The sequence below is a fragment of the Oreochromis aureus genome, linkage group 16 (genome assembly GCF_013358895.1).
Source record: "Oreochromis aureus strain Israel breed Guangdong linkage group 16, ZZ_aureus, whole genome shotgun sequence".
NCBI lineage: Eukaryota > Metazoa > Chordata > Actinopteri > Cichliformes > Cichlidae > Oreochromis > Oreochromis aureus.
This window is the reverse complement of record NC_052957.1, coordinates 17,805,397-17,921,856: the sequence shown is the minus strand read 5'-3', so window position 1 is coordinate 17,921,856 and position 116,460 is coordinate 17,805,397. Positions and strand designations below refer to the sequence as shown.

Here is a 116,460-nt window from a genome sequence, read left to right as displayed (position 1 = left end):
ACAAAACTGCTTCAACTTTAGAGTTTGGTAACTTTTTTTTATGTTGGAATGATTCAGGATGGAACTGAAAATGAATAAAAACATCCAATGTTCAAAGAAAATCTTTAGCATATCTTCAGAAAACATGGCATTTAATTCATTGGAAGCAAAATATTAAGAAAAAGGGGGTAACTCTTTTTCGTATTTGTTGTGTGAGAAACTGAGCTATCAAACTAGGTTATACTGTAAAACATGTTTTATTTTTAAAAACTATCAGGTTTTTTTTCTTTTCTTTTTCCCTTTCTGTTTATTTAGGTATGACCTACGTGAATTATTCTTGTCCTGTTTAGATGTTCCATATTTTATTCAAGTGTGTTCATTCTAGCATTTTTACACATAATAATTTATTAATTCCAAAATGTACTGCCCAAGTCTAAAACAAGTTGTATATCAGAAGATATGTAAGGGCCCAGACACTTGCTGCCATTTTAAGTCTTGTTAAGTCTTTAAGTTTTTTCACTCTGTAGATCCTGTCTTGCTCCTCCTTACTGTTGTTTCAAATTTTTATTCTTTTATTAATAAATTTGTTAATTTCTTTTAAAAAAGCAAAGCAAAATGTTTGCTTTTTACAGATAATGAAAATGACCAATCTAATCAATTTGATTTAAAAAAAAAAAACCCATAAAAGTTGGTTGACTAAAATATCTGGATTTGATGTTTTTCTTTCTCTTAAATGCAACACAACTTGTTTTTGTGAAAGATTCATTCCTAACACTAAAACTGTCTAAGATTCAGTTTAATTATAAAATTGTGGTGAGTAAATTCTAAGTGTTTTAGTTTTATCACACTTAGGCAAGCTCGCTGTCACATTTTTACCACATGAGATTCTACATATTCTCTTCAAACACCTCGATTTTAAACAACAATTGTTGCTGTTGTTAGTTTTTGAAGATTTCCACTGTATGTTGTATACATTCTCTGCCTACAAAAAAACACTGTTAGCAAAATAAAAGATTGATTTGTAATGTTGCCATCCCCATGTTTTTGTTTGCTTGTTTGTTTTTTGAATCCTCAAAGTGAATTTTAGGAAATGTTAAATATGTCACAGAAATAACAGTTGAAGTGAGACTTACACCTCTTTGAAATAGTTATTGTATCTATTTTATTTGTTGTTTTATTTTTCATTAAAGTTCAACATCATAATCGTTCATATGTTTTCAATGCAATGCTTTCTGTCACTGAAATTTACATTTGCATTTCTCTTCTGTTTGAGCAGAAAAGGCAACTTCAAAATCTGTGCCTCCATTGTGTGACTTCACACATGAATGAATCCAGGGGTTAGAGGTGAGCTACACTGACCTATGGCTATATGCACGACAGTTCTCTCATTTCTGCTGGGAACACTTCTTATGTCCTTTGAGAAGGTATAGGCCCAGCAAAAGACACTGAGCCATGTAGGTGGCCTTTGGATTCCCTTTGTAAAACTCTTTGCTGACATTAATGAATATTTTTATGTTACTAAATGTTACAGTTCAATTGTATACAGAAGCATGGTGGTATAGTCTCTCATTAAAACTAAAGATAAAAATCTATTATAATATTTTTTTTATTTATCTAATATTGTAAAGAATGTCAAATAAAAACAAAACGAAAAAAACTAAAACATAGAAAGTCGAAAAATATTATCATGATTATTATTCGTTTCATTTGTAAGGTTCTGTTTTGGTTACACTGCTTCAAATTCTGGTCAGCTACAAATCTGAAAAGCCATCCCAGAAAATTCCCCAAATAATTCTTTTTTATGTAGTAAACAGATTTAGCACACAGATGTATACTATCATCCAGTTTAAACAAATAGAATACATTTATTTTTCGTTAGATCGAATTATTTTAAGAATGTATTAAATCTCATAAAACATTTTTTATTCCACGTGTAAACATCACCAAAATCAGATTAGAGAGCCTTACGGCGTCCCGTCCAGTGATTATAATGGGAGGCAATTTGATATATTTTTTTCCTCCTATTAAAACGGCTTATCTATGTGACCACCTTTGTATGTATAGCTACAATATATGAATTAAGTGGGGAAACTTCAGAGTCCCACTTGGAGAGGAAGTAGAGGATTTATGCTAATGAAGGAGTTGAGGCTCCGCTACGCTGGCTGGGAACCGCCCTTCATTCACCACATGGTTAAAAGGAGAGTCTACTCGCGCCACTTTCGCAATCTTACTACGATTCCCAAAATCCTAGCAAATCATAATAGTAGCACATGGTTGTGCACTTTTTTGGAGGGGTTACACGTCTTAGCCGATGTTTAATCTGTGAAGTCTGTGTTCTTTTTTTAAATTTTGCAGATGTCCAAGAAACTGGGTAAACGGTAAGTCTGAACAAGTGAGTGAAGATGGTGGATTTTTTAGTGTCTTATAAGGCGCGTGTTGTTGGCAAGAAACCTGTTGTTAGCCTTTTTGGGGAGATGCGGTAAACGTCGGGAAAGTGAAATGCGCTGGGTTGACTTCGGCACGGGTGTGCGCTTTAACGTATATGCGAGGAGGGGAGAAGAAAGCGTTTTAATAGTCAAGTTTCCGCATTTTCAAAAACAAATGTAGTAGAAGCGCATGGCAACCTCTTCTCCATGGCAGGAGAATGAGGGAGATTTGAAAAGCATGTGTTGCCGCTGCTGTTGCACCTCTTGTCGGTACCTCGGGGAAGTGGTCCACACTCGTAAAAAGAAATAAAATAAAATAACCGCTACAAATTTTGGCAAAAGCCCCAAGTTGTAGACTCACGTGCCCTCGCTGTCAGCCGTCTGTTTGTATAATTTTTAAGTTTTCAGTCATTTCGGGTTGCGGTGGTGTACATTTAAAAGTGCCTCCAGAACAAAGCAGCAGCAGCACATGGGGTTGTAGCAGGCCGCGCGCCTTTGCTATCCCGCGAGCTGCCGAGTTAGCGGCTAACGCTATGCCAACAAAAAAGATGTGTATTTAAAATAATAACATAAGTGTCACTAGTTTTGTGGGCTCTCTTATGTTTATTCAAACGCTGCTGTCGGCGTTTACAAGCACCTGGGAGCACGTGTACTGATCTCTAATTAGCATGTGTGAGTTAGCCATACTGAAACAACTAAGTTGGCTAAGACAAGGGGCAATACAATGCTTAGAAGTGGACGGGGAGTGGAAGCGAATATCTAAACGTTACCAGCATACTTCGTGAGATTACTAGGGTATTGGATTAAGTGTTGTCTTTAAGGAATACTGATAGGTGAACAAACTTTAATTGGATAATAATCTAAACAACTAAACGCACTGTAGCAAGCTGCACGCGTTAGCCTGTTTGGCTAGCGCATGCTTAGAGCGGACTGTTTTGATGGAGCCCTCGCGTAACTACTAGCTTGTGTGCTGGATTCTGCGTTAAGTTTGGAGCAGTTGCGGTTTCACGCGTGGTCCACAGACTAGTCATTATATGCGAACGCCTCACGTGCGGCCAGCTTTAGCTGCGTGTGTGCACGGACACTGTAACATCGTCGATGTAGTCCCATGTGCTGTGTTCTTGCAGTGGCTATTACATTTTTTTTTTTTTTTTTTTTTTTTTTTTAAACTGTGGACTCCTGGGCGCCATGTTAGCGGGTGGGGGAGGGGTACAGAAATGTGGCTGGAGTACAAGTGTTGGTATCCATGAACAGTCCCGTTTCAGACTCCTGATTTATCATTTAGCTTTAAGGTGTTCGAGCTTATTGGCGTCTCTATCATCTTGATTGCCATGTGAGAAGCCTGGCTGCTTGAGATTAATTGGAACAGAGTTTGGGGTTGGGAAGGGGGGGGGGCTAAACGAACGCATGGTGTACAGCCACTCTTGAATAACAGTTTTTGCAGAATGTCCTGAAAGTTATGTTAATGCAACGACCGAAATTGAGTGGGTTCTGCATACAGAGGGGAAACAAATCTTTCCAGGGAACCTCAAAATATGTGCAGAGATGGCAAATAATTGTCCAGGATTTACAAGGACAATTTAAGTGCTCAAATGTGCATATATTTGTGTAAATAAATTAATGATTTCTCCAGCACCTTAAAAGACTTAATGCGTAAAAGGGTTTATAATATCTTGAGCACTAAAAATCGTCATGAAGTTTAGCCTTACAAGGATCATTCTAGTTGGGAGGGAAATGGTCTTTGATGAGTGAGGTCATACACCACACTAATCACAGTCCTCTTTGCCCGGTCAACTTTGTCAAGACTCTGCAGATGTATGAGATCGTTACTGTATACAGAGTTTGATCTTTTGAATTTTTATTGAGGAAAAATTACCTACTTCAAAACTTGTCAAACTGCAGCTAACCTCTAACATTTGGTAAACCACAAACTGATAAATGTTAGGCTTGAGTTGGGTATAAACCTTCTTGTGCATTGTCTGTGTATATATTTTATTGTTATTCCTACTGTTAATGCTACATCTTATTTATCCCTACAGAACCCCATTCACATCTGTCTCCTGGGCAGTCGTCACTGGATTTAAAGGCACAGTAATGCGGTCTGTGAGGAGAACGTCATACGAGCAGTTTACAGTCACTATAGTGCCAAAGTGCTTACAGTGCAGGTAGTTTTGTTCAATTCTACTGCAGTGAAGGCACTTTCAGCACTCTTCTGATAATATTAACTGAAGGAAGCTGACTTGTTCACAAACACAGCCTGTATGTTGCAAGTCCTAAGTAGACTGAATCCACATACACTTGTTAATAGACATCTGGCAAGACCTTGCCGTCTTGCTGTGAGGCTCAGCCCCCTGATGTTCTGGAGCAAAGCAGCTGTGTAAGAAGCAAACATGCTAAATGGTTGTTAGATGTTGTACATCCTGTCACTGTGAAAAATGACATTTCAGCAGTGCACAGAATTGGAGCAGCTGCTGATTTTTGTTTTATTTTGCTTTATGTATGAGTAGTCTGAAAAAATTGTGACCTGGCAAAATGTGACTACTACTAGTACTTATGCTAAGGTGCATCTAGTGCAGATAGTGAAGTAGACTAGCACCTACTGCCCTAAGTGCTCCTTCTGGCATAAGGGGCTGGGACTCTCATCTGCCATGTATCTCTGTATGCATACATGTGAGAGTGAGAGTTTGGGGGGTTTTAAGTATATTTGCATGGACGCTCTTAATCTTAATTGTGGCTGTCCTCCGTTAGTTTTGCATAGTTGCGCTGCAAGAAGAAATAAGTTGTGCAAATCTATGCAAAACTGATGGTGGCCTGCATTTCCATCCAAATCCTCTTTGCGCATCGTCTATGAAAGAACAGTCACAGTCTGGTTTCCAGTGCACCTCTGTCAATAATGTAAAGACAGGTTTCAGTAGTATTAAAGTGCTTATAGTGCAGGTAGTCTTATTACTGTTTAAATTCTACTGCAATGTGAGCACTTCAAGTACTCCTAGACTACGTCGTCTTGGGAAAACTGCAGGGGTAGCTTATGCACGTGGGTCTCTGGTTAGTTTTGCTGGTTTGCTTTCAGCTTTTAAATGTACTGCTGTGCAAATCCATGCAAAACTGATCATAGAACTGAAAATAATCTATCAGAAGTGATCCCTTTCTGTGCAGGTTGGGAGAGGTGGCAATGCTCTGTCCTTGTGTGGTATTGCACTTGTCCCGGCCTGTTGAGGACACTGGGAATTGTTCTGCAAGTTCTCCCAGGATACTTTTTTTTTTTTTTTTTTTTTTTTTTTTTTTAAATCTGAATTTGATTATCATCTGTCTTTTTGATGTCCACCTATTCCTAACAAGCTTTTAAACGTAGGTCACTTCAGAGTTGAGGAAATTTCTTGCTTAGAGCTACTTGTCATATATCTAAGGAAATATTTACTCTATGCAGTGTAAATACAATACTTTGTGAATAAATACTTAAATGACTCCTTTGTTCAAGTTTTTCTTCAAATATGTAATTCATTTGTTAGTTGGTTTGAAAATTTACTTCAAAAAATGAGTACAAAATGAGTTTTTGCTTCATGGCACATCTTAACTACAGGGTGTACCAATTTCAAAGTGATTTAATACCACGGGGGTTCTCCGGTAATGATCGCAACACATACTGTCAGAAAAGGGGGTTTCATGTAGTTGCCAGTCGGTTGTATAACAAAGGCGCAGCTGCATTAACACAAGACAAACTTGCAAAAGCACGGAACAAGTTTGACTTAATGTACACTTGCCATGCATACGGAGGGGTACACACTGAGTAGGTTTAGATGTCTGTTTTTTTTAAGTTTACTGCAAGCTTTATGCCCATAACTTAAAGGCCTATATATGGTTATGAATTTGGATGTAAAATTGCATTGCCTTATAAATTTCCCGAAACTTGAGCTTAATTTTTGTCCTTTGCCCACTGATTTGTGGTCTTTATGCAGTCTGTTTTACATCAAGTAAAACGATCAAGTTAGCCCTTTAATGACATGTTTATCATGCTTGAGTTTTTGAGATTTAAGTTAACAAAGAAAAAAAAAAAAAATTTCTAACAGTCTTGAGTAATTGTGCAAACATGCCATGCAGCAAAAGCATATTTATAATTGCCAGAAGCTTCAACAATCACTCCAGTTTAATAAAAAGAAATACAATTTGGGCAATTATTTCAGGGTTTTAAGGGTTGATACAAATCCAGAGTAGTTATATCTACCTTATTAGATAGAATAGCTTTTTATTGTCACTGTTACAAGAACAGTGAAAGGCAGTTTGGCATCTCTCCATGTGTGTGGAGTACACAATAGCGTAAGTATTTACACAATAACAGACAAATTTACATTTACACAAGAAAGATATGTACAAGTTATACATACATGCACATACATACATACATGTATATATACATATTTGTACATGCTTACACACATATTTCCACATACACGCTTACATCTATATACATACACATACATGCCATCTAACTAGCAGGTGCATTGAGAGGTGCAGTGTGATCAGTGATATTGCACATTGAGTGTGGGGGATGATATTGCACATTGAGTGGGGGTGGTGTTGTTGGAACTATACTAAATAATGTTATAATAAATACAGTTTAAAGAGGTAAGGGTGTTGGTTGCATTGAAGTATAAACAGAAATACGATTTATAAATAAGGTGTAATGTCCATGAGTGTTGGCAGTGCAGTTATCCTCCAATCAGGGTGGAGGTAGGGCATGTTTGACAGCCTGTGGGTAAAAACTTCTGTTGAGTCTGTTTGTCTTTGACCTGATGGACCTGTAGCGTTTACCAGAGGGAAGGGGGGAAAAAAGTGAATGTCCAGGGTGCGAGGGGTCTTTGATGATGATGCTGGCTTTCTGCTGAAGTCTGCCAGTATAGATGTCTCTGAGGGGGGTTAGTGAAGTGCCGATTGCCCGCTCTGCTGCCCTCACCACCCGCTGCAGTTTTCTCTTGTCCTCTGCAGTGCAGCAGTTGAACCAGAGTGTAAGTCAGAAGGCTCTCAATGGTGGAGCGGTAGAAGTTTACTAGCAGTCTTTGGGGTAATTGGGCCTGACGTAGTTTCCTGAGGAAGTACAGCCTTTGTTGTGCTTTCCCTACCTGGTGGGAGATGTTTGTGTACCAGGTAAGGTTGGCCGAGATGTGGACTCCGAGGAACTTAAAGCTTTCTACCCTTTCTACCTCCTCCCCATCAATGTAGAGGGTAGAGTGCTCAGATCGCTTTGTTCTTCTGAAGTCGATTACCATCTCCTTGGTCTTGGCTGTGTTCAGATGCAGGTTGTTGTCGTCACACCATTTCTTCAGATGCTGAACCTCCTCTCTGTAGGCTGAATCATCGTTGTTGTTGATCAGTCCTATGACAGTGGTGTCATCAGCAAATTTTATAATGGTGTTACTGGTGTGGATTGGTGAACAGTCATGGGTGAAAAGTGAGTATAAGAGGGGACTGAGGACACACCCCTGTGGGACACCCACATTCAGAATGAGGGTGGCGGAGGTGTGCTCTCCCATTCTTACGTTCTGGGGTCTGTTGCTCAGGAAGTCCAGTATCCAGCTGCACAGTGAGCTGCTGAGTCCTAAGTTGCTTAGTTTATTAACCAGTTTGTGGGGTTGAACTGTATTGAAGGCAGAGCTGAAGTCCACAAATAGCATTCTCACATAGGTGTTACTACAGTCCAGGTGTGTGAGGGCTGTGTGAAGAGCTGTTATTATGGCATCCTCTGTCGATCTGTTTGCCCCGTATGCAAACTGGTATGGATCGAGGTTTGCAGGGATGGCAGCTTTAATGTGTGACATGATGAGCTGTTCGAAACATTTGGCAATTATGGGTGTTAAAGCAACTGGACGATAGTCATTCAAGCAGCTCACTGTGTTCTTCTTGGGCACTGGAACGATGGTGGCTGACTTAAGGCAGGATGGTTCTACAGACTGTAGCAGTGAGAGGTTGAAGATGGTGGTGAAAACCTCTGCTAGTTGGTCTGCACATGCTTTAAGCACTCTACCGGCTACACCGTCAGGACCAGCTGCTTTCCTCGCATTGACTCTGCGCAGTGTGGCTCTGACCTGGTGCTGCTCCAGCTGGATGGGAGCGTCGTCCCTCTCTGTAATGGCAGGATGGGTGATGGTGTCCCTGTTTTCTTGGTCAAAGCGGGCGAAGAAATGGTTTAGGGTGTCAGGTAAGGTGATGTCTGGGGAGTTGGTTTGTGTGCAACTGTCTTTGTAGCCAGTGAGTGTCTTGATCCCCTGCCACATGTTTCTGGAGTTCTTTGTGTTCAAGTGTTCCTCGATGTGCTGTTTGTATTTGCACTTGGCTTCTTTTATGCCTTTAACCAGAGATTGGCGTGCCTCTTTGTAGACTTGTTGGTCTCCTGATTTGAAGGCGCTGTCACGTGCTCTTAGTAGGGCTCTCACCTCACTGTTGAGCCATGGCTTCTGGTTCGGGAACACTTTAACAGTCTTTGTTGTTGTTACGCTCTCAGTACAGAAGCTGATGTATGAGAGTACGGCAGATGTGTGGCCCTCAAGTCTGATCCTTCTGCAAATACACTCCAATTCATGTTATCAAAACAGTCTTGTAGGGCCGTGGTGGCTTCATGGTGCACACTCTTACTGATTTTTCAGATGGTTTTGTCTTTGAATTAGAGGTTTATAAGCAGGGATCAGGGACAGAGAGAGATGATCAGAGAGTCCGAGATGAGGCAGGGGGGTGGCCTTGTAAGCATCTGGGATGTTGGTGTAGACCTGGTCTAGTGTGTTGTTTTCCCTCGTCGGAAAGCTCACGTTTTTAAAGAATCCAGGCAGGACAGATTTCAGGTTTGCGTGGTTAAAATCTCCTGCCATGGATGGATAGATGGAAACTAGATGAAACCAGTAACCTCTTTAATAAAAATTTGACACTAAGAGACAAATATTACAACTTTTAAATAATGTTCCTCGTTTTACTGCGAGTCTTAACATGGAAGTTGTCTGCCTTCATAGTGTTTTGAATTTTGATATTTGGTGTATTTTTCTTATTTGGGGGAGTTCAAGTAGAGTTTGCAATTTTACCATCCTCCAGCAGAGGGAGGTAGCTGTGCATTTAAGTGTTTGCTGGTCAGTGTAAGTGGCCCTGTACTGTACAAATGGAACACAGTAGTATACAAATTACCACATTTAAACTGGAGACATGCAACTTAATGACTCCAAATCTGCAGAAGCATGTGTCCCTTAATGTTCTTAGTTCTCACAAAATTAAGACAATATTGGGTTTTATTTATTTTTTGGTATCTTGTTCTGCACTGTTTTTTTTTTTTTTTTTTTTTTACCTAAACCCCATTGCTATAAATAAGTACTGTGTTAACTGATATCAACTGAGTGAGCGCTGCACCTGTCCTACGGTTCCAAGATCTAGCAGACTTCTGGTCATTGAGCAGAGTTTCCATTATTTGGCATTGTATGGTAGGCTGGCAGAGGGAGCCATTCACTGGAGTGTTCATCTTTCATTATCATGTCCTCTCTACTTGACAGACAAGATAAATGGGAAGCATCCAGAGAGGACATGAACTCAAAGATGCATTTCTGCTTGTCAGTCTGTGCAGATTGCTCTAGCAACCTCTATTTAAGTTGATGTCGAGAAAATCCTATGCCTTTATTAGACAGAGAATGCTGCGTGACTGTGGACTGTCGGGTAAAAAGCAACCAGTGCATTTAAGTTTTTGTCCAGAGTTTGAGATCCAACTATAGCTATGGAAATTAAAATAAATAACCAGAAAGAGTACTCGCATTAAAGTCGTATAACTGTTTTTTTTTTTCTTTTTGCCATACAAGCATGTTGTCTTGTTCCTTGTACAGACTGAAATATCTAGCCTAAAAATTACTAGATGTTAATAAATTTTGACAGTAGCCGTTTCCAGAGGATGAATCCCGTGACCTTGGTGGGTTTTGACTCTTCTTTTGAATGCCATCACAGGTTTTATTACTTTAACATTTGCACAACTTGTCAGAAACTATATTGGATGAAAAATGGCACTTGTGGTTTTCTTTGGTAACCATTAATAACCATTTTTTAACTTAATTGTAAAACTGTGATTCCAAAGGACTTCTGCTAATTTGCATTGTGCCTGGAAAGGAAGTTTCCTTATTATTTCTACAAATGCAAATGTGATTTTAATATAGTATGACATAGTTATAGTATGGCTATAGCATGATTTGATTATTCAAGGATGGCATTCAAGTTATCAAATGTTGTTACTATTAGAATGGGAAATGAGTGAATACCTGCTGTTTGTGAAATATAGCAATGGGAAATTAACACGTCGCTTTGCAGTTTGCACCTAATCCCCACAGTACAAAAGCTCTCTCTCCTGGATATACCAGGCTTTTTGTCTTCTTGCTTGATTGCGTTGTTCATCTTGTAGACCTTCTTAATCTGTATTCAGAGTTCAGCCCCTCTTTCTTTCCCTATCGCCTCATTTATGGAAAGAAATGATAGAATTTTTTACTAGCCCCTTAACCCATTAAAGAGGTATTTTTCAGTCCAGGTTTGTTGCATTTTATTGTGAACAGTCTTGCCCTCACTGTCCGCTGCATGAGTGGAGATGATACAGAACACAATACTCAGGAAGACATTCATTCACTCTTCCATTGTGCCCTCCTTGTGCTTGAATGACAAATTAAATTGAAGACAAGACAAAAAATAATAATAATAATAATGATTAAAAATTCAATATGCCATGCTTCCTTGAGGGTCAAAATGGGATGGGAGCCTTTTTGTACCCACTTAAATTATTTTAGTTCACTGGTGAAATTATTGTAGTAAATTTGTCAAGGATAACAGACAAAGAGGATGTGAGCACTTGAGAATGAGTCATTTTTCATGGAGGTTGTTTTTTTTTCCCCTCTTTTTTTTATTTATTTATTTATTTATTTTTTTATCAATGTTTAATACCCCCCAGCTCACTATCCTGAGCACAAACTCTTGTCCTGATAGCAGTTCCTAACCCGGAGCCATGTGTGGCTCTCATGAAGGCCACAATTTAGCAGATACCAAAGTGATTTATGTCTAAATCCTAACCTAAACAGGTCTGTAGAGGTACTGCTTTCATGGTTATCAGTCTGAATTATTTTAGAGAAACCTAGCTGGCTCCTCTTAGTACCTATAGGGCTAATTGAATATTCAGAAGGGACCCTGTGTGTGTGTGTGTTGATGTTATGTCTCCGGGGATTGTTTAATTCTGCTAACAGACACAAAAAAGCCAGTGTGAGCCATGCTGCTGAGGCTGCAGTTCACTGCTGACATTCACTCCAGTCGGGGTCTGTTCCTTCAGCTGACCTCTGCGTGTTAACTATGGCTCTATCTCAGGGATCATGCCCGACCGGAGTGTGAACTCCAATTTTACGCATGCATATTGCACACCACAGCTGTCAATTTATGCTAATGCGCTTTTGAATCAGCCATGAAAAACAATTAATTTTCTGAGCAGGTTGAGGAGGAGTGTTCACAAGGAGCTTGATCACAATCTTTAGTGCTGGAACACTTGCTGACTATGTGGCTTGTGAAGTGAGACATCGACTGAATTCAGCGTCTTTTTAAGATTGCAAAACAATATCTAGCATGCTTGATATACTGTACTGTTTATTTTTAGACCTAACACGATCTTAGCTTATTTATGGCCATATTATAGATGTTATTTGAGTGCTGAAAACAAGCAGATGTAGTTCCAACAGTATTGTGTTTTACAGACACTGTTTTGTCTATTGCTTTGTGTTTAAAAGTAAAGACATATCATAAAAACTTTTAATATAAAGTTAATATTATGTTTTACTTTAATTGTCCTTTTATGACCAATCATGAATATTTGGAGCAATGAAAATGATTTGAAACATGGATTTTATTTAATTCAAGAACACATACAGGCCGGTTTAAGGATGAATATGGGAAGCTGTGTGTAAAGTAGAGGGCACAGAAGGCAGTGTGTGCAGGAGAGAGCATAACTGTGGTTATTCGGTGAATTGCTAAAGCACACAAAATGTCTTTAACCAAACTGCTTTCCTGCTACCAATCTCTGACCTATTTTCACTCACTCTTGCTGTCACCTGTCTCTCATTTCCTGTCCTTAGGGAGTCAAAGTTCCCTTTGGCTTGAAAGCCTCTCCAATCTTTTTTCATCTGCCCAACTAATTTCCAGTAGGTCAGCCAGTAAGATGAACTGGCAGAGGTTTGAGTGCTGCAGATGTTAAAACACCAACTGCTCCACAGTTTTCTGGCCCCGAAGTGTGAGAGGCAATTTCAGGGTTATTAGTGAAGTGACAGCGGTAGTCTGTTTTACTGTATTTCATATGTACATCTCCGTGGACACACAAAATCTGAAACTACATCAAATGATGTAATGTTTTTATGTGTTTATGAATACAAATGAAAATCCAAAAAATGGTGTCCATGCAGTGTGGGAGCTTTATCTTGTCAGGATTATTTTATTATTATGTATTTAAAGAGGCTAAACTAAACTAAAGAGCAAATAAAGTGAAGCTTGGATTTTGGTCGTAAAGGGAGAAATGGTGTGGTCGGTCCCAAATAGTCCATCTGTACCATCTGTCTGATGTTCAGTGTTATTTATTAGTAGAAAACTTTCATTTTTGTGTTCACAAAGCCTATTAGCAGTTTTGTTTTTCGCAGGCTGGAGCTTTTTTCATTCTAAACAACTGCTTACTGCGTTTGGAAAAAGACTGATGAGAGCTGTGAGACTTAACAGTAACACTGTGGGTTGTAAAGCTAAGATACTGGACTAAGCAACACTAAAAGATAGTACTGAATTAAGGAGAACCACAGAGTTTGGTAGGAAATATCCACATACAAATACTGTTTGACTTCACTAAGAACTTTATGTATTCCTATAGCAGATAGGTGTTTGGTATTTTCTAATTTTTTATGTATTTATTTAGCTAAAGCTTACACATTAGTGGAGTCCACCTGTGGTAACTTCATTTGATTGGACATGATTTTTACAGGCACACACCTGTCTATATAAGGTCCCATAGTTGACAGTACATGTCAGCAAAGTCCAGGAAATAGTCTGTAGATATCTGAGACTGTATTGTATCGAGGCACAGATCTGGGGATGTATATAAAAATGTCCGCAGTAATGAAGATCCCAATGAGCACAGTGGCCTCCGCCATCCGTAAACGTATCATCCATAAATTTATACATATATAAATTTGCGAGCAAACTTTTTTCACTTTGTCATTATGGAGTATATGGTGTGTAGAATTTTGAGTTGAAAAATGAATTTAGTCCATTTTGGAATAAGGCTATAACATGAGAAAATATGGAACAAGTGAAGTGCTGTGAATACTTTCCTACACTGTAGGTAGTTATTATAAGTAGTCCTGAAATTTCATTTTCCACAAGAGAGCAAGAAAAGGAAGACTGGTGGTGGTTTAGCAGTTACAGATCGGAGCCCTTACAGTGACATTTAGACAGCCTGGTTCAAGATTTTTATAGTATTTTGTCAACACACTGGGTTTTGTGTGGTGAATGATTGTATGACACGAAACAGGAAGCAGACTGTTTTCCCGAACAAATACAGCAATTGTTTTTGGAAGGTTTCTCAATGGCATATGGTGCATCAAGTGAAAGCTAACAGAGAAATCCATTCAGTGTTTTTCTTCTATGAACTCTGAAGTAAAAACTAATTATAACTAAAACAAAATTATTTAATGGCAAATGCAGTTTTACATTTATTACTCTATTCCACTGATGAGATTGAAGCAACCTAAAACATTGTCACATGTTTATTTGTGTTTGAAACATTAGATTTATTAGCACAGGATTACCACAGTAAATCACATTTTCTGTTCTGTTTTCTGTTTACTGCATGAGCCAAAAGCATATTCCACTTTTAGAGACAACTAACACTAGGCTTGCACATCCTTGTGCAGGGTGTCTCATGGATTTATAATATTTTAGCATACTATTTGTTCTAATCTACACCACTACTTTTGGCCAACAGCACTGATATAAAAGGCAGAACACCTGGTGGCTCAGACAACTGTGCCTAGAAACATACATTTTTATTTATTTATCAAAATCTATTTTCAGTCAAAGAATATTAAAAGGATGCAGTTAAGTCATTTCAGCCCGTTGCTATCTTGTATAACAAAAACATGAAACGCAGCCTCTCGATTAAGGTACACAACCATTTGTTCTTTAAAGCTCTTTGACACATATGCCCCAATCTTGTGTGTTCTGCATGTTGATTTGCCATGATGTCTTATCTACTGACATTTTTCTTTGTGTTTATGCATGCTATATAAAATCTTTGATACAGAGATATCTAGGAAATACAACCTTTTGGTCTAAGAAGTGTCTTGTTTTTTGGTTGTTGTTAGGGTTTTTTTTTTTTTTGGGTGGCTCAGAAGACATATTGCTTTTTTTTTCTTCCTCTGTCTTCTTAGCAGTGTCTGATTAATTAACAAGTGATGTCAAGGAGGATGAGAAGTGGTCGATAGCAGAAGGAGAAATGGTAACATTTCATCTTGTACTCTTGCCAGGACCATAGATAAAGAACAAAGTGTTTGCTATTAGTTCTATTAGTATTCGTTTTACTATAATGATAATGGATTTTTAGTTTATTTCCAGTCTTTTATAGAAGTGATCAAAAAAGTGAATTTCTATATTTGGTATTACGCGGTATACTTCTAACTGTACACTGGTTCATCTCATCGTGTAAACAACAGTAACTTACAGTCATTTAAATGTAACCTAAAACTGTCACTGATGTGATTTCTACATGTATATGCATATTGCTGAAGACAGGTTTGATCATTTCCAGTAATCCTCTCACTTCACTTGGACTGAAAAGATACATTTACAGTTCCGCTGTGGCCAATGAATCATATAATTTGTCATCACTGAGTGATTCCCCTCTGAGCTAGTATTAGATTACTACGTCTCCTAATTACTCAGTCTGAATTTGCATAATATTTCACTTCTATCGTCTGAAAGTTTACAAAGTAAAGCTGCAAGCAATTATCTGTCACCATCTTCAGTCAGGAGAATTGACTGTTTGACCCTGCTTGTACAAAAATCACACTTGACACTCGTACTCCTGCAGGCAATGTCAAATGAGACAGCTGGGGCTAACTCAGGATGACACACATCACTGACTACTGCTAAAGATGTTCCATTTGTCAGAAATAAACTAATATTTCCTTTCAGCAAAAGCTCCCTGCTCCACTACGTTTCATATTTGCTGCAAGGCAGTGCTGAATCTATGCTAGGTGAAAGACCTGCTGTGGTGCGCAGGAGGACAACCAGGGTACTGGCATGCCCTTTGTCCTAGATGTAAGAACCAGTCTTCTCGCTAATGTTCTACAAAGAGTGTGCAAGAGATTTAGAGCTTCTTGACAGTTTTAATAAGAAACTGGCAATGTTGCCAGACTGAATTCTGAGAGGATTTATCACTACTGAGATAACCATCAAAATTCATTTACACAGAAATTGCGATTTTAGGAAAGTTGATCGCGTCTTGCCTTAGTGGCACAATGCTCTTTGCACAACATATGAAAATGCAGTACATTGTTATACAAAGACCTCTACCCTGTAATGATGCATCACTGTAAATAATTGAATTTGTCTCATGCATTTCATTGTAATGAAAGAACAGAGGAAATCAAAAAGGAGTGTGTGGGATTACACAAAAACAGAGGTATGGAGGTACTATTGGTGAATTAGTGGGTGGATTGCAGGCATATCTAAACCAGCAGTGCATCAACAATTATCTGTTTTGGGTGGCTGCGTTCAAATTAAGAACAAAACATGTTATTACTATTAAGGAGGATTTTTGTCCCTAATAATAGCTGCCCATTCAACAGATGAGCATCACATTAGTGTACAATCACAAATACCAATATCAATATTTTTTTTCACATTTGAAAAAGAAAATATCTTTTTTTTTCTGAAGTTCTGCAAATAAAGAGTCCCTATCTTAGCCTCCAGCATCCCAGTATAGGTTAAACTGGCTTTGAATTAATGAGCTGGAACAACTACAGCAGTGTCATCTTGGTAATGGAGTGTGGACAGAGAGCTTTCACATTATCTCAGTGTAACAAAGCAAAAAACCAAAGAAACCAGATCAGTTTGTAATACATTGGCACATAAAGCTACAAGAAGCCTCTGCGTTACATGCATTCCATCGTTTCACTGTATTGATTGAATACTTCTGCTTTATTTTAAAGGTTTGTTTTTTACAGTGGTAACAAAATCAATTATTAATGTAATAAAAAATAGTAATACTATCAGCAAGCCCTAAATTTACAAATAATGATAACTTAGTTCATATTACAGTGCTGCTTTAAAATTCACAGTCATTTGTTTGTTTGTCTAAGTGAGGATTTAAGTTACCATATATTTTTATTTCTATGCCATGCTTTTGAGAACCCTCTATTTTATACAACAGCTCCATTTACAATCTCAAAGTAATAGATTAAAGTTAAGATTATCTCTGCCTCGTAACCCAAAATGATCTTAATAAGCAATAATATCTATCATATTGCTTTAAACCTCACTTTAAAACACTACCAAGCATAATATGGTAAGAAATCTTCATTAGGATGTACATGACTTCCTCAGTAGATGTCTGCTCAGATGCATTGATTTGCTTCCTTAATTATCCAGTTTACTAACTGGCTTATTCATTTCAATTACTGTCAACAACAAACTTCCAGAAATATTGATAATACCCAATCTTAGCTACAAATGGAAGTCAATTAATGGATGTTTTACGTCTTAATTCTATTATTTTCCTCTCACTGAGTTACATTCTTTTCTTTGAACACACAAACATAGATTTCATTTTTTCATGATCTAGCCTTTGGTTTACATTTACTCCACAATCCACAAAGTGCAAGATACAGGAAGTAAAACTTAAAAGAAAATGTGGGCCATTTAATTTTGGCTGATTCAAAATCCACAAACTAAAATAAAATCCCAAACAAAGTCCGAAAGGCAATCAAACATAAAATCCAACAGAGCATCAAAAATATCAAAAAGGAATAGTGGTTTAAAAACGGACACTGGGTGGCTATAGGACGAAGCTAAACACAATCAAGACAATCAACAGATACTAAGTAAAACTCAAAACATGACACAAGGAGCACCAACTAACAGAGAAAAACAGGAAATACCAAGAAAAACAACTAAATGCAGACGCACGGAAACACACCTTAACTTGATGCAAAGGAAACCAGGGCACACTAGAATGGTTAATTCAAAACAAAAAACAAAACTCAAGGTAGTAAATAACTGAAAGTCTTCAATAGTCTGGAATCAAGTGGAAACCAAAGCTTCAAAAAAATGCAGAGGGTCAAATTCACTATGGAATATCAGGAAATGGATTGGTACTCATGTAGCACCTTTCTACTCAGTTTGAGCACTCAAAGCACTTTCTGCTAAGTCTTATTCACCCATATAGCACTTTTTCTGACATTCACTCACACACATTGATGGCTGCATCAGAGCTAACTACTGGTTCAGTATCTTGCCCAAGGACACTTTGACACGTGGACTGGAAGAGCCAGGATCAATCTATCGACCTTCTTATTGGTAGACAATCCACCCTACCACCTGAGTCAGAGTTGCCCCCAGAACTGGATAAATACCTAACAGTAACTACAAATACAAAAACTAATACTCAAGACTACTATCACTATAGATACAAGAATCACCAGAAAATACCAGGAACTTGAATATAGCGACCACAGATTCAGAGTTCCACTCAGCATGGGAGGATTGAACCCTCTTTGTCTGTTTATTTTTTAAGCATTTTTTTCCCTAAATGAATGAATAAACTTAAGCGAATGTTACTATGATTACTGGCACTACAGTATCGCTCTCTGAAAAAAGTAAAACTAAAACAAAACAGCTAGAGGAAAATTACAGTTTAGTTTATTTATAAAAGCAAATGTCACACACAGCAACATACTCATTTACCCGGTTGCAAGTTTAAAGCTGTTTATTTAAGGGTATACCCATGTTTCCTGTAAGTGCAGTGATTATGACGGCATAAAGAAGATCATTATCCAAAGTTATTTGTCTTGTATTTAAATTAAGAATACGTTTGTGTCTCTAGCATAAGCTATAATTTGGTTAAATTTTGGACCACACTAAAACTCATAACACTGAGACTGATAGTGCTTCAAACTTGTCAAGTGTATCAAGGATCACCCCCCCACCCCCCACCCCCACCCCCACCCAAACCCTCACCCATTCAACTTTCATTCATTGAAAGGGTTTTTCATTTTTGTTGCAAGCAGTTTGATGTTTGAAATTGAATGTATTCTTGATGAGGGAAGCTGGGAATTGGCTGGCTGTCAGATCAGCACTATTATCTGCCTTTTAGGTTTGAAGCAAATTAGACTTGGAGTCCCTAAGGTGCCTGGACCCTTGCATGCTGGCAGTGTTGAATTCTCTGAGCGTGTCACTTCCTTGATGGAAATTCACTTTAATCAGAAGAAGATTCACAGCCCCACTGGACTTGTTCACAGCTTTTAGATTTGTTTTCAGGGCATGCCAGAAAGCATTTTTTTTTTTACTTGAAACTAAGAAATGTATAAATGAGAAACATATCTGACCAGTCAGTAATCTCAGGCAGGCCAAAGAAACGTTTATTAATGAAAAATCAAACAAACCAAAAGATGGAGCTGATAGGCCCAAAAGTGACGTAGACATATTTTGATGCAACATGCACCAACTTTATAACAGAAATGCCTAACTATGATTTTAAAAAGGGAGAATTAAAAAAAGGAAATATGATTTAAAGGCAGATGTGCACAATCCGTGTCTGACATAATAATCAAGGTCTGATAACACAGTTAATGCAGAACCATTTTTATGGACATATTTGGCAACACCAAATACTAGCACACAGGTGACTGGAAATGTTTAGCTTAAATTTTGTTTGTAATTAAAAAAAGTTTCAGAAAAATTCAGGCCATTGCCTGGATTGGAAGCTAAAATGTCTTTTTAGTGCATTTGCAGCATGTGTCACCAAGTCTTCTGAGCTGGTCTTTGATGAAACAGAAAAGCCAGACAATTATATGTTGCTGTTTTTCCTTTTCTGACCTCATTCAATGAAAAGGGACATGGTCCTACAGTGCAAATACTGCTAGGGAGAAAGATTCAAAAGAGTAAACACATTTTAGCAAGTGAATTTTCCTCTGATATTAAATCACATGATTCAACATCAAAGTTAAAAAGCAAAAACCCAAAAAACCCAAACATGATGATAACATGATCACAATGACAGTTTGCACTTTGGCACTAAAAGTAAAGTACAGAGCAGGCTGATTGGAATAAATTATTGAATTTGACCAGAAGCAAATACTAGGCACAAGCTTTACAGTTTATTCTGTAATACCCTTGCTGTGCTGCTCCATCCTTGTACTTCAAGGAGGGTGGTGCAGCGTTTAGAACTGTCACATCACCACAAAAAGTTTCAAGGTTTGAACCTGCTGGCCAGTTTGGGGCCCTCCTCTGTCGAGGTTGTTCTCCCTGTAGGTTTTCTGGATTCTGCCTACAGTCCAAAGACATTCAAGTTAGGCTATTAGGTGATTCCAGCTGTAGTTGTTAATATATGTGCATGGATGACTGCTCGTCTCTCTTTGTTCACCATGTGACAGACTGGCAACATCTTCAGGGTCTTCTAGGGTCTGCCTATCAACTGCATCAACTCTAAAGTGGATAAACCCGGAGATAAAGTGATAATAATTAATGTCAAGGTTTATTTTTGGTTGATTTTGTAGTTGTTGTTTTGTTTTGTTTTGCTTTTGCCAGAGACCACGTTGGTTACTGTCAGGTCTGGATTACAGAAACCCAATGACACTAACCATGCAGTAGCGTTCTTAAATCAGTTAATGTGATATTTGTACATCAGCTTGTACAATTGCAGTGTTTTTACACATTTTACTGATTTTTTTTCTGTGGAGCACTATGCCTAATAATTGTCTATTGTTTTTTATGTGGATAAATTCTTGAGAACCTGTCTGTTAATCAAGTTTCCCAGGAGGGACAATAAATAAATTAATGAAAAAAAAACACAGTCTCACAGCAATTTTTCATATAGTTCAGTTATATATTTATGCTCATTGGCACAAATTCTCCAAATGTGTTTCTTGTTCATGCAAGAAACCTATCCATTCAACGTGCACTGCTCATTCACGTCAGAGACAAACGTTTGACACACTTTTCTTTGGTGTTATTTTTGCTCATTTGCTGTTTCCTTACTTTTTTCACACACTTCTTGGTTAGGGGCAGGCACCACTTGGTTAGGTTAGGAAAAGGATCATGATTTGGGTAAAAATACTGCTATTACTTTAAAGCTCATCTTTTTAGGTTGCCTGGGTGATGGAAAAAAAACACCCCCAAAAAACATGGTGCCGGCATGAAACGTACTTCCAATTAAAATACATTAGTTTCAAAGTCCTGCCGACTGTCACCAAAAAAAAAACCAAAAAGAAAAAAAAAGACATTTTAAGTCCATGCACAGTAAAAATAGATCACATATCCTCCTGGTTTCATGACTTTGTGTGAGACCAGGCTGCAATAACAGCAGCAGAAAAAAAAGCTGTGTCAGGCTGACATTGATTGCTGGGCAGCTTTAGTGTAAAATACATGATTTTTAAGTGCAGCGATTCTTTTTCTTCTTTTTTGGATTTTGCTTCTTGAAACCTTGGAGGCAAAAACAATCCCACCCACTTTTTTATTTTTCATTTACAAGCCCACATGCTGTTTTCTACTTGTTCCTGTCTTTGTCACAATTCAAATAAAGCACACGCAATCAGTGTGCTAAGTTGGACATTTTATGATCACGGTTTGGATCTTGGTCTTTCTTTGGTTTCAATCATCTTGTCTTATCTGAAAGTCTAAGCCATCAGGTGTGTTGTGCCCTACAAATTCCCACAAGTAATTGGACTCTCAGTATATTTTCAGAACATTTTCCAGGCACCCAGAATAGGCCAAATCATTATGGTTTCTGGCAGATACAGAGCTAACAAAGGATTAAACCAGAGAGGAGCCAAGGAGTGTCGGGATTTGGTTTGTTTGTCCCAGCTGCGTTGTTTACAACCTCCTGTGCTATAGTCTACTTAAAGACAGCCCAACAGACATCAGAGAGGTGTTGGTGTCCAGGAGTTTTGTCAAGCCTGTCTCCCTCATACTCATCTGCAGGCTCAACGTGTCCGCCTTTGGAGAATGATTGACCACTAGCCTTAGATTGAAATTGATTGCATAAGGGCTATAACAATGAAAAGCCTTTGGTATTCTGGCAGTAGCAGTGGAAGAGTGTCAGAGGATTGGGCTACTGCTGTCACTAGAACAACAGGGTTCTTTATTAACGTATTGTCTAGTAGTCAGATTCCTAAGATCAGAGTGAGCCTTTGATCTTAGAGATACTGTGCTGCTAATTGGGTTGTATTGATCCATCCAGCGCCTGCCCATGATGGCACAGTCATGATGAATGTCAGTCTGCTGTGCTGAATGAAAAACTGGACTAACCAGCTTTGAGTTCAGCTGGGTTGTCTGGGTGATGTGCGGTGCCAGGTTCTAGACAGAGAAGAATCAAACATAAGTGGCAGAAAAGACATCATTATCAGTCTGCTTTAAAGTTTTCTGTAAAACTTGTTGCAAGGTTTCAAACTTCTCTGGGGTCCATATCAGTCTTGTTGTTGTAAAATAAATCTTAAGCTATTCTTCTATGAATGTTCTTGAGAAATGTGCCTTGCATCAGAAGAAAAGGGTTAATTATTAAAATTATGTTACCACATTTTCAAGAAACATTTTCTAATAGCTATAACAGTAATTTAAATAAAAATGTGGGGGGAGGATGTAAATATTTGTTATATTGCCAAGTCTGACAAATATTTATTCCTAGCAGATTTTTTTTTCTACTTGCCTCTGAAATACAAATCTATTTGCAAAAGATTGAAATGATTGATGAGAAGATTAAAGAGTTCTATCTAAGGGAACATTAACATAACCAAGCGTATTAATTTTAACAGACAGCACTTTATATTCTGATCTTTTGCAAAAGTTGGTTGATTTGCTGCTGTATTATTCTGACATTGGTGCACAGCTACAGAGTTGTACAACCCCAATTTTTATTGGACATTTCTTTTAGTTGCTCTGAGATTTTTTCATTAGATAAGTCAGCACGGTGCATGTCTTCAAAATTTCTAAGACATTCACTCCAGGAAAACTTAAATTACATAAATGTGCTACACACTTTGGATTATTTGTTAAAATGGTAGAGCCATACCATTGAGGCTGACACAGCCTTCATCGAAGAGTATCTGCTACTGTTTCATTATGCTGCATTAAATACCCATGGAGCAGGAAGGGGCAAAGCTTGAAGGATTGTACAGCATATTAAATTTATCTTGGTGAACCTCAATAGAATGAAGATATCACATGAAGTTCAAAATGCAGATATAAAACAATGGTGTTTAAGTTCCATGTAAACCTGGGAAATAAATGGTAGAATACATTCCTGGCAGTGACACAGAAGATAAAAAACAAGTTAATGCACTGTAACTTACTATGTGCAGTTTTATGACACACCTGTCCTTGTCTCTCTGCAGTCCCTAATTCAGTTTGAGCATAACAAAATTTGTTACACATCATTAAATTTAAATATTAGCACATGTGTTAGTAATGAATCTTTTGATATTTCTCATATGTGCAACAACACAGCAGTGTTGTTAAGCGTGGCCACATGTGTTTTTACTTGAATCCAACCACAGTCCTTCTAACTCCACTCCCATTAAAGAGGTCAGCTATGCAATGGCTAGAGCATCCAAGGTGATCATGTAAAGACAACTCATTAAAATAGTCAGCCCTAGACTGTGCACCTATATATGTGCAAGCTACGCAGCTTGATTGCTTTACTCATGCTGTCTGCTAGTGTTTTCAGGTTCTGTAAGGTGGCAGTCCAGATAAAGATTAGACTGCAATCCAGTGATACAAGAATGTCAATTAATTTTCTGCAGCCCCAAGGACAAAGTCATTTGCTCTTTTTACAGAACTGGACAGGATTTTGTAATTGATGATAATTTAAAAATGTTAGCATTTTTGCTTAAGAGGCTTTCATAGTATACCACATTGGGTACATAGCTATACTGTTGTCAGTTGTAGCAGACAAAAGATTTGTTTTCTGCTGGGGTTTTTTGTACTTTAACTGTTGATAATTCTTCGTTATATAATGGATTCATTTCTCATAGTCAACAAAGCACATGGCCCAGAGACATCTTTGTTTCTATTGCAATGAACAATGGCAAGGTGAACAAGAATGAATGATGAAAATTTGCTTGTGGTTTGAGTCTTTCTGTGCCCCAGGCTTGTTAAAAAATACACAGGGCATCTGTGGACATAAACTTTACATTGGAATCCTTAGTTGTAGATGCAAATATGCAAATACAATGTACAAGTATGTAGAATCAGTTGCAAGCCACCACAGTCAAGGATGTCTTCATATAATGAATAATGTAAAATATATACATAATAATAATAAAAATATATAATAATATTAATACTTACATGTACTTTTAGAAATATTAAATAGGTAGAAAAGGAGCAGGATCTTATGAAATGTCATTCCAGCCATGCTACAGCATTTAGTAGTTAGTTTCTAGGTTGTGTTTTCTGGTTCTACAAATCCACAACAGGTGAAAATATACAGCAATTTTCTCAATTTCACAGTATTTGTGAGATTTGTAGGTATTTCTAACTTTGTTATCAGTTGTGACAGCGTGCTTACTGTTATTAGTGTGACTGTCATTATTTCCCCAGGCGATTCTGTCTGTCTGCATGAGTGTCATCATAGCAAAATGTGGTCCTGGAGATAACCTTCTTCAGCAAGTACTACAAGAGAGGTTACTGTAAAAACACGATACCTTTCATAAACATCAGTCTCAGTTGCAGTTGGATCAAAATGCAGATGGTGTTTGATGAGTGTGGCCTGAATGAGGACTAAATAGTTTCTATCTACCATTGTCTCCCATTAGGACACATTGTTCTGCCCTTTGGTTTAATGCATTTCCAGCTGAATATTTCCTGCTTAGTAACATTTAACTGTTTATATAACTTTCATTTTAAATAAAAATCAGGAGCTTAGATTTATTCTTTGATTTATTTGTCTGACACTTACGCCACATTTACATCTTAAATGTCAGTTGCACTTGAACTGCTTTTCATTCTTCTGCAGAGACTTAATGTTCTTTACGTATCACTTACATGTATTTTTAAAGTGCTGCTGCTTTCATCTCTTACTTTTCAATTGACAAGATAAATGCTTCACTTACACACTTCACCTTGATTCAGTGCTTACAGTGAAACTCCTTTCATCACATCATTTCAGCTGCTTGCTGAGCTTTATTTAGGATCTGTATTTTGACTGTACCTTAAGCTGTCATATGATTTCATATGTTTTATGTGTCCACTGTAAAATGTCAGGAGCTGTGAGTTGCACAGATGACTCTGCATTTTTCTGATTAAACTCACAAGTGGGTTAGAATTTTTTGACACACACACTTTCCCTTCATTGTACATTATACCTGGAATTGTAGCTTTATTATGGTGGATGGTTAAGTTGACTTCAATAGCTTCCACTGTTGGAGAGTAAATGTATAACTATAGCTACTTATCTTCGCATCTAACTACCTAGTTGTATGTAAAGGAGTTACATAATCCAAGCAGAAGAAAAGTCAGTGTGATCTGCTAGAGTTAGTAAGAAAGACATCTAAGATCATGTATTTTAATTTTCTTCAAACATTTTCCACAAATTGGAAAATGAACAAAATCATAAACTACATGTGACCTCTGTTTGTCAGTTAAACATAAATGCAACAAGAATTTGTTTTAAAAATGGGAAATTAATTAAATATTAGCTTGAATCTAATGAAAATATTAGTTATACGAACTGTTTTTTTGGATGCGCAGTGTTATCATAGAACACAACTTTTATTTTGCTGCATTGCATTTTTTCAGGCTAATCTCCAGTGACACACCTGAGGAAATATATGGAAACCTGTAGGAGATTTAATTGTTCAATCAAATAGTAATAAAAACAAAGAATTCAAATACATATACTAGCTTAGTAGCTTAATTAGGCAATTCAGATATTTATCTTAGTTATTAAATTTTTAACAATTTGTAAGTTATTCCTAAATCTCAGTAACCCCGAGCTTTATGTCCCAATAAGACTGCCCAGAGTGTTCTTCAGTGAATTTACAAAGAGCTCTGTGAGTGATAAAACTGAATCATTCTCACCTGGAATTGTGCCCGATTCCAGCGGAGAATCGAGAGTCATGTGCTGAATAGGTAGACCTAGATGAACTGTCTAATTATTTCAAATGCTAATTTAGCTGTGAAGCAGCCAGCATTTGTTTATCTTTCTCTCAGCGGGTGTCCTAGCAACCCCACTTACCCAAACACGGCAGCTTGTTTCACTGGGAGTGGATTAAAAGTTTCTGTCTTCTGAGCATCTGTTCAGTGCAGCAGGAGATGCCATGTCTCCCCATAGCTCCAGACAATTCATGCAAGAGACCATATTCACATCTCTGACAAATATGAATAGGGACACAATGGTTGAAGGCACGGAGAGATTTCCAAACTGCTTATCCTATAAAACATTCCACATTTTCAGTGTTTAAAAAAACATGCAGCTGGGAGATAGACACAAGGGGAAATGCCCAAAACACTTTGCTTTCTCATATGCACTTATTTCCCTGTAGGTTGTCCCAGTAAGGAGTATGGAGTGGTTTGGAAGGTTGAGAAGTTCACTGCAGGAAATACTTGAAAGAAGGTGGTTTATAACTGACTCTTCAGAGGCACTTAGTTTGAAGTGAATTGGGTTTAGCTTGTGATTTTTTTCTGTCACTGTGTAGAATAAAGTAGATTTTGAAATTTACTGTTTACTGTCCTCCAAAAGAGCATATAAAGTTTATTGTAAGATAAAGAATGACAGTTTTTAACACGTCATTCCGACAGTTGCGTTGCTTTGTTGTCACTCAAGAATCATCTCTCAGTGATGAAAATGTCTCATTAGCTACATTATGTCTTCATCTCAAGAAACCACATATTTGTAATAATTGCGTTTATCATATGAGTCTGAAAAGGTAGGCTGTTTGAATTCTTGATATGATGAGAGCATTAAGAAAAGAGATTTATCTTATCTATGTTAGACCACGAATGGATCCATTGTGTGAAAGTCCATTTTACAGTTCAGAATTTAGTCTGGTATGAAAAATGCCAGGAAATGTGCAAGACAGTTTTTTTTAAAGAAAAGAATTCATAAGCCGTCCTTTTCACACCATTGTGTGAGAGGTCAATTCACTTAATGAGTTAAAATGACATCAATGAGTATACGACCTTCAATATACAAAAAAAGGAGAGAGAATTAATGAATAGCAGGAACGTCAGTGTGATAAATCAATATTAAACAAACTTTTAAAGTAATAGCAATTTCACAATGCTATTGTGATTCACTAATAAAATGTCAAAAGGTTGAAATTCAGCAATGAAAAACAGCCCTTTATTTCAGTATTACTGCAGGACATATTGTGCTACTAGTGTCTGCTAATCAGAAATGTACCAAAAAAATTATACTGGTATTTTTTTTTCCTTAGTTGGGTTTTTTTGTTTGTTTGTTTGCTTGTTTTTAGTTATTATAGGCTACAATTAAGCTTCGTGTCTTGGCTACGCAACCAAGCTGTAAATACTTCTCTGGAAACCATCTCTGTTTATGCTCTATTGTCTGTTGTGTATGATAAGAGCAATTTATCTCCATATTTGCACGGTATTAGCTACAAGATGATTATATGCTATAGCAGCCACATGGCAGTATGATTATATTAAACTGAATGCTGAACAGAAACTCTGAGTTTGAAATGTGAATGAGAGTTGTCAGCCATTAACCATGCTATGCATTATAGCATGAACAGTCGTTTATGTAACCTGTACAAACATCGCAAGTTTGCTTTGACTACTGTTTCTGATGATGTTTTTTCTCTGGCTAAATGACATGTAGAAAAGAGTATAATTAGTTGCCTATTTGGTATTAACCCATGACAGCGTTATTATTTAATTAGCAATTTCTGGTCTTTCTTTTAAATTTTCATAGAAAATGGCTTGTGGCAAATTGTCACCAGTGTAATGCTTACTATTTTAATTCAGTTCGTGTTCAAATCAACAGTGGTCCTGAAAGAAAGAGAGAAAATATTCATTTTAGCCACTGTGCATTTTTTTGAAGTTTGAAATACACTTCTTGTACACAAAATTGTGGAAAATGTGACCTAACTATAAAGGCATGTGAAAAAGTAGCAGCCACATGCTGCTAATCAAATGCACATCGTTAACTGATCATCAGGTGGTGGAGGTTTTGCAGTTTTGTCATCTGGAGTATTCAGGTATATGTTAACACAGTGCCACAATATTCCAATCAGAGGACATCCCAGCAATTTCACTTCAAGGTGAGAACATGCAGTCCTCAAAGAGACTGCAAGAAACCTAAGAGCTACATCGTGACAATGATCCCAAGCACCCCTGCAATTCAACAAGAGAATGATTAAAAAAGCAAAGAATTAAGGTGTCGAAGTAGCCCAGTCCAAAAGCCCAACTCAAACAAGGCACTCTGCATTATTGCCAAAGATCTTTCCAGTGAACATTGTTTCAGAATGTCATGAACTTAAACATTTAACATGCTAACTGAGGCCTGTATAGTCTGAGATGTAGCTCTTGGCGGTTTTTGCAGTTTCTCTCAGCACCGCATGTTCTGACCTTGAGGTGAATTTGCTGGGATGCCCTCTGATCGGAAGATTATGGCACTGTGTTAACTCACACCTGAATGGTCCAGATGACCAAGTCCAGACCTCAATCCAATTGAAATGCTGTGGCAAGACCTAAGGAGTGCTGTGCATAAATGAATGTGCACAAACTGAAGCAACATTGTAAAGCTGAGAGACTAATACAGTCATACAGAAAATGAGTGCTTCTTGTTAGTGAAGCTAAAAGTGTTTCTACAACTTCAGACAACTGAATCATGGCCCTGTACCTTAATATGTCTTAACTATTTTTAGGCTTTCTACCACTGATGGAAATTTAAATTACATAATTTAAACAAATGTTTGAGTATACTCTTTTCAGAATAAGGACAGATGAGACAGCGCTTGAGAATCTGATGATTATACACACGGTTGTATTTTTAAAAGCTTTGTCTGGTAGTTATCTACTTTGTGTTTGATTCAAATGTGAGGCCATATTTTTAGGTCTTCTACAGAAACTGATTGTAAGCTTGTTCACATTGAACAGAAGGATGGTAAATAGTTCTGAAATCCTTGAACATACATTTCATATTTCCTGATTGCATTATGTTGTGAAGTGACTTCTTGCTGTTATGTAATTTGTGGATATTTGTCCCAGAATTTTAAAACATAATCACATTTATTTATGACACAAAATCCTGAACCAGAGATTTTAGGGATGTTGCAATTAACATATTTCTTTGCCATGTTTTGAGATGATTTTGGAACAAAGTCTTTACATTGCCAGAATAAAAAAAAGGTTTCTGAATTGCACTACACAGCCTATCAGGAAAGCCTACACTAAACGTGCATGAAAGAAGATTTATATTGGTTGAACCTTGGAAGCGACAGCAAATTTCAGCACAATGCAGTGTTTTTATCCAACTAGAATAATTGAGGGATCATAGAGATATTGTTGCTTTTCCTCATGTATTGAGGATTTGGAGAAGATGTACATCTAGCTTGTATATTGTGGTCGTGCCAATGAGTCATTTAGTCCGACACATTGACAGAAATCTGCATTCATCTTCCTGAGATTAAGTGAAGCATTTGCTGTGCTTGCCACATATTTGATATCAAATCCATATAAGCTGTTCGTTACCCTCTTTCACGTTTGTGAAAATTTGTGGACACAGCCAAGAACAACAGTCAGGCTGTTTTGATTCAAGGCGTCAGCTCTGAGATCCCCGCACTTCTTATTGTGCCGCCTTGGTTTTTTTTGTTGTTGTTTTTTTAACACAGAATAAACGTGGATTTTCTCATCTGTATGAGGAATGTGAACAGAGCCTGAGTCGATATTGGAGAGAAATCAGAGTGCGTTAGGATGTAGGGCAGGTAGAACAATTTGACTCATATTAAAATACATATTTATTTGTTGTCATGACTTGCAGGTAGGTCAAATATTATGTGCATTTGATAGTTTATCCACATTCTCCATATCAATTTCCATTCAAAAACATAAACCCCTCCGTGCTTCTCTAGGGGGAAAAAATCACTTGTCAGTTTCTAGACTTTTATTACAGTCAGCCCCTTTTTGTTCCAATCTTACCTTAGCTTATCTTCTTCACCCAATGGTGTTGATTTATTTCAGTTTTCTTATCTTAGAAACTGTGCAGTATTGACAGAGCTAATTAAAGATTGTAGCAAATGAAAATAAAAAGTAAATTCACAGGTCTTAACAATACTATCCCAGCTACCATAAAGTGAGCAGAAAAATGCACAAAACATAATTAAACAATACACAAACTCACATAAACCATCACCACTGGTTACAAGAGCATCTTTATTACTTACCATTTTTAACTGAAAGATTGATCATCAGTTGATTCACACTGTGCAGGTTAGAATTAATGTGTACTGGTGGAACAGATGGAGACAGGTGCACAGTCTCTTCATTTGTTAGTTAATTGTTTATGAACGCTGCCTTAAAATAAATAAATAAAAGTTAATGCTTTTAAATAAAAGCTTTAATTTGGAGGTGGGATGTAGGACACGATGAAAAGTCCTGTAATAATGTTGTGTAATCGCCACATTAAAAGGAAAACAGATGCGATGGCCAAGGTAAGAGGTGAATATGTGGTGCTCTCCAAGGTGCTGTACATGCAGCTGTCAGTGGCAGAGAAAATGTCTAAGCCTCTCACTTTAGCTTGCACCAGGTGTTAGTGTTACTTATTAGCAGCAGCTTATGAGACAATATCTTAGCTGCAGTTCAAACACTGAACTCATCTGTGTATGTGCGATGTGTGTTTTTCTCTCTTGGTTGCGAGACTTAAGAGGTTGTTACTGTGCCTTTCTTCACCTTCTAATGTTCTCATAATAAGCACTGTCGGTGTCACAGCACTCAGTGTTTCTCACAGCACTCAGTGTTTCTCTTCTATTAAGTTCTGTTTGTTTTGTTCTGAACCGTTAGTGCGACAGTATGCCAAAGTTATACTTTTGTCACCTTGACGGCTGAGGTGTTTATTGTTTCGACAAGTAGGTTCTGTGATTTTGACAAGATAATAAAGTTAAATGTTACTGCACTTCGTGTTCTTGGGTCTCTGACCTAGTGTTTGGAGTTTTTTTTAAAGTTTATATATCTTTGAATTTTGTATTTTAGGTTATCTTTTGGGACATGAGTCCATATCCATGAGTTTTCAGTTTATTTGACCTCTCCCGTGTCCCTGTTTCCTGTTATCAAGTCTTAGTCTCTGTGGTAGGCGTTTTTCTGTGTTGTTACTTCCTGTTTGTTTTGGTAGCTCTTGTCCCATGTGCATTGTATTTACTTTTGCTTCCCTTGTCTTGATAATGTCTGATTAGTTTCAGCTCTGTACCTGGGTGTTTCCCATATCCTGGATTACCTCATGTTTCTATTTAAAGCAGAACTTTGGCTAACTTCATGTCGTGTTGTAGTGCTTTTCTGTTTGCTTTCGTTAATGGATTTCCCCGGACACTGTTTCAGTTTTGCTTTTACTTATGAACTCTGATTAGCCAGAATAAATGGCTCACTTGTCACTTACGGTCTGCTTTGTCCCATGTCCAAGCTTTTGGGGCCACATTTTACTCCTTCTCTGACATCATGTTTACTATTCTACATCACTGGCTGGTTTGGGAATGCCTTGAAATCCCAGAATAACTGTGGTAAGTTAGAGCAGCATATTACTATGTAGTTAGGAAACTTGAAAGCCATCTTGGCTGTGATTAATTCTTTATTGTATTAAAATTATTCATCTGGATGAAATCATTCCCTGGATTTCAAAGCTGGATACATTAAAGTGTGACATGTCCAGGTCAAAATGTCTCACTATAAAAGTAGAGCAGAGAATTCATGAAAGGAACCACTAAAGGATGAAGAGACTAACGACTAATTCTATCATCCCTTTACTGAATGTCAAAACAGGGGGACTACATTTGTTTTTGGGGAATAGTGTTTGACCAGTTGTAAACATAAAAGGGAGTATAAGTGTATTTTGGTGCTGTGATTAGCAGTGTTTTCATTATGCGACTTCTCCGAACCTCTCAAAGGACATGATCGACATGAACATACATTAAGAATTCTAAAAATAATGACCGTCTTTCATGTAGGGAACTGAATGTGGCCTCATAAAGCCAGAGTACAGGCACTTTAATCAGTAAAGCAGAACATACCTCAGTGTTGCCCTTAAACCTGAACCCCTTGGATTTGGATATTTAATTGAAAATCTTCCAGTGCTACCATCTGAAACAAGCCGGTGTCACTTTTAAAGAACTTTCAAAATGTGGTAACCCATCCCACTGGAATCCTTTGCATAGTGATGGGAGCCATGTTAATCCACCGTTGATCTACCCAGGGATCAAGCTGTTCCAAAATCAATAAAGCTGTGAAAGCTTGTCTTCTGGTCTTAATCAAATCCTTTACATCCGTGACTTATACAGTTTGATACTACAGAACCTGATAATTTGCTTCTGTATCAGATGAATGTAGTGAAAAAATATCAACATTTGCATTTTCTAAGCTCAGCAGAATCGCCACCCTCCCAGAGGAGCATAAACGTGCAGGCCAAGTAAAGGTTAGTTAAGTTACAGATATTAGAAAAAAAATCCAAGTGTAACAGACTGCATTTTATAATTCACACCCACGAAAAACAATGGGATATACCCACAGGCATTTATGGCAGCGATTCAATTTTAAAGTCGGCTCCATAGCTTCCCAAGTATTCCTGTAAGGGTTTCAGGATTTACTGCAATAGTAGTATGACCATGTGTGATGTATAACGACCGATTTTTAATCCAATAGCACCTACAGGATGTTTTATGTATTTGTTACTTTCTACCAGGTTGTATCTCAAATGCACTTGCCGACCTGCTACACTGGATGAGGCTCGATTCCACTCCACGTTTTGTGTCCCGCTTTTGCCCTGCCGGTGCATCTGAACACACAGCGCTCTCCTCCACAGAGCATTTCCACTTCAACGCAGCTACAATGGGCTTTCTTTGCTGAGCGAAGTTGAGTCAACAAGCCGGGAAACGCGCTCCTTGGATTCATGTGGCACCTTTACGCTCACAGCTTTCTTTTCTACTGCGCCGAGGGACTTTCAACTGAACTCGGTGGCGATACAAACCCGTTGTGCTTTGGGGGATGTGTTACTAGACTATAGTTGAGTTCCAACCACTAAAAACGACCAGTCATTAAGTAGTCTACCTGCGAATCTGCTGCAGGAGGGGGGAGTTTTGCCAGCAAGCGGGACACTGCAGAGTACCTAAACAGTGAGGGATCTGTACAGAAGTGAACGATGCTCAGACTGGAGACCATCATTTGCACTTTTTCTGTGCTGTCTGTTGCGGCAAGAGCCGAATTTAAAGCGAGGAATTGCAGCGAGGTGAGGGAGGCTTGCATCGCGAAAGGCTTCGGCTTCTCACATGTTCCCCATCAGGAGATCCCAGGTAAGGGTGGACTGAGTTACTGGCTCACGACCTGCCGGTTACAGCATCCGAAATGATCGGGAATATGCAGCGACTTTTACAAAATAAAATAATAATAATAGTAAACGCGTCTGTGTTAAGTGTTTATATCTGAGAGGAAAAGTTAAAAATACTCAGCAGTCCTATTGCAACTAATTTAAGATGCTAAATCGTTTTAATGCTGCAGGGGTACGCTACTGCGACTGCACCACATCCAACTAATCGGTTCCAGCTTTTCAACCACCTGTCACTCACAAAGTACCTGCTCTGATTTTCACTCACTGAAGTTAACTTTATATAAATGATTTCCAAAACGCTCCTGACTGACTACCTGGGGGTAGTGAGCTTCCCACAGCTGTTTAGAGAGATCTGCTCTAATCGGGAACCCACGCATGTAAACTGCCTGAACGCACAACTACAGGCTTATTTAGTTATATATATGTCATACCGGCTATCCTGCCCTATCAGTGCCGAGTGTGAAATGTGTCTGCATGTCTCCAGTAGAGGTCTCTGACGGTGAAAACCAAGTAGAGGGGGCCCAGTGAGTGGACAGCTGCGCAGATTAACTCCTGTCCTGTGAAAATTGGGTGATTAGATAAAATGAAGCTCATGCAATGCTCAAGCAGTAGACCACAACTGTTACTCACTTCATTTGGTATTGCATGGTTTCTGCCACAACCCTAATGAGTAATTATCTTAAATATACCTTGTGCGAAATAAGGCAGGCCTGATGCACCCCTATTGGCATGTAAAACTGCAGATTTTATGATGTTTTGTTTTAATCTCTGTTGGTTTTCCTGGCCTTGATTACACATTATGTGAGTCTTGCACATGCTTTAAAAAAATGACTTAAGGTTACAGTGTCAGTGTTTCACTGCAGCGATACTTAAATTAAATCAATCTGTTTTTCAAGAATAGTTTGGGTATAAATATCATTATGTCATCAGAACAGGGGTATGGATGAGAGGCAGTCTCCCCTTTCCGCCTCTTTCATTGAATTATCTCTCCAGGTCGTCATTGTTATGCTTCAAGGCCAATTATTCTTTCTATAAATCAAGGAATCTGGCACAAGTAAAAGGCTGCATATTTGATAACAGGCACACCTGTTCAGAGACGGGTTGAATAACTAACTGATTAAATCCTTTGGATCCGTGTCTCTGACATCACAACTAATCTCTGGAATGAGTGGAAAAAATCCAATCTGTCTCTTTCCTGAATGATGTCACCCTGAATAAAAGTCTTTTGATCTTCTCTTTGAATGAGTCACAACCTTACATGTCTTCGGGAGAGACGCTTTATCAACAACTCAGCAAATTCGCACCGTGATAGACATGTCCTCTGGGCTTACGGCTCATTGCCTCTTACTCATGCAAACAACTTTCAAGCTAAGCCAGATCTAAAATAAATTTGCAAATTCCTTTTGATTAAAAGTTGATTAAAATCGTAACATTGTCCTATCAATAAATAAATAAATGAAAAAACATTCAAGTTGCTTCTTAGCAGAAATGTAGTAAATGCAGAGAGTTTTCTTTTTCGCTATGTAGGTTTATATTAGTCTGAACTGATTTAAAATTTAATCTCGTGGCTGGCACACGACTTGTTTGCACTATTTTACTTAATCTCCTGAAAATAGAGCCTTTGGTATAATAGCTGATTTGGGGGGTAAATTAGATCATTTGGACTATAATTGAGTAATATAGTTTATTAAAATATGTGTATTTTTTTAACATTATAGACAGTTCTCTGGTGCTGTGCACTGTTGCCTCACAGCGAGGGTGTACTGGGTTTGAATCCACAAGCTGCCCGAGACTTTTCTTTGGGAAGGTTGCATGTTCTCCCTGCCTATGTATGGGCTGTCTCCGGGAACTCCGGCTTCCTCCCGCACTCCATGAATATGAGCGTTAATGGTTTTCTGTCTCCCTGCATGTCAGCCTCACGACAGACCAGCGATCTGTCCAGGGTGTACCCCTCCTTTTGCTCTAATGACAGCTGGGATAGATCCCAGCTTCCCTGGGGTTAAGAAAATGGATGGATGGATATATTTTTATGAAATTCACTTGGCAGATGTTGTTAATAATGCAGCATTATCTGCTTTTAGCTTCGGCCCTTTTTAGTTATTTAGTTTTTTCACTGAAATATCATTCATTTATATTACACACATGATGTAGAAGTAGTGGTGTAGTCAATGAGTGTGTCAAGGGCACGTTACTGTTCACTTTTTATGATTTGTGGAGTTTACAGACAGATTGCAAATGACATTAACACCAATTCACAGATTAATGCAAACTTAAACACTTTTTTCATGCAGTTTGTGATGACTTGAAGAGCTTTTTAGGACGGACGGCTTGATCATTAAAGTCACAAAAAAGTTTAAGTTACTTTAGAGCTTCAAAAGCTTCCTGTTTTGCTGTTTGTGCCACTCTCACAACTGCCTTCACACTCTATTAAAACCACTGATGATTTAGGGGAAATCTCAAACTTCATATTACTGGTCCACCTCCACAAATGATGCTTTCACTGCTGCTGCCTGCTGTGCATTTTTTGTTAAATGGTCTCACTTTGCGGTTTGATTTCTTGAAGTCTGTGACAGATGGATGTGTGTGTGGTTTTACTGCTTTGATGTGATGCCGTTAGAGACTGGAAAACATATCTGAAAAACACTGTATTTGTAAAGTTATGTTTTTATTAAATTCGATTTTACTTACATTTAAATTAATCAAATTAGAATACTATAGAAATATATATCTATTACTTTTTTATATTACCCAAACTTTTTCTATAAGATTGGCCAATATGAGTAATTCACTGCAACCATTGCAAATATAATAGAGCGGTAATAATAACCGTGAAACATCAGGGTGCTATTGTGAGAGTATTTCTGCACTACTTAAAATGTTGAAATAACTACCACATCTTCTCCTGGAGTTAGAAATGAAAAGCTTAGTACCCCAGATTTTCTGTGTGTGTGTTTTTGTGTGTGTGTGTGTGTGTGTGTGTGTGTGTGTGTGTGTGTGTGTGTGTGTGTGTGTGTGTGTGTGTGTGTGTGTGTGTGTGTGTGTGTGTGTGTGTTTGTGTTTGGGCTCAATAGAGGAACCAGGTCAGGGGGAATGACAGCACTGGAGATGGTGTTATTGACAAAAATGTTGTTATGATCCAAAGCCTGAAGGCTCAGCGAGTACAGTAATTCCACAAGACTTAACCGATGATTCTTTCTGCTGACCAGACCGGGCCGGAAGCTGGTTTACTGTGAAAACATTTAAAATAGGGATGAACTTATGGATTGCTCTAAAAGTCTTTGGAGTGTTTGCACATCTTAAAATATGAATCACCCTCTCAGAAGACTTTAATTATATCTATTTAATTTAATTGTAAGCAAATTAATTATATTTTGCCTCTGAAATCCACTTCTTTATTGCTTGTTAAAGTTAAGACCTGCACTCAGTCTTATCTGCTGTCTCAGTTTCCACTCAGTCGATTACCCAGTGTCTGAGACGTGGAGAGTGAGTCATATGGCAGACTGCGGGATTCAATGGAACTTCTTAGGTTGTCATATTCTATGCTATCATTTGACGTCCAGCTCTGTTTACTGCCAGTCAGGAGATGGAGGTGGGACAGAAATAACGAGTGGTAATATTTTATGTGATCTTTGGCTGCCTGCGCGAGGCAAATGATCTCTACTGAAGCATGTAATGTGCACAGGTCTTCTACTGTCATGTAATGGGATGGAGGGGATTAAAAAGGGCTAAATGGGAGTGCCTGTAAAGGGAATGGCCAGGTGACTTTGTTAGCCCCTGCAGCACACTTCACTGTTGCTGTGATGTATTGTGAAATTATTGTGACCTTCCTGCCAGTCACACATGTTGAAATAGATCTCGGGGTGAGGTCCTGAAAGGGATAATGGCTTCCGATGGCATGTTTTACCTTTTTTACATTTTACTCTACAAACATCAAAGTATTTGTGATAAAAATTGTGGATAAATGGACTTTTGAGATCCACGGGAGTTGTTTTGTTTGTATATGGTAGCCCCAGTCTTTGAGTGTATATGTTGCTAATGTAATGTAAATGTGTCCCACTGAGAAGCAGAGGGGGGCACTAACAGGCAAAAAAAAATGAAAAAAAATCCAAACAATCATCATTTTTCTCGTGGCAGAGGGGAATTCTTGCTGTCTGCATCCCTATGTCATCAATCATACTTATGGATGCCAAAATGGCCTCATGATGGGCTCTCTCTGCGGGTGTTTCCTGTGAGAGCTGCAGGAAACACTGTGTCCTGCAAGTCTTTTAGGGTTGCAGCACTAAAAGGATAACACCACCAGAATCAAAGTACATCAAAATAAATTTAAGAAAGGGAAATTTCAAAAAGTTTTTTATGCAGAATGCACAAAAGTACGAACTCAGACACAATGTGCTGCTAACAGTATGTCTTGCTTTCAAGGCCCTGAAGTGGATTAACGCACAGTTTTTTTTATTTGTTTTTTGAGTGTTAGCCTTATAAATAACTTAAGCTTAACACTTAAAATAGACAAAACATGCTCCAAGTGCAACTTAATTGGTTACACAAATGTACTGAAAGATACAGAGATGGCAATGAATCGCTCATCAGGGGAGACAAAAAAGTGATGAGCAATGTTGCAGTAGACTAAAAATGTTTCTGCTCATTTTCCACAGCAACTTCAAAATGCATAAAGCAAAAAATTACTTCAACATTTTCTGCCGGAAAAGATTTCTAGGAGAAATACTCAGAAATGTCAGATGACCATTCCAGTTATGAGGCTGAGGTTGCTGTGGATGCACGGGTCAAAAAAGGACTTTTATTTAAAAGGGTTTGTGTCTCCATCCATCCATCCATCCATCCATCCATCCATCCATCCATCCATCCATCCATCCATCCATCCATCCATCCATTTCTGTTGCTTATTTGGGTCCAGACTGTGAGAGCAGTACCCTAAACAGAGTCACTTTCAGCCACTTTCTTCAGCTCTTCCAGAGACACACCAAGTTGTTTCCAAGCTGACTGACAGGTGGAGTCTCTCCATGATGAGGCCCCAACCTAACCTGGAATGATCACTCATAAATCAGCGCTGACCTGTCGATTTTAAACTTGGTTGTTTTAGTTTACTGTCACGGACTAGACTTGTGTGCTGTCCAGGTTGCATACTGTCTCTTGTCCCATGACAGCTGGGATAAGTTTCAGCCCCTCCACAACATTAATTTGGATAAGCCATTAAGAAGCTACTTTCAGCTGCTCCCTTATTCACAAGGGGTTGCCACACTGGGCAGCTCTGCATATTTGATTTGGCAGATTTTTACACTGGATGTCCTTCCTGATGCATCCCCCCCATGCATTTGTACTAAGGAACTCCATGGACTGATTTTTGTTCTCAATTTTATTCTCCAAGAGCTAACTTAGTTGAATTTAGGGCAATACTATTTTATTAGTTAAACAGATACTTTCACAGGTTTGCCTACATTACATAAATCATTTCAGTCAGATATGAGAGACGGAACTTCTGGCAGAAAGGCTTGTTTCTTCCATGTGCACAAGCAAGTCCCAACCAGGTGTCCCATTGAAAAAAAACCCTTTGGTGTCTGTGCTTCTTGTCATATGTTTCTCTGTTTGCTTGCCTTGTGAGTATTTATAGCACATTTCTGTATATGCTTTTGTTGAGTGTTCTTGTAGCTTATGTCTTGTAAAATTGATAAGGATTGTTTGTGTGTGCTTGTGTGGTTTATCTATTTGTGTATTGCTTATTTAAATGGAATTATTTGGATTTAAATTGTTACTACATGTTTTATTGAACAGTTTTGTTTTCATGCATACAGTCTTTGTTTTTGCATCATCATCATTTGATATACACAATATTTGTTTAGTTGTGTGCAAGCCATTTTTTTTCTTCATATGCACTATTCAAGAGGGCTGCTTGCACAATCACCCTCATAAAGCCATGCACTGAGTTTATTGTATCTGACCAGCAGCCCAAGACCAAGTTATTTTATTCTGCCAGTCTGGAACCTACAGTTTATGCAACAATGCACTCCTCTCAGATTTTGATGAATTTTGATGTGTTTGTGTTTCTTCAGGAAGGAGGGGAACTCATGTCTTCAGGGTTACTGATATTTTTTTTAACACCAGAAGTACTCTTTGGATAATATTTCTAAACCCTAATCCTGTTTGTGACCCAAACTTTCTGTTTATTTTGTTTGTGGCCTCCAGCAGGGTTTATGTCCAACTTTCTGCTGCTCATAACTCCAGTTGTTGAAATTTTAATACACTCTACACATTTAAAAACCAAACGGGGTTCCAGTTGGCAGTTATTAACAATGCTGTTTGTTTGACTAATTCACAGTGCATATTATGTGAATAAGTAAATGACTGAAATATTTCCAGGTAAATGTCAGTTTTTATTACTATGTAGCAGAAACCTTTTCATTTTTTTTCCATTTGTGTTTTTTTTTTTTTTTCAAAAATGTAGTTTTAGTAAAATGTACTGGGTTATTGAAGCTTGTCCAAATGCTGTACGGCTGGCATGCCTGGTTTAAATTGCTGACACACAGCTGTTGTCGTATACATTACTAAAGGAATATGCTGCTGCCTCGGGGAATTAACATTTTCTAAATTTATTTGAAATAAATATGTGAAAAACAATACACAGATTCTCGTGAAATGGCATTGCAATCATCGTTTAATGGTTTCAGAATCATTTGAAATGTGGACGAATGAGTGCTCCTGCAAGAAAATGAATGGATGTTATTTTGATCTATTAGTTCCTGTCAACAACTGTCCAATTAAATTCTAACCTGGAGCCACAATGAAAGAGCCTTTTCATTTCTGTTTAAAGAAACTGGCATAAACACATTTTTGCGCGTCACTCATGCCGTTTTTTTTTTTTTCTCTGTTTGACCAGTATAGACTACTATTTTGGAGATCTGTTTACACTGTTTCCTGTAGTTGACAATATTTCATTGTCTCTTTTTTTAAGACATTCACAGATCACTTTCTGAAAACAATCCTCTGGATCAGTGTGGTTTTCACTGACATTAGTATCAAAATTCTGGCTTTGGACTGTGGCGTATAGCCAGTACTTTTTCCCAACATCACATCTGTCAAAACTTAGCCATCATGAAACAACGCTAACTCGAATGCCTTGTTGCTGCTGTTGGATCTATCTTTAGCATCTTCTGTCGCTTCTGTCTTGTTGACAGCGTCTGACTAGACATGATGCGTAACTGGAGTCTATGCTTGCCTTTACGCTGCTCTTGAGGATAGTTCAGTGTGGTGTGTAGCAAGCCACCAATGGAAGCTATGTGTTTGTGCAGCAGAGCTGTATCCTTTCCCTTTCAGGTAACCGGGGCCACTGGCTAGAGGACACTTACACTGTAACAAGGTATAATGACCGGTGCCTGTATTCTAAACTGTAAACTGAGTGAAAGGTAACGATCAGTGCAGGTCTCAGGGCCTTGAGGGTCTCTAAACAGCCACCAGCTGCTACCTGTGGTGTGTTTGTGTGCCATGCTCCACTTAGCAAACTGATGCAGACAAGAGAGGCTTGCCTCCTCACTTCTCATTCTCAGGGGCTTCTAGGCATGCTTCACACATAGATCGAATATCCACACTGGATTCCTCAGGCCTTCACTAGGCTTTTTATTATGCACTCCTCAATAAATGTCAAAGCTAGACATAGTGCTACATATGCTGATTATGCTGCACTTGTCATTCCTAAATGTGCCGTACACCGTATTAGGGAAATCCATACATTAATCTTTCCTGTAATGATATTGGTGTACTTTGCTGAAGGGTATATGGTACATAAATATCCCCAAGCTATTACCCTCAAGGTCAAACATATTTTCTTTTTTATTGCAGATGTATAGTAATATATGTATTCTTGTCAAAGATTTTTGTAAGGATGAGTCCAGTCCTTGTCATGATTCACTAGTATTGAATTTCCTTAATAATGCGTGTGTGTTTTTTGTTTTTTAAAATCATTATTATTTTGTCATAAAGTCATAAAGTGGTTAAAAAATGCACACTACATTCCCCCACTGAAAAGTGGGTACAGTTTTGAATTATATTTGAGAAATTCTCAGGTCTAAAAAGCTGGAGGCATTTTTGCTTCATTCACTAAAATTTACTGAAAAAAAATCTAGTCGGCAACAGTTCAATTGTTAATCTGAAACTGTAGTCATCTCCAATCTTCCCAGAAACCAGATGAGCAGGAGTTTTATGTTAAAATGTTAGGTTAAAGCCCAGTTTCACAAACAATCCGTTAGAAAAAATTATTTATATAAATGTGGAAAACCCATCTCTTCACAAGTTTTTCAAAGCCTTTAAAAAAACAGGTTGTTTTTTTCTCCACTCCTCTTATGTATTTATATTTCTTTCCTGAAAAACATTTTTTATACTACATTTAAAAACATTTCAATATGAAAAGCTATACCTTTGAGTCAACGTTTGGCTGTTTTATCATGCACGCAGCCTTGCACATGGCATGTTGCAGAGGAATAGTTTGACATATTCAAAAAAATTATATATATATATGTACTGACACATTTGCTAGGAGTATGAAACTGCTCCAACATCTTTATTCCTGTCCTTTTTCCCTTCACGCTGACTCTCCTGAGGATGAAGAATACCATCATACCATTGTACTGTGCTGCTTTTATTGTAGACTGTTTTATGTCAGTGAGAATTCATTTCCTCTTGAACCTGTCCTCATTCACCCAAGGACATATACCCCTCTGTATCAGCATCCCCCAGTTATTTAAAACATGAACATGCCTTTCATAATAACTTCTGACATGACCCAAAATGTGATAGGAATAATTTCATTCAATTTTTGATTGATGCAAGTTCCAACTTGAGCAAGAAACTTGGCTATTCTGTACACAAAACCCTCTAGAGACGTTATTAAAAGTGTGAAGGTGTGTGGAATACAGAGATTTAAAGATCCATGATGATGTTCATATTCAATGAATATCTCTTGTTATATAGTTCCTGACGATATGATCTTGTCTTGTCAAAGTCTGATTACCCATTGGTTAAGGGGGCCTGTTTCGGTGTGCTGTAGAGAAAGCGGGATGAAGCAGAATGCATATTACATTGAAATTACCAGTATGCATGCCTTGGGTGTCTAGAAGCATAGGCCATCAGCTAACATTTGCTGACATTTAGCTAATGTCCTATTCTTTCAGACATCCAAGGCACTTAACATACATAGTTTGAGTGTAACAGGCATTTGGTTTCTGCTTCATTGTTAGAATGGTGATTTACAGCAACCTTTAAGTCTAACCTATTGATTTACTTTGAATAAGAAGGTGAAACAAGTGAGCTAACTAGATTTGGTTGGGATCACATCTAATGAGCCCCTTATAACATATCTCTTCCATATATGATGCTCATGAGACAAGAAGATAATATATCACATTCATTTATTCATATGTTAGCCACCCACTCACTTACTTGCAGTTAAAATAAATTATATATTTTTCTTTTTATGCTTTTTTTTTTTTTTACTCACTGTTGATGCATACCTCCCGAGACATCACACTAATCAGGGTTATTAATTTGCAGAGTTTGTACTTTGCACTTAACATGATTGTAATAAAAAATGACCACATAGGCAGTCAAAATCTTGGGTCTAAATTTGCAAAAAGATATGTCAGATAAAACAGAATTGCTTAGGCGCGAAGGTGTGAAGAAGCAGTTTATTTTGATTATTTTAGTGCATGGCTGACAGCTCTTCTAGCTTTCACCTGGACAGTCTTGGATGGATTTTTGCTTGGATTAAACCACCTAAGGAAATGTTAAGTGTTAATAAATTGTGCACAAAATGATGAAAAACTTGAAATGTGGACTTTGTTTCACTATTATGCTATCATCTGGTCAATGGTGTGACATACAGAATTTCATTTGTCTAATGGCTGTGGCTGCTACTGATCATATACTCGTGACCTCAAGCAGTTTCATTTGGTGAACAAGATTAATTTGCTGTGGATATATAAGCCTCCTTAACTTCTCAGTGGATTTTAATTCACACTTTGCAAAACATCCAACAAATGACAAGAATATGTATTGCTTCTCTCTGTATTTCAGCCAATAAACTAACCTGTGAATTAAGATGGACTGTGAGCCAGATGAGCTACTGTGTCCTGTATCTGCAATAACCAAGTATATTAACTCTTTTTTAAAAAATAATAACTTGCTTAACATGGGGGAATAGCAAATATCAGATAGGATTTTATATTAGCAACAATTGTTTTTAACTGAAAACAAAATAAGGATTATTAAAGTGAAAATGTCTGGGGTTTTGTTGATTTAAAAAAACTACCAAAAAACATGATAGACATGGGGAAAAGGAACTCTCTCTAACACAAATTACCCTTGTAATTCCAAATAACTTGCACAACATGATTTAAAATAACTAAACATTTAAAGATAACTTGCCAGAAATTCAAACTTGTTTTAACTCTTAGTTCCTGTTGGATGTTTTGATTTGACAAAGAAGAAGTAGTTGCAGTGGCACAAGCATTCGTGATCTCATTAGGGCTGAGCGTGTCTTTGAGTGTGAATCCATTAAAAGTTTGTCAGGGGGAACCATGGGACACAGCAGATGGCAGAGCACATATGCTCTGGGTCTCTTTGGCCAGGTACACTGAGGAATACTTCAGAGAGTTGGCCTACCTTTGCTTGTATAACGGGAACTTAGACACTTTAAAACAACATGAGTCATACGTTGAATTGTGGCATTTCAGCTTGTGATGTCTAACATTTCTAAAATCATGCTCTTGTTTTGCTTAAAGCCACGTCAAAGTGTAATTGTGTGATAATTGCATCTTCTTTATAGCTTCTCTTGACTGGGCCCTTTTTAGATAAGTCATATAGGAAGTAAACAATATCATTGTATATGTTTTTACAAGGAAAAAAACTAAATATTTGCAGGCAAAGTTTAATTGTGTGAGATGCTAGTGAGCTATATTTGGTACAAGGTTGAAGTGAGTTGAAACAGACCTTAAGTATGAAGAGTAATGTATTAAAATGATAATTTGCTGCATCACTAGTCATTGCATGGGGAATCATTTTGGACTTTTGATCTGAACACTACATAAAATTGGTCTTTATCAGTGACATAGAGCTTACGTAGGTGTGACTTGAGCAGCAATGATGGGTTTTGACAGGCACCTGTGGAGGTGTTCTGAACAGTAAACAAGGACAACAGGTGCCTTAAGGTATCGCTTTGCTTACCAGTAGAAAGTAAGTAAGCATACAACGTGCAAATATGTAAAACAGATTTAGATAAATAACTGCACTTCTGTCATGTAGGCTTATCACACATTAAACCTGCTAAAGACTGCAAAATGTATCATAAACATGTTGTACGTGCCTGGCGGAGAAGTTTTGTAAAATGGGAACCCATCTCAGCAGGACGAATGCAGAATTTGAATATCTTCATAGAGCTTCATTAGCACTGATAATAAGGTAGCTAAATTGACTGACACCCCATTTGATTACAGACACTGAGTGACATGATATAATTATGACTTATGATGACAGCTTGAGTAGGTGTTAATAAATCTGTGTGCATGAATAAACCTATCTCATTATAACTCAACTGTATATTTTTACCAGGGTTGATGCGTGGCGCAGGACAACTGACAGCCATGTACAGTGCTGTGAAAAGGATTTGCCCCCTTTCTGATAACTTACTTTTTCAGTATTTGTTCATCTTAAATGTTTCAGATCATCGAGCAGATTTTAATATTAGACAAAGATAACCTGAATAAATACAAAATGCCATTTTTGATGATTACATTTATTAAGGATAAAAAAACAATTCAAACTTAAGTGTGTGAATTCAGTACTCTTCCTCTAAACCTAATACCTGCTTGGGCCACCCTTGGCAGTAAGAACTGCAATCAAGCATTTGCAATAGCTGACAATGAGTCTTTCACATCAGTGTGGAGGAATTTTGCTGCACTATCTTTGTCATATTGAAGGGTTTTTGAGTATAAACAGCCTTTTTAAGGTTATACCAAAGCAACACAATCTTGTTTGAGTCTGGACTTTGACTAGTCCACTCCAAAAACTTAAATTATTATTTTATTTTATTTATTTATTTAGCCATTCAGAGGTGGACTTACTGCCATGTTCAATCATTGTCCTGCCACATAGCTAGAGTGTGTTTGAGCTTCAGGGTAGAAATTGATGGTGGGACATTCTCCTACAGGATTTTCTGTTGGAAAGCCGAATTCATGGTTTTATCAATTAGGGCCGGTCGTCCAGGTCTCGAAACACCAAAGCAGCCCCAGACCATCACACTACCACCAACATGTTCGACTGCTGGTGTGATGTTCTTTTAATGAAATACTGTGTTAGTTTTTATGCCTTTTTTATGGTGTAACGAGACTCAAACCTTCTAAAAAGTTCAACCTTTGTCATTTGTCTCATTAGTCTCGGAATATTTCTCCAAAAGTCTTGGAGATGTTTTTTGGGAAATGTGAGATGAGCTGTTTGGGAGAGGGGTTGGGGTGCTGACCTTAAGTAAGATAAGTGAGGCCTCATTTCCTTGGGTGGTCTTTGAGTTTTTTTGTTGTCTCCTGGATGACTTGCCATTGCACTCTTGTATTAATTGGAGTGATTTCTGTAGGCGAGCCACAACTGTTCCAAATTTTCTTCATTTGTGTATAATGGCTCTCACCATGGTTCACTGGAGTCTTAAACTGAAATAAATATGCATAGAAGTGAGAAATCAGGAATGGGGAAATACTTTTTCATGGCACTGTATGTATGTCTTGTATTTTCTGCTGTTCTTATGTCCGTGTGATTAGGATCTGCTTCTTGTTAATTAGCAACAATTGTTCTTCTTGTCTGCATGTTAAATACAGTCTGGTCCCATGGCTATATGCAAAGTGAAGTGCTGCATCCTCCCGTTAGCCCTAGAAAAACAGAGGATAGGTGTTGAGCTTGTACAGCGAGGTTAGTCAGGGACAAGTCTCTTTGGTTCACCCACCCTGTCCACTTAATACTAAATGACTTGCCAAAGACCAGCTTTGGCTATTAGAGGGAAATAATTCTCCCTCAGCTGCTGAAGTATGGCTTCTTCAAGATTGTAGACAGCTTTATTTGGAATTCATACTTGTTACCTTACCAGCCAAAAGTAAACAAACCCCCCCCATCTGCATAAGATTTGGCTCAGTGTAAGGCTGTCCCGAAGCTTTGCTAACATAGTTACTGGAAGAACATTTTCATTTTCACAAATGTTTCCAAAAACGGCCCTCATGGGTCACAATAATACTCTATTTTTCTATGTGAAATAAGGGACAGGGATTGATAGAAAAGCGGACAAAAAATGTGAAACTCCATTATAGCACACATCTAAATCTGAAGGACAGCCACGCCACAAAAATGAATTTAATGGCAAGTTTCTGCATGTTTCTGTATATGTGTGTGAGGGACTCGGAGAACCATACATTTTACACAAAATATAACAATACAAAGTCAGTGAGTGGCTTCCACCTCACCACCTCATACTAGTAACACCATATATTATTAGTAAACATTTGCATTAGTAAAGTGTTAATTCATCACTTATAAAGGATAAATCCTATATTAATAGACATTAGCATCTAATTCATAAACATAGATAAGAATGTTTCAGTCTTGATTTATAAGTTTACATAGAACATGTTTAATGACACTATTTTACATTTATAAATATGTATTCGTTAAATTATGCTTAATTGTGTAAACGTGTTAATAGAGGTTTTTATAAATAATTAATTTAATATAATTCATGGTTAATACAGGCAGTTTTAGGTAGGTTATTTTGTGTCACCTAAAGTGAAATAAGGAAAGTATGCCTCACAATGCATTTATAAATGAAACTGAAATGACAGCAAGTAGTACCATAAAACTCAAGAGTCTGTTATGTTTGAAGCAGAAAGTAAATGACGCAGTTGTACACAGTGTAACAGAAACACGGGACAAAGGTTGGCACAGAAAGCTCAAAAGAGAATAAAATATAAAGGTTTTATTTCAAATTTCAATTCCTGTAATGTAGTAAATATAACATCAAGTTCTATTATCATAATGGGAATAGAAAGGCTAATATAAAATGCAATGCAATGTAATTTCCCATTTACATTTCAACTGGATAAAATTTGCTTCATTTAGTCAATTAATGTCTCGCAGCAGACTGCAGACCAGCACACGCCTCATCTATAACACACGGCATAAGAGTCATTGGGAGAGAAGTGGATTGCGTTGCATGATATAAGTTTCTGACTGATCTGATTTTGATGGCTGACAAAGAAAAAAATAATAACTTCCCAATAACAGTTACTTTGTAACATTTATTCATTTGTAGTGTGTTTTGTGGAAATGTCTGTGACTGCAAGAGGAGCTCAGCTATTTGAAAAAAGCTGAGTGATTTTTCACAGATTAATGCAAATTACCATTCAAAGTAATATTGCAGCAAGTTTACTGTACATGCCATTGTCTGAAAGACAGAACTGTCAACTCACATCTACTGTAATGATGTCAGCTGAGGACAGGATTGGATTTTTCTAACCAGAGACCAACACATCTGCTGGAATCTAACAAGATATTAAGTTAACCCCTTTTTTTCTTTAAACACAGATTGTAAAAGTGCAGCAGAGCATAGTGAAATCCAATTACAATGTCAACCATGTGAAGGGGACATCTTTCCTTTGTAAAGATCTTGTGCTCTCTTTTGATGCTGAAGTTTTCTTTTTATCCTGTTTTGTTCACTGCAGATTGAATGAAGTTAATTAAAAAAAAGAAACAGTATTTTGTATGTTATTTTGGAAAGCACCCTCATTTTAGCTGCAGTACCTAAAACTTTTTGAGTTTGCAGATATAAAATCGATAATGGGCTCAAATGAAAATCTAACCACTAGGCACTGGAACTGAATTCTTACAATAATCTCTGATGTTTGTGTTCACAGTGATAGCTGTGTTCTGCTAACAGGCCCTTTTATTTGATTTGGGGAAGGAATGGGAAGGGAAAAAACTGCTGTATTGGTAAATTTAATGTGGAAATCGAGCTGATGGTTTAAGTATTTTGATGCTGTTGACAACGTATCATAAAAAATAATAACGCATCTTTATATCACACAAGAGTGGGGTTTTTTCTGTTGTAAAAGAACTGTCTCCATCCTTTGTGTGGCTAATGTGTGTGTGGTCTGTGCTCCTGTAGATAGATTATCTGTGAAGCTACAGGGCTGTTTTAACCTTGACTAGGAAGGTCATGGCACTTTGCTGAGTGGTGAAGTCCCTTGAAAGCTCCTTCCCATATGTTGATGTACGACAGGTTTATTTTTAAGTGATGTTTCACTCTGTTGAGACTGCTGGAGCACACAGTAGGGTTGTTGTGTCAAGATGTATTTTTTCCCTCTTCTTGACATATCTTGATAAGAAGGCTGCACTGAAAACACAGGACTCGGTTGTATGATGCTATTAACATCTATCTTGCAGGGTCTTTTTAACAATGGTGTGTAGTAATGAAGACTTTTGATCCATGTTTTTGTTTGTTTGTCGATATCACCTGCTATTTAGTCAATACAGGCCTGACAACTGAATGAAACGAGTAAACTGAGTGAGGCATGCAATGCTGAGAATGAATTTCACAAGTAAAGATTGCATAAGTCTCTTTCCTTGCAGCTCTTAGACTGTTGTTTGATTATACTGTGTTCAAATATTTACATCCTGGCACTTATCTGTTCTGTTCTGTTGTTTTCACAACATGTTCACATCGTGTTCTTTTTTTATCAGTACCATAAAATAAAATTATCTTGAAATGGAGCAATTCAGTTGCTGATATAATAAATACATAGAAGTTAAATATTCAGCGTGGTGGTTATATTTTATGTGGGAGCTGAGTTCTGGGAGGTTAAAAAGCTACTCCTTGCTTTAGCAAATACGTGCCCACAAATAAACACACACCCATGGTGAAACTGATGAAACACTTACAAGTGAATTCTTATACCCTGTAGATAGTTTCTCTTTACACTATTCCATTTTGTTCCTTGTGTGCCTATTTCATATAAACTAAGTAATGTTGGTTTCTTCAGCATGGATGTTTATTCTTAACCTTGAGATCATTTGTGTAGCAATATTTAGAGCTTGTAACTACATCTCCATTTGTATGCTTTAAAAAGAAACTGCCTCTGTTGTGATAGCAGCTACAGTGAATTACATTGTAATAATACTGTATCTACGTTCAAAAATAGCGGCTGTGAAACGCTGTGAAAGCACCAGAAAAATGAAGCTTTTGTTGACTCTTACTTTGTCACACTCTGTACTCACTAGGTGTGGGAGCGGGCCTTAAAATTATATCACAATCTTTCACGGAAATTTGTGATAACCTGTGGTCGTGATGTTTCATTATCGAATCATGACATGAATCATTTACATTGTTATATTCTTTAATGTGAATGATTACAACATTGTTGGACAAACACCAGAAGCCACCAATTCTTTTTTTTTCTTTTTTCTCTTCTTGATGAAAGGAGTTTCTGTCGTAATTTTACTGATGTGATTGAGCCACGCAAGTAAAAATTCTGAATTAGGAGGTAGCTCTGTCAAGCTAAGTGTCTCTAATGTTGTCCTCTTGTTTGTAGTGTTCTCCAAGTATTTCAGTTTATTTGATAAAATAGATACAATACTTGCTGTCCCCTGTATCGATACAAGTGCAAACAAAATGAATAGCCTTTTCAATCCTTCTTTTCCAATGAGCTAATGCCATTGATGAAGCGCTTCCTAATCTGAAGTGGGAATTTATTAAAACCCCAACCCTATACCAGCAGCGGCATAGCAGCATTGTAGCATAATAGTAGTGAGACGGTATATTTACAGAAGATTATTTTATCCCTGGAATGGTTTGGCCAGGTTTAATGATGGTGAAGCTAAATGTTGTTTTCACCTTTAATGGGAATAATTTTCCTGCATAGTTTGTAAAGTATTGCACTTTGTTGGAAGTTGCTGAAATGGCCTTTTTACTTAATTGTCGTTGGAGGCTGAGACGAAGCTCTTGCTGTCAGACATATCTGGTCTTTGCTTATTGTTGTGAACACTAGGACACATATACGCATGGTATTGCTATATCTTTGACATCATGATATGACAATTATATTATATGAATATGTGCCATATCATCTTATCACAAACAATATAATGTGGCACAGCCCCAGTCATCACCTTTCGACAGGTGTTACTTGATCTGATTCGAGCTGTAAAGACTGCACAGCACATGCTTGTTGGTATTCTAATGGCATGAAAAGTATTAAAAATCCTAGTTATGAATGTTTCTATGAAACACGTTCTGTTCTAGACTGAATCTTTCATTATCTGTGTCTGTCTTAATATGGCTGCTTGGGGAAATGAAGTGATGTAGGTCATTAATGTTATATTCAACTCAGAATTTTAAAAATTATGTAATGTGCAAAGGAATATTTTAAAACTATGGAGTATCTGTTTCCCAACTGATTTATCTTTAATAAGCCCTTGTCAATTAAAGCACTTATTGTCTCTCAGACAAATGAGAAACCCCATAACCAACCAGTCAGACCTCGCCAGAAATGACAAAAACATACTAACAATAGTACTGGTTTATCCTTTAAATAGGTTAAAAAAACAACTAATGTTTAAGCAGGGGGAATTTTGCAGTAGAGCATGTGAAGTCTGAACTTTTCTCATTGTTGGTCCTTTTAATTAGATGAGACTTGTCACTCTGGTAACCAAAAAAGCTTCTTTTTACTTAATAATTTTTGATCCGAAGGTGTGGCTTTGCTTCAAAAGTTGAAACACTTTAGCCTTACTCCTTTCCTGGCTAGTTTGTGGAGATAGAAGATTGTCCAGGGAGCCTTTCAGAGAATTTGAGACCCTGCAGCACCTCATCTGATTTATAGGGGTAAGCTGTGACATGTTAGAGTGCAACATTGTTTCAACCACCATGAACCATCTTTGAACTTATGTAGCGGACATGGCAGTCCTTAAAGCCTTTCTGATGTCTGTGCCTGTAGAAAGAGCTCAAGGCTTTGTGACCTTGTAAGAGAATAGTGGAACAATGTGATCTTCTTGAACAGCCAGTGAGGACCAAGTAAACAGCAGAAGGGGCTTTCCCAAAGAACTTGCCATGCAAAGGAGGACATAAGTTAGGTAATACTGGAGCAAAGCTGTGGAACCTTCCTATCCATACCCACACACACTCTCAATTTTCAGTTTTCCTGGTCAGAAAATGCTGCTGTTTACCTTCATGTCACTATCACAACAATATCGTCTTAAATAGCTATAGACTCCCGGTTTTCCTGTTTTTAAAATTTAACTAAGCCAATTATGTTCTGGTCATTGAGTTCTTAAAAATATGGCATCAGAAGATACAGTAGTTTAAAAAATGCTCCAACATTATTTAACCTAGTAACAGCTAGTTTATCATATGTCGTACATGGGTTTTCTTGAATTTCTCAGACTTCTACAGCATCAATGTGATTTTTTTTTTTACCCTCCTCCCAAAAAAACCCAACTAAATAAATTGCACAATACATTTTTAAGCAATAAATTACAAAAAACCCAAACAAAATAACAATATTTACAAAATAAAAATAATAATAATGATAATAATCATTTGCAGGCAATTATTCCATGGTTCATGGTTTTAAGCTTTGGTCATTACATTGGTTTACAGTGCCTATACGTCGCCTAAGTTTTGTTTTGGAGTGAAAAATATAGCTTTTTTTGTGTTGTTTTTTGCAGGGACACATCTTCGTGTATGTCTTCAGGGAAACACATGTTGCACCGAAGAAATGGAGGACAGATTTGGCCAACAGAGTAAACAAGACTTTGAGAATCTGGTTGATGAAATGAGTCACACACTGAGAAGCACCTTTGTTTCGAGACATAAAAGATTTGATGGTAAGTCTTCTTTGCTTAATGCTGTAAGGTAATTATTTTTTTCTTTTTTTTTTCTTTTAACAATTGTTTTAATGGTCAGTCACTAGAGAACAAAATGCTGCGAAAAGGAAAATCAAAGGCTTGGGACTGTACGTGTTAATTTGAAAGGGTTTACTCAAGTTCTTTAGCTCTCCTCCCTGAAGAGGAGACGAGATGTGAAAATCTCATTAATATGCCTTGGAGTGGAGAAACCTCTTGCTGGATTAGACAAACATGGCTACTTGCACTGAAGATTGACAGCTTCAACAGCAGCACAAAGCCAGCTTCTGCATTATTAAGGTTGTTTGGTGGTCTTGTGCTGTATGTGATCTTGTCATAGTCCCATTGTGACTTTCTTGACCACTACACGTTTAATGAGTTTTTGTATGGGAGGAGATGTGCTCATTACTGAACCAAGCCTCACTCTGCCTCTCTACTTGTCCCTGTTGGTGTTCTTCTCTATGGGGTCAGCTCCTTCTAGTTACAATTTAATGAGAAATAATAATCCGTCCAACTCTCAGAAGACCATGTGGTTAGCAACAGCTTATCACTGTGGACAATGGTGACAGGTAGAGGAGGTGGAGAACTGTCAAGTGTAGCCACCTGTCAACATTGTCATTAAAATAATAATAATAATAATAATAATAATAATAATAATAATGATTCTCAAAATACTAATAGTAGTAAAATAGTTATTATTATTTAGAAATCCAACATAATGCCTTTCATTACATAGATATATTTAAAGATTAAAGACTTTGAATTGTTTTTATCTCCAAAGAATTGATGGGCCAAAACTTTCCATGTATAAAAGTTGATTAAAGAATGTCTAAGAATATTGGATTGTAATGGTTATTGGTAGTATTTAAACCTTAGCAAATACAGTATATGCTTACACTTTATGCAAAAACAGTTTATTAGGTACACTTTGTCAGTACTGGGCTTGACCTCCGTTTATCTTCAGAACTGCCAACAAGGTGCTGGAAACGATCCTCAGAGTTTTTGGTTCAAATTGACATAATAACATCACTCAGTAGTTGCAGATTTGTTGGTTGTGCTTCCAATCCAACACAGTACAGTGAACTCATTGTCATGCTCAAGAAACCAGTTTGAGATGATCTTGAACTTTGTGACATGATGTGTTGTCCTGCTGAAAGTAGGCACCAGAAGATACACTGTGGTCCAAAAGGGATAGACATAGTCAGCAACAATACTCAGGCAGGCTGTGGTGTTTAAATGATGCTAAGTTGGTAATAAATGGCCCAAAGTGTACCAAGGTGGCATTAACCACACTATTACACCACCACCATTAGCCTGATCCATTGATACAGGGCAGGATGGATCCAGGTTTTCATGCTATTGGCTTCATGCTCTGATCTAGACTCATTGGACAAGGCAGCATTTTCTTTTATTGACCAATTTTAATGAGCTAGTGGGTATTAGCTTCATTGTCCTTTCTTAGTTGACAGTACTGTCACCCGGTGTGGTCTTCTGCTGGTGTACCCCATTTGCTTTAAGGTGCTATCTATGACCCCAGCTGGTGGCGGCAGATGGTGCCCTTCCTTGAGAATGGTTTTGGGTTTAGGGAGTTTCTCCTTCCCACTGTCACCAAAGTGCTCAGAGGGGGTCATTGATTGTTGGTTTTCTCTGTTTTCTTTGTATTATTGTAGGGTCTTTACCTTACGATATAACTGTTGTGATTTGGAACTATTCATAAATAGCGCTATTGAGAAATTGAATTGAATTGATTCACCTTTCCACCCCATTCTGATGCTTGTTTGAAATTCAACAGTTTTGATCGTGTCTACATGCCCAAATAGGAGTGGGCGACATAGCCTTAAAATGATTTCAAGATATTTAAAGAAATAATGATATTTATGATGATATGCAGAGAAAATAAATACTAAAAATATGTGACTGATGCCTGCAGGCAGTACCTTTTTATCCTTCTTTTCCAGCGAGTACAGAAGCTTGCACAACATTGTAACATAATAAAACTAAAAAATCTCACCACCACAGTATTTTCCATCCACAGTTAACTCTTCTCGTCATGTGGAGTGTAACCACTTAGTGCTCCAGTGATACTCCATTGAGTCATTTGTTTCACTTTTGTTTTACACCACTGTATCTAAAACACCAGATGATTGTTGTTGCAGTTAAGGATGTGAATATATTGTGTCTGTAACTGTGAAGAATATTTAAAGTTGCTTGCAACCACGTCTGGCAACCTTGACTAAAGTAAAGGAAGTGTCTTTGGTAGTAGTACAACCAAACTTCCCCGGAGTAGGGGTAAAAACTGCATAAAATGAGACTTAAAAGAAATGCAGAAACTAAAAGGTGCAAAATAATAATATAAAAATAACAAAAAATAAATATATACCAATAATAGCGGGCATTTAGGACTGCATGCACAGGTCCTGGGTCTTCAGCATAAATGGCATAACTCCAAGTTAATTTTGAATTTTATGTTCAGGTCGAGCATTTTTTAAATACATTCATTTGCTCTCAACAACACTACTTGAGTATTTGTCTTACTATATGAATTTAACTGTAAAGCAATAGTCTCTTTAAAATTTGAATGTCCAGGGATCACAAAGTCAGAATTAGTCTCAGAATTGAAAATTGTTATTGAGTATTAATTTTACTACCTCAAGTGCAGCCATCGAACTGATGCTACACAACTTGCGTTTGTTGTCAGGCCTGCTTAGTCAGGCCAGACTAAGCACAACACTGATAATAAGGGCACATTTTAACAGATGACAACTATGCATCCATATATGCTAAACTAAAGTCACTGACATCACTATTAATTACTTGCTGTATAATATGTTAATGTCCACTAAATGCATGTAAATTGCAACATGGGTAAAGCCTCATTTCTCAAAAGAGAGAGATTAATTATCTAAAAAAGTTTATTCAAGTAAAGATTGAAAGCATGCATTTTAATATTTTGCAATTGTAATGTGTTCAAAGTCAACAATGGATTTAAGAGCGCAATTTAATATTCAGCAGTCAATGTCATGTCGTTCTGTCTTCATTCTATTCAAAATATTCAACATATTATATGAAACTAATGATATTGGGTTACAGCATGCTACTCTCAGATGATTCCACTGGTGCCCAGAAACTCAATGTCACAATGTCTGGATGATGTCTGTTTATTTATTTATTTATTTATTTTCCAGGAATACACTTCTTGAGCCCACATGTGATTCCTGGAAGCATGCATAAATAAATAAGTGTTATTTTGATCATCCCCTGTCAAGATGGTGAATATCATGAGGAAGGGAAATGGGGTTTGTCCAGCAGCACTTAGATGCATGACTCCAGGCACCCCTTGTTCTCGTGGGGTTTGTGGCCACTCTCCATAATTTCATTAGAGTCAAAGCAAATGCTCTATGCAGGTTTTTGAAGGAGACTGTGTGTCGGATGAGGGTCTTTACTGATAAACCGTTTAGGAAATCTGAGATATTGTTTGGTAAATTAAAATTTTCCCCTTACTGTTTGTTTATGTAATCAGTTTAACTAGATGATTTAACTAGCAGATCAGCTGCTCAGGCACATAAAAAAATGTGTTTTATAACGATCGTATAATTTCTCTGTGTTCCCAGAAGTGCGCTTATTCACTATGAAGCAGTATTACCTAAATAACAAAATACTGAACCAAAGAATATAGTTAAAGATCCAAACAATAAAGAGCTTTTAGTTCACTTGAATGCCCTTTTTCTATCTTTTCAGAGCCTGGCTTTAGGTTTCCGCCTACAGAGAGTCGGTGTATTTGAATATTTTTTTCATTTTATGCAGACTGTGATGACTGTTACTGTAGCAGATAGTAGTTGGGCAGCCCACACATTCCTGACACCACAGCCTATGTGTCACAATAAGAGGGTACAGTCTCAACTATGCCAAGACTCATCCACTCTGAAATGTCTGCAACAGCTCAGGGGCATGGTACACTTGTATCTAAAAGAGAAACAACATCATCGGTGCCAAACGTGCAGCAGAATTCCTGTAATTTAGTAATAAATGTCATTATTATAATATTATAATTTTCACTATAATCCATAAAATAAGACCAGAGAAAATAACTGGTCTAAGAAACCAGACAAAGCAAATGCTGGCACAGAGAATTCTTTTTTATCTCACTCATTAAAGTCCAACGTCAGGGTTTGTAATTGTTAATCAATTCTTGGCCCTGCTGACCACAAACACCATGGTGCTGAGCATCCTAGCAGAATATTAATGTGGTCCATCCTCTGCAATTTATCCAATATGAACGGCCTCACACATTGTGTGTGGTACCCATTGATATCAGTTGTATTGTCACAGCGTTGTTAAATTTTTACCGTTATATATAAAAATGTAAACTGTAATTTTATGCAGTCAATGTTGAGTTGAGGTGCCCTTGACCAAAGCACTTAACCCAAAAAGACTCCTGAGAAAGTGGCAACCATATAAAACAGTACTGTGTGGGCAGCAAACAGGTGTGGTTATGTGACTAGATGACTAGATCTTCTCTGTACCTGAGATTCTGCCAGAGGCCTCTTTCTGTTTATTTCTTTTTCCTCCCAAACTCACCGGATGCTTGCTCATTGGGAATTTTTGATCTCATTTCTCTAATATTGTAGGGTCCTCCTATACAGTACAAAGAGTATAAATGACATGACATGAGTGTACAGATGAACTGTGAACTGGCACTATATAAATAAAATAAAATAACATGAAAATACTGCAGTATGTCTGCTTCTTAAGTTATAACGTATCTGTCTTCTGAAAGTATTATCTCTGGTTTAATGTTTCTGGTGTCTAAGTGATGAGTATTTCTTATTTTAGGTTATAAAAATAAATAAATAAAAATTGTTATTCTAACCCCATACAGCTTTTTAGTAGCCCTTTTCATAGCACACCTTTAACTAAGCTTTAAAAACTCAATACACACCACAACCCCAGGGCTCCTACTACTCCAGACACTGATATTTTAAAGCATCAATAGTCCATTTTCTGCCTGGCAAACTTTTTTGGTATTGACATTAAACTTAGGATACGTCTTTGTAGGAAATTGCTCAATAATGTGTTTATTACTGATATTCTGTTGTGGATGCTTCTATGACATCATCCATTTTTGCCAGCTAGACAACTCCCCCCCATGTGATGTCCCTCCCAATCAAGCATTAAGTATACTCCTTATGTTTACTATTAATAAAGACAATTTAACCTTCAACCTAATGCTTTTTGGGTGAAGGTTAAAATTGAAAGAAAATACTGCGCCTAGGGTAGCTGGTAAGTATATTTGAGAAAAGCTATGCTGATCCTCTGTTAGATTTATAAGTCTTTAGACCCTTTGACTTTGTCATATTGTAAAGTCATCCCTTGGTGTTTGCTTTTGGCATCTGTAGCATCTGAATTCAGATGTCTCTGTTTTGTCAGGCAAGAAAATAAGTCTTTTACACGGAAGTGTCTTCAAGTGCAGTTCTGCTCAGCAAAGTTTCTATTCAATTTAGAAATGCAAAAAAAAAAGAAAAGAAATTGCTCTTTAATGCATTTAAATCATGCAACATTTTATATGACCTTATGTTAGAGTCAATTTGTCAAATCCCTGTTAACGTCTACGAGCTAGCACGCTAACTAAAGGTTTTGATACAGTAACTTAAAAAATGAAGAATAATCCCCTGACGTTTAATAACATTAGACCTTAGATGATATATTTGTCTTGACTCAGGTTTTCATTTACCTTTTTCTTATTTTATTGATAAGAGCACAGGGTGACCATAAAAGACTGGCCATAAAAATTAACGTAGAGAAATGGAGACATAAATGATCAACCTGTCATGTTCTCTACAGCAGCATAGCACTCAGAGCAGCTCTCTATAGACTGGCACTTCCTGTCAGGCCGATCAATGACCCAGCTTTTGACAGACGTGGAGAATCTGAAATGCAGCAAAATTGCTAGTTTCATGTACAGGCATTGGAGCTCGAGGAGACTGAATATCATACTGCTTGTGTTATATTATGCTGTTTCAACAATCACAAAGTGAGAACTGGGCTCCTTCTCTCACTAACTATATTGCTGTGAAAGATGCTAGGTGAACTGTGGGAGATAACAGCTATTTGCCCTTCTGTGTGAGGGTCAAGAAATCGTGTATATTTGTGTAGTTCATAGTGTGTATCTTTGCTAAAAAAATGACATAGAGTTGTGGCAAAGTGTTGCTTGCAGTAATGTGGCAATCAGAAAATATTCCCAGTTCTAAAGTGATGTAGCTAATTTCTTTCTTGCTTTCTTTTTTATTGGTATGTGACTTTGAAAGCCAATGCCTCACTGTATTGTTTAGTGTTTATTCAATTCCTGACTTGCCAGAGTGAATGCATTTATAAAATCTTGTAATTTCCATATAATTTTAAGCAGCTCCACATGTTCTCTGCAGAAAGTGTTTTTTGTGAGTGGTTGTGGTTTTTCTGTTGAAATTACAAAATTCTGAGTGGGGGAAAAAACAAAAACAAAAAAAACATCAATCTTAAATTGCACTCTACTCTGAGACCTTGTTTATGCCTTTATCTAATTATGTCCAAATATCTCTAATTTCTTTTTGACAGATGACAGATGAGTCCACATTTTGAGATATACTTCCCAGATTCTCAAAAAGCACCAAACCAATTAGAATCACTGTGATAAAAAAGGATTAAACTTTTCTGCCATAATACTGCAGGTACACCATGCAGGTAAATCTTAGGCCCCTGAAGGTTCTTATCTATATCAGATGTTACCATGTCGTCATGTTTCCTAGCAACTACCTACCAATGGGCTAAAAAGACTTTTTTCAGCATTTATGCACCTATAACACCTATAAGCATCACATTGTTTTATCTCACACCAATAATATTTAACTGCATTCCAAAAAGATTTGTGCATGATATATTATGACAGCATCACATTGCCTGGCAACCACTTAGCAACAGACTAAAATGACCTTTATAAGGCCTTTATGCACCTGTAACACATTATGAAACATCCACATCATTTTAGTTACAACAATAGCATCTCATTTATATCCACAAAAAATTAATTAACCATGCATTGTAACCAACTAGCAATGTGCCAAAATAAGTCTTTTTTCATTCCTTTTTGTACCTATGAGACCTTATAAAAGCATTATGTCGTTTTTATTTCATGGTAATAACTAATTTAATTTTCCACAAAATTTGAATTATACATGCTTAGCAACCACTTAGCAACAGGTTAAAATGACCCATTTCTAGCATGTAAGCAATATCTACCAACCCTGTTTTTCATTATTGATATTTATTTATTTATTTTACTTTTGCCAATAGCACAAACAGGCCAAACAGTAGTGTAGCATGGATGTGCACTGGTTTATATAATTTAACATATCAGTTACATCCCAATTACTTTTGGTTAAAGTCTTTGTGCTCAAAATAACATGAACCAACGCTGAATGTGGCCCAGTTAAGAAATAAAAAGTTGGTCTGTGTATGTAGACTCCAATACAATATATTGCATGTACCCAATTGAAGAAGGCTGAAATGTTTTGGAAAGCCAACCCCTTTTTCCTCCTCAGCTGGCTGGTCACAGTTCAGAAGACTGTAGTAATTAATTCTGCAGGCCACTTCCCCTGAGGGTTCTCACAGTAGATTTCATCCCATCCACAGCAAACTCCTTTGGTTATGTGTAAAGACCAAATGAAGTCGACTTCAGAGTCTCTTGTCTCCAAAAAGCTGTGGTCTGCTTAGAAATAAAATTCACAAAACTTGCCTTTTCCACCATCTAGTTCGGAAATCTGAAACAGGGATGCTGTGTTTCAAGATTGCTGAAATAGACTGCTGACATCTAGGAGGCCATCCATCAGTAGGTTTCTGCAGAAGCACAGAAACAGAGGCTTTCTTTTTATCACAAAGAGAATGGCTGTGTGTAACCTCTGCACAGCTCTGTGCATATACTGAGGAGCTGGAGCCAAACGGAGCTTTATCAGCGAAATGTAATGAACTCTGTGTAAGCTGGGAGTATTGGAATCACTGCTGTCCAGCATTTCAGCATCATTATTCTCTGTTTGCAGCTAATGCAAATGATTATTTGGACAAACGTCTTAGTTAGTAATATATGTTTAGGATTTATGTAAATTCTCCAGGTAATTTTTACTCTTTGACATTTCACCATGCTTTTCATTTTCTGTCATGAAATATGGATCCCCTCAAGAGTTTCCACTAATTACATTACGATGTCTTTTTTAGCCTAATATTTCTGCTGCTGATTTATACCAAGGCCATTCATAATGAAATTATTCATCGTAATCACTCCATTGCAGAGCTTAGAATTATATCAAATATAATGTCATATTGATTATAAACACTGTTTTAATTAAATTGGTTATGTTTAATTAGTCTCTCGGCAGAACATGGCTGTATAAAGGTTTGTTTTCCTCATTTTCATGATTTTAAGTAGAATTTGTTTTGGCACCGTCATTAATCTATGTGCACATCGCTCAGCATCACTGACTGTTCTCATTACCACAAACACATTACTGAAGCAAAAATCATGCTTAAAGATTACCATATTTAAATGACTGCTAACTGTGGACATTTATTACATATTCTCAAGTATACTGAAAAATAACCAGACTTTGGCTAACGTCATGAGTCCTACCTACTGTAAGTTCTAATATAAGATGTGTGAAGTAAATAAAAAAGATATCTCCTTAGGCACCAAACGTGTGTGAAAGTAAGCTAATGTTGTCAGATCCCAGGGGGAGTATGACAGTTAACACTCACTGGTGCCTCATAAGATGTGCTAATGAACAATAATTAAATCTGATGAGAATAAAGAAAGCAAGTATTTTGTAAGCATGCACTAAATGAAAGCCAGTTTTGTGGTGAATACATTAATGTTGGATAAAAAAAAAAAACCTTTGCTCTTCAAGTTCAAGTCACACACACCAAAACCCTGCCTTTTTAAGCTGCCATACATTAGTCTTTAAATGATGTTATAATATCATAAAATAACATTTTATTTTCGAAAAACCTTGCAAATGAGGCGTGTTTTTCATATTTTACTTTCTGTCAGTGTGCATCTCGGGTACCTCTTGATGTAACTAATCAGATGTGACTTGGTGTGGCTTTATGGAGAGTCGGGTCATTTGGTTTCTCTGCTGCTGTAATCTGTAATTTTACCTGCATTGCTGGGAGCTAATGACCACTTCAAATCCATTACGCTTTTGTCTGGGCCATTGTGATAAGTGACTCTAATGTGCATGGCTTGGGGGGAGAGGTGTAACCTAGCTTTTATGAATAGCTCGAGAACATACAGATTTAGTAGTCTAAATGATCATAATAGTCCAAAATACTGTTTAAAATAAAACACAAATAGTAAAATTTCTTGGAATCAATAGCTGGTGTGACGATATTAGGACAACATTATTTTCTTTCTTTACCCTGAAGTATCCCAACTGTGTAGTTTTGCTGTTGGCTTTGTGCACACCTCGCTTCCTACCATCTAAAATCTAAGATCTAAAAGTACTTTTAATCAGTATTTTTATATGTGTATCGGGGGTTCTTCCAGCCACACAATCTTGTTTTTTTTTTGTCTGTTTTATTTTACATTTTGATTCAGTCTGTGTCCTCTCATCAACCCTACTCCAGACGCAGGATGCAGCTGCTACTTTCACTGACAAATCACAAAAGTACCATATAAGACAGTATACAGCCTACCAGTAGAGTTATGCATTTTGTCTGGCACATGGCTCCAAAGAAATCCAAGTCTGTAAGACTCTTTGCTCACATTTTGCCATGTTATAAATTGGTGATAATATAGTAATATTGTGAATACAGCTCTTTCTGCTGCCTCCAAGGAGCAAAATATATCAGTTGATACACTTAAGAGTTCACGCTTCTTTAAAGCTTTGGGTTGTACCCATAAAGCCCACTCACTTAGGAATATAAAATGCTTTCAGTTTTATTGAATTGGAGTCTGTACTGAATCCTCTTTTGACTCTCTTTGCAGTTAAATGCATAGGTTATTTACACTTTAATTGTGGCCCTTCTATGCCAACTTTATTGTTATTGGTAGCAGACGGTCAGAAATATCATCTAATCCCACTTTCTGGCATGTCAGGGAGGTCATGAGACAAACAACAAGTGGAGTCTAAAAAGGAGAGTGCAGACTACTGCAAATGCTGCAGTTGAACTGCATTGTGCTGTCATAATCATAATGATGGAAAATTTATTGCATTCCACAGTGGTATGCTTTTCACCATATAGAGAAATATTCATATATGCAAAGTGTTTTATCTGAACTGTAGATCCTTTCTGTCAATGAACAGTACAGGAAGGTGTTTTGGGTTTACATGAGTGATATGGACAATAAAGCAAATACAGAGTTTATTGCTTTCCAGAAATATATAGGGGAACTTCCCTTTGTCATCACAAAACTAGTTTACTGCAAATAAAAGTCAACAGAGCTGTGATCTCAGTTCAAAATGAAAACAACATCAAACACTATAATTGATTTGTTTGGTTTTTTTATTTTAGTGTTTTCTGGCTGTTGTCATATTTGCATTGCAATCAAGCAGGCCTCCATTTTAAGCAGCGTTCTAGATTGCAATCAGACACATTTAATGTCATTTTGCTGTGTTTCTGTTTAATTGTAAATTCAGTGAAGGTTCCCAGTGCATCTTGTCAAAGCACGTCTATGTATGACATGTACAGAATAAACTGACACCATCGTCACACATGAAATAAAATTGGACAATAATAAAGGCTTTTTCTGTTTTCTTCTAATCCAGAATTTTTCCTGGAGCTGCTGGAGAACACGGAGAGGTCCCTGAATGACATGTTTATGAGGACTTACGGCAAGCCTTACATGCAGAATGCAGAGGTCTTTGAGAACCTGTTTGCTGAACTGAAGCGCTATTACACTGGAGGGAATGTTAACCTAGAGGAAATGCTTAATGACTTTTGGTCACGGCTGCTGGAGCGTATGTTCACGCTGCTCAACTCCCAGTATGTCATCACTGAGGACTATCTGGAGTGTATCAGTAAGTACACCGACCAGCTGAAGCCCTTTGGAGACGTGCCCAGGAAGCTCAAGGCTCAGGTTACCCGCGCATTCATCGCTGCACGCACATTTGTCCAGGGGCTCTCCGTTGGCCGGGAGGTAGCCCAGAGAGTGTCTAAGGTAAATGTTCTTAACCCTTAAAATTCTTTACAAAGCACACATTTGCCCTAGTTTTCACATGATCAAGTTTATCCCAGACATACTTTCAGAGTAATTCGGATTCTCTCAGGGTATGTCTTCAGAAAATTTCGTCCTCAAGGTGGCTCGTTCATGGAGCTGTCTAGAAAACAGTGTTGAAGGGTATGTGGCTTGCTCAGGAGAAATTCCCAGACAACAAAAAAGGCGAGAAAAGAAATGTCTGCTATCGCTGTTTATTGCTCTCTTGCCTTATATTTGTTCATCCAGTATATAGAAGTCATTAATCACACTGTTGCCTGTGTATTCAGTTTGATGCAAAGCAATCTGTATGCAGTTCCTGCAATACCATACTGCCCTGGGAGTGTATGTAGGGCTGATCATGTACAAAGTGAGATTAAAGGGAAAGCAAAAGGCTAAGCCTTGGATTTAGTCACGCTTAACAACAATGTTGTTTCTACACTGTCATTTGGGTTCAGAGAAGCACTGATTCACAACATTGCGAATCCACAGCCATCCTCTTTGGCTTCTTTGCTTTTTGTTTTTTCAATGCAGTCTATCAGCTAGATTTGATTATTATTTCTATTATGAATATTTATAGAGCCACTTCCCAGTAGGCTATATAACTAAAAGCTAATGAAAATATAGGAGCCTTGAATAATGAGAAACAGAGGGCAAATGGAGAAGACACTGCTGTACTCTTATAAATCCGCCATTCATTTGGTCTGTTAATCCCCACCATACTTGAACATTAACCACGTTCCCTTCCTTTCCCCTGGGGTCCCACCCTCCCTAACAGTAGTGGCAGTGAGGAGCATTTAGTAGCAGCCACAGAAGATGTGTTGTTAGTATGCATTTACTGAGTTGTACCCTGCAGTTCTTAGAGCCCAGCGTGTCCTAGCTTCACCTCTTGACATTTCAGTGGGACCTGAGATCCAGGTCATCTGTCTGGGACTGCAGCCCTTTGATCCCCAGGGTATAAAGTCATCACGAGAGATTGGGTGTAAGCATAATAAAAACAGACACCCTGCCAGAGGTGTCTGTTTCTCAGCGCTGCTAAGATGTGACATCCATGCTTATTGCTCCTGGGATATACAATATATTGAATTAAAGTAGGTGATGTAGCATTTTATTGCTTTTCACAGCTTTGAGGAAGCGCAAACTTGTGTCTAGATCTCATCAGCACAGCTCAGACTTAGGCTAGACACGGCATGCGCTTGTGCTGTTTGTGGTGAATACAGTTTAATAATCATTTTACTAGTTGACAGTTTTTAGAATATCTGAAATGTCATGCAGGTAACTAAAAAGAATACTTCCATTAAAACAGTCTCTGTAGTAATAAACTCTACAGAAACAATTTGCTCTTGTTCTGGAAAAAAACAAACAAAAAAAATAAAATGATCACTGTGTTTTTATTTTAATCAGTCACAATATTTTAGTTATTGTTAAAGGGAGTCATGTTGGAACTCTTATACACGACAACGTGTAAGGATGGGTGCATACTGAATATGTATTATCTGATTAACAACAATATTTTGATTGTCCTTCAAAGCAATATTGAGGAGTTTTCTGCATGAATTGTTTAATGGTTATAGAGAAGGAGAAAATGCACCTTTTCTCTTAATTGCTACAAACCTAAATTTGTGGAACAATAAGGCACCACTGTATTTTTATGAAATTGTGAAAAATATAACTTTTAAAATGTTTTTTTCAATGAAATGGATAAGTGAGCACATATAAATACTGCTAATTCAAACAGTACTAACAGTGATTATTTCTCCTCACGGCCTTGTGATCAACAAGAAACTTTTGTTGACTGCCCTGAGCTGCTGCCTTACACCTGTGTCAGGTGATACGGATGCTGGCAGAAGCATTTTTAGAATATTCAGTGTCAAGTTTTGTATTTGACGCCAGTTGTCTGCGAGTTGATGTGTGGGGGTTGTCTGCTAGTGAGGGCAAGTATGTCTATGTATAACGTGTTTTTCTTACGTGCCTTCCTCTCTTGGTGATTTTTACCACTGCACTGTGAAAGAAGGTGGTATGAAAGAAGGCAGGCTTTGAAGCACATCTGTTGTTAAGACGTATCACTGAGATTAGAGCTTCTCTAATTTGTAGACTTTGAAAAGGTCAGCCATGTTTTTTTGTCTAGTCCAGGCTTGACTTGTACTTACTTGGCTTGAGTGAATGTTCAAAGGCAAAATGGCAAAATTGCAAGAGAGCTGACCACAAATACCAATTTTTGATTCACTGCACTTAGCCGTGTTCAAAAAAAAGTAAATATTAAAAAATATATGAAAAAAAAATGAATAGGTAAACCTTAATTTTTAAGATATTTTTTGTCAGGGTCCTTCTTACACCTCTGATCTGCCAGTTCCTCAGAAGCCTTACTTTTTGCTTGAAATCATTTGACATGGACTTTTTAGTACAGTAGTTCTAAATTCTCACTTTGTCGCTGGCATGGTGCTTATGTTGTCAAATCTTCTTGTTACATAAAACATAAGGTACTGTTGTGGTATGAACGCCTTCACTTCCCAATCCTTTCATGTTCTTAGCACAGGTTCTGTCCAAATCAATGTACAATAAGTGCACTCATTTTACACAAAACAAGAGCTAATTTTGGTGAAGACGTCTTTGTGCATCGCTTTTTTAAAACAAAAAGAGCTGTGATGCTGCATTATAGCTGCTTTTCTTGAATTTTTTAATGCAGTGAGGCAATAATAAGTGTTAGAGTGTAGTGTAAAGAGGCACTTTTTCCAGACTAAAAGGTGTTTAAGACTTAAGAGTCTTGTTAGTTCACGAAACAGAGAAAATAGCTCATTTAATTTTAAACATCTTAACAGGGCTCCAGAGTGCAAGTAAGTGCATGCTGAGAGTAGGAATATTGAATGCTCCATATTAGAAATAATGCCATCAAATGTTTTTTAGCAGATCGCATAGAGGAGTCTGTATTTGCTATCAGATCTATTTCCTCACTATAATTTCAAAAAAGACACACTAATAGTATTTTGCACTTTGGTACTCCCACAGTCTGATAAATGACTTGTATAGAATATAGCAGCTGATGATCCAGCTGATGGTCAGCTGTCTTCTGTAGTTTTTTTATTGTGAGTATTACTTCATGATCTTGTGAATGGGAGCATTTTTCATTGTAGCTAACTTCCCGCTGTTCGTCAAAGTAGCCTAAAGGTTAATTATCAACCAGGGGTCCTTGTACCCTAGAGGGTACTTCTGCAGCTTCCAATGGGCATCTGGAAGGATTAGTAATTTACAATCAAATCAAATTAACATTTGGAACATGAGAGGTTGTGTTAATGAAGGGTTGAATTCACTTCATCTGGCAGGGATGTGTGGTTTTGTCTGGAAAAAACACACATGATGCCATTCCATGGTATCGTGAGTTATCCTGCTGGCGGCAGCTATCAGAAGATACACTGGTGCACTGTGGCACACTGTGGTCATGAAGGGTTAAACATGATCAAGAACAGCACTCAGACAGACTATAATATTTAAACGATTCTCAGCTTGTACTAAGGAACCCTCCACACCATTACACTGCCAACAACAACCAAAAAGTTGCTGCCACGTGACTGGCTGATTAGATATTTGCATTAATAAGCGACTGAATAGATGTACCTAACAAAGTGGTCAGTAGTTGTATGTCATAATTTATCCTATTAACTTATTAAAATAACCCTGTTTTTGTGCTGCATAGGTTATCTGTTAAACAATATCTATTCATGCAGTCACTGCAACATAATGTATTTCAGAGATGTTTAATTGTCTGTTTCCTGCAGCTGTTAGCCTATTACTATCAATGCTTGTATGTGTTTTCATACACGGACACAGTTTATCAGTTTATCTATGAAAGCAGATTTTTTTTCTACTTTTGCCACTTTTGTCTTCTTTATTAGTTTGGATTTTTACTTTTTCATTAGTGACATAACCTTACATTTTAAAATAGAAATTATATTCCAGTGAGGGGGGAAATAGATGTTTGACTTTATTTAAAGACTTGTGGTTTAAATGCAAGCCAAATTATCCTATGTGAAGTGTTCATCGGCAGTGACTGATTGCATAAGAACATTCTTTAAAAGTCTTCAGTCAGCAAAAACGGTCTCTCTCTAGGGCCTTTGCTGATTAATAACTGAAACTTTTTTTGACAATAGGACAATAGTATCATGGTAAAACTTTGCAAAAGTTCTCTATTGGACAGTTTTCTTGTTATAAATTACTTAAAATCCTTTAACTGGCACAGTTACTTCAATAAAATAGATTTATAATTACCACATATTTTGTAGGTGCTACTAGATACTAATGACCACTCTCACATTCTGTGTCCTTGCAGGTTAGCAGCACTCCAGCATGTATTCGAGCAGTGACAAAGATGCTGTATTGCCCCTTTTGTCAGAGTATGCCAGGAGTAAAGCCTTGTAAGAATTACTGCCTGAATGTCATGAAGGGCTGCCTGGCCAATCAAGCTGATTTGGACCCAGAGTGGAACCAGTACATCGGTGAGTCTTTTCAACCACTTCCCCAGCCATTTTTATTTTAACCTCGGCTCTGCTGTTCTATTATTTGCAAAGTAACATACCAATTAGATGTGTTGCTATAAATTCATGTCTGGGCGTATGGTTTTATAATATGACTGAATTGAACTAATGGATGTGGGAGAAAAGCAGAGAAAGCATGTTACATCATATGAGCACTTACAGTAAAGCAGATTGAAATTTTCACTTACACCATCACTTTTAGCTATTCCTTTTTGCTGCTATACACAGGGTTATATTTTAATTGCATACCAAAAAGTGACACGAATTGCTTTAAAGCTGGACAGATAATAGTATGAGTTGAATAATCTTTTAAGCTCCCTGGTGTAGACCAGCAAACTGTAACTGTGCTTTGAAAGCAGTTAAAAGAGTAAGCTGAAAGCTGCACACTGGGGTGTTGTTTTGGGTGACGTAGGCAAAAGCTGTAAACCTTTTAAATTACAGAGAGTAACTGGATTAAATTTTAATATTACAAATATTGCTTTGTTTTGCTCACACCTTAATCTTAAAGCAAAGATGCTTTAGGCACGGTGACACCTATGTGTTCAGGAAGCAAGAGGAAAAGGCCGGAATAATTGGAATTATCTGAATTGGCCTGGAGGTGGATGCTTATATTAAACATGGCCAAAGTTTCACATAATGAGGTCAGCATATATGCAAGTAATATACAGTGTATAGTATAGGCCAATGTATGTAGTGTAAGCCAAAAGCTTAGACTGCTTGCACATAGGTTTTTTGGCTCTTTTGGCTACTGGATCTCACTAATGGCAGGGTTACTCTGCAGAGTAACCCCGCCCACCTGCTGTTCAAACCTTCTGATTTCAGGGAGCAGCCAATTAGAAGAAAGTTAGTTTTAAGGAAGTGTGGGCATAGGGAGGGGTGCTCAAAACACTTTTTTTCCACAAGAGTCTACGGATTAATATGGCAATAAGCATAATAGACCCATTTTAAGGAGCACTTCCAACACTGAATATTTAAATATAACAAAATTCATAGCACTAAAATGTTTGAACCCACACTACTGCACAAGTCAGTCATCATTTCTTTTCATTACTAGGAAAATGGAAAAAGGGTGCAGCTGTATATTGAAACATGCAAACATCCAGAAAAATACAGTATATGACACATAAATTTAAGTTTGTACAGTTTGAAATAGCTTGAAAGTCAACGCTTTGTATCACCACCTTCATTCTTCAACACAGTCTGAACTCTCTGAGGCAACCTTTCTTGTAATTTCTTTAAGTAGTCTACAGAAATAGTTCTTGAGGCTTCTTGAAGGACATTCAAAGCTCTTCTTGGCAGCCTCGCTTCTGTCAGCCTGCCCCAGGGCAGCTGTGGCTACAACTGTAGCTTGCCTCCACCAGTGTGTGAATGTGTGTGTGAATGGGTGGATGACTGGATGTGTAAAGCGCTTTGGGGTCCCTAGGCGGGACTAGTAAAGCGCTATACAAATACAGGCCATTTACCATTTCTTTGGATGTTGGCTGCGTTTTCTTTCCATTATCTGTCAAGATGATCCCACACTGCTTCAGTAATGTTCAGGTCAGGGCTCTGGGGAGGTCAGTCTATGTCTGAACGTCATAGACTGACCTTGTGTGTTTTTTCTATCCAGGTGTGATTTTAGTCCATTGGCAATGCGTTTATCATTGTCATGCTAAAAAATAAAGCTAAACAGACACTTTCCAGATGGTATTACATGCCAGGTTAATCTGAAAGTGCATTTCTTGCATTAATAATTCCATCAGTTTAGATGGAATTAAACACAGCTGGATACAATGCAGCTCCAAACCATCATAGAGCCTCCACCATGTTTTACAGATAGCTGTGGACACGCTGGACTGAAAATACCAGCGTCTTTAGATAAACTCTGAAAGACGTTTAGAAGGCCTGTAGAACTATTTGAAATGACAACAAAGTCTGGCTCAGTGCAGAGAAATGAGGTATGGCTCAAAACTTTTTGCACAGTACTGTGTGTGAATTAGAGTTGCACACAGTTAAAGTTATTGAAATGAAATTAGACATTACATGTTTCCGTTTTGGTGTTTTTACTGTGCTTTCACAGCATTAAACTCTTGATGTAGGTAGCACCATAATTTCATTCAAATATTATTAATTAATAAATAAAATATTGAAAGACAGCTTAGGTCAAAATGCGGACTGCATCAGTATGCGGGGATATACAAATCCTTGTGTTGCACTGCAGAATTGGACTTTCTATTTTAAGAGAGGCTGCAGCTGGTGCTGTGTCATTATCATATTTTGACAACATCACTTTCATTGACACTCGCTGGGCCTTTGGATAAGAAAGTGCTCTATTTGTCATTCTTCTATCATGATTCCTGTGTGAAAAGATTTTATTCATGGGATTCTGCTCTCCTGCTGGGCTAAATGGTGACTTGTAATGGGGCAGCCATGCTCCGCAGGAAGTGCCAAGTTTTGTGAAGTTATGTTCCATAGAAAATTGTTCAACTCAGAGTCAACGAATACAAATAGAAATATAATATTTATATATTTATTTTGGTATTTGATAGAATGCCCAGCATGATGGTTCCTGCTGTCAGCTAGATAGGCTCAGCCCATTGGCCTGAACAAAAGCTCCAGTATGATGGCGAAAATGTGACAAGGCTGTTGTGAGCAGGAGATGGATTAATGGTTTCTACTAAGAAGTTTGTATTGCCTTTTTTTTTTAGTACAAGCTATTAAGTCTTCCGTTTACATCTTGGTGCATGCTATACATGACTTCTATCTATTTCCTTAGATTAATATTTAAAAATAATAATATTCATTCTGTTTTTACTCAAAATATCTCTTTATTTTACGTTTGGGTAATTGTCTTGCTTTAAAAAAATGAAAATAATCAAATCCTCTTATGATAGGGCTGATTGATGAATTGATATATGAACAATATATTTAGTAAAAAACATGAGAATATTTTTTTTTTCTTTTGCACTAATAAATAAATCCATTCACAGATTTTGAGCCCTAAGATTTAGGTCATTCTTGTAAAAGTTTTTGTTTTTTTCCGGTTCACTTCAGTTCTTGTGAGCAGCTCCTCATATCTTGACACTTAGAAGTATTGTACTGACATTGTAGTGCACAACCATCTGGTCTAAGTTGTGACCTTGATTTATCTACACAAAGTTTGCCAGTCTTTGTGAGATCTGCTGGGACTGTATGGAGCAGCATATCAAAGCAATGAGCAGCTCAAACAGACTGAAAGCTGCACGAGTAAAAGCTTCAGTGCTGATTCACAGTAAGTCCTTTAGTGCTGCGTTACAGAAAGTCGTTTTATTCAAGAAAGTATATTAAGCAGTAGATATTGAAGATGACTGTATTGATAGTTTAATTTAGCAGTAATTTAAATGTTGTTGAAAAATTGCTTAATCTACAAAAGGATTCCACAATGATTATTAGGATTATTTTGTAAATCTTTGTACATTACCACAGTAGATTCAAAATCAAGCATTTAAGAGGTGATTGAAGTGCAGACTTTAACCTTTAAATCAATGGATTTTACAAAAGTATCGCATGAACTGTTTAAGAATAGCTGTAATTCAAGGAAGCAACACTCATAAGTGCAACACTCATAACACTCATGGGTATAAACGAAAGCATTTCTCTGACTGAGAGGTCCCTGATATGATGCAAAAGCATCATATCAGGGACCTCTCAGTGCACATGAAAAAAAATGTTGTTTAACTGCACATTGGTGGCATCAGTCATTCATGTGCAAAAAATAAATAAATTTGGATTTATTGACTTTTTTGCACCTTGCAGTGTCCAGCAATATGGGTTTTACAAATACCAAACAATCGAAACACTTTCAAATCCACATAAAATCACATCCACACTTGCACCTATGGGTATGTAATGTGATTTTTTTTAACATCATTACTTTTGCCAGCCTTTTTAGATCAACTTTGACTTAATTATTAGTGTATTTTTTAAATCTTTTAAAGCTTACACTATCTGTCAGCAGAAGATTCTAGACTGGGCATCTTCCACACTTTTGATTTGTTACAAAAACAAGCCCGTGACCTTTCACAGGGGTGTGGGAGATGCTGAAACTTGTTATCGCCTTTGGTAAAAAGGCAAATGCTTCAGAGAAAATGCCTCAGCCTTCCTACTTTCACAGACTGGATTTGGCCCCCAGAGTGTTTTCCCTTTACTGAACTGAATTCATAACAGTTGAACTGAAAACTACATTAGTTATAAACATTCAACACATATGCCTTGATTTCATACTTGGTCATATCTTGATTGTATCTTAATTATCACAATTTAAGCACTGAATTGTTAATCTTTTGTCATGACTATTGTGTGTGTGTTGTCACTCTTGGCTTGTGTACATACAATATTCACTAAAACATTTATCTTTATTAAAATCAGCTATATCATAGCATCTATGTGAAATAAAAATATAAATGTATAAATAAATTACAAATATAGTGTACATATAACAGTTATGCTATGAACATGGATTCACCAGCTAAGATATTAGGTACAGCTCTTCAGTCAATTGCAAATATCTGATCAACCAATTACACGGCTGAGCACGTGTTAGAACCAAAGTATGCAAAATGCTATCTCTTATTCCATAACAGGCTGAAATTTGAAGCTGATGGGTTACAGCTAGAAATTGAGACTACGATTTGTATTGGTTCACCAAAGTTGGACAATAGGAGATTGGAAAAATATTGAAATCAATGATTTTGGTCGAAAAATTTGGACAATGTCAAAAACACAAAATCATCTTAATCAAAATCATCTTTCTTGAACACTACAATAAAATCACTGACCTCGATAGATGCCAGATCTCAGTCTAATAGAGCTGAATGGGAGATGTGCATCATGGATATATAGCTTATAAATCTGCAGCAACTGTGTGATGCTATCATGTCAATGTGGATGAAATTCTCCAAAGAAGGTTTTTGGAACCATGTTGAAACAATTAAGGCAGTTTTGCAAAAGGGGGTCCGACACAGTACAAGCAAGGTTCACCTGAATAAGTGTCCGATGAATGTATAAGAATAAATTACATGGGGTACTGTTTGTATGTAAGTTACTACCGTATTTTTTGGACCATAAATCGCACTTAAAATCCTTTAATTTTCTCAAAAATCAACAGTGTGCCTTATAATCCGGTGCACCTTATGGTCTTAAAAATACGGTAAGTTTATTTATGTTATTGAAAGCACTGCTGGAATGGCTATTCTGTTTATCAACTAATAGAAAAATAATTTATAATTTCAAACTCGTTGCTTTTACTTGATCAGAATAACAAAACTGATTATTTTGAGGTTCAAACTAAATTAAAATATTGTTTAGGAATCATGACTTGCATCTTAAATAGTTCTTTACTGAGGAATGTTCACAATTTTCAAGCAACAAAAATAACTTTTATCTACAGCTTGTGTGATTTTTGACTGAGGATCCAATATTGAATGATCAAAAATTAAACACTGCAGGTTGCCTATTGGTACCTTTGCTCCTGTTGTTGCTGCAGCCATTGAAGCTTAGTAACGTGTGAAATTGTTTGGTAAGAAACATCTGTCACATTTTATAGTCAACAGAACAGGGCGCCATCACAAGCTGTAACAGCATCACAATTTCAGAATGCCACATATATTATTTATCCTAGCTGTCAATCTCTTGTTAATCTCAATCAAGGTATTTTCAAAACCATGCATCCTGTTCAGGGTCATGGAAGTTGCCAAAATGAAACCTTGGAGTGTAACAGAGAGATTTCACAAATAAATATACCCACCCTCACCGATAATATAGACACTGTTTCATTTTACCTGAATTTCTTATCAGCCAAAAACAGGGAGAATGGTAAAAATAATAAATTAAAAAAAAACAATGTTTGTGTTGCATTTTCACTGTCTGGTTTATCGAATTTTACTAATACATTACAGCATAAATGTTATCTATTGTTAGTTGCCAGTAAGACTGCTTTCTTAAAACAAACAAGTCTGTTGCAACCCTAAATCCAATAGAATGTCTACATTTACTTCACTAAAAGGAATTAATTTCTAACATGGCTCCACTTAAATTTCACAATTTTACATTTCTGCCATTAATTTTGTAGCAATGTTCATTCTGTCTTTATTAGAGCACTTGTCAATTGGGTTATTGTTCCCTGGTGCAGATTAAATGCCAGTTCTATATCTTTTGGCTCTGACATTTCATGCTCATTATGGGATGAAAGATTTTCAATTAGCTTGAAGTCTAACCACAAAAAACGATATTGACTTGTCTCTCGGTGTTAAATTGTCAGGAAGGTTATTTCATGTTCTACACACGCAGACAAATTAATGTAATATGTAATCCCATGTAGATGACAACTATGCTATTACTTAGAAATAAGAAGCTTTGGTTTGAATGAACTCAGATCACCTTCTGCTATCACATACTGTTGCGGACTTCAAGCTGCGATATTCATCTTGATTCTTGTGGCATCTATTCAGACCAGCTTTATGTTCAAGATACTGGGGAGGTGAGAACTAATCCAACCAAAGAGTGAGAAATCCTTTACACCTGGAGGCTGTGCCCTTGATAGTGACAATTTTCTTCACAACACTGCAGGAAATAACACCCTCTGATTAAATAAATTCAAACTCGTGACAGAAGTTGAGAGAGAGAGAGAGGGAAAAAAAGGCCAGTTCACAGCCTTACTTCCATTTATCTACAATATGAGTGTGAGGCTGAGAGTGACTGTTATGGCATCGCCAGAAGCAAACTAAAACAGATGTGTGTACGAAGAGCAGCTGCACTGCTCCTTGGAAATGTGAGATGTTTAGAAAGTGCTACCTTTGTACTGCACTTTCACAGGAGAGAGAAAAAATAACTGGTTCAACTTCCTCACTTTTGGATGTTTGCTTTGATGTTCTGTTTTAAAATAATTATTTGCTGTTAAGGCTAGAGTATAAAAAAAGTGACAGGAAAAATTGCCCTCCGAAATCATATTTTTCTTTCATATTTCTGTTCATGAGACAGAAAAATGCGGATGCATCCCAGTGAGGAGATCTTGGAAGTTTTCACTCCTTTAAACAAATAGCATTGAATGTGTGCTTGCTGTGTTTGCCCCTAAGCAAGAGATTAATTAGACAAGTAACTAAAATCTGACCAGGAGACTTAATTTAGAGGCAAGAGCTTATCACAAGCTCCAAAGGCTAATATCAGATTTAAATATGTTGGTATCATGTTGTCATTTCACATTAACTTGGAAAGATGCTGTTCTTAGAACTTCACTTGACAGAACATGAACAATAGCATTCATATGAATCAATCAGCCATGCTTCTACAGTAAATACAACATAACATTTTTCATGTAGGAACTAAATGGATAGGTATGGTTTTAATAAATATAGTTTTTAATGCCATGCTGCGATACCTATTTCTTCTTTAATGTTACACTGAATAAATCAAATCTGAATAAATCATTCAGTAGATTAAATGGACTCTGCTGCTGAGTAGCCAGTGTCTAATCCATTTGTTCCCACTGGAGAACAAATCCTTGCTGATTTCTCACAATTCCACTCCTACAGACAAGATTTGCTCACTGCATCCAATATGGAAAGAAAGATGCCAGCTACTGTATCCACACAAAACCTTATTGTTATGATAAATGTAATGAAAAAACTGTTTATTTTGTCAAATAATTTGTAGTTGCTTTCTATACACCATTTATCATAATAAACACGCCTTTTTCAAAAGCAGTCTGCGAGCAATTTGATGAGATTAAAGGTAGGATTAGATTTTAATTACACGAATTAGCTGAAGCATGGAGCGACTGAGGAACAGCTGTCAGGCTGTTCACCGCAATCAAAAACTGCACTGAATACAATCTGGATGCATGTAGGATGCATAGATCATGCTGCTTTTTACATAGATTGTCTATTTAGCATTGCTTTGACGGTGTTTATTTGTCTTTGTGCATTTTTTAACTCTTCAGATATTCTTTTTGTTGAATAATGCTTTGAATAAGGCTGTTTTTAACTATTTTTTTAATCAGGCTGTCTGCACAAATTGATGTCTCCTACTTCTCAGATGTTTTAAATATCAGTCACACAATCACACGCCCTGGAGATAAATATTGTGCTCTGTGATTTAGATCATGCAATATGTGCCATTATCATATTGTATTATACCTGTGATGGAACCTTGTCTCCCGCATATTGAAATACTTACAGAGACTTGCCACTGGACTAAAGTCAGTCCAAAGTGAACTGGTTATCAGTACCAGGTTTTTGTTTTTTGTTCTGGTTTTTTTTCTTTCCCTAATCTAGTTGCCTCAATGTTTACTGGCTTCTGTTGCTCGCTCACTTTCCCTCCTGAGAGAGAAATGTCTCCACATTGGAAGTGATCTGCATCGATTCTATCTGCTCATTTCTTTTTAATTAGGTGATTTGTTTCACTTGGTAACTGTATCCAGCTACAATCTGTTTATTGAAATTCAAGACAGCAACAAACCCTTTCTTCTTGTTTAAAAAAAAAAAATCCTCATAAATAAAATATTGACAGAAAAAGGGGGAAAAAAAATGTACACACCGAGTGTGGACAGCCCATGGCTGAAACTCAGGCCGCACAAAAAGTTTCTACATACAAGGACGCTGAAGGGATTTGAATTTTATGGTCTAACCAGCAGAAATTCGAAACACTGATAGAAATCACACGCTTCCATTTCACTAGAATTAAGCTATTCCATTTTAGGCCAACTGGGTGATGCAAGTTGGCAGCCAAACCGAATGGGTCAAACACAAATCCGACCCGGTTTGGTGACCTCGCCCTAGAATTTGCCCATTGAAAGCATTTTAGACATGGTCACCTTTAGTGATTCGATATTTCTGTTACTCATTGGAATTTAATTTAATGACGTTACTTTTTTAAAAATAGATTGAAGCAACTCTTCATCTCATGTGACAAAGGAAGAGAAAACTGAGCGTTTGAGTGGGCGAGTAAAAGAGAAGCTGCACTGAAAAAGCTAAAACTCAAATCGAGTAATGAAAATTGTCTATGTGTGGATGCACTATTGCAAATGGAACTCTGTGAATGGTCATGACAGCCAAGAAATAACCTGTGACTGCAATCTCCCAAGAAATAATATCTTAATACTAGGAGTCTTTACTTGAGGAAAAGTATTTCCACTTATGCCACACTTGAACGGTTCCATCTATGCAAAAGTATATGTAAAGAAAAATGAATGTTTTAATGTATTGTTAAATCATAACTGCTTATCAACTCAAAGACTGGAAACAAAGCAAACAGCTACACTTTTCCTGGAACTTTACAGAACATGTGATTAAAAGCATTTAAATAAATGATCAGGTTATTTTTGCTTTTTAGTTGAAAATATTTCTGTGTGATAATAATCGTTGCAGATTTAAGTATTCTGCATTTTTCAAATGGAAAAAAAAAATCATATAGCTTTGGGCTTTTATTAACCTTTTGCCGAAGGGTGCTAAAACAAGCCACAACGATTAGACAGAGCAGACAGCCATTATATATCCATTTAACTCCACAGGTGTAGGTAAATGGCTTTCAGGCACAGCAGTTCTATATCACTGCTGTTCAGGGATGGAAATTAAGACCACACAGGACGAAGGAAAAACAGCACCAGAGCATGCCACTCATCTGACGCACTGATAATAATTTTATTTTTTTACAAATTGGGCCTTGTGAAAAGTGAAGACAGTGATAGCCTGTTATATGTGAGATCTCTACATATTCAATTAAACTTCAGCTCTCCAGGATCTGAAATGTCAGCTAAATATAAATACCCGTGGCTGAGTTTCACATTCTGATTTTCAATCACCAATAGCACTGATTGCACAGTCAGATGTGTTATTAGGCACACATCGGATAAAAGGTAGTTTTCTGTCTCCTTTTTTCTTGGAGGTCATCGAATAAGTTCTTGATTATACAGATTGCAGGGTTAGCGCAGAGATTTACTAAAAAGCAAACTTATTGATTTCTGCTTTTTGCTATTAAAAACAATTTCATTTTATTTCATTTCAGAAATAACAATGTAACCGAGAGTTAAAGTACATAAAAATGGCTTATTTGAGTACCGCTGCCGACTTATCAATATAAAAGGTGATTAAAAAATTAAACATAATTAATTATAGAGCAGTTGCCTTGAAAAAGTTCAACAAATAAACCTTTATGACCCTTTTCTCTAAAATTGCATGTTTCCAGATTAAATGTCAGTAATACAGAAATAGCTTTGCTTTCCTATTTAAAGTTGCTAAAGATAGATTTTTATTTTCGCTTACCAGAAATTGCAATTATCTTTAATATCAATCTAAAATAACATTTGTGAATTTTAGTGTCTGTGTGTGTGTAAAATGTAGAAACCTAGCTGTGAGAAAACCTTTAAAACTAAGAGCTGAAGAGACTATATTACATAACTTCCTTACACAGGACTTTCTTCTGACCGAGTACTGACAGCCTGTACTACCCTTGTGTGTCATTTGTCTGCAGAAGTCAAATAATGTAGAACATACTGTGCTTTTCTCAAGGCAGCACCGGGTGAACATTTGGAGGTTTGTGTGCACTGGCATCTGTAGGGACATTAATTTACATTCTGTTTTAAAGTTATTTGCTTGTCTAATCACTCACAGTTACATGAAGATGTGGTTGAGTGGATCTAATTACATATTCTCTTCCCACCTGTGCAATTAGAAACCTGGAGAAAGACAGGAATTTTGTTAAGAGAGAGAAATTATACTCTCCAGTGTGTTTATAACCAGCAAGGTCTATTATTGTCTTTGCTCAGAGCTGCATGGCCTGTCCAGATCACATCTGAGCATTGTGATGCACCCTGCAACATGAGGCTACAAAGTGAGAACAGGAGAGGCTGGCTTTGACATAATTGTGGGCAAAATACTAGAAACAGTCCAGTCAGCAAACCATGCACAAAAATTTCACGATATCTCCAGCCCCATTAGTAACACAATCTGATTGTGAATAGCTCGTTATCGGATTGTGCCTCTCGGTTTGATTAGCCATGCAGTACATTGTCAATGTTGCTCTTGGCTTTTGCATTTTAAGTCTTGCCTACTGTTTTCGATTGCTGCCATCATCACTGAACATGAATTATGCTAAATGATTAGGGCTTTGGTTTGTACAAGACTGAGCTATTTGAGTGGCTCTCTGTTAGCGTTTAGTTAAAAACACCACTGGGGCTAACACTGAAATGCTAACATATGTCACAATGACATGGCAAAAATGCTGCGGATTAGAAGGCTGTTCTCTGTGTTGCCTGCTAACTGCTTTTCTGTAGCATTTAACAGACAAACTTTAGTAATCACCAAATAAACAAACAAAGTGCAGCTAAAGGTTAAGGCTAAGATAAAGAATTTCACATTTTTTTTAGTTATAGTGCAAAAAAACACCAATAAATCATTAAACTAAATCCTTTGAGGAGTAAAAAACTGTTGCTTTTTGTTCCTCGTGTATCAGTCTCAATATGTCAAGTTCATGCATGTGTCTGTTTCCCTCTTTAGTAACTGTTTCTCGCTTACATCTCCCCACTTGTGTCATTGTCTTGATTGTCTTCAGCTGTGTCTCGTTACCCTCCTGCTTCCGATTCTTGTTTACCCAAGTGCTGCGTTACCTTTGGTCTCTCTCTCAGTGCCTGTAATTCTGTCCTGCAGGATTCTTTCATCATGTGACTTGTGGGTTCAATTTTGTGTCGCCTTTTTTGGATATTGTTTTGTTTTGTGTGTCCTTTTTGCAACCAGCCTCATTAAAAGGCTTCCTTTCCGTGAATCCTGCCTGCCTCCTGCATCGAAATTTTACATCCTCTACATTTTACTCCAAATTGTGTGCATACAGTTGTCAATCTCCTAAGGACGCTAAGGAAAAAGTCTCTTGACTGTCTTATCTAATCTTGCACTAGATGTGTACAAGATTGTTTGGGTTTTTTTGCCTCATGTTAGCAGTGGAGGAAATATTCATCCAAAGTCACAAGGCTGATCCTTTGTACCTTGAATAGCAAATTTCGACAACAGAGATATTCCATCTGAACCATAACCTTGAAATTTGTGGTAATGGAAAAGTAAATTAATCTTTTAAAGGAATATTTAAAAAATCATTAGCATTCATCCTGTCCAGTCTACAGGAACTGGAACTGGTTCATGTCTTAGCATGCTGAAAAGAGTTTACATGTGTTAATTAACTGATGATCTCTAGTAAAAGATTTTTTTTATTTAGGGTTAAGATTTAGGCCCTACCTTTTCTAAATAAAGCCTTGTGTGTATTTATAGTCATTTATCAAGTGATTAATGAACCAAAACGTCTAAAAGTTGGTAAGGTACAGTTTTTGTTTTTTTTAAGTAGCCTGTTGAAGACCTTTTTAACATTTGATGTAAAAAAAAAAAACAACCAAACAAACAAATAAAAAAAATAATAATACTTGATATTATTTTTTGTTTATGGCTATTAAACCCTGGACTGTGCACATATGTCTATGTTCAAGGACTCCTTTTCTTGATTGCAACTATGTGTCCAAGGGACAATATGCCTTTTTTTTTCTTCCTTTCCATTTTTATACCGTTTCATAGCACTATTAGTTGGTTGACTGAACCACAGATGAGGTATGCTTTACAGAATCCAAATTACACTAGAGCCATTTTTCATCCTGTGGAACTCTTCACAGGCAAAGAGCCATAGATGGGCTTGTTCACTTTCCTTATTTGTCCTTGTCTGCTGGAGGTTGCCGCTGGCTGACATAGCCTGAATTTAAGTGGACATCAATCTCGATAAAGAGGCAGAGGCAAGAGTAAGGCGGGGCAAATAAGCATGTTTCATATCACAAACCGAAATATTAACCTCCAATTTGAAGAAAAAATAATTGGCTCATGCTGTGGTTTCGAGGCATGGTGTCTTTTAGATTTTTGTGTCTCTATCCAGTAAGTCACAGCTGTAAAAACCCCAGCTCAGAATAGGACAAGATGTGTCTATTTGCATGGCTGTGTCGTGTTGATAACAAGATTTCCTCTGGCTGGCCAGTAGCCTATCTCAGTGGCGCAAAAGTGATGCAGGGAAAATTTGGCTCAGAGTGGCAGCTGTGCCACAGTGGACTGGACTTCCTGCACTCCTCATAAATGAGAGTCATTAATTCTCCATGTAGGCAGAGTTTTTCACATGTAGCGCAGGAGCCCATCTCTCTATAGGACACAGCTATAGCCCTAGCCTCACTCAACCCAGAACCACATCTTATTCTCCGGCTTTCTTCTTTCCCTGCCTCCCCCCGTGACACTCTCTGCTTTCCCTCAGCTGTGTATAAAGACAAAGTTCCCGGGCTAGCTCTCTGTTTGTTGAGCCCATCTGATAAGTTGCAGATAAGTCACCACTGCTGGGAAAGATTGCCATCGTTTTTGATCCTGGAGGCACTCTTCTTTTCTCCTGCGATGAAATACAAGTTGCTCCCAGTTGGCGCTGTTGACCTAAATTTTCAGTATTTGCAACTGAGAGCTTTTAAGCTTGAATTTAGATATACTTACCTGTGTTTGTTTTTGTGTGCAGACATACCTGGGGCAGTTGAATGAATTTACATTATAATCAGATTAAATAACAAACAATATGGAAATGCTAAATTCAGATTTTTTTTTCTTTTTTTAAAGGAATATAAGGACACAAAAAGAAAGCAGTCAAATTAAACTGCAGTACACTGTTAAAAAATAATTTACTAAAAATGATTGCCATAGCTGCTATTAGACAAACAGCAATAATATTTTTCTTTGGCCCTTGCAGGTGTTTTTTTACACTTGGACCATATGGTTACACAGTTGTACACTTGAAGTGCTGCTGTAGAAAACCATTTGGCACTGATGTAATCTGTATATTAAGATCTCAGCAAGAATCACAGGCCATTTGCAATTCACAGAGTAAACAAACAGAGGAGCTCTTCAAAGGCTCTGACTTTGACATAATTGGAAAGGAAATGGAAGCAGAGCTGAGCTAATGTTTCTCAGCTTTTTTCCCCTGCCATTAGTGATCTTAGGTCCCAGAAGAATGAAAAGCTGGACAGGTCTGCTATCAAAGCACTAAAGTGTAATTTAGATTTTCTTTTTTTCATTTGTTTGTTTTGTGTGTTGGGAGGGGGGTATGTACAGTATTTGCACTACAGTATGTTTTGTCATGTCTGCAGCTGGCTTTTTATGTAAGGTCAATTATTTTTGTTAATGTTTTCTTTTTAGTCGCCATTTCTGGTCTGTTCCCCATGGAATGTTATCTATTCCTTCACAGTTTGGGACTACATTATTTTATTTTCCTATGATGGGTGGGGCGGTTGGAGTAGCAAGCCAAAAGAAATACATAATTTATTCTTCAAAAACCAACAAGCTACTTTTTGAATTTTGATACAGATAAAATAAACTGTTAAGGGAGTCGTGGAGCATGTACAGTGAGACATCATTGTTTCTGAAGTCTCCAAATGACAGGATTATTATATTTAGGTACAAAGTAATTGTGGAGTACTTATCCACAAACCAGAAGGCTGGTTTGTGGATGGAGACGCATGTTCTGTACTGTCTGCAGAAATGGGCCTTTAGTTATGAATGAGTGGTTTGGTGATGTCCGGTTACCTGTGGCACGGCAGTCAAACTCAGAAGTGCCAGCATACAGACTCTAGCACATCAATATAAATCAACATTAGCAGTGTTTCAGTTTACTCAGTGAGCCTTTAAAGGGCAACAGCAGTTTGCCTAATTAGTCTGAGGTACTGTGCAATGTGAACCATACAGAGTTGTACATATTAGATCATGTGAATGCAACATCCTTTTGAAAAGCTTGCAAATATGTTCATTAAAAATGATGAAAACAAGTGCAGAGGATATGTTAAGTGTATCATGTTCAACAAGGGCCTCTGGCTTGTGTCCACACAATATTAATGAGCCATTGACCTTTTTCACAGCGAATGTAAATAAGTGCTTGGCTTTCAAAAGTTCTATTAAATCAATTACTCATCAGCACTATTCACTACATGGAGCCTAACAGCATTTTGTAGACTTGATTGAGTTGATCTACATAAAAATTGAATTTGCCTCAAGAAGCATTCATGCTTCGTAAGTGTGCTTGCAGACTGAGATGGGAAGGTGGTAAATGACAATACTGTGCAGCAATCAGAAAAGAAGATGCAGTAGTTTGCAAATTGTAAACTGTTTGTGTCCTTTTTGGAAAAAGCTCCACGACAATATAGCAAATACTGTCATGTTTGTTTATTTGCTCATTTGCAGAGATGTAAGCCAAAGAGAGGAAACACATCTGCACTTTTAAACCTGAACGGCAGTGTGTGTGTGTTTTCATAAATAATGAATTAACAATTCCTACGGAGGTTGACATATTTTTTCCAGTCAATTAATTGTTTCAGTATTAATTAGAGGTAGGCATAACATTGCACCATTAGTACAATTAGTACCATTTTATTACTTTTTCTGTTGTTTTTCACCTTCTGTGAAAACCAAAAGAGCCTAAAACACCATCAACTGAAAGCAGCTTCAAAATAAAGAGAAAAATATTCAAAAACCTTTTTTTTAATTTACCAGTTAGATAAAACTATGCACTGCGTTTGGAAAACACAAACCCACATAAACAAAATGCGAGCGGTTATAGCTGGTACCTAAATAAAGACCCATTGCAATTGCACACCACTGAATTGAGCAGCACCGCAATGTAAATGAATTCAGGGACATGAGTGGAGACTTGTCTTTGTTCTTAATGATTGTGGTTTCTGTTTTCACAGTGAATTTTTGGCATTGTGTCAATCATACAGTATTTTTCTTGCAGTGTGTTCTTTACTATTATTGGACTGCTACTTTCACCAAGTATGTAAACAGGCCTATGTAATCTGAGATGGACCTTGCAGTGCAGTCATTTTTTTAAATAGTTGCTATACTGACAGTTATTTTTGTCTGTGAGCGCTTTACCAACTGTGTGTTTGCACCTTTGCTCTTCTTCCTCTAACACCACACCTTTTTTTTTATATATAACAGATGCCATGCTGCTGGTGGCGCAGAGGCTAGAGGGACCTTTCAACATTGAGTCTGTCATGGAGCCTATTGATGTCAAGATTTCAGAGGCCATCATGAATATGCAAGATAACAGTGCCCAGGTCTCCTACAGGGTATGTCAATTAGGTACATTTCTCTAAGAACAAAAGTAACACTTCAGACAGGCTGTTGAAGTCCAACTTCGTCACAAAATGAGGCAAAAGCTTTGCTGGAAGTCATACTGGGCTGTGACTAAGGTGTGGATTACAACACGTTCTAATTATGTCCAAATTTAGGTCTTGTATTTGAATTATATGTTTCAAGTTGGTCAGATAATCTTAGTTCAACTAACAGTAGTTAATGTGTTTCCTGTGTTTTACTGCATTTTTCTTTGCCCACAAAATTGTAGACAGAAAGGGGAAGAAGAAAAAAGTCTAGGTGGTTGTGAAGAATATTTTTCTGCCTACACTGAATTAGATGCCAGTTCCCATTCAAAACTAAATGCTCAGTTGCCTTTCCCATGCAGCAGATGGCCGTTTTGTTTATGGCTTAAGTATATGTGGTGTTTTACCAGAAGCCCGTAAAAATTTAACTCAAACTTAAATAGCACTGGTCACAGCTCCTAGTCGGATCACCTATCAACATGGTTACCTCAACTTGACGTAAAGCACTGTCACACCGGTAGTCAGGGGTGAATCATTCACAAGACCTTATCCAAACAGTGTATTTTACCTATTTTCTGCATCCCAAGTAATTTAAACTGTTGACAGTTGGGTACCCATGTTCTTGTAATTGCAGGTCTTTCAAGGCTGTGGTCAGCCAAAACCCGCAGGAATCACTAGGTCTGCTCGTGGTGTTTCGGATGTGTTCAACGCCCGCTTCAGGCCCTACAGCCCAGAGGAGCGGCCTACCACTGCAGCTGGCACAAGCCTAGACAGACTGGTAAGGAGACAAAAGCCAATGCTTTCTGTTTTCAGACAAGACACTGCTTCAGTGTAAACATCATTTATCTTTTTGACTTGACACTGTTGATTAAAGCTGGTGATTTGCCATGGTAAGCCCCTGGAGCCGGAAATTAATTCTTTGTACTTGTCCTCCATTCAGACCTTTCTATCGATTTGTGTTTGTTAACGAATCAACAGCTTTACCCAAAGACGGCATGGGAAGGTGTGATGTACTGCATTCACTGCCCTTCTCATCCCCGTGCACTTGGCAAACAGAGAAGGGGAAGAAGGGAGATGGATAGATTTTTGTGAGGCTGACCATATCAATTCCTTCTTGAAGGCGCACCTTTATTTTCTGTCAGATAATCTGTATGTTTGTTCAATAGGGTCTTGATACATGAATTTCCATCTCAAAGAACCTTGAGACCTAAAATGCTGCATCGGGGTAAAGGTTAACATGGGGGTGGCAGTCCAATTTGGCTGAGAGACAGCTCTGCTTGTGTATTACTCCTGCAGCATCACTTCCTTTTACCCTTCCTCTCTTATACCTGGCCTTTTTCGCATTGAATCTTTTCAAAATGTATCTGCTATGTTTGTAATATTTAACCTTGAAAAGGGGAAAATTATTCAGTCTGTTTTGGTGAATGGCAGCCTCATTTCTCATAGTTTTTAAAACCTGCCAAATCGAATGTCTTAGTTCTCTGTGTGAGGTTAATAATAGGTTATTTAGTTAATGGGTACATAATTTGAAAAGCAGCCTTTTTTTGCCATCTGGCTCTTGAAATCCCCCAACAACAAATGAGCTATTTGTTTTATTCAGTCCTAATTATGTTTTTTGCACTTTATCTAATTCATTCTCGATGCATTTTTGATGTCTTATATACAGCAGTTGGCTTTTAAGCTTTATATGTCCGTCAGTGATTTCTCCCACCTACGCTGAATTAATTAAGACTTTCTGTTTCCCTGCCTTTATGCTGCAAACCAGAGGATTGTTTGGAATGCGATGCAACACAGTGTAAGGTTCAACATTTTATACTTATGTTTTTGCTGGGACCGTTATCTAGCACTGTTTATGCATTAACTGCAAGGAAAAATTATGTTTTTTTATATTGTGTGGATGGGGATGCACAGGACTGTATTCAAAGCATTAGAGATTTCTAGCAAGCAAGCATTGGGACTTGTAAATCCCAGTGGTATGCAGCACTTGGTGTGCTAAGTGTCATACTCTCATTTTCATCTCACAAGGGATTCAATGTCAAATACTCTCATTAAAATGTTTCCTGTGATTTATAAGGTGCTCTAATGCAAAACTCTTCGAAGCTTGATAATGTGGTATATCGTGGCATCAGAAGTGTCAGCTGTTAAGCACAGCGTTTTACAGTTGAGTGGCTAACACCGCAGGGATTGTTGAACACATGCCACGGTGTCCTCAGCTAGTCAAGATGCCTCTCCGAGATCCAACATAAACGTTCATCAACCGCCACATCTATTCGAGACACATCCTAGTCCAAAACTCTCATTGCTGTAGCTAATAGAGTCAACTCCACAAGGATCCCAACCAGTCAGCAAATGACCTGCTCCGTCACAGCTGACAGAAGGGAGAGCTGTGAAGACTTGGTGGGGGAGTGTTACGAGCAGCAGCAGCTATAATGGTACAGTGATACGGGGGCACCAGACTGCTCCCGAATAACTAGGCAATAAGCCTCCTTAGAGCTTCTCGCAAAATGGAGCTCAGTGGCAAGGGTCTTATTTTTTGACATACTATTACTAAACCAGTTTACATGAGCAGAAAATTCCATTATCAACATGCCTGAAGAATCCATGCTGATCTGGCCACAAAATGCTGCAAATCTATAATAGGCTGTACCATGTGTTGTTTGGCTTATGAAAAATAAAGAAAGATTCTTGACTTATCTTTTAGTTTGGTCCAACTCATGTCCATTGTTTCAGTTCAAAGTCAAAACTATACTTCCCACAGATATGTGTGGCTGGGGGAGGTGGGGGCGCTACCTCAGGAGTTAGAGTAGCTCATCTACTAATCAGGAACTTGGTGGTTCGATCTCTCGCTGCTCCAGTCTGCAAACTGAACTCTCAATGCGCTCACTGGAGTATGAATGTGTATGACTGTTAGATAGAAAGCACATAAATGTAGAAAATAGCGTTTGTATGGGTGAAAAAGATATGTTGTATAAAGTGTTATATTAAGTTATGTATATACAAATATAAATGAACCAGTCAATTTACCATATGTTTGCTGTTGGTATCCTCCGATTCAAATGTGCATAATATGCAATATGCCTACTGAGCTATATTGACTCATACTGTGTGATAAAATGCGGGTCAGATTTTTCGTGGCAACTTGAGGGGAACCAAAACAAGCCCTCAAATTAACTCTGACATTTTCAATATTATTGTGAATTTGTTAACAAACACTTCCAGCATATATCGAGCAACATTTGCATAATTCAACCAATTTGATGGGCATATCCTGTCCTTTTAGCTTTATTTTAGATCTCCACTAATTCCCAATAGGGAATAGCTGTCTCTTTACCACATAGCTGCTTCAGTCAGTTGTTTAAGGAGACTTTGTCTGCCTCATGCTTGATACTGACCAGACAGACAATGTTTTCACTAAAAACACTAAAAATCCGCCTATAAAGGCGTGGGCTATAACCCAAGTAATTCAAGATCATTCTTTTTAACTTGTGTTGGTCTGGTTTCCATTTTAAAATAGATGATGAATTTTGAGTTATGTCTGGAATGTGATGCTTCTTAAGACTGAGAATTATGTCTTCATTTGGTATATACTCAAGAACACCATATCAGTATACTCCTTTTTCCATGTTTTGTCATCACTGTAGTAGTCCTGATCTGGTTTTAAACATCCAGGATCCAAACTGATCCAAAGAAATGTATTTTAATCTGCCCAACCTAGAATGTGATGCCATTATTCATCAGGCTTATTTCATCTTGCAGTTTTCTGTTCTTCCTGGGGCATTGTTTTATTCTTGGACACCAGACATATGTATTGAGCAGTCAGCTGTGGAGTCTGATCTCATAAAATATGAGATTCCTAAAATGTCATTTTAGGAATTATCACTGCAATTTTTTTTTTCCTTTTGTGTGTCTTTACACAGCAGGAGTGACATCCAAACTTTCAGTTTTTTCATGTGTCATTTCATGTCACAAAATAGAATGCAAAAACCTTAAAATGCACAGACATGAAGTGAGGAGCTATTTATACATAGTTCCATTTTAAACTAAAACATTCTGTGGAAAGATCCTTGTGTGAAGTCTTGCTTCAGTTTTTCAATGCAGCGTTGCACAAAAAGCCACTGCACCTGCTGTTGTTAGTAGAATGGCTCTCTTTTGTACCCGTATACCCTTATGCTCAGAAGCCTATTGATGCTGTTGTGATCTTTCCCATCTTTAGTCTTGTGAATCTGTTTGGTTTTGGAAAAAAGTTGACAGACAATTTGGAAAACATGAAGCAAGAGAAATGCTGGACAGATAACAAGTGGAAGCAAATTCACATACACAATCAAAGTGTGTTAATGCGGTTCATCTATTTACAGTACAATTTTAAAAAATCTATTAGTTACAAAAAAAAATTACTTGGCTGTATATTAAATATCAGGAGCTGATTGAAGTCCAGAACGTCAGCTTTCAGAAACAGAAGGTAAAAGCAGTAAAGTCCTTGCATCTCAAGGAAGGAAAGTGTTTTGTGATGTCCATGAGCTCTAGACCTTCATTCAAGTATCACTAACAGTCCTTATCTTTAACATTGTTTTTGTTCAATTACTTTTGAGCATTTAAAAATTGGAGATGTATAAAATGGTTACAGTCATTTTATTAAAGCCTATGTAGTAAAGATGAAAGTCTGCTCTTAAATGACATCTTGATTGGTGGATTTGAAATCTACTGAGGAGGTGTGCATAAACAAAACAATATTGACACAATATACTTTTGATTCCTGATTCAGTGTACAGTGGTCTACCTTGGATGAGTGAATGTGTTTTAGATGTCTCATTCATCTACTGTGAAGTCCTGCATTTTACCTCCAGCTGTCAAACCTCTAACTGTGTAAAACTGGTTGTTAGCATCCAGCCAGCAATCTAATGTCGGAAAGCGAGACCATGGGAAACAAATTGTCGTAAAATGCATGAGTGGATCTGTGACAAAGTTTTTGTTTATTTGTACATTTCTACCTCCTGAGAAGTCTGATGTATTTCTGTCAAAGTTCTGCAGTTGAGAAAACAGCCTGTAGGTATGTGTTACAGTATTCCTGGTTTGTTAAATACATTTCACTGCTGAGGTTAGGTATAATAGATTTATATATGTAAATAGTTCATTATGAAAACTTGACTGAAAACATAGTACAAAAAGTTAAACACAATCCATTGAACTTAAGTTACCAGGACTTCTTTATAGCCTCTTTTCCACTAATACCGACTCGATTTTACTCAACTCGACTGTACTCTACTCGGTGTTATCGTTTTCCATTACAATTGAGAATCATGGGTCATTATAGCAACACAGTAGAAAATCCTGTGACGTCATTTTTATGTGACACAAATACAACAAAACAATGAAGGACGTCGAGGCGTCGGTAAACTTGCTGTTCAGCTATGGCTTTTTGTCACTCTCGGGGACCGCAGTGTTGGTTTTTGTGCAGCCATCCCTCGTTGCCAGGTTTCAGAAAAGAAAAAGGTCTGATTTTTGTGAAGGAGTCGCTCTCATGACTCATCGAGTGATGACTGGCCAATCAGGTACTAAAAAAGTACCTTGTACCAGGCACTGCTACCTAATGGAAAACACTAAAAACCACATCGAGTTGAGTAGGTTCTAGTGCAAATGGGTGTGTGAAAATCAACTGTCTAGTAGTGTTTATGAAATAATCTCTTACCCTACACTGGATGCTGTAATGCTGCAGTGCTGTACCAAAATACATTTGTATCACAGTACAACTTTTCCTCACTGAAAGTTTGGTCACAATTCTCTTCACATCAAAGCAAAAAAGAAAAGAAAAGAATACAAAAGCACAAACGTCAAACAATAGCAGCCTTTTGTAGCTCGGTAGAGTTGTAAAGCACTTTGGTCTTACTCCAAGATTTTTACAGTATGTACTGTATATATAAACAGAAACTGCTGCCTTGTTTTTACCTTAGTGCTTAGTGGTGTAAAGGTACAGCTAGCAGCTGTCTCCTGCCATCATTACTGTGGCTGCGTTTATGTGTTCATCTCGCAGCAGGGACATGACTGGGTACCCTGCGAGAACACATCTTTGTTGTCCCACACACTGTTCTCGTTTACATTCTGGCACAAGATAATTACCCATGACAGTGACACTGCTCAGCCCAGTGAAAGTTGACAGCAGTTTAAAGTGTCCTTTGATAAGAACTTCTTGTTTAGATTCACTGCTAAGTTTGCGAGTCAAAGAATGAGGAAGGGATGGCAGGGAGTGCCTGTGTTCATTTCTTCTGTTGCCTATAGAGGAGCCTGGAGGAGCAGGCCCACCTCCAGCTCAATGAGCCATGACTGTTTAATTGCCTGACATTCTGTCAGAGCACACACCCTCAAAGCTCTGAGAGAAATGGAGATTTTAAAGTCAAAAGAGGGGATAAAGGCACAACACACTGTCAGGCTCAGAGGTGCATTAAAGATAAGAAGCGGAGCTTTTAATTTGACATTTGTAACAAGTTTTTGTGCAGTTCAATTTAGTGTAGTTTTATAGGTCCTTTTTTTGTCCCCTTGTGTAATGCACAGTTCACAATTTATATGTATGGCAATATAGCACAACAATGAGTGCAGAGCACAAACAAGGCTAGACTGTAGAAAGAGCCAGTAGGGAACAATAAAAAATAAAATAAAGCCTTTCATCCATGAGTTTGTGCACATAGTACTGGACCCTCTTTTTGCATAGCTTTCAGAAGATGTTTTGGAAATATTAGAGATTATATTTATATATTAAACTAAATGTAATCCATGCACATAATGACTGATTATTAATAAATGAAAATAATTTAGCAAAAGAAGTCCTCCCCCTCCTCCCCATCCTGGAATTTGTTGAATTTTAAAAACACAAACATAACATTTACTCTGTTTATTTACCACAACTCTCAAATTTGTTTGAGTTGGTTCATTTCACATAAGACAAGGTCATTTTGCCACAAGAATCTTACAAACGGAAAGTAAATCGCAGAGTAACAATAGACAGAAAAAAGGGGGGAACAAAATACCCTGTTCTGAACTGGAGCGCTCCCTTTTTTGCATTACAAATGGCACTTGTAAAATCATGCCTCCACCGAGATGTTTGTTTCTTCAACATTCCTTAATATTCAAAATCAGCAATTACTTTTTTGTTTTTTCCCCTGCACACAAACAAAATAGCTTGATGAGTGCACACGTCAAATGGAAAAGCTATAATTGTAAATAAATTATAGCTCCTCTTTTTCTTTCCTCTTTTTCCACCGCTGCATAGAGCAAATATTTTTGAAAGCCAAAGTCAACAATCAACTGTGGCAGGTGACCCGATGACCGAGTGGTTAGGGAACATACCACGTGGGCAGCAACGCCGCAAGCTGTGAGCCTCTGGTTCTGCGAAAATATACTTGTCAGAACTCCTGCATAAGTTGTATAATGGTTTCACTGTGATTAGCTGAAATCTCCAAACTAAATTCCCCAAAAGTTTGGTGAAATGTAAAAAGTGTAAAAACAGATCGCAATGATTTGGAAATCTCACAAGCCCATATTATATTCACAATAGATTATAGAAAACATGCCACATTTAAAAAGGCATTTTGCTATTTCATGAAAGCTGCTAACTTATCGTTTGAAGTGATGGCAGCAACATATCTAACAAAACTGGGATGGAGGTAGCAAAAGGTAGGAAAACAAAACAGCTGGAGGAGGTCACTAATATGATTCGTTATAAAAAGAGCATCTCAGAGAAGCAGTTTACCAATCTGCAAAAAAAACAGTGTCAAACAAATTCGGAATAATGTTCAGTAAAATAAAATTGTTGAGACTGACTCCCGGTAATTATAATGTGCTTTGAGAGGATCATCCTAAACTACTGTTCTGGTCATTGGTCCACCTATACGGGGAGCTCTGTCTCACCTGCAGCATATAAACAGATGTTTATGATGCTATTTGTTGACTTCAGCTCTGTATTTAATACAGTGATCACAGATAAACTAGCACTGAAGCTTCGCAGCCTGGTAACTATTCACTGTGCTCTTGGATCAAGGACTTTCCCACCAACAAGCCTCAGGTAGTGAGAATAGGGGACAGTACATCATCCACACTGGCCCTGATTACAGGTGCACAGCAGAGTTGTGCACTCAGCCCAGACCTCTTGGCACTATCGACTACACTGCCACCCACTCTACAAATAACTTTGTGAAGTTTACAGACGACACCATTGTACTGGGTCTCATATCAGATAATGATGAGGCTCATTACGGAGAGGAGGTCCAAACAACCTGGTCCTGAACACCAGCATGACCAGGAGGCTCATTGTGGGGTGACTACAAGGGGTCGACAACACATAACATGCTCCCATCCTTGTACACGGGGAGGAGGTAGAATAGGTAAACAACCTTATGTTCGTGGGCATTCACATCACAGCTTGAATACATGTCACCTGGTAAAGAAGACCCAGCAAAGGCTCATTTTCCCCAGGAGCCATAAATGAGATGGGCTCCCCTTGAGCCTGCTGCAAACTTCTACAGAACCACAGCAGAAAGCATCCTCTGTCTCAGTATGTCAGTATAGTATGGCAGCTGCACGAAACAAGACAGAAAGCACTTGGCTTGGGCAGTGAGAACAGCACAGGGGATTGTGGGAAATTCTCTCACGGACATGGACTCAGTGTATGCTGACCGTGTCCAAAAGAAGGCCAGCTGCATTGCTGCAGACTCCACCCACCCACCCACCCAAGTAATAAACTGTCTGCCTTTTGGAAGAAGGTATAGGACCATAAAAACAAGAACCATCAGACTGAGGGACAGCTTCTTTCCCGGAGCTCTGAACTCTATCACCCCACCCTACCTCGCATACAGACACACAGACACACCTCACGCTTTAAAAGGCCGATACATGTGCTGGACAACTGCACTTTGTAACACGTAACTACAACACTACCTTATAATTGTTTCCCTATTGTGTATATTTGTTCATTGTGCCTGCGTCTTTTTAATTCTGTCTGGTTTTAAGCTAATTACCACACAGACTTTTGTTATTTGACTGCATAATGACAGTAAACAATCTTATTCTGTTCTCTACAATGTGTAATATCATGAAAAGATTCAGAGAATTGGGAGAAATCTCTGTGTTCAAGAGGGAAGGCTGAAAATCAATATCATGGCCATGACCTTTGGGCCCTCAGGCAGCACTGCATTAAAACCGGGAGTAATTCTATTGTGGAAATCTCAGCATGGGCTCCGGAACACTTCCAGTAATCACTGTCTGTGAACTCCGTTCACTGTGCCATCCACATTCGCAGTGCTGAAAGATTTAAACAGGTTTTACAGCAGCATATACTCTTATATAGTTTTCTAGGGAAGACCCTGCATATTTCAGCAAGATAAACTAAGACTAAACTACATACTGTATACTGCATCTATTACAAAAGTCTGAGCGATGAACTGGTCTGCCTGCAGTCCAGATCTTTGACCAGTTTAAAAGCATTTGGTGGACCATGAAATGGGGAAAACATGGCAAACACAACCCAGAACTGTTGAGCAGCTAGAATCCTATATTAGACAAGAGTGGGACACATTCCTATCCCAGAAGTCCAAACACTTGTCTCCTCAGCTCCCAAATGTTTACAGACTGTTGTTAAAACAAGAGGGGATGATACACAGTGGCCCACATTGGCCCTGTACCAACGTCTTTTAGACATTTACCATCAAATTCAAAATTGCAGGTTTTTAATGGTGAATTGTCTTAGTGCAGTCCTTAATGTTTATGATATATTTTTCTATGGCCTATACTGAAATAAATATGTGTTTATGAGACATGCAAATCATTGCATTGTATTAATGTTTTACACAGCGTCCCAACTTTTTTGGAATTGGGGTTGTAGTTTAGCATTTATACACTAGGATTTCTTGTTATTTCTGGATTAACGCACCCACTGACACCAATCTATCTGATCAGTGTTAAGTGATAGGACAACAAGGGCTACTTTGATGTGAAAAAATGACTCTTGTCCGTGAAAGGCTTTAAAGTTTTTATCTGGGAAAGTTGTATAATGCTGATTGCCTTTCAGAATAACTATGTTTTTAAAATCATGTGCGGTTCATGCATACATGTCTTAATAAACCTAAATTTAACACCTTAAATTTAAGGTGAGCACCCATAAACATAGAAATGCCATGGTTCACTAAGAGGTCTAGGTCCGGGTCCCGCCTGTCCTCCATGTGTAAACCTGAAAGAGAGGAGGGAACTATGACAAATAATCGTTCTGCACAGTGAAGGTCAAACATTCCAGTGAAGTGACAGTAAGCAACACGCTGCCCTCACTCCAGCGTTACTTTGTTTCTTTTTTGTCCCCTGTGCTTTACAGTAGGTGGGAGGACATCAAGTTAAAAATTCTTCTAAATTCTTGGTTAGGTCTCCCAAAAAGAAAAGATGGTAGCACGGTGGATCGATGGCTGTCTAGAAGCAAGCAGGTTTTGCACTTGTGATTTTGTTTACTTTAGATGTTTAAATTTCCTCCCACTAAAGCATACAGGTCAATAAATAGCTATTAGGTGTGACAGTGTGATTGTCTCTGTTTGTTGGCTGTGTGACAAGTGATCTGTCTGGGCTCTTCTTCGTGCATTTAGCAAAATGCACGGGCTGTATCCCTGCATGATTCGAATTAGGAACATATGAAGAATGTGAATGACTGAATAAAAAATTCAAAAGGCAGCTGTTCAGCTAGAATCTGATGATTTGTCTGAACTGCCAACTTGCATACTAAATCTCTTTTATGTGAAGTGGAAATGATGATTTAGCTTTTTTTGCTTTCATATGTAGACAAATGATCGTTTACACAGTTAGCACATGAATAACTTGGAAAGTAAAACCGTGTATTCATGTGCATTATCTTTGTTCTTCGCATTCCTTACCATGTTCAGCGGAAAACACTGAGTAACATGCGTGTGGTTTGTGAAGTCACTTGTCAGGGAAATAAAAAAACATAACCACTCCTTTTAAAAAAATCTTGACCCTAGCATTATATTTCTGCCATCCAGGGATATGACAAGCCACTGAAACATTCTTGTTTTGGATACAGCCTAATGGAAGTAAAGTGGGCCTATCCACAGCTCCTTTCTCTGAGTTGTTTTATTTACTGACTCTTACCAAAGCCATGCAATTATGTAGATTCCACAGATTCTAGCATAACTGATACTTTCGCCGAGACCACACAAAAATAAATAGTCTGGCAGTGCATATGTGGCATGATACTCCAGGACACTGTTTGACCATAAACGCAACGATTTTCTAGGCGAGGGGTGGCACTCGTGCATGAATGTTTGAGTGCTTAAATTAAAGCCCACCAAATGAAAACTATAGCTTGTAAATCCAAGTCACCACATCGGCACCGCCTGACACAGATTTGGTCTAACAAACTGTAACACTCATTATGTGAAAATGTGCTTCATTAGTGACTTCTTGATGGCTGTTTTGGAAGACCACCTTAAAACGTTCACGAGTTCCTTTTTCCAACTAACTACCTGTACAGTTGACAGTTGCTGTGCGGTGGTGGCTGTTTGTTTAGAAAACAAAAGGGCAAACCAAAAAGAACCAAAGCAGACAACATGTCAAGTCGACTCTTTCTTCATGAAACAGCTGTGTTTACAGTTGGTAAGCTAAAAGAGGATGTAACTTTCATTTAGAAGCATGGGACTCTGGTTAGCTTACAAATATGTAAACATGTGGAGTTGCACAGCGTGGACATATTCTAAAATTTACGATGGGCAGAAATCTTTAGAGCCACTGGTAGATGTGCGTTGCACTGTATGTTGTGCATGTGCTTTAAGAAACTTTTTTTTTTACTTATATGGTAAAACCACAGTCCTAAAAAGTAAATTTTTAAGCTTGGTATTAGTTTGCATGTTGTCAAAGGAGAAAAAAGCATAGCAGATCCAACCAAACCTGAGTAACTTGGGTGGATCTGCTATGAGATCCTGTGATTTTTCAATGAAAGCTCCTCGCTTTTCCCAGAAAAAAAAACATTTCTGTAGAAGAAGGAGAACAATATGTTTTTGAACTCACTGGTCACTTTATTAGGTACATTTGTTTAACTGCTTCTTAGACCAAATGTTTAATCAGGCAATCACATGGCATCAGCTCAGCACATTATGTTTAGAGACATGGACAAGATGACTTGCTGAATTTTAAACTGACATTGAGTGGTATTGGTCTGAGTTGTTCAGAAACTGCGGATCTACTGGGATTTTCCCACCTCTAGAGTTTACAGAGAGATTTGTCCAAAACGGAGAAAACATCCAGTGAGCAGCAGTTCTCTGGGTGGAAATGGTTTGTTGATGCTAGAAGTTAGGGGAGAATAACCAAACTGCTTTGAGAAGAAGGCAACAGCCACTCAAATCTCTGAATGCACAATACATCAAAGCATGAAGCAGATGGGTTACAGCAGACCACGCCATGTGGTCTTCTGCTGTTGCTCAAAGGTTTGCTGACAAACTGAGGCTGCGTGGACTCACCAAAATTGTAGAGGAGAAGATTAAGAAAATGTTTCGTGGTCTGATGAGTCTCAACTTCTCTTGCAGCATTTACATGGTAGGGTCAGAATTTGGCATAAAAGACATGAAAGCATGGATCCATCCTGTCTTCAATGGTTGTGGCCGGTGGTGCTGGAATGATGTGGGGTATATTTTCTTGGTGCCTCTTACTACCGACTGAGCATAGTTTCAACGCCAAAGCCTACTTGAGCGTTGTTACTAATATCACAAAGAACGAAGGCAGTTCTGAAAGAAAGAGGGGGCTACAAAAGTAAACAGATTTCAACTCAGAGACTCGGCTGCATTATCTTAATGCTAATGTCATGGGGGGAAAAGCAGTGACATCTAGTAGAGCTCTGGGATGAGTTTACGTTATTTATATTCTTTGTCAATTATGTGAATGTTGAAAAAAAATAATGAAGAAGCTTGTGGCGCTTTCATTGATTTAAAGATGAAGCACTTAGTTTGCCCTCAATCACTCGGTTGATTCTTAGGCTGACAATATAAATTTGCGTGGGAAGGCAGAGCCGAGAGGAATGACACATTGCTGATATCTGGCTTGCGGTACCACTGTGGACATGTTTATTCCTTGAAAAGAGCATTTAGTGCTTTTGGATCTATATGAAGGGTTTTTTTTAAGCCAGTCTGTGTGGGTTGTGTTACGTTGTAAATGGGTTTTTCCTCATCCATAGTACACTCTCGATGCCACATTTTAGGTCAAGATGACACATTTCAGATGACCAGTAACCACAAATCACAAGTTTAACGACAAGCAACAAGTTTGTTGCTCATAATAGCAAAAATCTGACACTGTTGTGAGTGAGAGTGTGGTTCTGATTGCATGGGGCAAACAATACAGCTTTTGAGAAAAAAAGGAAGTTGTTTATGTAAATGTGTAGGAAGTAGAGGCTGCTTTGAGCACATCGCCATCACTTCCTATGACTAAATTATATGTAAGATGAGCATACAGAGACATTTCCCATAGTGACACATCTCAATCAGGCTATCAGGGAACTGCAGCTGACAGTAATCCAATGCTTTATGACCTTGATCCTATAGCGATAAAAGAGACATTGCACATGCTGTATGAGGGCAAAAGGTGCAACAACCATAGAATACTTATCATCCATTTGTTACTGTTGTCATTCACAAGGCAACACGAGTAATGTTGTCAACAGGGTGGATAGAATAACAATGCTGTGTCTCACTGTAAGCTGGGTTGAACAAAACTTTTAAGCTAAAAATATAAGATGAAGAAGCCGTTTCACCAGAGGGATTTATTCTTCAAGACAATTTCATAACAATCTTATTGCATACGTAAGTGCCTGTGGGTGTAGGACAAGAGGTATAGATATTTATTTTGTTGAGAGGTGGTTCAAATTAAATTTCCAAGAGGACAAACTGTGATGTGTGTCATAATGTGAGTACGGGGCTTATCAAAGTTCAGAAAAGTATCATTTAGATTGTTTTTCAGGAGCCGGCTTAAGAGAAAACATAAATAATAAATAATTTGATAAACAAACTCAAAAAATACAAACTCAATTCAGAAAAGATTAACCTTAGGCAGTAAGTCTTTAGGCATTTATATATATATAAATGAGAATACAAAATGAGAAGAGCAAAGAAAATCTATACAGAAACTATGCAAACATGATCAGTGCTAGTCCAGTTTGTCCTCTTTTTACCATGCAATACTTAAAAAAATATCAAAAGGACATTTAGAGAAAACAGCTTACAAAAAGCAGCAATTACAGCTAGCGAGATAAAAATACTCTGTCCTGGATTATAGGTATTACGGTATTAAGATACTGCGTTGGCTATTCTGACCAAAGCCACAGAGTGCCGCGGTGTTGTATGAGAACATTTTATGTGACAAGAAAATCTCCAGTCAAAATTGTATTTTTTTTATTTGCTTTTTGAGCGTCTTAAAACAGCATGCTGTCCTCTTGTGCAGTCATTCATTTTGATAAATGTGGGACCTGACTCTGTTTGGCTTGCTGGTCATGCCACGATGGCCCAGATGCATCCATCTTTTAAGAGTAAAGGCAAAATATAAATATCAATAAAAAGACATTTAGACCACTTAATAATTTATCATTTTACTAAGCTTTAAATGATATACCGTGATCCTGTTTTGTCATATTAGTCTTCATTTTTGAACTTGGATACAGAGAGGAAATTAATACTGGCACAATAAGTTCTCCAAACCTTGTTTTTCACCACCTCTGAGATTTTTGCAATCCAAAATGCCAAACCGATCCAAAGTGATTCTCCTGATAATTTGCCGGTCTCAGCAATCCATTATTAACTGCTTGACTTTCTATGAAGTCAATTTTGTGACCGTTTTGTCTCACTATGCTTTTAATATCCCACATATCCTTATTATGGTTTTCTGAGAAAATACACAAAAGCAGCATATAAAGGATCCATGTAATCCCTTACATCTGCAATCCAGTTGGATAATTGTTTTAGGGATCTTGGCCAGATGCAGAAGCACAGCTTGTCCACAAGTATATGCTGTATATACAAGTTAAAAGGTCACATTATGCTCCATTTTCCTGCAGTCGCAAATCGGCCTATATATGGCAAAGATCCAAACATGACCCACCCTCTGGCGTGGAGATGTGCAAATTCCATTACATTTGTGGTCTAGCTTACAAAGATCACATACTTCATGCTACCAGATGGGTATAAGATAGTTGCAATGATAGATATGTCGTGAGTTTCTGCTGTTACAGACAGCTGAATGTTGCAGTGACTGCAGCTGCTGTGGAATTTTTTTTTGTAGCTGCAAATGAAATTTACGAAACCATAAACATGGTTTATTAAACGAAGAGAGGCACAGGAAGGGAAGTCAGTAAAAGCCACAGATATTGGAAAATGCATAGTATAATAAAAATGAGCGCATAATAACTGAGCTAAAATCATGTGGGGGTTTTTTATACTTTTTTGGATGTTATCATGCTGATAATCAAATTGCCCCAATAACTCTGTTTTACAGTTCATCCCTTTTTTAAGTTAAAACCAAAGGTCAGCCAGCCGCTATAATGCCAAAACAGTATTTTTTCCACAAACACTGATTTTATTTAATTCCTTCCATACATTGTCCATTTTTTCCCCCTCATCGACTAATGCTGGTGCCATAAAGGCTCTGCTACATTTCATATGTGTCAATTCATTAATGAGGCGCACTGGCCCCATTACACTGTACGCTGCTTGCATCTCTGGGGAACAGGGGTAGCAGGGGAAAGCAGGCTTGCCAATGATTGCTCTGTTTTCCATAGAGCATAGCTTCCCTTTAATCATCTGCCTTTTTCAAAGTTCGCCTGTCGTAGCCTTGGGCGAATCACATGCACAAACTCAACGCCGCTTCATCAATATTCTGTCATTTTTTCCTCACCACGGGATCTTTGTGTGATACATTTTGCTCACTATGATAAACCATATTGCCTAACTGTGTAGTTACCATGGGACTGAGCAAATGGTTTGAGGCAAAAAGACTTAAAATGGGCCATGACAGTCCCGTTCAGTGACAGGATGTAAGTACAACATGAGCTACATCAATAAAGTCATTTATAAGGGAAATACTTGATCTTTGTGTGTGTGTGTGCTGTATGTGCAGAATCCAGTATAAACAAACCTAGATAAGGTTGGGCTTTAACACCACCTGTTTATTGACTTATGACTAATGAAGTCTTACTTCAAATGCCCCTAAAATCACAAAGGATACCAGCATCATTTTGTAAGACATCCTTTTTTTCTGTTGCTATTCACAATTTAATATAATCCACTTTACAAAGTGATCAAATCTGATAAATTTAGCCTTAAAAGACTAAAGATGTTGGTTTGTAATTATGCATCTTACACTTTTATTTTTGGAGACAGTTTTTTTTTCAAGGTACGCAGAGATTCACTGTCACAATAATTTAAAGACATGATGAATTGTTTCCTCTACAACTCTTATGAAGTATGTATAATGTTGAAAATAAAGTTATGCCTCCAGGGTGCTGCAGAAGCGAGCACATAAATTCAGTTCAACTTTCAAAACTTAATTTTACAACATAGTAAGACAGCGTGGTAGCAAATCTGGTTTGACGCACTTATGCGATCGCATCAGTGCAATGTACAGTATTGAATTAAGGCAGGCGTTTTAAAATCGGTGTTTCGGCCGCAGTAATAAGTGATAAATATTCATTAGCTTTGTTTATTGCCCCATATCTTCCCCACAATTTCTGTCAGGTATATAATTAAAATGGATCACACAGCATTTACACTATTGTGTGAATGCCAGGCTGCAAAATCGAAACGAATGCAAAATAATAGCCAGATTTGTGCAACAATACAGTTTTACTTTGGTTCGTGTATTCGCTCTAAGGAAGTAACGGCGTGACAGCGCTGTCACCAGGAGACGGGCTGCTCTGGTCGAGGCTTTCTTGGGCTGTCCATGTCAAATCATGTTTTGGAATCCTGCTGTGGCAGATTTCTACCAGGACATAATCAGTTGTAATCAAGTTAAACGAGGTGGAAGTTAAAGAAAGTGCTACAGCCCACAAAATGATCCTAAAAAACTTGATTTATCATGAGCATGTGGCATGTAGCCCAGCAGTCTGGGGGGTGCGGTGATGATATGACATCACTCCAATGTCATATCAAGCCACATAGCTTGTAAGTGGTTGTGATGTTTTCTAACCATGATTTGCTTTGGTGTACCATTTTCATTCGTGTTAGCACTGCAAGATAAACAGCGGAGTGATGTCTTTCTGGTCTCATCTATTGTGAAGTCACAAAGGGGAAACATTGTTTGCTTTTGCCCTCTGTTGATGGATATTGATTGGATGAAAACAGCCCACATCTATATGCAGTCTGGTAGTTACCTGCTCCAAGCAACACTGCCAGTCACCTTTGAGGCAAATGTTTCCAGACAAGGACAAAGCAGACACGACGATGTGGAGACAACTGCTACTCGAAACATCATCGCAGAGGTCATTTGCTTGATGTGCTTTAGGCTAACCACTGTTATTTCTACTGAATCATTTCAATAATATGCTAACAGTACTTTAAAGCCAGATGGCAAGCCTTGGTTGAGAGAATCTGCTGTTTATGAGTTGACTTGAACTGATGAGGAGGATTTTATGACATGTTGGACACCAGATTTAATAGTCATGTCTAGGGACTTATACCCACAGGGATTCAGTCCCCTGTGACTTGACACCATGACGGTTGATTTGTCAACAGCCTCACCGCAAGAGACTGCATTAGCCCCTCAGTGTGACTGGGTAAAAAATCTAACTTGATCACAGTTGTGCGCAACACGCAAAGTTATTCTTACTGTAGCCTTCCTCCTTGTGAGAAACTATTTGGTCCGTCCTCAAATTGGTCACTGGTCAGGGAAAGAGACTTGTGGCATGGCCAAGGACTTGGTATGAGCAGAACCGACTCCCTGACCTCTGTAATTGAGATGCAGGAAGAATACTGCATTCGTATCAAATGAAAAACTATTTTAACGCAGACAGGAGGAGCAGTTGCCAGGGAAAATAAGTTGATCGAGGAGTTGTCTGCCCCTTGTGGTTTAGTGGGAAGACCTGCTGTCGAGTCTATGATTAGATTGAACGCGCACTAATTTAGTACAGACTTGCAGCAGATGGATACGCGCTGTGTCAAACAGTGACGACAACCCCAGATATGTGCTTATAAAAAGGACTGGTTGTTAATTAAGCAAGATAGGTGCTTGTTACAGAGAGAGAGAGAGGAAAGGAGATGTACCAGCTGACTGAAAAGCCAGGGGACACACTCTGCACAGGTCAGCTTGGGGAGCACTTCAAGTGCAGTGTGTGTGCTGAGAGCAAAAGTTATGTAGTCTGGCCGCATATTTCTTTTTTACCGAAAGGCACATGGCACGTCCAGACATCATTCCACGGCCAGATAAGAGCTTAGGGCCCTGACATTGTGCCGTCACTAGGAGTGTGACTGCAACTTCAAAGCCAGCGACACGTCAGCTTTTGATCTGAGAATAGGCAAGGGCGTCTGAAAACCACTGGTCAAAGTATAGTTCACTCACATTTCTGTTCTGAGCTGAAAGATGGCACACAGCTGCCACACTGTTAGAGAACCACGAGAACTTATGATCTGCCTGTCTGCACACTCAGCTGTGTGCACAGAAAAACAGCATGGGTGATAAATATCGTAAGAAACACTTTAAGTGTGTGCAAACACAAAGACTTTAAGCCCGTTAACACCGGAATCTCATATGCTCATATGGCTGATTTTTGGAAATAATTACTCTCTGTAAACATTTCCTCATGTTTGTCCACGTGAGCTTGCCAACAGCTTTTTACAGCGAGTAAACACTGTATCGCATATCCGGGCTGTTTGGGCAGATTTCATTTGAGGTGAAAAAGGCGAGTTTAAAGGTGAGGTTATGTTTGGATCATAGCACGCTAAGCTGTGTGAGCTGTAATAGATTACAAGCTACTTTCCATTGCTGTTGCTGAATTTATTTTCTGTGGTTTGGTGCTGTTAAACTAAATCTCTGTTTACCTTTTCTTGTGGAAATAAGAGCCATAAAGAGACAAAAAGAACTGGAAAATTAAATAAATGCATGATCTAACTGCATTGCACGCACACACACACACACAGTGCTCGTTAAAATTCAAAATAATTAAAATGAAAGCTTGGATAAAATGATTCAATACAGAAAGGATAGAGAAGACTGGGCTTATTCTGTATATCAAAGTCGGAAGACACCAGAGGCTTTACCCACAAATCTCCTTTGAATGGGAGCTCTGTTGTAAGATCACGGGTCAGCTAGCCATGAAACTTTCACTTACATTTAGAACTAAAGCAAGACAGAAAAAGACCAAAAAGAGTGGGGACCTTGCAGAGTCACAGCGAGTAGGCAGAGAGAGAGAACAGCGCAGTGAAGAAATATATGGTTCATGACAGGAAACAGGGCAATGGGGTAAAAGAAGAAAAAAATATGTCTGAGGAGGAAAGTGGAGAGTTGACAGTGGTGCTGCAGTGGTGCTGCATACATGATTAAGCCTCAAGGTAAATATAATTATATATTTTTTTGGTTTAAGCTAAGGAAAAGATGTTTAAAAGATCAACCTGGTGATGCTCTTTACTTTATTATTGTCATCAAATTCATCAAAAAGATCCTAACCTACAAAAAGGTTATGAATAGTGATCTTGAAGCCAAATCCTGATTTAGCTTATTCATTTGTGCAATGTAGCTCCATTGTATTTTTTGTTTGTTTGTTTTTATTTTAATTAAGACATATTACCTCACCATACAATTGCACTGGGCAACATGTATCTTAAGAGCAATAAACAGGGCCCATTTATTGTGGATGTATATATACTGCATCCTGCAGTCGCAAGTACCCGTTCGTGCACCAAACGTGGATTAATCAGCCACTTTAAATTGTGCTCAGCAAATAAACTCCTGCTTGGGAAACATTTGTAACTTCCCAGGGCCCAGTTGCTGTAAGAAATTCATAAGCCTCTTTTAAAAGTTAAACTACATGCGTTTACATCTCCTGAGTAACCAGCGGGGGAGAGGATAAATGCCACATGCACAGCTGGGAAGTATTGAGAGAGTGAGGGACCAAGTAACACCTGTTTGGTTTTGTGCCGTTCATGCATGCAATATGCATTAAATGTATTATACACAGCGTATTTATTTATTCCAAATATATAAGCTGTCATGTCAGCTGTTACCTGTATATAATAATAAGCTTTACTAGATTCATAATAACACTGCTATATAGTTCACTTTTTTTCCCCCAAATTTAAAGGATTTATCTTAATTCAATATTGGAATTAATAAACTGTTACAGTTCTTAAAGAAACATTTAAAGACATGAATTTGCACACTGTATCACTGGCAGATTAGTGAATAAAGATACAGCACTGTACCTGTAAGTAATATATAATATAGATGATATGATGCATGAAACATACATCCCTGCAGGATTAGCCTCTAAGACCTTTATAGTGCATATAAAGAATAGGAAATATATGCCTATATATCTATATATACTACTTTTTATTTCAGTGCAGACAGTATATACACTGTATATTCTATATTATAGAATACATACCAAATATATCATTGCAGGAGAAGATGGTTTAATGGGTTTTCAAATGGCTCATTTAGCTCTGTTTATTTAAATAATTATTTAAAACATGTTTTTTAATGAAAATCAAAAGCTACGTTTCTGTCATATTTAAACCATTTAGAAATTATTCAGAAGAGATCATTCAGTGGAAAACATCTGTACAGTTAGCGGCGTTTGAAGATAAGTCTTTTTAGCGGCACTTCTAATATCTTAAGGTCCTTGTGTTTTCGGTGTTTTTATATGGTCCTTAAATTTAGAAGTTATTGAAGTCCTGGGACTGAATAATAATCTAAAAATGAATACGGCTTGCACTTCTATTGAGTAAAAGCTTCTATCAGCTCCCTCATCAGCCCTTATTATAGATTGTAGATATCTCACACTAATGCCACCTTTAGTGTCATTAGGAATTGGAGCAGCTATCACATAGCATGATAATAGTCATTTGTTAGGATGTCACTGAAAACAAATGCTATGTAATATCCTGATGTGAGGCGCCGGGGAGGTGCTGTGTCTGTGATCTTCATTGTGATTTTAATGAGAATGTCAGTGCTGTCAGTAATAGGTAGCAGATTATAAAAAGAATCACACATCTCCGCTCTGCTTCCTCACATACCATGGGGACATGCGTTTCTTCTACACCGTAGACGTCTTTTGTGTGTATGTGTCTGCGTGAGTGCTTTTTTGGTGTGTGTAATTTTGTCTTCCATTAGGCTTTCTGCTGACATCTGTTTGGATGTCATGTCTCCCATCTATGTTTGGCCACATGGAGCTGAACTTTGATGTTAAAGAAGCTTCATTAGCAAACATAATTAGTTTCAATTTGCAAGGTTATTTTGTCACTTTCATTTCCTCCCTGGATTTTTCCTCTACTCACTTTCATCTCACCAGATCTCAAAGACATAGTGCCATCTAGTGGCCTTTGCAGTTGGTTGCATTCGAGGGTTATTTGTTGGAGTGGTAGTATTTGTTCATAGGCAACGTGCAGTGAGACGAGAGGCAGACGTTTCTCAGAGGCTTGTTTCTAATTGTTTTAAGTTTGCAAAACCTTTCCCTTTTGCACACTTAAACAGACTTTTTAGGGGGTTTTTTCAGTTCATGAAGCTTGCAGATTTTTTAAAATTCTGTTTCAAATAGGATAATAAATTAGCTGCCTCTTGCAATACCTTTTCACTTGCATCCACATGAAATAATGGCCACGCAATACTTGATAGAGGTATTAATCGAATATTTTCATATCAAAAATGTGTCATTCCTAGTTCAGTTACCACTTTTTCCACAGGTTCTGGATTTTGCCAGCAGATCCTGAGGAAAACTGTGAATCTCACTTGTTAGACTTAACTTAATGTATGAGGTTTAGTCAAACATTGCCAGTCAATCTCTTGTATTGAGTGTAGCCTCGACCCTCTGGGCAGTATCAGAGCTGCTCAAGTGCTTTGGCATCAGTGTGACAGGATTAACACATCAAAAGCAGTGTCAAGGCCTACAGCAGCGTCACACAGTCAGTACAGCACCTTTCATGTTCTGCTCAGGTTCACTACAATTTCACGTAAGCCAACAGCAAGTCAGACGGAAAAAGATAATGGGGCCAACCTGCTGCTATCAGGCTTTCCCTCAGCTTCAGTGAAATATGTCAAATTCTGTGTGTTTGATGAAAGATTGGAGTTCAACAGGCTCAAGTCAGGAAACGATATCTGACTTTGTCACATGGCTGGGATGCAAAGGAGCATTTATGTCTGGCATTCAGTTTGAAATGATTGCTGCAAGCCTGCATAGTCTTACTTTCCATGATGCAAACATTTGATAGTCAACAGAGAAGGAAAAATTAAACCCAAATCGTTTGGTACGGGTTCAAGAGCGAAGATGTCTTCCTGAGGTTTATAATCAGCTTGTTAAGGTGTCTAAGTGAGCAAAAGTGAAATGCTTCTCTACCTTTTTCACACGAGATGCATCCAGAGTAACAGTAAGCTTTATTCATTTCACTCAAATGCAAAATTTCAACCTGCCATTTCTCATCCACTGTGTGTCAGAAATGTCTTAGTTTAGTTTAGTGTGTACATTTTCTCTCAAATGATTTTAGAAGCACATACTGTCGTTAGTAACACTGTGTGATTTGGCTTTTTAATGACTAATCATGACTGTCAGTAATGGTAATATTATAGGAGCTTTACCTTACAATATAAACCACCTTGAGGCAATTTTTGTTATGATTTGATGCTATAGAAATAAGAAATAGGAGCATTTGAGAGAACGGTCATGTACTTTTTTAAAAAAACAAGAAATTGCCTTTTTCACATGTCATACATATATTAGGAGACATATATTTTTGACCATTTATTCTTGTAGGTACTGCTGGACACGTATTTTGTTTTATATTGGGGGCTGTGATGTGAGGAACTGAAGTGAAACTGATTTTTCTGTGTTAATGTTACATTGTAAGCGTATAAAAACATCAATAACATCCCTGAAACTGTATTTATGATATGTATGATCCTTGATTGGAAATTAGACTTCATGTACTTATACAGGAGGCTTTTTTCCTATCTCACAATGACCCCTGTCTTTGTGTAGGTGGTTGACATAAAAGAGAAACTAAAGGACTTTAAGAAATTTTGGTCGAACCTGCCTGAGGCGATGTGTGTAGACGACAGAGTGACCGCTGGAAATGCCAGCGAAGAGGAGTGCTGGAACGGACACACCAAGGGCAGGTAAGGGCAACAGAGCCCGAAGCTAATGCCAGCTAACACAAAAGGTTAGAAGTCCAAAGTCTGTTCAACCTGCTTCATATTAAGAAGTCTAAGCCTAGAATTGAAAATCAGATTATGTGCTTTCACCTGCTCTGCAAGAGCTTAGCATGCGTTTTGATTTGAACTAAAAGTAAGCTGTTGTCTTAAACATTATAAAAAAAACTTTTCTATGTGGTTTTAATTCATCTCGTGTAAAATATAATTTGCTTCCATGCTTTTTGAATTTGGTGGCATATTTGTGAAATTGTGTTTTTCTTCTTTTTCTTCTTCTTTTGTTTTTAAATGTTCAACCAGCATCTAGCTCCATCTGTTATTTTGGTTTCATTTTAAAAAGCTAACATTTGCATTAGGGCTCCAGATCCGCCGGCCGTTACTGATCTAACTGAGAAATCAATTATTGCTTTTAATCATTATATCAACTATATGATTTTGAATATTTTAAACTTCTTTAAACGTTTTAATTGATATTCAATGCTATTTTCTGTGGTAGAAACAACAATATCAATTAAAGAAGTGAAATGTTGCCTCTTTCACCTTAGCGAAATTTCAGACGTGTATATTTTCCAGAGTGATCTGGACTTATGGAGAACAAATGCCGCTGTGTCAGATGATCTGTGGAATGCCATCACATGACGACCTGCCGCTTATTCACGAACAGGAGTGCATTCAGCTGACATGTTTTCCCGAGAGAAATATGTCAAAAGAATGTCAGAACATTACCCTACACGACTGGGTCAAATGTTCATTTTTCCAACATTGTTGTTACCTCAAAGAGCAATTCCCAAATGCTGTGCTGGACCCATGACTCAAAACATTTATGGAATTCGACCATGTTTAGCCTGTCTCTGTTTTTGTTGAGTGAATGCTTCTGATGAGATTTCAGAGAAAGCAGTCTATAACAGCTAAACAAAGTAAATGTTTTCTTTGTTTAGCAAAAAACAGTATCAATGAAAGCTGTTTTTTTTTTCTTTTCTTTTTCCATCAAGGTACTTTCCTGAGGTCCAAAAGGATGGCCTTACCAACCAGGTGAATAACCCTGAAGTGGGTGTTGACATCACACGTCCAGACACCCTCATCCGTCAGCAGATCATGGCTCTGAGGGTGATGACTAACAAGCTGAAAAATGCCTACAATGGCAATGATATCTACTTTCAAGACTCAAGTAAGCCATTTGCCACTTCTGTCATACACACAAATAGAACAACTCACTACTAATAAGCTGTCTGCCTAACCCTGAGGCAAAGGTGATCAGCGTCGGTAAAACTGCAAGCAGAACTAAAGGTGCAAATAACAAAAAGTGTAGAATAATAAAAATACTAATAATAATAATAATAATAAACAGAAACAACAACAAAAAATCCTTATCTTCCACCAGGTTTATGAAATTTTGAGATGTCACACTGAGTGTGCAAAATCACGTTCTGTTTAACTGTACAAATGACACAATTATACTGATAAACAAAAAGTAAAGAATCACAAGTAAATACACACTGCTAAGTTCATTTTAGCCACTTGGGGGCAGTAGAAATAGGCAGACACATTTTTTTAAACATTTTTACTTAATGTCTACTTAATGAATAAAAGTTTAGCTTTGAGTCTAATTTAAGAATTGTTTTAAATCTCTCATAAGTTGATGAGAAATATATTTGAAGCTAAATGCTTGACTGTGTTAACCAGGCAGTGTCTGTTTATTATGTACTGTTGGGCATATGTGTAGTGTGTATTTATTAGCATATCTGAACAACACTGAGTTTATGATACAACGTGCTGACCATAAAATGAAGACAATTTAAGAGACTAAAGGAAGACAGAGAATGGCATATTTCCCACCAGGTGGGCGATAATCATGTGATATTTAAACCCTTTAATTTATACATGAGAAAGTTCCAGTGTCTGCTGGAGAGTTTGAGCAATGTTACACTGCTATTGCAGCGCTGTGCTCATTCTGGCTTGTGTTACGGTATTGCAGGCGATGAAGGCAGTGGCTCAGGCAGTGGCAGCGGCTGCACAGAGGTCTGCCCCACATACATGGACGGTACGGCTGCGACTGAAATCCCCGTGGTGAGAGCCGACCGGAGCGGGCCTGTGGATAACTCTGCCCCGCTCTGTGCACCGTCTGTAGCACTGCCAACCGTGCTGGCCCTTTCAGCCTTGGCACTTCAGCGACAGTGGAGATAATGCTAGAGGAACAGGCTAAACATGGACAGCAGGGGTTTTTTTTTTCCTTTTTTTCCCTTTTTTTGCAGTTTTTGTATTCAGGCAGATTGGAGCAGACAGCATTCAGACTGCCAGCTTCAAGGCAAGAGGAGTCTGCTCTGAAAAAGAGAGCAGTCAAGCATCATGAGTTCCCACTTTCCCAAAGATTGTGCAGTGCCATCCTTAGACTTGATATGTTTTGGCATCACTTCACCATCTAACAGCGATGCCGCCCCTACTAACTCTGCTTCTGAGATTTTAATAAAGGTATTATTGTAGGTCTTAATGTGGAAAAATATAACACGCACTTTGATTGTTTTGATTTTTTTTTTATTGCAAAAAAAATAGTTTGTGTGTTGGAAAAAATGTTGAGAATGTGGTCATTTTATACACGTATTATTTTTTTAAAGCAAAGGATCCTTTGATTTGATCTGAATGGAACATGTGGTTTTAACTGACACCTTATTCCATTGTCATGAACTTACGTGCCAATTATTCATTTCTGATGAGAAGCAAAAGTATTTATCAAAACATAATGCTGTCATGTTTATTTTTAGATCAAATGCAGCTTCTAAATTGTGTTTCACAATCACTTTAACTGTGTCATGTGGCAAGATTGTAGTTAACTATGTCATGAGTTGGTTATGCATCTGCACAGCTTTTAGCTATTCTCTTAAAAACCTTTCAGCAGCTGCCTTGTGCTTAAAGTCACTGTTAGGGTTAAGATTGACATTTTATATACTAATTTGCCTTGCAGCAAATTCATTATGTGCAGAAATATTCTCATATCAAACTGGATCCTTAGGCTTCAAGAGTAGATAGCCTGGACAGATTTATTATGGAGCAGTTACTCACATTTAGAGAAGGTGCCGCTAATATATGGGTTATGCTGTCAAGGTAGATGCTGCCTCTGCAGCGTTGTGGTGTGCATGTCCTGGTATAAAATATATTTATACCGTGTCAAATATTGTGATTGATAATATAATTAGTAAGTTAAGGGTGGCACAATGGGTCTCATGCAACCACTAAAATGTAAAAATGCAAACCACTCAGTAAAGGAATAGTGCCTAAAGCTAATCAAATACAAATGTAAAAGAGGTGTTTAAGTGCTGCACACAAGTGTTCTTCTCACAGCACAGAGGAGGTCATGTGAAGTCACTGAAAAGCAGGATTATGTTCTTTAACTGTGTAAATGGACGTTTACCATTTTGCACTCAAAGACGATTACTATCAGTTCTTGTGCTGCTGTAACCTCGATGTTAATTTACAGTAATTGGGGCTTTTAGCATTTTCAAAAAATACTCTAGAAATATTTACAGTATTTTGAGATGATTCATTAATACTGTAAATGTTGTTTTTCCTCTATTTTTAAGGTTCAGTAACCAAAGCATATTCTGTGTGTAAATGAACACTGTAGCAGCAAAACTAAAATACTGTGTGACAGTATTAACAAGTTGAAATTACAAATTTTTAAAAAGAAAGAAAATATATATATATATATATATATATATATATATATATATATATATATATATATATATATATATATATATACATATATATATATAGATGTATATTAGCACAGTTGTAAAGGGTTATGGAAATATTAGGAGAAGAAGCAGCAACAGCACATAGTGGTTACTGAAAATGTAAAGAAAGGGTCTCTAAATTTATCTGGAAAGCTTGAATGGTTGTGTCTGCAGCACAGACAGGCTTGAAGCCGACCACAGTCACCTGTGAAATGAGAATCTGTGGAGACTGGACAGAGCTGAATGCTTCAGTGAAGCTCCTCACTAGAGCGTACTTACGGAGAATGTGAGAGGCCTGGCCGTGCTGAGGGGGGCGGACAAAACCAGCCTGTATGTACGTCCACTGTTCTCTGAGAGCCCGACAGGTTCATAACCAACAGGCCTGCTAAGCTTACATTTCCAAGGAATTAGCCTGTATTAAGTCCTTTGCAGCATATCACTGAATATTTGTTGAGCTTTTTCTTTATTTCATACGAGTCACTTTTTTTTAACCCACATTTATTTCAAGAAATATAGAGGAAATATGTCAAAGTTTCATTTAAAATGATCCATTATTATAAATTTTGATCTCATAAGATGCCCTTTTTATTGTTTTGTATCACTGAACTTTTAATATTTTTGCAATAAAATATTGAAAATGGATGTATGGTCAGAGAAATTATGACTCAAAAAAAATGCTCAGTTTGGGTTTTTTATGTTGTTATTTCTTTGTTTGTTTTTCAAAATTAATGCATTGCTGTATGATTTGAAAACTAATGAGGAAAAGTTTCTATGGGGTTTTAAAATAATTTCAAACTGAGGTGTGAAGAACTAGTTGAGCAAATATGCCTTACTGTTTTCTGGTGCAATTAAGATGATTGCATTTTTGTTTTATTGCTGTTCTTGAGAATAAATTCTTATTTTAAAAAAACCCAAAAACAATTTGTAATCATATATGTTTTATATATATTGATGATTGAGATGGTAAATCAGGCTAAAACTGGTTAAAGTAGAAATGCATTTAATTAAAGACTGATTTAAGAATGCGAGGTACTTGGTAGAACAATCGTGTGAATCATTTGCTAACATGAAATTAGATGTAACAGCTAAAACACAACATGCTATTCAAAGACAAGATTATTATTCTGCTCTTCTTCACAGTCGTGACTGCAGACAGGGTACTCCATTACTATGAGGTATGTTTGAGCACTCAAGCGCATTTCAGAACAACAGGTGAAATCTAGGCTTCTTCTGTGTACTTTCTATTTGTGAAATCTGCTTTTATCAGAGGTTCAAAGCCTCTGTTTCTCCGCTGACGCAGGTAGAGCACAAAGATAAGGAGAAGCACCAGGAGACCGATGAAGATTCCTCCCAGAGTGGAGCCCAGCACAAAAACAGCCGGTCCTCCATCTGCATCTGTATAGATGAAACAGGAGATGGAGATGTTTGCTGAAACCTTTGCAGTAGCAGGATAATTGAATATGAGTGAAATCTGTAAATAAGAAGACATTTGTTCCAACATAACAAAAAAGGTTTTTTTTAGGTCGATGAGCCAGCGCCAGTGATTCGAAAGTGGTCAGCAGTGAGTTGATATTTGTTTTGAAACATGCAATGTTGCCCTGTTTTATTAGTGCTCACTGAAATGCCACACGTGTCTGTGGGGTATATATAATTGAAAAATTTTGCCGCAAAAACTCTATATTAAAACCGTAATCTGTCATTTTCAGACTTTGGTCTTGTGCAGATCATGTTGGTTGTCTGATTTAGAAAATTCTCTGCTCTTCTCTACTCTTCATGCAAACCCAGGCTAACTGTTTGCTTCATCCACACTGTACACACTTGAGTACAATCAATCTTTTCTCAAACACCAGTAAGAAATTACATCAATTTTCCAAAAATGTCCACCTATCCCACCGATCAAAGTTATTCTTTCACTATTTGCTCACCATCCAGGGAAATGGCATAAGAATATCCCAGCTGCTCAGATGGAACATACACATCCTCATTAGTAATGGAAGGGAAGAAGGGAACCATGTTGTAGTCTCTGTTGTGTCCAATGGGGGCCATCTCATCTGGGAAAGTGGCGTTGGATGGAACAAACCTTCTCATCCATTCATCAAAAATGGCATCAGTGAAAGCATGGAGCACCTGCGAGGTACAAATAACAAATTTTATTTCATTTTTTAAATGAAAACAAAGTGTGTCAGAGATTTATTATCAGAGGAAACCATTGAATTAGGTTCTCACCAGAAAGATGGGGTCATTGGCTGCAGAGTGAGCCAACGAGCTGGTTCCATTGAGCAGTGAGTGGACAAGATTGTGAAGGTTGTCAACGGTTTCGTCCAGTTCTCCATCTGGTTTGTCGTACCCTTCGAGAGCATTTCTGTGAGGTACAAACAACAGCATTAATTTATTTCTTCTGTGAAAGAGGTGGTATAAATTTAACATCATTAACAATGCTGAACATTCCACTTTTACCTAAAGCTAAAGGAGGAGTTGGTGAAATAGGGAGGGCTGTCAAAGTCCCGAATTCCAAGACAGCTTCTGACGTCAGTCATTGTAGGCAGAGTCCTGTTGCCTTGCCGGATCATCCCTCTCTGTATGAAACCTTCACTGGTTCCATTACAAAGGGTCACGAGACGATTGTAGTCGTCGAGACTGGAAATAAATTAGATACATGTAAAGAATTTAAATGTTTCACCGACACGTACCATGAACATTCGTTAATTGGTTACACATTTTTAATACAATTACTGACAATTATTTCCCTCCAATCAGTATTTTCTGCTGACCTGTTACACACCACCCCCCATCTGGAGAACCTGGACTGGTTACTGATGAGGAAGGGGTTGTCTGGGTTTCTGCCTCCCAGCAGAGTGTCAGTGCACACATCACACTCACTCTGCCCTGTGGCAAAGTTCCAATATGGGATTGCAAAATTCTCATTGCCAGTAAGTCTCTGTAGAAGAAAAAGAAACACTCGTGTTTGTATGAAAAAGTATTGCTAAATCAGCAACATGGCTCTTTAGGGATGTTTTATAAGGCCAACTCTCTCTCTCGTTTATATTTTATATATATAATTTTTAGGTATACCATTGTTTTTATTTTTTAAGTATGTCTTTTTTTTAATGCATGAGAAGTTTAAAACGTCTTTGGGAAATATTGTAAGAATGATTTGTCTGTCAATTTTTCACCAAAATGTTAGTCATCAGTAAGCTTGTTGAATATAACATGCATTAATCGGAGCATTATCATCAGTGAATTTAAACAAGAGTTGTGCACGCAATTTAAAAATCTGATGAGATACCTGGAGTTCTCTTTCCAAACTCAGGAGGTGATACCTGTGCCAAGTAATGAATGCTGGCCCTTTGTGTGAGAAATCAATGGCTTTGAAGGGACGACCTGGACCTGGAGGAAAATGAATTGTTTCATTAGCTCCTTTTTAGTATCACAAAACAGTTCTGAGCTTAATAAACACGATATCTAATGCCTAAATATATGTACTTTATAACAAATATATGACAACATAAAACAAAAAGTTAAATAAAAGCATTCCTCTTATCAGTTTATATGTTACAGAATGTTTGTAGTTACAGTAAAAAAGGTCTATATTAGGAATTTGTCAAGCTTCATAAAACTTAATTTAAAAAAGGGGGGAATCTGCTATGTAGGCATAGTATTTGTCTTATTTGATCAATTCTAACACATATTTCTATTGTCATTATATTCCTGAAGAAAGAAACCCACACATTTAATGGTTGTAGTGGTTTTGTGTAAATATGACCATGATGGTTTACCAAGAAGAGTGTCTCTAACAGAGTAGTAATGCTGCCAGACAAAGAAGTCATAAACGGAGATGTTGGCAGTCTGTGGCTCGGTTCCATTTGGTCCGAGCAGTCCGAGCCAGTGCTGGGTGGCGATGACGTAGTCTGGGTGGATGCTGCTCTTGGCCAGTTCCAGAGCGTCCAGGAACTCTTGGAGCTCTTCAGGGGTCAAGGAGTGGATATTCTTCCGCACGACGGGAGCTTTCCTCTGGTCACAGTTTGGTCCGGTCCAGCCAAACTTGCACTGGCCGCAATCATAACCTGCAAAGTTACCTGCAACATAAAGAGCAAATTAATTGTCAAATCGTGCAAGTAAGTAAAGTTTATTTATAAAGTGCTTTTCACAGACATGTAGTCACAAAACACTGTACAACAAAATAATAAAACCTAAAAATGCATTTTAAATGCAAAAGATAAAAACAGTTACTACTGCTAAGAATCTCAACAGAAGGCCTTATTAAATAAAAAGCAGACGACAGACGAGGTTCAACACAACCCTTTACCTAGTTAAATCTAAGTCTACTTTAATCGTTTACGGATTTAACTTTTCTTGTTTATGTAAATAAGCTGGTCAGCACCCACCAGTACATCTGCAAGTCTGATTGAAGAATTTGGTCGGCCACCTCTCTCTGTCATCAACATTCCTTAGTCTGTACGGTCCTCCCCAGGGTTTGGTGTCGACTCGAACAGCAGTGCAGCTTCCTCTTCCCGACAGTGAGCCACACACATTGGCAGGGTCTGAGCCCAGAGCAGGGCAGCACTGCTTGGACAAAATCCCCTCCACTGTGCAGCACACTCGAGGAAACTGAGCCTCTGACAGGTGAGGGCCAAAGAGTAAACAAAGAAGACCAAGACCCAGAGCAATCATGATATATCACCTGTATGTTTCTTTCAGTCAGCAGTGACAAATCAGTTTGTAGATCAAATCTCAGCTGTAATACGCTCAGTTAGTTACCCCAGAAGAGTGTGGAATCTCACTCTGCTACGGTTCCTTGCTGTGTATCTTTGAATTAGATTCAGTGATAGGTTTAATATCTACAGAAACAACTCCTGCAGCTAAATCATGTTGTGTTCCAGTTGCCTCCATGCACATTAAGAAAGCCTCTGATTTCTGTTCTTGCTTTTGTAGAGGAGGATTAAGCCACTGGTCTTGTGATGATCACCTGACAGCAGAGCTCTGAGCCACACTAAGATCCGGATGAATTAACCAAGAAACTGCCTGAAGGAACTATTAAGAGAATGTATAGAGACTTTGTGCCAAAGGACTCCATTGTGATTTTTATTTGTTAGCTGTGGTTGAGTCATACTCAGCTATCCAAATAAAATCAAAATAGTTTTCAAATCAGTTCCCCGACTGCATGCCTAGTAAATCTAAATAAGAGACTAATCACTTTAATCCTGCCAGACGTTTTCTGAAAGTTTTGGAGCTTGTTAGCACAGGTTGGTTTTGAGCTTTTTGCTTGCCACATTTTCACCCCAGGTCTCAGCTGACGTCTTTTGTTATCCATGTGATTTGTGGGAAGAACAGCTG

At 37.7% G+C, this 116,460-nt stretch overlaps 2 protein-coding genes and 1 long non-coding RNA gene across 3 annotated transcripts; 1 reads left to right on the top strand and 2 right to left on the bottom strand.

Moving 5' to 3' along the window:
• Positions 1-21,787: 21,787 nt before the first annotated feature.
• Positions 21,788-25,834, bottom strand: LOC120433462. The gene is made up of 3 exons (XR_005608578.1): positions 25,719-25,834; positions 24,208-24,326; positions 21,788-21,998 (listed from the first exon to the last, which is right to left on the bottom strand). It is a non-coding gene; the product is annotated as an uncharacterized LOC120433462 (long non-coding RNA).
• Positions 25,835-32,657: 6,823 nt separating this feature from the next.
• Positions 32,658-111,070, top strand: gpc6b (glypican 6b). The gene is made up of 9 exons (XM_031738604.2): positions 32,658-33,151; positions 51,940-52,098; positions 62,907-63,298; positions 67,659-67,824; positions 83,862-83,992; positions 84,657-84,800; positions 107,226-107,362; positions 108,388-108,563; positions 109,371-111,070. The coding sequence occupies exons 1-9, from the start codon at positions 33,001-33,003 to the stop codon at positions 109,577-109,579; spliced, it is 1,665 nt and encodes a 554-aa protein (XP_031594464.1). The 5' UTR covers positions 32,658-33,000; the 3' UTR covers positions 109,580-111,070.
• A 1,018-nt stretch (positions 111,071-112,088) lies between these two features.
• On the bottom strand, positions 112,089-116,005 carry dct (dopachrome tautomerase). The gene is made up of 8 exons (XM_031738601.2): positions 115,512-116,005; positions 114,903-115,202; positions 114,413-114,513; positions 113,898-114,064; positions 113,584-113,763; positions 113,353-113,488; positions 113,052-113,253; positions 112,089-112,521 (listed from the first exon to the last, which is right to left on the bottom strand). Exons 1-8 carry the CDS (start codon positions 115,795-115,797, stop codon positions 112,346-112,348), a joined length of 1,548 nt encoding a protein of 515 aa, XP_031594461.1. The 5' UTR covers positions 115,798-116,005; the 3' UTR covers positions 112,089-112,345.
• Between the last annotated feature and the right edge of the window lie 455 nt (positions 116,006-116,460).

Coding starts and splice junctions, on each gene's coding strand:
- gpc6b (XM_031738604.2), top strand. CDS start 33,001: ATGCTCAGACTGGAGACCATCATTTGCACTTTTTCTGTGCTGTCTGTT. Junction 83,993..84,656: donor GTGCCCAGGTCTCCTACAGG/GTATGTCAATTA, acceptor TTGTAATTGCAG/GTCTTTCAAGGCTGTGGTCA. Junction 84,801..107,225: donor GCACAAGCCTAGACAGACTG/GTAAGGAGACAA, acceptor GTCTTTGTGTAG/GTGGTTGACATAAAAGAGAA.
- dct (XM_031738601.2), bottom strand. CDS start 115,797: ATGATTGCTCTGGGTCTTGGTCTTCTTTGTTTACTCTTTGGCCCTCAC. Junction 114,065..114,412: donor GTTTGGAAAGAGAACTCCAG/GTATCTCATCAG, acceptor TTTCTTCTACAG/AGACTTACTGGCAATGAGAA. Junction 112,522..113,051: donor TTATGCCATTTCCCTGGATG/GTGAGCAAATAG, acceptor TCATCTATACAG/ATGCAGATGGAGGACCGGCT.